Source organism: Xyrauchen texanus, chromosome 24 (genome assembly GCF_025860055.1).
Source record: "Xyrauchen texanus isolate HMW12.3.18 chromosome 24, RBS_HiC_50CHRs, whole genome shotgun sequence".
Lineage (NCBI taxonomy): Eukaryota > Metazoa > Chordata > Actinopteri > Cypriniformes > Catostomidae > Xyrauchen > Xyrauchen texanus.
In genome coordinates, this window is record NC_068299.1 from 33,992,116 (window position 1) to 34,097,944 (window position 105,829).

At 42.5% G+C, this 105,829-nt stretch overlaps 1 protein-coding gene across 2 annotated transcripts; it reads left to right on the forward strand.

The window, feature by feature from the left end:
* Window positions 1–10,372: 10,372 nt before the first annotated feature.
* LOC127617789 (synapse differentiation-inducing gene protein 1-like) lies at window positions 10,373–66,514 on the forward strand. Of its 2 annotated transcripts, XR_007967377.1 has the most exons (5): window positions 10,373–10,692; window positions 15,788–16,420; window positions 29,369–29,506; window positions 34,441–34,583; window positions 65,336–65,454. XR_007967377.1 is itself a non-coding variant. In XM_052089862.1 (4 exons), the coding sequence occupies exons 2-4, from the start codon at window positions 15,878–15,880 to the stop codon at window positions 65,492–65,494; spliced, it is 840 nt and encodes a 279-aa protein (XP_051945822.1). In that variant the 5' UTR covers window positions 10,373–10,692; window positions 15,788–15,877; the 3' UTR covers window positions 65,495–66,514. The 2 variants fall into 2 exon arrangements, 1 of the variants encoding a protein (XP_051945822.1); XM_052089862.1 differs by lacking the exon at window positions 34,441–34,583 and having other exon boundaries at window positions 65,336–66,514.
* The last annotated feature ends 39,315 nt before the right edge of the window (window positions 66,515–105,829 follow it).

The following is a 105,829-nucleotide window of genomic DNA, read 5'->3' on the forward strand; positions in this document are numbered from 1 at the left end:
GACCCCAACCTCATTACTGAGTTCCACCAGATCTACCCGGAAAGACCGCCCCTCGACCTCGGGGAGACCTCGGCGCAGGTCGCATCCTCAGCGTCGAGCAGCTCACTGGGGGCTCTGTTACGAACACTGAGAGCACCTCCCCCTCCAGTCATCGGAGATCTGATTCACCGGAGTATTGACCGCTAAGACTACATTTCCCATAAGCCCGCATACCTAGGTCTGATTACTCCTCAGCTGTTCCCTGTTTCCCACGCTCTATATAAACTGTTCAGTTCATTCTCTCTTTGCGAAGTCTTGTTTGCTCCGCCGACTCTACCAAGCAAGTTTATCTCCAGTTTACTTTCTAGTCATTCTGTGTACCGTTCCTGCCTGTTGTTTAGACCCTGCTAGTTTGCTGCCTGCCTTGTTTATCTCTTGCCTGCCCAGTTCTACGATTGTTTGCTGCCTGCCCTGATCTCTGCCTGTTCTTGTTACTCTTCTGCCTGCCTTCTACATTCTCTGTTTGCCTGCCATTGACCCTGCCTGTACGACTTGTGTGCTGTTTTTCAATAAATACCGCAGATGGATCCCAACTTGCCTGAGGCTTCATTACAGCTAAAGTGTTATTTTTGTTTTGTAGCACATTTATGCTTCAGTATGTGGTAACTAGGGTTTTCTGGATGGTTGCTAGGGCATGCTATGCAGTTACTGTGATTGTCAGGTTGTTGCTATGCTGTTAAGTTGTTTTAACTGTGTTTCAGCACATTGCTATGAAGTTGCCAGGGTGTTCTGGGTGGTTTCTTATTGGCCCCATAATCCCATAAATATGATAATTCTTGAATGTACCATTAAAGGGATGGTTCGTTTAAAAATGAAAATTCTCTCATAATTTATCTAATTAAATCACAGCCTTTGCGATTTAATAATCACACTAGGGTATAACATGATTATAATTTGTGCACTGAATGTTTACTGAATAACTTTCCTATGTCTGCTTTTTACAAGTACGAATACAAGTATATGAACACGTTATCAAACCAGATATCCATACTGTTTAGTATGTTTAGTGTGACAATTTTCATTGTTCATTAATGTATATACTGATTCATTCATAATGTTATATTTTGATCATTAATCTGCTTGTAAAATCTAATATAAAAATACTTAGCAAGGTTCCCACAGTCATGGAAAACTAGAAATATCAAGGAATTTTAAATTGTGAGGAAATAAGTGAAGTGTGTGTGGGTTCAACTAATAATTTTACTTTCAATCTCATTAAAAAAAATATATATATTATTTGTAGTGAAATAATATAAAATATAATTATATAATATTTTGAAGCATGCTAATAATTTGATGTTATTGTGCCTAATTTCAATTTTATTGAACTGTGTCAGCTTCAGGAGCCGGCTGTGGGACTGAGTCAATCTCTGGCGGCAGCTCTTGTTGGGGCCTGACAGGAATTCTGGGACCAAGGCAGCAGTGAGTGCACTGGCCAGGGGTGTGCACAGGGGGGTGCCACAGTGGTATGAGCCACTTCCCCTTTGCCCACAAGGGCTGAGGTGCCCCTCTTATTGAAATAAATAAATGTTAACTTATTAATTTCTTAAATCCTTTTCAAGCTACTTATTCAACAAAACTGTATTCCATGTAATTTATTTTGGTGTTTTAATCTATGTAAAATTTTGCTGTTTATTTTGTTGTGAAGTTTTATGTTAATCTGGTGATCTTCATTATCATTTGTATCATTACAAACCCTCACATATTTCTCTGTTTGCACCTATGCCCTTAAAAATGTTAAAATAATGGCAGATTTTTTTTTTATTTCAGTTGTAATTACCTTTATTTCCCCTAAAGAAGCAATCAGACATTTATATCAGGGGTGTCAGTTTCTTGGGAGTCTGGCCTGTGACATGAAACTGAAAGGTGGATCAGTGAGTGACAGAGCTCAGTGAACTGGGTGGCCATGACAGAGAGCTCTGTGACCAAGGTGGCAATGAAAGGAGAGGATCCATTTGTCAAGACAGGATCCTTTGGGCTCATTGGCAGCCATGACAGGGCATGACTTGGCATCCAGAGTAGGAACTTCTTGGGAGGCCATGAAAAGAACTTGAATCTTGAATGTAGCAAAAGCCTCTGGGTGGCTATGATAGAACAATCTGGGTGGCCATGTCAGCAATCTAACACCAGCTGTAACAGGAACCTCTTTGTCGGCCATGACAGGAACCTCTGGGCGGCTGTAGCAGGGACCTAGATAGAAAACATGAAAGAACCTCTGCATTGGCCATGATAGACAGCTCTGGGACCAGTGCAGTCATGAAAAGGAATCCTGGGACCAGGGCAGGCTTCCTTTGGCATAACAGGATCCTTTCGGGCAGCCATGACAGGAACCTCAAGGGTAGCTATGACAGGTAGCTTTGGGTGGCCATGATAAAAACCTATGTGTCAGCCTTACAGGAACCTTTGGGGCAGTCATGAAAGAGGTGTTGGCAGCTGTAGGAAGAACCACTGGGCGTTGGAAAAACCCTCTGGGAGGCTATGACAGTAAGTTGAAGGGCAGCCAAGACAGGGAGCTTTGGGTGGCCATAACAGGAACCTCTGGGCAGCAAGGGGAGGAGCCTATTTAGTGGCCATGAATGGAACCACTGCATTGGCTGTGATGGCCAGCTCTGGGACCAGTGTGGTAATGGGACCAGGGCAGTTTAGACAGAACTCCCTACAAACCCTATGACAGGGAGGTATGTGACCTTTTTAGCCATCAAAGGGGAGGATCATTTTGCCAATAAAGGATCCATTTGGGCAGTCATGAAAGAGTCCTCTGCAGTGGACATACCTGTAACAGGACAGAGGCCTATGGGCACCCATCAGAGGAACCTTCATATGGAGTTTCATCATATTTAGCAGTACAGTATATGTAAGTAATATTGCTGCCTCAAGCCAAAGTGCCAGACGCAACCAGGGCTTGCTAGCCTCGCCAGAAGCAAAGGCTGGAGCGATGGAGAGGCCACTCGTGTCTGCCCGCCAGACACAAAGCTGATATAAAGAGAAAAGAGAGGGAAGCAGTAACTGGGTGCCTTTTTCTCTTTATTGCCACAACTTATGCAATGACATCAAATGAAAACAGAAATAATGCTTCTTGTTTAAATACATTACACTTAATACCACATTGAAATACTGTTTAAACAACATAACAAACAACATACAACAAATGTGAAAAAGGGAGGCAACATTTTTAAAGAACAGAATTTGAAAATTGAAAGAATTGAGAAAGCACATTTCATAAGGAAGGTTATTACTTTTCTTAAACGTAAGAAATATGATACAGTATTTCTTCAAGAAACACACCTTTCTCCACAGGAAGCTGGAAAATTTGGGAAGATATGGGGGTGGACATGTTTTCTTTAGTGCTGGCTCAAGTAAGATCAGGGGAGTCATTACATTGATTAGTAAACATCTACAATTCAAATGTCTCAAACAGTTTAAAAATAAATTAGGGAGAGTAATTATTGTTTTAGCTGAAATTCAGGGGCAAAGGTTGACTTTGGCTAATATTTACACACCTAATGCTGATGATCAGGGCTTTTTATAGATCTTGAAGGGATGTTGCAAGTTGCTGGCACCCCTCATGATATAATATTGGGAGGAGACTTCAGTCCTTGATCATAGTGAAGAAAAAGTGTGCAACCCCCCTAGAGCAACACTGATGCTTCACAGGATGTGTAAAAATCTTGGTCTTACAGATATTTGGAGGCTTTTGAACTAATCTGGTAAGGACTATACATTTTTTTCATCATCCATAAGATTTATTCTAGAATATACTTTTTTTTTTATATCCAGATCCCTCTCTCCCCAATTCATCTGTTGTTGATGAATTGGAAACATCTTATTTTCAGATCATGGCCTGGTTAGTTTAGAGCTGTTGCCATATCCGGAGAAAAAGAAATCATACAGCTTGGGCTTTAATGCATCCTTTTTGCAAAATCCTGATTTCCAACAAATGTTAAAGACTGAAATCAATGTATATATGGAGACCAACTGGTCCTCAGTATCCTCTGTGGGCGTGGCTTGGGAGGCACTTAAGGTGGTTCTTAGGGGTTGCTCATACACTGCCTCATTCATCAAAATATTCAAAGCAAGAGAACTTGTGGAGTTTGAAGGAAATATTAAAAGTGCAGAGGCAGAGCTGAAGCACCGTTTGTCATCTGATGGCCTCAGAGAATTGACCCGATTGAAATACAGATATAATACTATTTTGTTGCGGAAAGTGGAGTTTTGGTTATTCAGGGCAAGACAGTCATACTTTGAGTCAGGGGACAAAGCAGGAAAACTTTTGAATTCCCTCAGTGAAATCTGCTGGTGGTGAAATGTTTACATCGGCCATTGATATTAATAATGCTTTTAAGGTATTCTACTTTGATCTCTATATTTCCACGTTTTTGTCTAACGATGAAGATATTAGAAACTTTGTGGAACCATTAGATCTTCCTAAACTGACGACTGAGCAAAAAAATTCTCTTGATTCTGAGATAACCTTGGAGGAGCTTGTTGAGGTAATAAAGGCCATGCCTACTGGTAATGTTCCGGGGCCTGATGGCTTTGCCGCTGAGTTTTTCAAAGCTTATGCTACAGAATTGGCTCCACATTTGCTAGAAGTTTATACGGAATCATTAAAGAATGGAAAGCTTCCGCCAACAATGACACAAGCCTGGATCAGTCTGATTCTTAAAAAGGACCAAGATCCAAGCGAGTGTAAAAGTTACCGTCCAATTTCCCTGATCTAGTTAGATGTAAACATTTTGTCAAGAATTCTGACTAATCGATTAAGTAAAGATATGAGTGAACTTAAACATATAGATCAGGTGGGGTATAGTCGAGGCCATAGCTCATCTGATAACATTAGGCATCTCATCAATATCATGTGGTCAGTAGCGAATGATCAATCTCCAGTCACTGCCATCTCACTTGACGCTGAAAAGGTGTTTGATATGGTAGAATGGGATTATCTTTTTACGATTTTGGAGAGTAAATTCAGGAGTACTTTTCTTGGTTGGATTAAGCTACTTTATAGACACCCTGTAGCACCAGTACAAACAAATGGATTAATTACAGATTATTTTACTCTGGGTAGGGGCACCCGGCAGGGTTGCCCTCTTTCCCCATTATTGTTCTGTTATGCCCTGGAAACATTAGCAGCTGCTATAATAAAGGAGGATGATTTTCCAGGGGTGATTGTGGGAGGTGTGGCGCATAAGCTTCTGCTTTATGAAGATTATATTTTATTATTCGTCTCTGACCCTACTAGATCTATGCCTTGTCTCCACAAAATTATGAATTCCTTTTCAAGTTCTCAGGATACAAATTCAATTGGTCTAAATCCGAAGCTTTGGCTTTGACAGCGTACTGTCCAGTAATGGCTTTTCAGCCGGCGCCTTCCAGAGTTAATTTTGATTGCTTAATAAAAAAGGTTTTCGAATGAGGTGGGCAGGTTGGCTTCATAATATTTATCGATGATTGGGAAGGTTAATGTTATTAAAATTCATTGTATTCCAAAATCCAACTACCTGCTACAGTCTCTCCCTATAGATGCCCCCCCTCTCTTATTTCAAGCAATTTGATAGCATACCGAAGTCCTTCATTTGGAATGGTAAATGTCCCAGATTAAATTTCAATAAGTTACACAGGCCGATTGACAAAGGTGGGTTAGGCCAACCCAAGATTTTGTTTTATTATTATGCATTCGGTCTCAGACATGAGAGAGCCCCTCCCTGGTTTTGTATTGAAAAGCTCTTGCCCCTATCTCGCCACTGCAAAACCTTTCGCTCAAACTAACCGCAGAAGTTAGGTCACACCCCATTATTATTATCGCCTCATGCAAGATTAAGATTTTACATCGGTTTTATTGGACACCCTCTAGATTGTATAGGCTTGGTCTTAAAGACACACCCACCCGCTGGCTATGTCAATCAGAGGATGGAGACACAACCCGTGTCTTTTGGGGGTGTGTTAAGATCCAGAAGTTCTGGTTGAAAGTTCAGAGTCTTATATGTGATGTATTGGGCACTCGGCTTTCACTTTACCCCAGACTCTTTATTTTGGGCGATGGGGTGGTCATCGACATTGAGAATGGGTCTTAATGAGTGTCATGATCAGCAGACAGGTTATTTTAAGGAGTTGGAAAGCTCTCATTTCATGAGTGGTGCTCGGAGATGGGGTGGGTGGAGGCCTTTGAGGAAGGGATTTATAGAAGGCTGGGAAATCTGGGGGTTATATGATAGGAAATGGGGCAGATATTTGGCCTTTTTGGAAGGCTTTCGGGGAGGGGTAGTGGAGTTTTTAATGTATTTGTGCAATTTGATTATTTTTTGGAAGTATGCTTTTTATTTATTTATATATTAATTATTTTTTTGTGTGCGTGTGTTTTGTGTGTTTTTTTGTTTCCAAATATTTATGATCACTGGGGTGAGTGTTTGTGTCAGGTGGGAGGTGTTCGAGTGGAAGGGTTTAATTATATATAATTTTATTCCACATTTTCTGTGATGTTTATTTAATATGTTGAATGGAATCAATAAAAATGGTTTATAACAAAAAACATCAGACTCCTGAAATCCTCATCCATCACAAAAATTGTGTCTGGCATCCAATTCCATGCTAATTGTCATTCCCCTACACCCCAGCATATTTTCTAATCCCTTGCCTACTGATCAAAGGAGTCAGAAACTCCTGCCCCTCTGTCCCCGACAAGGGACAAGGGGAGAGAGCGAGTGGGATAAAGATGAGCCAGAGGCGCCAGTTCAAGAGAGAGAGAGAGAGAGAGAGAGAGAGAGATAGCGCCTCATGCAGCTGTGTGAGTTATTAAAACGTACTTCGACTGTTCAGCCGTTTCCTGCCTCCTCCTTGCCCACCTTACCCTGTTACTTTCCTCCTTCACATATTTTGGCACCAATGCTATGGGTTAAGGTTGGCAAGGAGGAGGTGTGAACCGGTTGATCAGTCAACATAAACAAGAAGACACACACACAGCAGCTGCATGTGTCTCTCTCTCTCGAACTGGTGCCTCCAGTTCATCTTTACCCTTTACTGTATCTATCTGTCTTGTGTGTAAATGAATGAGGAAAAGGTTTTCAATATCCAAAAATGACAAAAAAGTGTCTTAGGTAATTATTAGCCATTATGACTTGTAAGCACATATTTCAAGTATTCTGAAGCCATTTCTTGAGTTTAACTCATTGACTCAATGATCTGGTGGCAGCGGGTAACATCTCAATATTACAGTTTTTCTCAATTGCTTTGGTTCATTTCTCGAATGAGAATAATTTTTTTTCAAAACAATAAGTTCAAATCTCTGAACAATTAGTTTCTTGTTCACACCAGATTTGAATTATTATTCATTATTCATAAGCAAATTGCACGTGTTTTGACAAAAGTGTGCAAAAGAGTAAGTACAATTATCTACTATTTGCACAATAACTAAATGTACATGACTTGCTGATCAAAACTGACGAGTTGATTCTCAGTGAAATTGTCATACTCTTCACAACTGCTAAATATTATTGCATCTTGTGAGCCATCACATACAAAATTATTCATTCAGTTATCAAAATCTGTCAGATATACATGTATATTGCATAAATATCTATGACATGGAATGTTTGTGATAATCTCTAAATCTTTGGCTAGACCAACAAGAGCAACAGGATGTACACCAAGTAGATGAGAACTTGAGTGTTATGTACTGCGAGGAGGTCCAATTTACTGTTTTTTACAGAACTACCACCGTTTTGTTCATTGTTGTGTTTTATTTTTTGCATGGATACCATTTTGCGGAACTTTTCTGTTCACAATATATGACTTTACATGTAAGAAATGCGTAAAAATGGACATACAAATGTGAATTTTCTGTTTACATATAACACATGGATACAAAAATAAATCTACTATATACATACAAATGTGCATATCCTTTTTCTGTGTACTACAGTATTGTACATTATTTACTTTTGCCAGTAAATTTTTACCTACTGTTGAAATTGGTATTTAAAAAGCTCATTGTGATACACAATAGCATTCAGCAAGACAAAACTGACATTATTGTGTAGTACATTAAGCAGTTAGTGTCAACAAAAATGTAGAACAAAAATGTAATTTATATATAACAAACATTTCCATGGTTGACTCTCATGGTGAAAAGGAATACTAAACATTTTGACCAGTACGGCTCACACGATGACAAAATGCTTTCATTTTGGCAGCATTGGCCAATTTACTGACACAATAACTAGGTTTTGAAGCATGAATTCAATGTTTTTGGTGAGTTACTACATTTTACAGACATGAAACACTGCTGTGAATGTGATGCCCCATAAAACAGTTGTGACAATTGCACTTACAGTTTAGAGAATGTTAAGACTGTTTCCAAAAATGAGCCAAAGCGGCTGAGAAAATCTGTAACAATACATCAACAACAATTGTGCCTTAAAGTTGCAATTACGACTTTACATACTGTATATAATATTTTTCATAATTACGAGATATAAACTTACATTTTAGATGTAATTTCATGCAATTACAAGATTTATAGTTACATTTACATATTAGCTGCATAAATGTCTTCTATTTAGAAACACTGGATGGCAGTGTTGCATTTGAGACCTCACTCGAAATTTCAGTCACCAAGGAACAGTTCACAAAAAAATTCTGACAAACTCCCCCTCATGTTGTTACAAACCTATATGACCGTCTTTTTCCTGTGGAACACAAAAAGAGGAAAAATATTTGTGTAAAGTGATCAATGGAAAGGAGGAGGCGAGAACCGGCTTTTCAATATAAATAATAGTTTAATGATAAACTTAAAAGACAGCATAAAAACACACATGACGGACATGTCCGTAAACTATCTCTCTCTCCCGCACGATCCTCTGCAGTCGACCTTTATCCCTCACGGAGGCTTAATTAGCCTAATACAGGACTGTGTGTGTAGGATCACGACCCGGCCCCGCCCTTTGCCCTGTCACAATTTGGCAAGATGATTGGGGTACAATTTTCTTTTTTCTTTTGTTTTTTCATTTTAGGGAAAAAAAGAGCCGCATGAACATTCTTCAAATTTTTCCCACTTGTATTCGACAGAGAAACACAAGTTATATGGGTCTGGAATGATATGAGGGTGGGTAGCCTAAATGTCACCAGAATTTCACTTTTGGATGAACTATCCTTGAAATTTTACAGTCAACAAGTTTTTTTTTCTTCATAAACGTCTACTTTTCCCCTTCATTTTCATTTTTCATACGTGTAATCCATCCTGCGCTGTTTGGTCTACAAACATGAGTGATAGGCCTACTGAAATCATACGACATGATCATACAACTTATTCTTTTAACTATAGTATATCTAAATATCCCATAGACTTAGGAGGGACCCGATCCATAACCAGAATATAGAGACTAGGTGTGGACTCTTTTAACTTGGACCATTCAACAACCACCTAGCAATACCCTGCAACCACCCACAACACCCACCTTCAAACTGGGTTTCAGGGACACCCAGGGGGGAGAAGGGGATGCTTTTTCCATCATCAGACATTTTATTTGACAATATTAAAGTTTAATTCTGCTACAAATAACTTAAAATAAATTATTTAGAAAAATACCAAATAAAAAAATCTCGAAAAAGATAAGCTGTCAATTTATTACAAAAGAAAATATTTTCCAGCTGGTATTTGAATAATTTGTATATATAAATATCAAAGCTAATTATTTACATTACATGTTGTCTTTATTAGAGTGCTCACTATGTTCCTCACACAAAATAAAGGGGTCTTTATACAGTATGTGAAAATATAAAGCTGCCTTTTTATTCAAGGAATGGGGCCTCTCGCAATATTTTGGGGTCCATGCCATCAAAAAGTTTGAAACCCCTACGTATTGCAATCTTAAATGACTAACACCTATTTGTTTATTTTATTATAATTGTTTTTATACACTAAGCGTACACGTGTGAGGTCACATGGTCACAAAATGTCCTGTATAACAATAAATAAAAAAAATAAATGTGAAAAAGAAGAATAAAGATTGAACAAACGTTTTTGTTTCACATTAATTTTTATTTTATTTATTTTTAATATGCTATAAATGATATAGTCTAACATCTTTATTTTTTCCCCTTTTCCTCTATGTTTTAATCAATGTTTAATCAGTGCTCAATGTTCTTTGTTTTGATCATGTGAAATATTAATAATTATAAAATTAATAAAAAAAATAAAAAAATAAATAAAAAACATTGAACAGATTTATCAGAAGATAAATTGAAGACGTCCTGTGAATCTTTAGGACCCTGTGGAACGTCAACGCGCCGACACAAAGAGCGCAGATACGGCAAACGTGAGTGCGTTGTAGTGCATAGACATCAACAGTCCAGCCGTAGCATCCTGTTTACCTGGTCTGATCGCAGTCGTGATTACACGTCTGTCAACATGCAGTATAATCGACATCGCGTCCGCATGAAAGGTTTTTGGTGGTGATCGTTTTTTCTTTTTCACTAAAGAGATAGACGACTTCTTGAAACGAGGACACAAACTGGACACTTTGGACTTTTATTTGTTGCTCTGCTCCAAAAATAACATTACTATAAAAGGATGTCCGACACGAACATTTAGTCAATGAGATTATTCGTTATTCAACATAACATTTACTGACAGCTACACCAGCTCACCTTGAAAAGGTAAGTTACCAGTCAGATCACGAACTTGTACAGCAAATGAACGATTGCACCAAGATGACATCAGTGCATCAGAGGCTTTCTGAAGCCTGGCAACAGAAACCTCTCTCTTGGTCTGTCTGTCTAACTAACATTTGATCTCATTCTTGCACTGATGCATTTTACGCATTGGACCATAAAGCATCACTTGATGCACTGGCTCGTTTATGAGAGTTGATTGATTCATGATTCTGCCATGATCTAAAGAAATGGGAGATGATCCCACTCATAACATTTTAATATTTGCATTGGTATGTTTAGACTGGTTGGTTATGTGAAACATTTACAAGCAGCCTAATATAATAACGTTGTTTGTGTGTACACGCGGATAGCTGACGATTGAGGTACCATGGAGAGCTCCAGGACGCACGGCTGTTTTTGAACGTTCAGAATTGATTTGCAGTGCAAAACCCTTTCAAGAATGAATTCCCATTGTTCGACATTTCATGGTTTATTTAACGAGAGAACCTAATGTTATGGAGTTATACATTTGTTTGAATTAAGTGTGTTTAATAGAATGTGACACCTGAGGTTTAAATCCAGTAAGTCTCTATTAATGAAAATGGAAGCATCTGTTTTTAGATAACTGATAAAATTGAAGAAGGAAAGAACATGGAAAAGCATGTAGTGAATCACATTGTTTTATAATCACAACACTCAAAAAAAGGAAAAATGTTAAATGCATGTAGCTTCATTTCAGGTAAAATAAAACATTTGTTTGGTGACATGTTGTTAAAACTGCACATTTGGAGGAATCCATTGTTTGATGTCTCATTATTACTAAGATGGAAACCCATTGAAGCTCAAGCGATATGAAATCCAGAGCATTAAATATCTATGATTGTCATGAACCAGTCAAGAAAATGTACTGGTCCCACTTTACTCCAAATCTAAAGAAACAAACAAGAAATTATATTATGCTTATAGAAAATTAAATCTATTTAGAGATTATTTTTACATTGTGACATTATTTTCATGATAGTTACCACATTTTACCCCAAATTCTCTTAACCGCAATGCAAAAAATATGTTTATTATGATATTCTCTTTAACGCAACATGAAAAAATAATATATATTATTTAAATTGTCTAGTATGTATACACATGTATACAGAATAGTCGTGCTCCCTTGGTTCTGCCTTTCATTTTTGCTGATTTAATTAATAAAATCATTGTACGCTGGTCACGTGCTGCAATGCGAGGTTCGGACGTGTGAACTAGCACTTTGCTAGTTTTGATACTTTTAATGATATAAACCGGTGAGATTTGATACAGCCTGATCCATAAATGTTCTAGGAAGACAACATGTCAAAGAATTTATAATCATTGGGCTCTGCAGACATTAAAAGGCACTTAAATGCTCACGCTGATGCCCCTCCGGAGGCCTTGGACCAGGGAGTCAATTTGGCCGGAGAAGTGAAAGAGATTCAGTGTGAATTGCTGAACATGTCAGCAAAGCTGGTGAAGGTTGTTGCTGACTTGGAGGATCTTGCTGCAATACATCGATCGATCACTGCCATGGAGACTAAATTCTTTGATAGGATTACAAGAGTGGCATATGTCGAGAAGCAGATAGATTATCTGGAGTCATCGGAGAGGGAATTAGCTGCTAATCTGCTAGCGACCAAGGTGGACTTGGAGCGTGTCTGGGAAAAGTTGGAGGATAAGGAAAATTGTAGTCTGCGGAACAACGTATGAATTGTTTTCCTGTATGAGCAGAGGGTAAGAATATGGTGGAATTTCTGGAAGGGCTCTTTCCGAGTCTGCTCAACATAACAGGCAATAAGATGGAAATTCAGCTCGGAGATCCGCCGAGGGAGAAAGGCTCCGATCATTTCTGGCCAAATTTCTGAAATCATTCAATAAAGATCTTGTGTTACACGAGGTGAGGAGTGAAGGAAGGCTTTCTTGGAAGAATTACAACATTTTCTTTTTCCCAGACTTTGCGAATTCGACAAGAGAGAAACGCGATTCAAACGCGATTCAAGGAATGCAAGAAACTCTTACATCAACAGAAGGTTGCTTTTGCACTGATGTTCCTGGCCAGGTTGAGAATAGATGCTAAGGATGGCCGCAAATATTTACATGTCCCCAACAGGTGATGTCCTTCATGGAGTCAATGGAGTGAGTGGGTCATTGTGTGGTGCTTGCGTCGCAGCTGAGTGGGCTTGACTCACTGAACATCTTTTTTCAGTTTTTTTTTTTGTTCGGGGTTTGATTGTTGCACCAATGTTGTAATGTGGTCTTTATAATTTAGTTTTTGACACACAATCAATTTTTTCTAATACGTCAAAATGTCAAGTGTTAATATGAGTGGATTGTCTCTCTCCACATGGAATGTGAATGGGTTGGGGCACCCATTTTCTAAATGTTATTCAAAGTTATTCATTTTCTAAAACGTAAGAAATATGATATAGTGTTTCTTCAAGAAACGCATCTTTCCCTGCAGGATGCTGAAAATTGGGGAAGATATGGGGTGGGCATGTTTTCTTTAGAGCTGGCTCAAGTAAGAGCAGGGGAGTCATTACATTGATTAGTAAACATCTACAATTCAAATGTCTCAAACAGATTAAAGATAAATTAGGAAGATTCATTATTGTTTTAATGAATAGCAGAACATAGCAGAAATTCAGGGGCAAATATTGATTTTGGCTAATATAATATATATATATATAATATAATAGCACCTAATGCTGATGATCAGGGCTTTTTTTTTATAGATCTTGAAGGGAGGTTGCAAGTCGCTGGCACCCCTCATGATATAATATTGGGAGGAGACTTTAATCTATTGATGGACTCAGTCCTTGATCATAGTGAAGCAAAAGTGTGTAAGCCCCCTAGAGCAACATTGACGGTTCACAGGATGTGTACAAATCTGGGTCTTACAGATATTTATAGACTTTGAACCATCTGGTTGGGACTATAATTTTTTTTCATCAGTTCACAATATTTATTCTAGAAGTCGCTTATTTCATCTGGTGTGGATTGCTCAATTGGAAACATCTTCGTCTACTGATGAAGATATTAGAAACTTTGTGGAACCATTAGAACTCACTAAATTGATGACTGAGCAAAAAAATTATCTTGATTTTGAGATAACCTTGGAGGAGCTGGGCGAAGTAATTAAGGCCTTGCCTACAGGCTAGGCTCCGGAGCCAGATGGGTTTGCCGCTGAATTTTATAGATCTAATGCTACAGAACTGGCTCCACTTTTGCTAGAAGTTTATACAGAATCCTTAAAGAATGGAAAGCTTCCGCCAACCATTAGGGGTATTAGTGGGTGTTAAGTATTGATTCGGTTTGTATATGTTTTGCTGTTCTTTGTTTAATATATGAATCAATAAAAAAATGTTAATCACATTAAAGAAAATCATTGTACAACAGTATGATTTTACTGTAATACAGTAAAACATGACTGTGTTATGGTAATGAGAACTGGGGTTTAAAATGTACTTAAGTGTCCTAAAAATAATGTCACTAAAAATAATGTCACAATGCAAAGAAATCTTAATTGGCCTGAATGTGGACTTTATTTCATTGATGCAAAATATAATTATTTTATTTATTTCTTTATTTATTTTTTCGTTTTGATTTGGGGTTAAATATGACCATTTTCAGACATCTCTTTAACTTGTAGATAAAGCTGTAATTACTTTCCTTGTGGCCCTGTGATGCAGAAGAAACACTTTAGAAAGCTGATGTCCAAAGTGCTGAGATCAGATATTAGAGGTCCTACTCTTTCCAGTAATTGCTTACAGGACGCACCTGATGGTGTGATGGATTTTCTGTGCTCATGGCAGTAAACTCTAAATCAGATCAAGATGCTGCACCCATTAGGTGCCACTAGCAGTGGGCACAAAAATAGTTTTCCTGCTGAACATAGCAGAAAAGAAAGTGTATGCATTGCTGGGAATTTGGCCATTGGGTTTTTATAATGCAGTGGTACAGAGGTCTAGGATAAATGATCTAGACATGCATTAGATAAGAGCAACCAATATTTGCATGGCTGGGAATCAACAATTGAAAGGTCCTTTGAGAGTTCAGAGGAAAACAGCTAATGCTTTTTTTACCTTTTTAGCTTGATTACTCAGACATTAGATACTATCTTCAATATTCTGTGTAAAAAAGATTAAATTCACTTTGTTAGAGGCTTCTTATGTTACTAGAGTAATTAATATGCATTGGTAAATTTGCATTACCCTGTATAGGACAAAATCATGCAAGATAGACAATATAGTATTCAATATAGCACTTAAGCATCACAAAACACCACATACTTCATATTGTATTACGAATGCAGTAATGGCGCTGAGGGAGAAATACAATGACTTTAGAAACCATGTATTTTGTCTAAAAAAATGTATTCTTAACTTCAGTGTAGTTTGTTTTTAGCTTGCATTGTAGCTAATTACTTTTTAAAAGAGTAGCTTGACTGTAGTTTAACTACTTTTAGTTATGAGTATTTGTAGCTTGGGAAGCTACAGTTTTATAGTAGCTTCCCCAATAGTGCATTAAAGGCAGTACAGCAAATACTACCATGATGTACTATACATTTTTTACAATTATAATAATCATAATAAATTTTTCCGCACAGTAATGACAATTTTAGTATTTTGCATTATGGTAATGAGACTTGGGGTGGAACTGTGCTTATTGGTCATGAAAACAATGTCCCAAGGCAAAAAAATTAAAAAGTCCTAAAATAGCACACTTATCCCTCTATGAAATCGGAAATATCAGGTTGATATTTATTTCTCTAAAATCGGTCTGTGCTTACTGAAATGTGAAACAATGCCCCCCAATTATACGACAAAATTCTTACCGATTTCAATGCTGGATTTGAACCGGGTCTTGATCACACTTTTTTTTAAACTAAATATAATTTCTGAGTTCTCATAGATTTTGGGGTGAAATATGACCAGGACATGTTCTTGACAGGTTTTGTGAGATTCACCCATTCACTGATATTAATCTTCTATTAACCCCTGTTTTTTCACCTCTTTTGATGTGTCAGGATCTTCCATCAGTTTTATGACCATGCTCATGTGCATTCTTGCAGGATAGACGGGAGCAAAACTTGAACCTCATGCCTCAACAAAGTAATTCGTGAGGCAAACCTTTCCCCCGCACCAGTGCTCAATAGACCAGCATGGAGAAAGGGGTCAGAACAAGATTAGAAACTGGAGCGGCAGATGAAAAAGACCCTCTCCCTCAAGGAAATGCACCAATGTCAGGGAGCGGGGACTTAGGACATGAATGTTGCAAACGTAATGGCTTGATCAATACTCATAACTTAATGGTGGAGACTAAGGAAGGACTGGTGACTGTCTATTCTGCCCCACAGTATCAGGGCCATGTGGTGTCCAAGGACAAAAATGGGACACAGGATGGTAGAGGGCCCCAACAGTTGCTAAACCCTAGCACCCTGCCCCAAGCTATAGACCCTTACAACAGACCCAACCTCATTCTTTATCCCGAGAGCATGTTGAGAGCATGGGGTGAAGGAGGGGACTGCTGCGAGACCACCTTTATTGAGGACATGACCCCTGCCTCTTCTGGAACAGCTATCGCTAAAGATGGATTTCTGTTCACTGACAGCAAGCTTCTAGATCTCTCTATGGAAGATGCCAAGATCCAGACACTGTCCTATGATGTAGATGATGATGATGATGATGAATTTCCAGAACTTGAGGTGAGAGATTAAATACTATTACACTTTAAAGGTGCAGTATGTGAGATTCAGAAACCCTTGTTATTAATGAAACCTGTGGCCGTTAAGTGAACTGCGCTATTTAAGCAATATCACTCGAGCAAGAGTGCGATATGGCCCTGTATCAGCACTGCTGTGATTCGGCCGCAGGCCAGGTGCTGTAGGTAATCAAGTTATCCAATTTACAGGGAATGCTACCAAATACTAACAAAGTGTATGTAAACTTTTTAAACATTTATTTAACTTCAAGGAACCATACCATGGTTGTTATTTCTTCTATACATCATGCCAGCAAGAAACGTACCCTGATATACAGTACATTTTGTAAATTCATGCGGGACTATAATTACAACAACCCAAAAATGTTTTATGAAAAAAAAATATTTCTTACACATTTTACATATGTACTACACTCACCTAAAGGATTATTAGGAACACCTGTTAAATTTCTCATTAATGCAATTATCTAATCAACCAATCACATGGCAGTTGCTTCAATGCATTTAGGGGTGTGGTCCTGGTCAAGACAATCTCCTGAACTCCAAACTGAATGTCAGAATGGGAAAGAAAGGTGATTTAAGCAATTTTGAGCGTGGCATGGTTGTTGGTGCCAAACGGGCCGGTCTGAGTATTTCACAATCTGCTCAGTTACTGGGATTTTCACGCACAACCATTTCTAGGGTTTACAAAGAATGGTGTGAAAAGGAAAAACATCCAGTATGTGGCAGTCCTGTGGGCTGAAAATGCCTTGTTGATGCTAGAGGTCAGAGGAGAATGGGCCGACTGATTCAAGCTGATAGAAGAGCAACTTTGCCTGAAATAACCACTCGTTACAACCGAGGTATGCAGCAAAGCATTTGTGAAGCCACAACACGCACAACCTTGAGGCGGATGGGCTACAACAGCAGAAGACCCCACCGGGTACCACTCATCTCCACTACAAATAGGAAAAAGAGGCTACAATTTGCAAGAGCTCACCAAAATTGGACAGTTGAAGACTGGAAAAATGTTGCCTGGTTGCCAATTTCTGTTGAGACATTCAGATGGTAGAGTCAGAATTTGGCGTAAACAGAATGAGAACATGGATCCATCATGCCTTGTTACCACTGTGCAGGCTGGTGGTGGTGGTGTAACGGTGTGTGGGATGATTTCTTGGCACACTTTAGGCCCCTTAGTGCCAATTGGGCATCGTTTAAATGCCACGGCCTACCTGAGCATTGTTTCTGACCATGTCCATCCCTTTATGGCCACCATGTACCCATCCTCTGATGGCTACTTCCAACAGGATAATGCACCATGTCACAAAGCTCGAATCATTTCAAATTGGTTTCTTGAACATGACAATAAGTTCACTGTACTAAAATAGCCCCCACAGTCACCAGATCTCAACCCAATAGAGCATCTTTGGGATGTGGTGGAACGGGAGCTTCGTGCCCTGGATGTGCATCCCACAAATCTACATCAACTGCAAGATGCTATCCTATCAATATGGGCCAACATTTCTAAAGAATGCTTTCAGCACCTTGTTGAATCAATGCCACGTAGAATTAAGGCAGTTCTGAAGGTGAAAGGGGGTCAAACACAGTATTAGTATGGTGTTCCTAATAATCCTTTAGGTGAGTGTAAGTAATGCCAAGCTATAGAAAGTCAAATTCATTCAATTGTTTATTTTGTGTACAGGAATATTGATTATTCATGTTTTTGAGATGTTACAGACATTACAGCTGTTTTTATATAAAGCTGAATAAATAATCCTGATAAAAGTAATGACCAGCATCATCCAATCACTGCCAACCATGTTATAATAAAATTTAGCATTATACAATTCTGAATCTATGTACTGATTATATTTGTCCCATGTCTACCAAACATGTTGAGTGGTCCAAAGATCATCTGATCAACTATTTAGTGAATAACTGTGTGCTGTCTGTCTGCACAGGTCTCAGAACAGTTCAAAATGCACCTTATTTTCATCCTAACTCCATATAAAGCTTCTGAAAGCAACAATTTTCATCTTTTGCATGAATACATTATTCTCAATGTGAAAATACACAGTATATATAGGAATGCATTTACTAATGTTAATTAATAGATCCGTATTGTTCAATGATAAAAAAATTATAATAAAAGAAATTGATATTAAAATGAAGCAATATGCCTCACAGATATGTTATAGTTGAAAAGTTTTCAAAATAACTAACATGCTTTTTCAACATTTGAGGTAATAAGGTCCCATTTTCCACATATGTGGACTTCGTGTTTATCAGCACGCTGACGCCAGAAAATGAATGTTTTTTTTAAAGCAGCATATCAAATGAAACTAGAGACGTTCATCCAAACAGGTTTCGATAAATAACATAAAGAGGTTTCTTACCAGAGGCACTGTTGGTGTTGCTGTGCCTGTAGTAGCGAGATCATGGTGTTGTGTCACGTGATGTGCTGCAGCAGAAGTTTAACCCTTAATTGACAGTGTATAGTCAGTTTTCGGTCAGTTTAAATACATTTTAATTATGCGTTGCGTATTGCGAAGCCAAAATACATGAGGTTAAGGTGATATCTTTGTTGATGTTTTCATTTTTATTACAATATTCAACCAATGGATAAAAGGGAGATTTTAAAATCTTAATCTTGAATAAAAAACTAAATTATGAGATGGCACACCTAAGGCTGCAATTATCTTCAAAACAAAGTTTGATGGGAACCTCACTGGGGTCGTTCACTCCACCGGACGCATTTAGCATCAGTTTTATGTAAAGATGCGCTAGACGGGCATCTTTGTCCGTTGTGCAGTAGCGCACCATTTTTTTGTTAAAATATCCAGGTTAAAAAGAACATGTCTTAGCAGTTTGAATGGCCATATAAGGGACCAATTTAGAAGGCTTTATATATAGTAGGCACAAACTTTACATTTCACACACATAGTGTTTTTCATGTGAGATGCTTGCTTGACTCACAATTGATTTCAATAGGGTTTAACATTAGCATGTTGCTAGGCTAACAATGACATACTCTAGTAAGCATAAAAATACAAAGCACACAAAAATATTGGGTAAAATAAAACAAATTGAGTTTGCTGAATATCCAATAAAATTATATTGAATGAAATATATTTAGAATCTACAGTTTTCTCACTTTGTTCACCATCTTGAATAGATTTATTCACTGAGCTGTCACAATGCCTTCTCACTATGAAGGACGCATGGAAGGCTACCTTAAAATTTGGCCAAATAGAGGTAGCTTAGAAGGCAGCGTTTTTATGTTTATGATAGTGCCTATGATACCTTAATTGCTGTCTAAATTGGCAGCTCATGAGGTTTTAGAACAGAACTATTTGGTAAAGTGCTCCTTAGTGCTCTTAAGTAATCCTTAACAATTTAAACCGCACTTGGTCCAATGGTATCGAAAGGGTGAGCTCAGTCTCATGGTGTTGTTACACTGCATTTAAGACCATTCTATCATGGTGGTGCTGATCTTTGTGAGAGCATCCTGCCAGATGAATGGGAGAGAGAGAGAGAGTGGGCGATCAGAAGAGTGCAGAGAGTGAAAAGAGAGCCGGTCTGGACAGCCAGTTTCCCGCTGCTGCCCGCCTGTTTGCACCACCTGTTCTGAGACCGCTGTGCTGTTCTAAGAGCCCTACGCAAGTGTGCTGCAGAGGGAAACATGCAGATGTGCTTTGGGTTGTGTCTCAATTATTCCTTTTTCAAATGAATAAGGTGATCTTTAAAAGGTCTTACCCAATGAATTCCTTGAAGGAATAGTTTACCCAAAAATAAAAAATAGATTATTATTTATTCACCCTCATGTCATTTTGAACATATATGCTGGTATTTGTTCCTGTGGAATTCAAAAGGAGAGATTTTGAAGGATCCCCATGTAGCTCTTTTCCATACAATGACAGTTCATGGTGACCATGGCTGTCAAGCAAAAAAGGACAAAAAAATCACCATAAAAGTAGACAACTTAAGTAATTACTTATTCTAAAGACATACAATAGCTTTGTACGAGGAACAGATGGAAAGTTGTTATTCACTAATGTCTTTTCAGAGAATAAGACGACTTGGAATATAGATCCTGTAAGGGTCAATGACAAATAAGGTTGTCTGAGGTGATACAAATTTGAAATCTTTTAAAACTCTTGTTTAAAACCCATATATATATATATATATATATACACTCCGATCAGCCACAACATTAAAACTACCTGCCTAATAATGTGTAGGTCCCCATTGCGCCACTTAAACTGCGCCAACCCGCATCTCAGAATAGCATTCTGAGATTATATTCTTCTCAACACAATTGTACAGAGTGGTTATCTGAGTTACCGTAGACTTTGTCAGTTCAAACTAGTCTGGCCATTCTCTGTTGTCCTCTCTCATCAACAAGACATTTCCATCCACAGAACTGCCGCTCACTGGATGTTTTTTGTTTTTGGCACCATCTGGAGTAAATTGTAGAGACTGTAGTGTGTGAAAATCCCAGAAGATCAACAGTTACAGAAATACTCAAACCAGCCCATCTGGCACCATCAATCATCCATGCGATTATCTAATCAGCCAATCATGATGCAGCAGTGCAGTGCATAAAATCATGCAGATATGGGTCAGGAGCTTCATTTAATGTTCACATCAACCATCAGAATGGGGAAAAAAAATGTGATCTCAGCAGGGGCGAAAATTTCATCAAAATGTTGGGGGGGACAATAAACATAACAACTCTCAAGAGCAATTTTTGAAGGGGTTTTTTTGTTGTTGCCCCGTTTGCATTTGTATTATTTTATTTCTTAAACAATTATTCTAAGAATATATCATTATATTATTTAAAATGCACATATTTTAATGATATTTTGGGGGGGGGACAACCCTCAGATAGGGGGTCCTGACTCCCCTGACCCCCCCGCGATTTCCGCCTGTGGATCTCAGGGATTTTGACCATGGCATGATTGTTGACCTTAAAAAAATTGGCCTTTTCATTAAAATTTCAATACAGGTCTTAAGGGGTCGTCTTTTTGGCCACTTGACAACAGAATGGCATGTTGGTTACTCCACCTAACTTTAACTTAGTGAACAGATGTTTTTTAAAAACATATATATATATATATATATATATATATATATATATATATATATATATATATATATAGTAATTTAAAGATTATTCCAAACTACTCATGCCAACGTTTCTTTTTTCAAGAATTTCAGCTTTAATGAAACCTTATTTTTACTGTCTCTAGACGGTTACACCACTTAGAATGTTATTTTAACTTAAAAAATATAAAAATGACTTTGACTTCAGAAATTGAAAGTATCTTCATCATGGAAGAGGTGCATTCAAGTAATTGTTGTGTGTGAATTGCATTTTTGATATTCTTTTGAATAACTTAATAGATCCAGACAAAATAATAATAATAAAAAAAGAAAAGAAAAGAGAACAAAAAAACCATGATGTCATTGACCCATGAACTAATACTATGATATTTTGAAGGTTTCTTTTTTGTGTGTTCTTTTTGGATATGGACAGATATAGTCAATATGAACTGTAATTGTGAAAAGAGCTGTGTCAAGATGTTTCAAAATCAGCAAATGTTTTAAAACGAGAGTCAGTAAATATTGAGAGAATTAAATTGATTTGGTTGGACTATTCCTTTAATGAAGATTCCAAAATTCCACCATTCACTGGAAAGTTTTCCTGACATCCGATTCTTTCTTTTGATATTCAAGGAATGCTTTAGACAATGTAGAATGTCATTGCATGTTACTCCTGCAAGCAACACGTTGTAATTGTTTCCACACTGCACACACTGCAAAACCATCTTCACATACTTACATGTCTGTTTTGGGTATTCCATAATACAATCTGAAGGCCTAATCAAAAATCTACTTTATGGAGACATTAATCAGTCTATTAAATGTGGGGAATGAAAGCCTGATTGCTTTGTCCTAAAAACAAAAAACCCTGTCAGACAGGAAAGCATGCGCAGCGTCTCCGATGACTCACATAACACTTTTCAATATTGCTTTCATGAGCACATAGCTGTTCTTATGTCTGCAGCATTCTTACTTAGGCAGAGAGAACTCTATCATGCCTCCAAGAAATGACAGGGCAGCAGCTCTCTTTCATTATCACAGCCTTTAGAATATGTTTGACCTTTTTGAAGTTCATTTCGGAATCAAATTAATGGAACACTTGACATTCCTATTATGCAGGCGCACTTCTCAATCAGCTGCATCATTGCATCTCCCCTCACGTTGCTACACATGACACACTGTTTGGAATAATATGAGCCAGGTTTGAAGTGCAACGTGCCATCTCACTGAAAAAGCCAATTTGAGCAAATGAGAGCGTGCAAGATGTGTGCTGAGATTTGTCGATGCGGTTGGATGGAGCTCAACAATGATACTGCTCATTTAACATTCATTACATTTGCATGATCAGAAATATGGCTTATCAAAAGTGTACCTAGTTAATGTAATCAAAAGAAAATGATATTCCCTTTGTTAATTTCTACACGCTTCATTGTGATATGGTTTAAATGCATTGTGGAAAATTCTCAGTGTTCACTCAGAATTCTGTACATTTCCATTGCCTTCAAATTCATCACCCAGAGGGCGTTTTTTTATGGATGTTATGTATATACAGTTATGTATAATTACCCAATGTGGTTTAAGGTAGTATATATATATTTATTTATTTGTATTTAATCTGTCAAGTATCTGTATATGTAAGACCAATTTTACAGCCTCTATAGTTGATTTAAAGCTTGAGCGATGTAGTTTCCACCCTTCATCCTGACACAGAGAGGAGCATCATCCAGGTGGTGCAGCTGAATTTGCCCATTTGAATTAACACATGCAGGGGGTCATTTTGGTGCAAATCTGTGACAAGAGAGCCAGATTGTGCAAGCTGTTTATGCCCTTATACATACAGCAAGTAAGGTTAAAAAGGCAATAATCACATTTACATTATAAACACATTCAAGCAGCTGCAACACATTACACAACATTATCATGCAAAGATGAAATGAATATATAGTCGTCCAGTTCATGTGAACTTGAGAATTTCAGTTTCTAAGAGATAGAGCACCTGATAAAATCTTGTTTTTTTTATGCTAGTTGGGGACAAAATCCTCATTAAAATAAGAGAATGTAAAGCAAAATGACAGAATTTATATTTAGTGAACAATATTTACAAACTATTCACAAAAATATGTTGTGAAAATATGTTGCCAAAAAAGGTGAAAATATGTTGCATGTACAGTAACTGTAGTCTTTAAAATAGTGCTGTATGAAGATTCAATGACAGCCAATTACAAAAGTACATTATGCCATAATACATTTTTGTATTTTCATAACTTTCATTTAACCTTCAGTTAATATGGGATTCAGTCTGATTTAAATGCTGATTATTATTGCTGTCGATTTAATGCATTAATGTAGTGCAATTAACCATATAAAGATAATGTATTAAAAAATGTACTCATTTAGTCATGACTCTTGAAAAGAACAGTTACATAATGAAGGTATGTATTTACCTACCAGAGTTATTCAAGCTTGTAACTAGGGCTGTGAATCACTTCAAATTTTTCAACTAATTAAATCACAGTTTTCTATGAATTGTGATTAAATTATGGTACATGATGCATTACAACAAACATTAAAAAAGCATCATAAATAAATGTACTTCAGGCTTTGTCTCAATGAACTTGCAAGGAATTGTTAGTCATCATTTATTTTAATTATTTACATATGTACAAGTAAAAAAATATTTTAGTGGATAGTTAATTAGACTTATTTTTACAGGTATTAATCTTTGATAAAAGAATACATATACATGCCATAAAATCAGAGATCATGTAATTACAATTTGTATAAAATCGTCTGGTGTTTGCAACGTGAAGCATTTACATGTTTCAATTGATCATGGCATAAATGATACTGTACTTGCTTGTTTTCATTATTTATTTGTAATTATTTTGGGAAGGATTTCCCAGCCCTACTTATAACACATGTAACTGCGTTTTTATGAGCCACCTCAACAAACTTCACTAGCTGTGCAGCCACAGAACGAATAGGTCTAGATTATAAGTTATAGTTACCCTATCCCTTAAGCATTAACTATTTCAGTTTACCTGCTGGACAAGTTGACTGTCAGTTTTATCAATGTAACAGAGTTCGTATTTTCAGGACAAATGAAGGAGTCAGGAGGCAGCGGAAACAGCCTCCCCAGCCATAGCATCGGACGTCACACACCGAGACATTTTACAGGACCCATCCACACATATTTCCCTTAATAAATTCCTGAAATCAGGCCAATTCGTTCACAAAATCAGTGGATGGGTGAGGCGGGAATTAACCGCTGCCTCTACTCTATGCTTTCCCCCCTAAATAGTACCTCAATGGTAACTACTGTATACCTGTGGATATTCACCTGTGCACACACCGCACACACAACCGTTTATTCATACCAAATGTCCCGCCTCAAGCATTGGTGGATAGAGGTTTGGGTACAGCCTGAATCCACCAAAGCTTGATATGTATCCAAAGGTATTTTTTTTTTTAAAAGTATCCCCATTTTTCCACAATTTGGCATGCCCAATTCCCACTACTTACTAGGTCCTTTTGGTGGTGCGGTTACTCACCTCAATCCAGATGGCGGAGGACAAGTCTCAGTTGCCTCCGCTTCTGAGAAAGTCAATCTATGCATCTTATCACGTGACTCACTGTGCATGACACCGCAGAGACTCACAGCATGTGGAGGATAAAGTCATCATGGACCCTTCACCATCCACACACAACTTACACACAACTTACCACGCACCCCATTGAGAGCGAGAACCACTCATCGCGGAGGGAGACAGGGTGAGACACAGACAAGGGGGAGGGTTTGGGCGGGGCACCTCCCCATTTCCGGTGAGCTGGAACAGGAAGGAAACGGGGGATTGAGAGGTAGTAGAGGAAGAGAGAGAAGAATGAGCCTCTGGTTAGCTCCCTCTACCAGCGATACCGGGCGGTGGCACTGGACTCACACGGGCATCCGCCGTGGGAGTTGAGAGATGAACTGCTCCAGTGTCACCTGGTCGACAATATCCACGGTGCTGCAGGTTCCCTCTGCCAGCAGCCATCTTCGACAGGTCTCCCGGAGCTGTTGCGCGAAAGCAAACGGGCAGCCGTGCTTCCAAAACTTCAGGGTCCTGAAGATCTGGCGGTTCTGCTCAGGACTAAGGACAACCCGTTGCATGATTGCCTGCTTCAAGTCTCTATAGTTGAGGATGTTGGCAGCAGGAAGTTGCTGGGCTGCTAGCTGCACTTCCCCAAAGAGCAAAGATAACAGGCGGGCCGCCCATTGATCACACCTCAACCGTCTTTTCAAATAAGTCGAGGTAGGCCTCGGGATCATCGCTCAGCCCCATCTTGATGAGGGTAACAGGGGTTGTGGGCTCCGGGGTTGCAGCTGCAGCCCCCTCTCTGGCAATCAGGCTCCGGAACGCCTGCCGATCCTCCGCTTAGGCCTGGAGCAGAAGTTGGAAATGCTGTTCCTGCTCCAGGTGTAAATCCATGAGGGCTTGATGTTGGTTCTGCTGGATGCTGGCGATGCTGGACTTGATTACTTCGCCCCGTGGTGAAGGGTCCATGATGACTTTATCCTCCAAATCACAGGTTTCGGCACCAGTGTAACAGAGTTCATATTTTCAGGGCAAATGGAGGAATCAGGAGGCAGTGGAAACAGTCAACGTGAGGATTGTATTGCTCTTCAGCATCGTTCACAAAAACTCAAACAGAAGGGCACTAAGTGGCAAAGTAATCACACACAAACGAGACAATAATTCTTCTTGTACACACAGTAACAATCTCTCTCTGATCTCTCTCTTTCTCCCAACTGGTGCGCTTGTCTGCTTTTTCAGGTCTTTCTCAGCCATCACTATAACGAGAGACAGGTGCTATTGATAATGATAGCCCAGGTGACGAGCCTTAACCACTCTCCCTCTCCCGCAGATACACGGCCACGCCCTCATCCCCACAATTATATTTACACAGTCTGAGGGGTGAAAAGAAAAGGGGAAAAAATAATATTACCAGTAAAAACACATTCATGTATCATTTGAAACAGTGATTATATACCACTGCCATGCATATACTGTATGCTTGTGTTAAGTACATTTTCTTTTTAGTTACTGTGTAATGTACACTCACAATGACTGTTAAAACAGATGTTTAATTGTATCTTATTTCCATGTACATCTACTTGTGTTATGCATTTGTTCAAAAACCTTAAATGTGATGACATTTAAACTATCCAATAGTTTATATAATGCAAACAATAAAACAAATCCCAACCAACAAATCTTCATCTTCATCTTCATTCTGACCCATTACAAGATATTTTAAAACTTAACTGCTGTCAGTGACTGTAAATGATAAGCCCAGCAATAACGATAACATAATGTTGTGGAGACACCAACACGTTTTTGGTATACAAAGGCATTTTGATACATAGACAATTATACAGAGTGCAGATAGCCGCAGCAATAGCACAGCAATTCTTCCTCGAGTTCCTTCATCCTTTAATGTCAGTGGTCAAAACAGCTTTCTGTGTTTTAGTGCCAGATGTTGCACTGGTTTTGGTAAAGGCAACAGCTTATGACATTTTATCTAAAGCTCATATTTTATTGGTCAGGTAATTTCATCACCCAGCAAAGAAAAAAAATAAAATACCTACACACTTGCTGCAAAAAAAGCCTCACTTTGATGGCATGAGATTCAGTGTGAATGTTCGCTCCAGGTGTGAATGGCTCATTAGGAATCCATTGTTTTCTTTGTGTTCGCTTTTGGTGTGTAAAGGCCTTAAAGGGGTAGTTCACCCAAAAATAACAATTTTCTCATCATTTACTCATCCCAGATGTGCATGATTTTCTTTCTTCTGCAGAAAATAAATTATGATTTGTAGAAGAATAATAAAGCTATGTAGGTCCATACAATGCAAGTGAATGGGTGCTAACATTTTGACTTACATTGTATGGACCTGCAGAGCTGAGAAATTCTTCTAATAACACTGTGTAACAAAAAAAATATATAATTTTAAGTGTTATTTATGAATTGCTAATGCCTCAAAAGTATAGAAAATTGCCATTGTTCCCAACAAACTTTGCTTATGTGACCAGGACAGTGATATTTTGAAATGTATCCTACCTATTTTCCAGAACATTTCAGATAGATTCAGTGCTGAGTAAACTTGGAGTAACTTCTAGAACTTTCCAGTAATATAAATAGTAGTATAAATACAGATTATGCATTTATCCTTAAGCCCACCAGTTCAGTTTAGTTCCAGCTGCCTAAATGGATACATATCTGCATTTTTCACTGAGATGGCATCAAGAGGCTGCAAGCATCCGGCAGATGTATTTTGTTATGTCTGCTGCCAAATTACCAAGATAAGAGCGAAAAAGTACTAAGTGGCAGCATCTGCTAAGATGTGTGAGTCCTACAAGGATATTTCAGCAGGCCTGTCGGGGATCAAGACAAACCCTGGGCACCTCATTTCACCTGCGAGCACTGCAAAAAATCTCTGGAATGTAAGATGGACAGTTGTTGCTCTGAATTTTATGTTATAAAATGTGTTAATTTTTAAAATAGCAAAAGATTTAAATTTTAAAATGTTTTAAAATTTTCAATGTTTTTGAAAACGTATATCATATATGAAAAATATTGCGAGAATCTCTTACACATTAGTCATGGGTGAGCAGTGGAACTTGTTGGATGAAAGTGTGCAAGTTGCAGATCAGAGGAAGCGTCACCAACCTTTTTCCAGCTTCTTCACCCGTCAAGATGGGCTCTGTTTCTGCCACAGTGTGACCAGTCTGTTCGAGGCAATCGGAACCTGAATGAGTGGCGCCTCTTCATTGACAGCTCATCCAGGACCCTCAAAGCCGTGCTGTTCCATAATGGTAACAAGTACCCGCTCTTCCCCTGGCTCACTCGGTGCACCTCAAAGAGGATTACAACAGCATCAAGACTTTGCTGGACGCCTTGAAGTGTGATGAGTACATTTGTGGGCTGTTTCGTGGAAGTGATTTCTAGTATAATCATAAATCTCTCACTTCTAAATCTTTTGCAGTCATTTTTGTATTACTTTAGTATAAATACATGTTAATTTGGATTCATATGTTGTTTTGTTCAGACTTTATGTGAACGAAAAGACACAAATTCGCCTGTTTGCTCATTGGAAATAGGTACATTTCAAAATATCACTGTCCTGGTCACAAAAGCAAAGTTTGTGGGGAATAATAGCCATTTTCTATACTTTTGAGGCATAAGCAATTAGGAAATAACACACTACCCAGGAACAAAAATTGTGTTACATAGTGTAATACAAGTCATACACACCTGTTATGGCATAAGGGTGACAGTCCTACAGTCCTTAGTCCCTATCCCTAAAGGCCACACCTACACCTATCCCTAAAATTAGCCACAATAAACACAGGGGGTCAGAAATCGGCACAACACCTGTCACAGGATGCGTTCTTGACTGCGGGACGAAGCATAACAAGACTTAAGATATGTCAATGGCCAAATAAATGTAGCTGCAGAAAGCAGGGATCTGGATACACAATTTTCAAATTTTCAACTACTTTTAACTTGCCATGGCACCCTTAAGTGCAGTGTTCACGATGCTGAAAACCAGTGAGATGCTGTAAAATCATCTATCGTATATGTACAATCAAAAGAAGCACAGAACGAATGCAAATAAAAAATGCTTTAATTTCTGAATCCATTTTACTTTTGTAATGTGACGTGTTTCTGACAACTACAACAACAACAACAGAGTAATTATTACTCATTAGATGGCTTGTTCTTTTTCCCTAAAAAGAAGACCAAAGATGTGAAACAGAGGCAGTTGATGTCATGATTCATTGAATGTTTTGTGTGTTTTCTGCAGAGTGAGTACTCAAGTGACTCAGAGAGCGAGGACAATTTCCTCATGATGCCCCCCAAGGACCACATGGGCCTCAGCGTCTTCTCCATGCTCTGCTGTTTCTGGCCCCTTGGCATTGCAGCGTTCTACTTGTCTCACGAGGTGAGAATCTCTCAAGCACTAACTAATAAGCTGACATCTCTGGTTTAAAACAATCGGCCACGTGAGGCCATGTGAGGTGTTTTAAACTGGTAACCTAACACTAACCGAAAAAATGGCAATTTGGCAAAAGATTCATATGTCCAACATTTAAATGCATTTATAATAATAATAACATGAATAAACATGTAATATAGTTATTTAGCCTAATAGCATGCTGTTTACAGTTGCCAACGTAGTATCAGTGCATGTGCATGCATATCGGCTTTAAACGCGGCTCATCCGGCCAGGAATTTTTTGTCACATCCATTGATACTTCTGTTTTTAATTTAAACTAATTCATCAGACAATATTAATATATAACTCTTTTGGTTCAGAAAAGGACAATCTGTTCACTAAAACTGTAGAAGGACACATGGCTAAACAGTCCATTTTAACAGCTTACTGTATACAGCACATCAGGCCCACACTGCAGGGGAAAGCCAGTCACTACATCACATATTGAGCATTACAAACAATATCCAGGCAAATAACCCTTTACGTTTGTCAATCTTGTGTGGGCAACAGGGTAAAAAAATGGATGGACAATTCCCCATGCAGTTCTACCACACATAAAGGTTTCATAAAGGTGACTATAGCGTGCAGTGTCAGGTGTATTTATAGCTTATTGCAATGCTCTCGAGAAGAGAGAGAGAGATTACTTATAGAAGCCATGCTGAGAGAGAGCGAGAGAGAGAGAGAGAGAGAGAGAGAGAGAGAGGTCATTCTAAAGGGAACTTTTCAGAGCAGAAGTTACAATTGCAGTATTTAAAACATTTCCCAAATGTATTGGAGTTAGTTTCTGTCATCTTTTTCTCACCATCATGTTGTTCCAAATGCATATGACGATCGTCAGACATGAGGATGGAGGGGTGTTGAAGGGTGTATCGAGGCGACAGTCTGGCATGGTGCGAGCTGCGAGGCAATTGTCTATGTTCCGCGACTGCTATTAGGTCTTTATTAGGATTGCAATATGCTCCAAAAAGTTGGGACAGGCAATTTAAGACTAATAACAATTTGAGGAGTTGAAATAAGGCGATATGAAACAGGAGATGTTGAACAGGTGAGGCAATCATGTTGTAATATATAAGGAGCCTCCAAAAACAGCCTAGGCCTTCAAGAACAAGGATTATTCGAGACTTGTCAATTTGCCAACAGATGCTTCATCAAATAATCCAGCACTTTGAGAACAATGTTTACCAAAGAAAAATGGGAAGGATTTGGGGCATTTCACCCTCTAAAGGGCACAATATAGTTAAAAGATTCAAGGAATATGGTCAAATCTTGGTGCGTAAAGGGCAAGACGAAAACCACTTCTGAATGTGTGTTATCTCAGACATCACTGTCTTAAAAACAACATTCATCTGTAATGGATATCATGAACATGGGCATGAGATAACTTTAATAAACCTTTGTTAGTCAACACCATTCACCTGCATCCACAGATGCTAAGACTTTACTATTTAAAGGAGAAGCCGTACATCAACACTGTCCAGAAGCACTGCCAACTTCTCTGGGCTCAGTCTCATCTTAGATGGAAAGTAGAACAGTGGAACTGTGTTTTTTGGTCCGATGAGTCCACATTTCAAATACTTTTTGAAAAACACAAAGAGGAAAAGGGCCATCCAAGCTGTTACTAGTGTCAGGTTCAAAAGCCAGTGTCTGTATGGGCAAGGGGTATGTTAGTGCCCATGGGTAACTTGCACATCTGTGAGAACACCATAAATGCAGACAGATATGTACAAATTTTGGAGCAACACAAACTGCCATCCAGCACCATCTTTTCCAAGGACGGCCCTGCATTTCCCAGCAGGACAACTTCAAACCTCATACTGCCCGGATTACAAGTGCATGGCTCTGTGATCAGTGAGTGTGGGTGCTTCATTGACCTGTCTGCAGTCCTGACCTGTCTGCAATTCAGAATGTGTGGAGCATTTTGAAACACACCATACGGAAATGAAGACCCCGCACAATTGTGCATCTAAAGACCTACATAATGGATGAATGGGGGAAAATTCCTCCTTCTAAACTTGATAAACTTGTGTCTTCAGAGCCCAAATTCATAATAAATTAATTAAAAGAAATTGTGATGTTTCACAGTTGTAAACACTCGACTGTCTCGACATTTTTGGAGCTAGTTGCAATCATCTGATTTGAAATAACTGTACATTAAAAAAGAAGAAAAAAATGAAATTCACAAGGAAAAACATCATATTATAAGTAGTGCTTTCAATATAGCAAAGGGTGGTTATAATTTACAAATCATTATTTTTGTTTTAATTAGCATTTTTTATACTGTCCCAACGTTTTTGGAATTGAGGTTGTAGATTAAATCACTGGGTTACTTTTATGATTCCTATATGGGATTTTTGGAGCTACAAAGGTCTGATCACCCTTCACTTGCACTGTATGGACCTACAGAGAAGAGATATATTTTTCTAGAATTCTACATTTGTGTTCTGCTGAAAAAAGAAAGTCACACAAATCTGGGATGGCATGAGGGTAAATCATGAGAGAATTTTCATTTTTGGGTGAACTGTGCCTTTAAAAGTGAACTGGACATATTTTTTGTGAGATTTTTGTATGTTTAAATCACTCTCAGTGTTCATATTTTACTCTTACTTCAGAGGAAATGTATGGCCCTCTCTCTCTCTTTGTCTGTCTTTCTGTCAGTCTATCTGTTTTTCTCCATCTCTCTCTCTCTTTCTCTTTCATGCAGCACATCACGACTCAACACCCACGGCTCTGTAATTCTCTCTAAAAAAAATAAAAATAGAAAACCTTTCTCAGCCTGCTCTTAAAATCTAAGCCTACACCAAAATCAATTCTCTAAAATCCATCTACTAAGCCTATCAACTACAAAAACAGATATTCACATTTTTATCATCATGTAAACATTTTTGCAATCAATTTTAGTAATGCCAGCTCAGGGACTACTACAATTGAAAATGTACTAAAATGGCTAAACTCACACATTTACAGAAATGTTTATTGATTGCTCTGCCTCTGTTAATAAAAATGAAGTAATGTCAAAGGTTGGAATTAAAACTGAACAAACACCCAGAATTATTGTTTGTTTAAGCTTAGTGATGTTCAGGGCCGGCCCGTGGCATAGGCGGAATAGGCAAATGCTAGGGGCGCCGCCCACCCCTTGGGGCGCCTGAGTGTCCAAAGGAGTTTTTTTATTTTTTTATTTTATTTTTTAACTACCTGAGATCTACAATGGCTCAAGAACGTCTCAGTGGACTTTCAGTCATTAGCATAAATCATGTGGTCTCCCAACAGCTGAAAGGCAAGGAGAGTAAGGCTGTAGAACATTTGCTACATTTTGCATTCCAGTTTGTGTATAGTTATTTATTTTTTTGTGTGTCTTTTTGTTTCTTTATTTTTTTCCCCACAATAATCTTATAATATACATTTATTTATATTATATTTATAATTTAGTTGTGTGTGTGTGTGTGTGTGTGTGTGTGTGTGTGTGTGTGTGTGTGTGTGTGTGTGTGTTTGTTTGTTTCCAAAATATTTTCAAAATAAAGAAAAACAAGACAAAGCTGCGCAGTTTGTTTCTGTGTGAGTGTATGAACAGTGGTGGAATTGTCTGTGATTCCAGGGGCACCAGGTGAAATCTTGCCTAGGGCAGCAAATTGGCCAGGGCCGGCCCTGGTGATGTTGGTTTTGCTACCTGTGTTAAAAGATGTTAAAGATGAAGCCAAACACAACTGGAAAATAATGCTAAATAATAATCTCATTCCATTACTTGGACAAACAGGAAGTTCTGCCCTAAACTCATGCCATCAGTTGTCACGCCAAGTCAGGCGGCTCAAACAGATATTTTTGCAATTCAGTTTGCTGCTATAGTGACATTATACACTTAAATGCCTGTAGGCTGTAGACAAGGATTATATACAGAGTTTTAGGTTTTAGGTTATTAGGCTCTAATAATGAGTTTATTTTAGACAGATTTAATTGCGCTCAGTTTTGTGACTATAATACCATATAGGGTTGAATATCCAAGTTATGCTTTAACGTAGGTGGTTAAAAGGGTTAGTAAGTTAATTACTTGGAGGTGTGTAAGAGTGACTTATGGAGAAAGCAATTTGCAATGAGCTTTGCAACTTTTTAAGAAAGGTTAGTAGCTCACTGTCACGAACCCCTTTCCTCTGCCCCATCTCAGCTTCCTCACACACGCACACTATCTCCCTTCTCGCACACAGGCACTCCGCGAGCGTGCTCGCTTCCCGCTCCCTCGCTCCGCCCCCCTGAGCGCGTACGCTCTTTTTCCTCCATCGGGCTTCCACGCCCGGTTTTGCTTTTACGAGCTCTCGCTCGTAAACGATCTCCTCCCTCTGGCGCACTCGCCTCAATCAGCCTGAACATTATGACCACTTGCACTCACGCGCTTCCTATCTTCACACATTGTTTACACCTGCACTCACGCGCTTCTTGTCCCCACACATTAGTTACACCTGCACTCGTCTCGTCACCTGTCATTGTTTACACCTGCACTCTCCCCTATAAATACACTATCCTTCCGTTTGTTTCCCGTTGGTTATTGTATGTATTTAGATTCCCGTGTTTATGCCCCCGCTAGTCTCGTCTAGTTTTGCCCCTGCTAGTCTCGTCTAGTTTTGTTACTAGTTTTGCCCCTGCTAGTCTCGTCTAGTTTTGACCTCCCTACTTGTTACCTCTTAGCTTGCCAACTCCCCATCCCTCTAGTCCCCTCTTGCTACGTGTTTGTTTCATCCTGTTTACCCCGACATTGACCCTCGTTCCACTCGACTACTGTCCCGGATTTGCCCCTTGTTTGTACTTTTGCCCGGACTGCTTTAATTTAATAAAGCAGTTTTCATCCGTCATTGTGACTGTCTCTACTTGTGTGTGTGTGTGTCGGGTTACAGAATAACCAACCTCACCGAAGACAGTCACAATGCGTCGCGCTGAGGATTCGCGCGACTCACTAGAGCGGAGGAACTCGTCACATTCAGCGCAAGGAGCGACGGTGTGGAAGCATGATCGCGCGCTCACAGGCCAGGGCCAGCAGGTACGTGCGATTTTTGATTTTTGTCACCCTGCGTCACCTGTGTCTGCCCCTGAGCCCGTTTATGCTTCCCATGCATTTTTGAGCGCCGTAAGCTCTCCACCCCCGGAGAGGTTTTACGGCTCTTCAGACGCTGACCAAGGGGTTTTTATGCGAGGCAGCGGTGGTGTAACCCATAACCCCGCCCTCGGCATTATGGACCCAGCGGCCCAACTCGTGGGTTTGCGTCAGGGGAGCCAAACCGTGGAGGCTTATATTATGGATTTTTGTGTCCTGGCGTACCAGGTGAATTTTAATGAGGTGGCTCTGAAGACCATTTTTCAATGTGGTCTGAATGAGCCAACCTCATCATTAATGCCTGGTGGTCGCTGCCCCTTAACCTGGCTCAGTTTATTGACCTCGCCCTACTGTACTCTGGTTCCTCGTTCACTGTGGGGAGGCAGACACTGAACCAGCGCTCCACACCAAGACCCCGTCTCGAAGCCTACCACGGCCCCAGTCCCTAAGCCTACCACGGCCAACGAGCCAGCGCCCATGCCCGCCACGGCCAACGAGCCGGCGCCCATGCCCGCCCACGGCCAGCGCAGCCGGGCGCCCATGCCCGCCACGGCCAACGAGCCGGCGCCCATGCCCGCCACGGCCGGCGAGCCAGCGCCCATGTCTGCCACGGTCAGCGAGCCAGCGCCTGTAGCCTCGACCCCCCCCTGAGCCAGCGCCTGTAGCCTCGACCGTCCCCATGGCCACGTCCCCTGTTGGCCGAAGACGTAAGAGAAGGAAGAGGGCCCCTTCTCCCCAGTCTCGTCTTGTGCTCAAGACCTCTGCTCCGCCCTCAGAGTCTTCCACGGCTCTGCAGACCTCTGCTCCGCCCTCAGAGTCTCCCACGGCTCTGCCGGGTTCTGCTCCGCCCTCAGAGTCTCCCACGGCTCTGCCGGGTTCTGCTCCGCCCTCAGAGTCTCCCACGGCTCTGTCGGGTTCTGCTCGCCCCTCTGAGCCCTCCTGGGCTCCGCCTCACGAGTCTCCAAGGGCCCCTCACGAGCCTCCTAGGGCTCCTCCTCACGAGCCTCCCAGAGCTCTACCCCTCAAGTCCCTCAGGGCTCCACCCTTCAAGCCTCTCACGGCTTCGCCTCTCGAGTCTCTCAAGGCTCCATCCCTCGAGTCTTTCATGGCTCCACCCCTCAAGCCTCTCACGGCTTCGCCTCTCGAGTCTTTCAGGGCTCCATCCCTCGAGTCTTTCATGGCTCCACCCCTCAAGCCTCTCACGGCTTCGCCTCTCGAGTCTTTCAGGGCTCCATCCCTCGAGTCTTTCATGGCTCCACCCCTCAAGCCTCTCACGGCTTCGCCTCTCGAGTCTTTCATGGCTCCACCCCTCAAGCCTCTCACGGCTTCGCCTCTCGAGTCTTTCATGGCTCCACCCCTCAAGCCTCTCACGGCTTCGCCTCTCGAGTCTCTCAGGGCTCCACCACCCCTCAAGCCTCTCACGGCTTCGCCTCTCGAGTCTCTCAGGGCTCCTCCGCCTCTCAGGGCGTCCCCTCTCGAGTCTTTCATGGCTCCACCCCTCAAGCCTCTCACGGCTTCGCCTCTCGAGTCTCTCAGGGCTCCTCCGCCTCTCAGGGCTCCGCCCCTCGAGTCTCTCAGGGCTCCTCCCCCTCTCAAGCCTCTCAGGGCTCCCCCTCTCGAGTCTTTCAGGGCTCCTCCTCCTCTCAAGCCTCTCAGGGCTTCGTCTCTCGAGTCTTTCAAGGCTCCCCCCCTCAAGCCTCTCGAGCCTCCCAGGACTCGGCCACTAGAGGCTCCTATGGCTCTGCCTCCCGAGCCTCCTACGGCTCCCCCTCCAGAGCCTCCTACGGCTCCACCTCCCGAGCCTCCCAGGGCTCGGCCACTAGAGGCTCCTATGGCTCTGCCTCCCGAGCCTCCTACGGCTCCCCCTCCAGAGCCTCCTACGGCTCCACCTCCCGAGCCTCCTACAGCTCTGCTCCCAAAGACTCCAGAGCTTCCTAGGGCTCCGCCTCTTGAGCCTTCCACGGCTCCACCACCCGAGCCTCCTACAGCTCTGCTCCCTAAGACTCCACAGCCTTCTAGAGATTCGCCTCTCGAGCCTCCTACGGCTCCGCCTCTCGAGCCTTCCACGGCTCCACCACCCGAGCCTCCTACGGCTCTGCTCCCTAAGACTCCAGAGCCTTCTAGAGATTCAGCCTCTGGAGCCTCCTGCGGCTCCGCCTCTAAAGCCTCCCTTGGCTCCACCTCCAGAGCCTACCAGGGCTTCACTCCTGGAGCCTTCTACGGCGCCACCACCCACGGCGTCACCTCCCTCGGCTCTGCCTCCAGAGCCTTCCAGGGCTTCACCTCTGGAGCCTCCTACGGCGCCACCTCCATGGGCTCCACTTCCTGAGCCTTCCAGGCCTTCAGCCCCTAAAGCCTCCTTCGGCTCCACCTCCAGAGCCCACCAGGGCCTCGCCCCTGGGGCCTCCTGCGACTCCACCTCCCTCGGCTCCGTCTCCTGAGCCTTCCTCGGCTCTGCCTCCGGAGCCCCCCGAGCCTCCCTCGGCGCCGCCTCTTCTGTCTCTCAATTCCCCGCCTGCCGAGTCTCTCACGGCTCCACCTTCCAAGGTTCAGTCTCCCAAGTCCTCCACGACTCCGCCTTTCACGGCTCCGCCCCCTGAAACCTTTCCTCACTGGGTCTTGCCTGCTCCCCTTGTTACCGTTCCTCTACCTGTCCTGTGGCCTCTTCCCTGGCCTCCGGACCCTATTCCTGTCCGGTGGTCGCCTTCCAGACCTCCTGACCCAGTCTCTGCCCTATGGCTGCCCCCTAGACCTCCCGACCACCCGCCTGTCCACTATGTTCCCCCTGACCTTGTCTTGAACTGCCCATTGACCCCCATGGACTGTTTCATTTCCCTTTTGTGCCTTCTGCCCCCATGAGCTCACACGCTCGTTCTGTTCCCCATGAGCTCACACGCTCGTTCTGTTCCCAGCGAGATCACACTCGTTCTGTTCCCATGAGATCACACTCTCGTTCTGTTCCCCGCGAGATCACACTCTCGTTCTGTTCCCCATGAGCTCACACTCTCGTTCTGTTCCCCGCGAGCTCACACTCTCGTTCTGTTCCCCGCGAGCTCGCACGCTCGTTCTGTCCCCTCGAGCTCGCACGCTCGTTCTGTCCCCTTGCGCTCCTCGCAGCCGAGGAACCCCTTTCCTCTGCCCCATCTCAGCTTCCTCACACACGCACACTATCTCCCTTCTCGCACACAGGCACTCCGCGAGCGTGCTCGCTTCCCGCTCCCTCGCTCCGCCCCCTGAGCTGCGTACGCTCTTTTTCCTCCATCGGGCTTCCACGCCCGGTTTTGCTTTTACGAGCTCTCGCTCAGTAACGATCTCCTCCCTCTGGCGCACTTCGCCTCAATCAGCCTGAACATTATGACCACTTGCACTCACGCGCTTCCTATCTTCACACATTGTTTACACCTGCACTCACGCGCTTCTTGTCCCCACACATTAGTTACACCTGCACTCGTCTCGTCACCTGTCATTGTTTACACCTGCACTCTCCCCTATAAATACACTATCCTTCCGTTTGTTTCCCGTTGGTTATTGTATGTATTTAGATTCCCGTGTTTATGCCCCCGCTAGTCTCGTCTAGTTTTGCCCCTGCTAGTCTCGTCTAGTTTTGACCTCCCTACTTGTTACCTCTTAGCTTGCCAACTCCCCATCCCTCTAGTCCCCTCTTGCTACGTGTTTGTTTCATCCTGTTTACCCCGACATTGACCCTCGTTCCCCTCGACTACTCTCCCGGATTTGCCCCTTGTTTGTACTTTTGCCCGGACTGCTTTAATTTAATAAAGCAGTTTTCATCCGTCATTGTGACTTGTCTCTACTTGTGTGTGTGTGTGTGTGTCGGGTTACACTCACAGTCTTCAAAATGCATCACAGTATTCAACTTGATTTCAATTTGAAAATAAGATTGCAGAGCTTTTAATTGTTTGATTCTTCTAATTTGGGGCTTCAATTGAGGCTGTCCTTTTGAGTAATTACTCAGCAATCAATAGAAGGCAAGTTACACAAAGTAGGCGGACCGCACCAAATCAAGATCTTCAATAAAACTGTTGGAGAAAACCTCACAAGAAAGTAGTTCATTTATAGAGTATTCAAATGCAATTATGTCTCCATAAAAAAAATAAAATAAAACAATGTAGTAAAAATGTTTCTAATTGTGTCACTAGCAAGAGTGACATATTTTTTCTGGTTGCCCCATCTATACAATATGATTTTTATCCTTGACACACAAGGCTTTATAAAAATGTTTTTAAATTGCTATTTTTACAGTTATTAAAATGCTGTAGTTCCAAATAAGGAGTTGTGTGTGAATGTGTGCTGTAGGCACGGTGTACTGCAGTTTGAACGATCATGTATTATGCATCTAGTGTCACTACAAAGCTTTTCATCTGATCGCTGGGTTTAGTGAAAAGCTAATGGATGGGCAATGTGAAAGTCATCCAGCACTGGGATTTGTCTTTTAGGGAGGCCAATGGAAAACAGCTTTGAATAGCTTCTTTATTTCTCTCTTTAGTGGTTTCATTTTTGAGAACGTTTTTGCTGTCTGCTTATGTAATTGTATAGAAATTTAACCAGACATCTAAAGTATTTGGCCTGACTACACAACATATACTGAAGATCTTTAAAAATGTTTGGTAGTTAATTGTTTTAGACCTGTCTGAATTGAAACAGAGACTGAAGCATATATCCTAACGATTTTAAATAAAAGTACTGCTGCTCTAAGATGCAGCTTTCTTTGAAAAATGTATTTTCTTATCAATTTATCAAATACCTTTTCATTTTTATGGCAAAGTTCTTACAAAGGAACAGATTTATTGTTTTCACTGGACAGACTGTTGCTGCACAGACTCTGCTCAGAAAATCAATATGAAGTATGTTGACACCTTTAAATTGCCCTTTTTGTTGTTAGTAATTTACTTTCCATCTCCCCTCAATGATCCTGCACTCCAAAAATACTATAATATTTAATATTTTGATTATATATTGTGTCATAGAAGTTTGTGATTTTATTCCACTTACCTGGACACTGCCTGTGATCACTCGGAGATATTCACCAGCAGATCCAGAGTCATAATGGCATAATGGAGTCATAATATCTGTCATGATTCCCTTGTTGTCTGCCCTGTGTTTCACTAGTCTTTGTCTCAAACTCCTATTCCCTTTGTAAAACTACACTTCCCATGATTCACGGCCCTCATCACTGCCAGCCCTGTGTCATTGTGCTCACCTGATCGTCGTTTGTCATCATCATGTCTCCTGTGTATTTAAACCCTGCTGTTTCTCCATTCCCCTGTCGATTGTCGATGTATATGGATGCTTGTTTTCGTGCTTCTTTATGTTTATCCTGCCAGTTTCCCCATTGTATGTTTTCCGTGTTTTTGTTGTGTTTCCCCATTGCGGGTGTTTCCTTTGTTTTGGTTTTGTTTGTTTAGTTCTCAACCCTTCCAATAAAGCTAACCCTGCACTTAGATCCTCGCCCCTCGTCTGCCTTCCTGCTCATCATAACAAAACAATCAACCAAAATGGATCTAGCAGGGTTCCTCACAGAGCTGACAGAGGCGGACTTGTCTGTTCGGGAGTTCACCCACTTCTTCGCCAGCGTGGCCAGTTACACCGGCTGGGATGATAATACCCTGAAGCAAGCGTACCGGTTCGGCATACCCAAACATCGATGGTGGGAGTTACCGGAGACCGGAGACTACACCTGGCAAGAGTATGTGGGACTCGTCGTGGAGGAATTCGCTGCCGGGGAACCACCTCTCTTGATCCCGGCTCCCGCCTCTGGGCTTTCCGCGCCAGCCACGGTGAGTGAACCAACCCCCACGCCTGCTGTGATCAGCGAGCCAGCGCCTGCAGCTCCTATCGTCAGTGAGCCAGCGCTGCCAACTTCGTCCGCCCGGAGGAGGAGGAGAAGAAAGGCCTCTGCTCTCCAGCCTCCGCCAACCACGGCCAACCAGCCAATGCCTGCAGCCCCGAACATCAGTGAGCCAGCACCTGTAGCCTCGAACGTCAGTGAGCCAGCGCCTGTAGCCTCGAACGTCAGTGAGCCATTGCCTGTAGCCTCGAACGTCAGTGAGCCAGTGCCTGTAGCCTCGAACGTCAGTGAGCCAGCGCCTGTAGCCTAGACCGCCTCAGAGCCAGCGCCTGTAGCCTCGACCGCCTCAGAGCCAGCGCCTGTAGCCTCGACCGTCCCAGAGCCAGCGCCTGTAGCCTCGACCGTCCCAGAGCCAGCGCCTGTAGCCTCGACCGTCCCAGAGCCAGCACCTGCAGCCATGACCGTCCAAGAGCCAGCGCATCCCGAGCCTCCTAGGGCTCCGCCTCCCAGGGCTCCACCTCTCGAGCCTCACAAGCCTTCCAGGGCTCCGCCTCCCGAGCCTCACGAGCCTTCCAGGGCTCCGCCTCTCGAGCCTCACGAGCCTTCCAGGGCTCCGCCTCCCGAGTCTCTCGAGCCTCCCAGGGCTCCGCCTTTCGAGCCTCCTAGGGCTCCGCCTCTCGAGCCTCCCAGGGCTCCGCCTCTCGAGCCTCTCGAGCCTCCCACGGCTCCGCCTCTCGAGTCTTCCAGGTCTTCGCTTCTAGAGCCTCCTACGGCGCCATCTCCCTCGGCTCCGCCTCCAGAGCCTCCTACGGCGCTACCTCCCTCGGCTCTGCCTCCAGAGCCTTCCAGGTCTTCACCTCTAGAGCCTCCTATGGCGCCATCTCCCTCGGCTCCGCCTCCAGTGCCTCCTACGGCTCCAACTCCAGAGCCTTCCAGGTCTTCACCTCTAGAGCCTCCTACGGTGCTACCTCCCTCGGCTCCGCCTCCAGAGCCTTCCAGGTCTCCGTCTACCGAGCCTCACCCTGCTCTGCCTCCTGAGCCTCCCTTGGCTCCGCCCCCTGAGCCTTCCAGGGCTCCGCCTCTAAAGCCTCCTACGGCTCTGCCTCCTGAGCCTTCCAGGGCTCCGCCTCTAAAGCCTCCTACGGCGCCGCCTTCCTCGGCTCCGCCTCCTGAGCCTTCCTCGGCCCAGCCTCCAGAACCTCCAGAACCTCCCTCAGCTCCACCTCCTGAGCCTCTAGAACTCAAAGCGTTGCGAATAGTAAGACTGTATAAAAACACAAAACAAGGATTCAGTAATGATGGGAATTAAATTATTATTATTAAACTTAAAAAATTATTAAACAAAAATAATTGCAGAAGTCTGCAATATAAGAATATGCTTCTGTATCTCACGGTCTCCTCTTGTTTGAGACATCCAGGATAAGCACACAAACGCACCATTGTGAGTAAAGAAACAGATAAATACAGATCTAAACCAAAACCAACCAAGCTACTGTACAGCATTCCTCCTACTCCCTTGTAAACAGTGCTTTTGCCCCAAATCTTACATGACAGCTCTAAATAAAAATCAATATACAACAGTTAGTTCTGGTCCTCAAATCTGATTGGATGAGAGACGTGCCATGAGCACTGACGATCTGACACCATCAGCAATCGGACACTATCCTGTGTGAATCACTCCGCTTGTGTTCATCGTCCTAAACTAAAGTGTAAGAGCAGTGCATATGTGACCGATCACGGAAAGTAGGGACACAAGTCGGTTTTGGGGCATTTTGAGTTATTCACAGATTCTGAAAGTGTAGTCTCCAAGCTTTCCAACGATTTGTAACACATGGAAATCTGACAATATTTGGAGAAGTTGTGGCCATTTGAAGGTAGGCACTCAAAAAAGCTAAAAGGGGAGAAAACGGCCTCAAAAGATTGTGCAGTTCTCACCTCTCTCTGCTGCTGGGAGTGACAATAGGGCTCATTTACATCTCATTTAGATAAGCCATACCCCTGTAAAGCTCCCCCTGTAAACATGGACTAAACATGAGATAACGTGATACGTGTTCTTAGAATGAACAAAAAGCGACAAACTTTGATGTTTATGGAAACTCACCCCATAAGAAACAGAAAAGTATTCTTGCAGATCTCGTTGCCTCCAATGAAATAAGTCATTCGGGCACACTTTCTCTTTGTCGGGGTCTTCTTTGTGGATGTAACCATCTCCGAAGTTTGCACTGTGCGTCTGTTTGCCTCTAAATGTCCAATAATTCGCATGGCGCCAGTCCGATACATTCTTCCTCGTCTTCATCTTCGCTCAGTTGTAGATTAGGGATATTATTCAGTCTTATCATGCCACTTTCATCGTCGCTCAGATCGTCTTCAGAATCAGTGAGCGCTTGTTCATAAGCATCCGGCTTGTCGAAGAAGTACTTCAAAACATTTTCGTTGTAACGGCCACGGTTCAGCTCGTCTGCGACATTCTTTGCGGCGTCCATCTTCATTGAATTTTGATATCAGATAGAGCCGGCTAGACGCTGCATAATAAGTAGCCACGCTGTTAGGGGCGGGGGCAAAAGCGCCGGCTATTCAGTACTGGAAATACACACAGACAATGACACGCCCCTACTGCATGCTAGAATCTCCGAAAAACAAGCCGATTTCAACCTCAAAATGTACGCTTTTAAATATACCAATACTGTTATCTCAAACATGGAGAGGCTTCTTCATGATCTCAACTAACAGATTCTGCAAAAAAGCGGAAATCACCAATTTTGGAAAAAAACACTTGTTTCTCATTTTGCTCACAAGTTGTGCTGCCGACTTGTGTCACTGGTTTCCGTGACGGGTCACATAAGTGTTAAGAGCTTCTGTATGTGTGTCTTTTTAAAAAATATATATTTTTACATTACATATGTTAGCCAGCAGATGGTGGCAAAAAATCCTTTTTGTGTGTAATATGAGCCAGTTAGGTGACGTTAAGTGAATCCGCATCAACCAGTGTTTTCATAGAACAGCGCTCTGTGATCGCTTATATTACTACTACACTACTAAAGCTAGGAACGGCTTTAAATGAACAACTTCAGCATTAAGGCTCATCACAGCTGAGTGACACCACAGACTGATTAATTACTCAACTCAACCAGAGTTACCAGAGTTTCCACATTGGAGAGGACGTACTGTTTAAAATGGTGGAGGACATTGCGGTTTCTATAGTGAATGACCCTTTTCCACTGAAAACGCTGATTTTCAGAAAGCTGAAAATATCTTTGATTGGGTGTGGCAACAGGTGATCACACACGCTCCATCTCTCTCTCTCTCTCTCTCTCTCTCTCTTTCACACACACACAATGCATCATTTGGTTTGATTAGATTTGATCAGATTAGATTCTGATCCGTATAATACAACAAATATCCAACAAATATAATAAATAGCGGTTTTGATGAGTGAGTGAGTAATCTGAGCTGATTCGGTGAGGAAGTGAGTTGTCAGACTGATTCACTTCATGACTCCTGTGTTCGATTCAGACTGATTTGCATTTTCATTAAAAAAAGAACCACACCAATCAAGCAATTTGTTTGTGAACTGGACAGTACATTGCCCTGTATGTTTGTTCTTGAGTGTTTTTGATAAACATAGTAGGTGGGTGGATGTATGTATGAATGGACGCTCCTGGACAGCGCTGCAGGAAACATAAATGGTAATTGTGAACTGGTTTGGAGGGGGTGATGGAGGAGTCCGGAGACAATGAGGCAGGTTCAAGGTCAGTACTTTAATTTGTACTTCGGTCTGTATACACACGACAGTAACCGTCGCTATAATGTAAACTATACACGTTGCACACTTCTGGCTGTCGTGTTTTCTGGACACTCTCTCTCCTTCTCTCGACACTTGGCGTTCCTTAAATGTCTCTCTCCGTATCACTATAACAAGACACAGGTGTTAAAGGTAATTATAAACCAGGTGACAAGCCTTACCGTTCTCTCTCTCTCCCGCAGACCGACACACGACCACGCCCCCCATGCCACATGCCCCCACCGCTGACTCAGGCTGGGGCAACATCCGGCCTGCCCACTCCCCCCCCATTTCTGGAGAGAAAGTCAGCCACAACCATCTGCGCCCCCGGCCTGTGGACCACCTTGAACTTAAAGGGCTGGAGAGCCAGATACCAACGGGTGATCCGCGCGTTAGTATCCTTCATGCGGTGGAGCCACTGCAGAGGGGCGTGATCAGAACAGAGGGTGAAGGCCCGCCCCAGCAGGTAGTAGCGGAGCGTCAGAACCGCCCACTTAATCGCAAGACACTCCTTTTCGATGGTGCTATATTTCGTCTCCCTGAAGGAGAGCTTGCGACTAATAAACAGTACTGGCCGTTCCTCCCCTCCGACCACCTGCGAGAGCACTGCGCCCAGCCCCCTGTCAGATGCATCAGTCTGCAAAATAAAGGGGAGAGAGAAATCAGGTGCATATAAAAGCAGCCCCCCACAAAGTGCAGATTTTACCTTAAGGAGGGCCTGTTGGCACGACTCTGTCCACTGGACCGGATCGGGAGCCCCCTTTTTAGTAAGGTTGGAAGAGTGTTTCCTGGCGGCTCTTCGGTACTAACAGCTGAGTTGTAACCTCTTTGGTTTGAGTGTCCTGCGTCACTCGATACAACCGCTCTTTGATAATAGAAATGTATGGGTATGTGAGCGCGACACCGGGCTGGAGCTGTTGACCAGTGCAGGACCCATCCACACACATTACCCTCAGTAAATTTTTAAAGCCAGGCCAATTGGTTCCCAGGATTAGTGGATGGGTGAGGCGGGAATTAACCGCGGCCTCGACAGTATGCCTTTTCCCCCTGAATCGTATCTCAACGGTAGCCACTGGATATTTGTGAATGTCCCCATGCACACACCTCACCCTCACCAATTTATCTTTATCCAATGCCCCGCCTTGCACCAAGCATTGGTGGATTGAGGTTTGAGAACAACCTGTATCCCCTTCACCCTTACCGGTATGCGATACATTCCTGCCCGATCGGGGGCGGCCTGTGGAGCATCGGGGATCTGAACCATTGTCCCCACCTCCATCACTGGACACCGCTCCTGGCTATGTCCAGCTTCCACGCAGCTCCAGCAGACCGCCCAGGTCTTCCTTCCGCACTCGTGGGGCGGGCTCGCCAACCTGGGTAGAATAACGGAGAGAGACAGGGGGGTTTGAAGGGGCAGAGAAGGGGAAGGGTCCTCTGGACCGGGGTCGGGGTCTGGGCGGGCCTACCCACCTACGAGGAGCCGGAATTGGGCGGGAGTGAGGGGAACGGGGAGAAGGGGAGGGAACAGCAGGCACGGGGGTGGAGAGAGAGAGAGAGAGAGAGAGAGAGAGAGAGAGAGAGAGAGAGAGAGAGAGAGGATACTGCCTCGCCGTCTCCTGGGAACGCCGCCATGTAGTCCTCTGCCAGCTGGATGGCTTTCTTCAGGTGGCTATAGTCCAGGAGGCTGGCGGCGGGAAATTGTTGTGTCGCCAGCTGCGCCTCCCCGGAAAGTAGGGGCAATAGGCGGGCCGCCCACTGATCGGGTCAGCCATCGAGGAAGGTCGAGGAAGGCCTCCGGATCATCACTTGGCCCCATTTTCGCGAGGGCAAGCGGTGGGTTGGGATCCGAGGAGGACGCAGCACCAGCCCCCTCCCTGGCGATCAGGCTCTGCAGCGCTTGCCGGTCCTCGGCTTGTGCCTGGAGCAAGGCATGGAAGCGTTGTTCTTGCTCCCGGCGAACCTCCAAGAGGGCATGGTGTTGTGTCTGCTGGATGTTGGTGAGGGCGTTGATGACTTCGGCCAGCGGTGAAGGCTCCATAGCAGCGCTCTCCTCCAAACCCGGGTTCTCGGCACCACTGTGAACTGGTTTGGTTGGGGTGATGGAGGAGTCAGGAGACAATGAGGCAGGTTCAAGGTCAGTACTTTAATTTGTAATTCGGTTTGTATACACACGACGGTAACCGTCGCTATAATGTACACTATACACGTTGCACATTTCTGGCTGTCGTGTTTTCTGGACACTCTCCCTCTCTCGACACTTGGCGTTCCTTAAATGTCTCTCTCCATATCATTCTAACAAGACACAGGTGTTAGAGGTAATTATAAACCAGGTGACAAGCCTTACCGCTCTCTCTCTCTCCCGCAGACCGACACACGACCATGCCCCAGTAATTTTGGACAATGTCTCCTCATTAGACCCAAACCCTGAGTAATTAAATAAGGGAGACAAGCAAATATTTTCTTTTTCTATTCTGAAACCGAACTATCCACAATCTGTTTTTGCTAAGCTGTTGTGCATAATCTGATTGGTTGTTTTTAGAGCGTGCCCTCACACAAACATGATAAGCTTCTTATGTAATGGTTTGGCAAGGGAGAGTGTGAGTGTGTGGGCCTTGTCAAACATAAGCTTTGAATAAAATACCTATTTGCACAATGGGTGGATGCGTTCAACAAAGCGGTTTTCATTTCGTCAGCCATGCCGTGGGTGCTTTGTGTGCTGATCCCCACAGAGATGCACTCAAGCACACTTCACACGTCAGTATGTATTTCTGCTGTAGTAATGAAGATTGTGCAGGAATGTCACACATTCATATTTTAGGAAATATATTCTGCACAGTATGATCTGATCTAATCACACACACAGCAACCTGTTTGGTTGTTGTTACTAATTTGGATTTATTTCATTTTCACTTTTTTGCTCATTCCTGTGTGTCGTTAGTATTATTTGATGGTAATTAAGTATGCATGGATGAAGCAGTAATTACTAAGTACAGTCCTTCATCTGCATAGAACCATTGGGCTGATAATGATGCTTGCACACTGACTGTGCATATTAACGTTCTGGTTAGAAATATAACCTTGGTTCCCTGAAGGGAAGTAACATTACACTTCATCAGGAGTGATGATTTCTGGTGCACTTTAGATGTGAATCTATTAACAAAGGATGAACTGCGTATGAACGCAATGGGACACTGTCTGAGTGTTCTGATGCCCTTATACAATCACGGCAATTTATTGGCTGGTGGTGCCTAAGCGATGCCCCTTGGGAGCATGGGCTCCATAAAGGTGTTCACTTTGCAAGAGGCACAAGCCTATACAGTTACTAGAGAGTATGGGCAGCTGCACAGCATCTCGTTGCCACTCAGGGAAACAAGGTTACGCATGTAACCAAGACATTCCCTCTCGTAGGATCTCTATGCTGCGTTTGAATGCTATGGGAACGATATACATTCACGCCATGCGATCAGTAGCTGACAACTGTCTAAGCCTATGTGGCAAGCATACAGTGGTGCACAAGTGAGCTAAAGCATCTGAATAAAATAAATGATGGATTTACTCCTGTTCCAACAGAGATAACCTGGGAAGCAGGAGTCAAACCCTCATCCATATTATAAAATCTAACAAATGTATGCGGAGAAGACCACCTTGCAGTCATACAAATATCCTCCAAGAACTCACCTCTAGCCAAAGCCCATGAGGGTGCCATGCCCCTCGTAGAATGGGCCTGAATACATGAAGGCAATTGTAAACCACTTCATAAGCTTCATAAGCACTCAAAAGTGCCTCAATAATCCAATGAGACAGTCTTTCTTTGGACACCGAAACACCTCTGTTGCGGCCACCAAAGCACAAAAACAACTGCTCTGACTTATGCCATTGGCTAGTACAGTCAACATAAACTCACAGAGCCCGAACTGGGCAAAGCATATGTAACCTTTCAAGCTCATTTGACTTAAATGGGGAGGAGAGAAGGACTATAAATTAATGGTCTGCTAGTGAAATGAGGTAGAACTAAGCATGGGCAAATAGCCCAAATGAGGTCTTAACACAACTTCTGAACTCCCAGGTGCAAAATCCATACATAAGGGATTGATCGACAGAGTATTCAAATCACTAACTCTCATAAACGATGCAAATGCCACTAGCATGGCTGTCTTAGGAGTCAAAAACGTACCAATAACTGTTGTCAAGGGCTTGAACAGGGCACCCGAGAGCACCCCTAACACAACAGATAAATCCCATAAAGGAACGTGGACAGGACGAAAAGGTTGTACCCCACACATAAAACAAGAGAAAGCCTACAAACCGAGACTTCATTGATAACCACATGTTCTGCCACTATAGTGGAAACGTAGATTTGAAGCATTTTCGGGGTAACCCAGGCCCGAAATGCTCCTGCAAAAAATTCCAGCACTGTACCGACATGGTAGTGAACTGGATTTTCACTTTGCGCTATACACCAAGAAGCGGGGAAAAAAAATTAAATAAAAAAATGACACTTAAACATATATAGCCTCCTTGTTGATGGAGCTCTAGCATTTAGAATGGTATCAACCAGGGGGTTAAATTGGGCCAATACGGTCTGGAGTGGCGTTCCGGCATCTTCGATTAAAAATAAATAAAAAATGCTTGTTTGTCAATCCATCCCCTTTATTGTATTATCTGTTGCAGTTTTTGTTTGATCCATTTGACACATTCCATCTCTATTTAGCAAGTGTACTTGTTAAAAAATATTTCAAATTATTATGCTTCACTAAAGTCAGTTGCGGGCTTGTAGAGGCAGCATATACAAGAGCAGCACGAGACCACGCACCCCCGCATATAGACGAGCATTCCACTTCTGTACCACGGCGTGGTCCTATCTCGGTTTCAAAGAATGGTATCAACTGCTCACCCGTTTCTTCCTAGATACACTGATTTGCAGTAACGATTTTGCTTAGTTGTTAAAAATTTGTATACACGAAGGGTGAAGGGTTTTGAATCCAAAATCACTCACATCCAAAGCAATAACATTGATCAAAATATAATACAACTTGAGATCAAAAGACGACTTGACCAACACACTGTAAAGCATTTCACTGTTATTTGTATTATATTTATGTGTTCTCCATTTTTGTTGATTCAGCATTTTTTTTTCTTTTGTAGCAAATGTACAGTAAGATTCACAAGTGAAAATGCTTCTTCACGCCACAGTGTAGAATTTTAAACACTTCTATAATTTAACGCAACAGTTTTCATTATAATTTGAGTATAATGTATTTGTGTAGAAGGTGTTTGTTTCCCCTGTTAGGAACCATGTACATTTACTTTTACATTGTAACAAATAGATTTAAGTTTAGCATGTTCTATAACAGGAGTGGGCAACTATTTTTCTGTCCGCATGGACTATGCGTGGACAAAAGCGCATGCGCAAAGTTGACTGTTCAGATAGAAGAGTCCACTAGGTGGCAATACACACAGTTGGGCTGTACTGTCAAGCAGTAGTCGAAGAACATATCTTTCTCCATCATTTTGTTGTGGTTCTTGGTTCCTCTAATGGCGGATCCTCAGTTTTTTTTAATCCTTCATAGTGGATGTCCTGTAAATGACACAACACGTGCTGCCCTCTAATGTCTGGTAGTGTGTAACAAAGCAATTGTACTGCACATGTGTCGAATGTGTCCATTCACGCTCATCCTCGTGAGGTAGAATTTCAAAGCTGTGCGCACACAACTGTGCATGAGCTTGAACTCGCAAACTGAAGTATACATGGGCCTTAAGTTCACTCGCTCTTGTCCAGACTCTCTGAGTGAGCTAACACTTACCAATCATCAAGATAACTCAAAACGCGGATGCCTTGAAGCCTCAAGGGCGTCAGAGCTGCATCAATGCATTTCGTGAAAGTGCGTGGTGCCGGAGTACGTTTTAGACATGTTTCAACACCTGGGTTATGGTCTTGTGGTGCTGTGTCTAGCCTTTATAGCATAAGGACGAGTTTTGTATGAACTGCCCCACAGAGGGTGAGAATTAAGCTATGTGGACTTAACCACCCTTTATCCAAACGGAAGGATGCAAAATTGGTTTGCTTTGTAAGTTGCAGGTGGTGTTCCTTCATCCAGGCTGAAATGTCTGCCAAACAGGCTGAGCCAGGCATAGTGACTCACCTCCATCGGGGTGGCGGAGGATGAATCTCAGTTGCCTCCATGTCTGAGATCGTCAACCCGCACATTTTATCACATGGCTTGTTGAGCGCTTTACTGTGGAGACATGGCACTTGTGGAGGCTTAACACCATCCACCGCGGCATGCACACACAACTCACCACGCGCCCCACCGAGAGCTAAACATATTATGGTGACCACAAGTTGGTTACCACATGTGACTTTACCCTCCCTAGCAAATTTGATTGCTTAGGAGACCTGGATGGAGTCACTCAGCACGCCCTGGGATTCGAACTTGCAAACTCCAGGGGTGGTAGTCAGCGTCTTTACTCACTGAGCTACCCAGGCCCCTGGAAATAAGTGTCCTTCAAATCTATTGTCACAAACCAGTCCCCTGGCTGTACTTGTGACATTATTTGTTTTTGTGTCAACATTCTGAATTGACATTTCATTAGAGTGGAATTTAAATGTCTCAAATCCAGAATGGTAGGCAAGCCGCCGTGATATAACCATGCTCTATCATTCGAATTACCCATTTCGAAACGTTTTGCAACTGCTGCCAATCCGCCAGATGGAGGAATGAATGCATGGCTCTTTCCTGTAGTGCAACATGTAACCACTAGTTGGCGCTCTTGGCATACTTGTGGTGACTGTAATCAGAAGCACAGCGGAAGGAGACCCCTGTGCCTTCGCTACTGCGGTCGATTGAATGAAAGTAAATAAGGTTTTGCCTGTTTTATATCCAGGCATGTATATAAACACCCTGAAGTTGCTACAGCAGGGACGCTCAAGGAATTACACATCTTCTCTGGCATTTTGAATGGGGAAGAATGTAGGGAGAATTGCCTTTATTATATATATATGCATGTATAAAAGTCACCCTGAAGTGTGCATACAGCATGGACGCTCATGGAATAAAACATCTTGCCTGGCATGTTGAACATTTACATTTGCATTTATTAATTTGGCAGATGCTTTTATCCAAAGCGACTTAAAAAAGAGGAATAATACGTCATAAGCGATTCATCTTAAGGAGACAGTAGTCCAATCAGTGCTGTATTACAAAGTTTCTCTAGCATAAGAATAGTAGTATCCAAGACAGATTAGAGTGCAATAAGTATATATACTACCAGTCAAAATGTTTTCTTTTTTTGTTTTTCACTTTTTAGTATAATAGTAAAGTCATTAAAACTATGGAATAACATAAATGGAACTATGGGAATTATGTTGTGACTATAAAAATCCAAAATAAATCAAAACTTTGTTATATTTTAGCATCTTCTAAGTAGTTACTATTTGCCTAGAATTTCCCATATAAGTGCCTAACATAGTTCCCATCTATGTTAGGCACTTATTGGCTTCTTTTCCAGTCTAGTTATGACAAGTGACTGAACAAAAAGTTGTGTGGCAAGTTCAGAGAGGAAGGGTCTTATTTTGCTGATATTGAAGAGTGTAAATCTACATGATCGTGCTGTCTTTGAGATGTGGTATGTGAAATTGAGTTGTTTATCGATGGTTACCCCTAGATTTCTGACCGTTTAGGAAGGCGTTACTGTAGTTATACCCAGCTGAATGGTGATGTTGTGTTCAACAGCAGGGTTGACTGGAAAGACGAGGAGCTCAGTCATCGCTAGGTTAAGTTGCAGGTGGTGTTCTTTCATCCAGGCTGAAATGTCTGTCAAACAGGCTGAGCCATGCATGGATGTGCCTGGAGCCAAGGACAAGCTGAAGGAAGAACAGTGAACTGAGGCGCCGCCCCTTCTAAGGTGGATGTCAAGAGTGGCCTGTGGCAAGGGGCTATTTTATATATGAAAATCTGCAATGCCCAGGTCCACTGATACAAATCATTCAGTCAGACAAACGAGATGTCATGCTCTCGTTACTGGCTGGGAAATCTAGAAGAAGATTAGCTTAGCACCTCACCTGAGCGTGTACATGTCTCACTTTTTAAAGCCCAGCAAAAAAATACATCTTCACAAACACCGAACCTAAACGATAGCAGCGTGCTGGAGCGAGCCGCAAATCACCACAGGCTCACTGAACAGGAGAGCTCTAATTCACATCATTGCATGCCTCTCTTGTGCATTTTCTCAAATGCTGCAGGTGTATAGTAGGCAGAGAGGGGAACAGCTTCAGCTTTCAGAACAAAAGCGTGCAGAGTGCAAAGCGTCTTGATTTTCATACGCTCACAGTGAACACAGTCAGTCTCAACAAGCTCAGCTTAAGCAAAACAACACTCTTGCCAATCAAATAGGTATATATTGCTTGTGTTTTAATTTGCAAAATTAATAAAGATGTCATTAAGCAAAAGGCTCTTGTAGTTTTTTATTTTCACCAATAGAAACACAATACAACACAACACACAATATCAAACAGAAGGATACGCTGTTCATAGGAGCACAAGTAGGGAAGTAGAAATAATCCACTTGCTGTAAAGGTGTGCAGTTTCAATGACAAAGCAAAGATCCGGGCTTTCAGAGCATGAGAGATTAAATGTTGAACCATATTTTCATATTTTAATTTTTTTATTACATACTGTATATTCAAACTCTAAATTTATGTAATTTAGTATTTTTTTGTAATGACCATGTTTCAAATTTATTTATGTAGCTTTGCTCACTTGCAAAGTTGTACGGTTTACTGTTCAACAAGTGAAAATAAATAATATATAAAATAATATACTATAATGTAATATAAAAATAGAAGATACATGGTGAATATGTGTATGATTGAGGTCACGCAAGAAAAAGAATTGGGTCCAATTCCTACCTCTTTATCTGCTAAATGTGAACGTGAAATGATTAACTAGTGTGAGAAATGTCCTACACTGACCAGAGCTGATGTCCAAGTAAAAGTGCATTCGAGGCCGCAAACATGCACATCTGTGTGAATGTTTGGTGATTTTGTGAAATTATGGTATTAAGCACAGATTAATTACATTTTGTTGTCTTGCTCTCACTGTGTTTGGAAATTGACCTTAGTTATTGTCCCAACTTTACCCAAGCGCTGTTTGAAAGAAATTGAAAAGAAAATTGATGAAAAAGAAATGAGATTTACACCAATCCAATCCTCAGGATTAGGAGAGTTTTCAAATTGTTATGGTCAGCCAAGGCCATACTTAAGTAATAGTAGCTGCACAAGAAACATGCACAAGGATGGGGCCTGGGTAGCTCATCAAGTATTGACGCTGGCTACCACCCCTGGAGTTGAGAGTTCAAATCCAGGGCGTGCTGAGTGACTCCAGCCAGGTCTCCTAAGCAAATAAATTGGCCCGGTTGCTAGGGAGGATAGAGTCACATGGGGTAACCTCCTCGTGATCACTAAAATGTGGTTTTCGCTCTTGGTGGGGTGCGTGGTGAGTTGTGCGTGGATACCGGGGAGAATAGTGTGGGACTCCTCACGCGCTACAACTGAGATTCATCCTCCGCCACACTGATTGAGGCGAGTCACTACGCCACCATGAGGACTTAGAGTGCATTGAGAATTGGGCATTCCAAATTGGGAAGAAAGAAACATGCACAAGAATGTTCCAATATGAATTAGAATTTGATCATATTCCAAATATGTGAGTGCCATTTACACTTGTGAATTTGATTTCCATGACCCGATTAAGGCAATATTCAAGTTTCTAGAAATTGGCGACAGCCAGCATGCTTGTATTAATCTGAATTTGAGTCATGTAAACACTATATTACAGAATATACTGTACACTGTAAATTAATAGTTCTTTGTATTTGTGCATGTCCAAACAAATGTAATTCTGGGTCATATTAGACACAGACAGTTGAGAAAATTAAAGCTATTGAATGCAACACATTCTTGGAGTGAGGAGAAAACTTTTTTAAATAACATATTTGAAAAGAAACTTCATATGGCCTGTATTTGTAACAGTCACATGACCTACATTTTGTTATTCAATGCACTCTTGTCAATTACATGAATGAGAACTGATGAGATGATAAAATACTGTTCAGAATGACTTAAAATGCAGCATAGTAAATGGCCAGATTGAGAATTTTGGGTGTTTCCATACAAGTCAAGTCAAGTGGTTTTTATTGTTGTTCAACCATATACAGTTAGTACAGTACATAGTGAAACAAGACAACATTCCAGGACCATGGTGCTACATAAAACAACATAGGACAAACACAGAACCACATGAGACAAAAAGTATGGGACAGTACAATAAATTAAAAAAAAATTAACAGGACAATAGGCACAGTGAGAGACAGTGCAGCCCCGACCAGTACACAGTAGTGCAAAAAGTTTCTAAAAATGCCAAATATAAACATAACATACTATGAGATAGTGTTCTATGCACAGCAGTTATTGAGGTAGCAGCCAGGTATAAAATGACAATAATTAAAGTGCAACTCAGGACAGGTTGTTGGCTCTACACCAGTCCGTTAGCTGCTGCACCTCCTCTCTGTATGCTGACTCGTCGTTCTTGCTGATGAGACCCACCATGGTCGTGTCATCAGCAAACTTAATGATGTGGTTCGAGCTGTTCATTGCTGCACAGTCGTGAGTCAGCAGAGTGAACAGCAGTGGACTGAGCACACCGCCCTGGGGGGCCCCAGTGCTTAGTGTGGTGGTGGTGGAGATGCTGTTCCCAATTTGGACTGACTGAGGTTTCCCAGTCAGGAAGTCAAGGATCCAGTTACAGAGGGAGGTGTACAGGCCCAGCAGGTTCATCTTTCCAATCAGGTGCTGAGGAGTGATTGTGTTGAATGCTGAGCTGAAGTCTATGATCAGCATTCGAACGTATGAGTCCTTTTTATCTAGGTGGGTGAGGGCCAGATGGAGGGTGGTGGCGATGGCGTCGTCTGTTGAACGGTTTGGACGATACGCAAACTGCAGTGGGTCTTAATGAGCCTCATGACGAGCCTCTTGAAGCATGGGGCGGTAGTCGTTGAGGCAGGACACTGAAGACTTCTTTGGCATGGGGACGATGGTGGTGGCCTTGAAGCACATTGGAATGACGGTGCTGCTCAGAGAGATGTTGAAGATGTTGGTAAGAACATCTGCCAGCTGGTCTGCACATCCTCTGAGCACTCTGCCAGGAATGTTGTCTGGTCCAGCAGCCTTCCGTGGGTTGACTCTATGTAGAGTTTTCCTTACATCAGCTGTGGTAAGACAGAGCACCTGGTCGTTGGGAGGAGGGGTGGTCTTCCTCGCCACCACGTCGTTCTGTGCTTCAAACCTAGCGTAGAAGTCGTTCAGCGCATCTGGAAGGGAGGCATCTTTGTCAGAGGCAACTGATGTTGTCCTGTAGTTGGTGATGGCCTGGATGCCCTGCCAAATGCGACGCATGTCGCACTGTGCTGGAAGTGACTGTGGATTCACAGGGCGCGTGCATGCTTTGCCTCTCTGATGGCCCGGGACAATTTGGCCCTCACTGTTCTTCGGGCAGCCTTGTCGCCTGCTCTGAAGCGGAGTCTCGAGTCCTCAGCAGCGAACGCACCTCCGCAGTCATCCACAGCTTCTGGTTGGAGCATGTGGTGATTGTCTTGGAGAAGGTGACATCATCAATGCATTTGCTGATGTAGCTGGTCACTGATGCTGTGTACACTCAAAACAGTCCTGAAGAGCAGAGATGGCTCCTGCTGGCCAGGTTTTCACCTGCTTCTGGAGCGGTCTGTATGCTGGAATTAGCATAACAGAGATGTTGTCTTAGTAGCCGAGGTGGGGGTGGGGCACCGCCCGGTACGCGCCTGGGATGTTTGTGTAAACAAGATCAAGCGCGTTCGCCCCTCTCGTTGCAAAGTCCACATACTGATGGAATTTAGGGAGCACTGTCTTGAGATCTCCGGCGACAATTAACAGTCCGTCAGGGTGAGTGTTCTGCAGTTCGCTCATAGCCCCATACAGTTCGCAGAGCGCTTCCTTAGCGTTAGCGCTGGGGGGAATGTAAACTCTGGTTATAATAACAGTGGTGAATTCCCGTGGTAAATAAAAAGGTCTGCATCTAACAGTCACAAGCTCCACCAGCGATGAGCAGAAACTAGAGACTAGCATAGAGTTATTGCACCATTCTGTGTTGATGTAAACACACAAGCCACCACTGCAAGTCTTACCGCACAAATCTGCATTTCTGTCAGCACGAAACGAGGTGAGCCCGTCTAGCTGAATGGCGGCATTCGGAACTCTGTCGCTGAGCCAATTCTCCTTGAAAACAAAGACGCAACAGTCTCTAAGCTCACTCTGCGTAGTCTGCTGGAGTCGGATGTAGTCCAGTTTATTTTCCAGGGAGCAAACATTTGAGAGCAGGCTAGACGGGAGAGCCGGCCGGCTAGGGTTTGTTTTTAGCCTAGCATGGACCCCCCACCCTCTTGCCATGCTTTCACTTCCTCGCACACCGCTTACGACATCCCCTCCCCCGGCCACCTGGAGTCTTGGTCTCCGCAGCAAGCAGAGTTTGCGTAGCAACTCCCGCAGATCATCATGCAGCTTGGTTGTTGCATGAATCTTATATTTTAGCAGTGTCTGGCGATGGTAGACACAAACACCGGTTGCTCCGATGGCCATGTGCCGTAAAAGTCGGGCTAAGTGACAAAAATAGCACCATTTTGGATCCGGAGTGGCCGCTGCGTGCTACCGCGCCGCCATCTTGGATCATTATTACGATTATTCCAATAGCTGTAGAGCTCTTTCAGAATAATTACCTGCATGTAAACATGGTCATTGAAAATGTATAACTATTATGACTATTATTTGTATCCCAGTTTAACTTACACAAAACAGACATTTGTTCCATAGGGTGATGTGCGGTTTCTCTTCTGAAGGATAAAGTAAGTTTTACATTTCATCCATATCTAAGAAGATTACATTTGTTTACACTTGTGAAATTAACTGTCAGCTCTAAGCTTATTGAGAGGATTTACAGTTTTTTCATGAAGCTGAAACACTCAGAATATGATATAATGGAAAGGCTCTATTGTCCTTCAACATTCTCTGTAACCATTTTCTCGCTGAGAGTAAATGAGACATTAAAGGCCTCAATAATGACAGAGTAATTTGAATTGAATCGAAAATATACAAAGTAAAAACAGTAGAATTTTTGTACCTGACCAATTAGACACAATGTCCAGTCTTTTTTTTACTATAAATTCTCCTGAATGTCCAGTAGGTGCCGATATGCAAAAAGAAAGTAAATCACCAAAAACAAAAGTAGAATGCGAAAGTGAAAGTGGAGATTTATAGTAAAAAGAAATTAAATATTGATCACTTTCTCACATTCACTAATCATATTGCTTCAGAAGACATGGATTAAACCACTTGATCACTTTTATACTGCCTTTATGTGCTTTTGGAATTTCAGAATTTTTGTACCCATTCACTTACATTGTGAGGGCTTAAATATTCTTCTAAAAACACTTGTTTGTGTTTAGGAGAATAAAAAAATGGCATGAGGGTGAGTAAATGATGGTGAACTATCCCTTTAAGAACATTCAAGATGTAGGCCAGAAAAACAACACAACTGGACATAACAACATTCTGGTTCGCTGCTGGACTGCATGTGGGGCTAAAATTTATATCCTGACAGAAAGCATTACATAAATCATGTTAACATGGTTTGTATTGCAAGCCTAAAGGGAACCATCTACTCGAGACACTCCTCTGTACCAATGAGGGCTCAGAGCTTACCAGTGGACTTGCTTTTCAAACAATGCATTATGGTAATTCCAGTGACAGTTTTATTAGATGACGTCTTCTGTGATGGATTTATTGTATTCTCTATGGGAAAAAGCAGAACTAAATTGTACTCAACCTTGCGAAAAATGACATAACAGTTCTGATTTATACATTACAAGGCCCTTGTTTGGCACTAACTGTGAATGAAATAGAACCATGAAGGCTTTGCTATACTTAGGTATTTCAACAAGAGAAACTGTTAGATTTAAAAAATATAGGTTTAGATTTTCTTAAGAAAATGTCAGTTGTTCTTGCCCATGCAAAATTTGCCACCTATACTATGGTGTTGTGGCTGGTTGCCAGATGATTACTATGTGGGTACTAAGGTATTTCTGTTATTTTTAGTATGTTGCTAGGGAGGATGCAGGGGTGTTCTTGGTGGTCGCTATAGGCGATATTTTGATATGGCTCGTGTCCCTTATTCAGTGAAAATCTCTGGAATTTTTTGCCTGTTATATTGTCCACCAAGTGAAAATTGACGATTGCTTAGAAAACATCTGACTGCTTGAAAAGTAAAATTAGTAAAAGTGATAGCTCACCTCTCCTCAACAATCTGCAAGATTTTAGGTATCATTCATGCCTATAGCCCAAAAGATGTGGCACGAGCTACACGCCAAAGTTTAATATTTAGGATTAAGTGTTGAATCTAACTATTGAATCTACAGTGCTACAAGTGTAGTATTTGCATACAAATGACCCTTTGAGCCAGTTCTTTTAAATACACCGCGTAAAACATACATACAGTGCAATCAGTGTAGTCCGATATCTGAACAAATGACTCATTAGCCGGATCTTATGAATCTACAGCTCGAAACGCACCACGTGACCAGTGTAATGCTGATGCTGAATTAATTACTTTTATGAACTGGATCAAAAACTCTTCTGTCAGAGAAGCTTCTGAATTAATCTCACTGACATGGAAGTTATGTCTTTTTTTATGTCTAACTTTATATCAACCAAGATCTGTTTCTGTGTTATGTAATTTTTACTTAAAGTACTTGAGAAGTGCCTTGACTAGCGCAGTTTTCTTTGGTGTGTTGACGTATTTCCAACTGAAACATGAAGTTGGATCCTTCTGCTAGAGCCGTTGTGAAAGTCCAATGCAGATGAAGGAGAAACAAGCAAGTAAAAGATCACAATATATAAATTATTTGAATTACAATACACTAAACATAAAAATTAACTCAGAGCTGTACATCCAAAGATACCTAATTTAAAACACCTGCATTTAAAATATGACTTTCTTCGCATTCAAATTCTCTATGCCCTATTCCCTTCAAAGACAATTACCCTCCATTGTGAGAGCTTCAGAGGGCTGAACGGTTATAATGGTTAGTCAGAACTCACCTTAAGTCATTCTTATTGGAAATTTAGTTTAGAAGGAACCTAAAGCATGGATTGTGCTCCCTTTGATGTGCTCAGCAAATGCGCGCAGGTGAGAACACTGCCATTTGCGTTGAACCAATGAAGGGGAAGTGTGCGTTTAAAGTGGGTCTCACCTTGTGAAAAGCTCATTTTAATTTCTTTCAGTATTTCTCTGTCTATCGAACTTATTCTCTCTCATTTTACAGTGCTGTGGAAAAGTATTTGCCCGATTCTGATTTCTTCTGTTTTTGTGTATTTTCTAACTAAATTGTTTAAGATATTCAAAAGAGATATAACATAAACTAAAGGCAACCTGAGTAAACACAAAATACAGTTGTCAAATATATATATATATATATATATATATATATATATATATATATATATATAAGGCAATACATTGATATCATTGATCATAAGTCTATCTTTGGCCTACAGCAAGCCATTATGCAATAAATGAATAAATCAGTTCAAGGTAAACTTACAATAAAGGCTTTTCTAAGGACGCATCTACTGTATGTACCCATGTGTTAAGCGGATGCTTTTTTTTCAATATGTTTATTATTGCCCAACCTTTGACCCAGCCCAAAAAAATGCTAATTTACGATTTTTGATCTAGGTCAAGCTCATGCTGACTAGGTCAGAAGTACCTGAATTATGATTGGCTGCTAAATGTGAGGGCAAGTTCAATATGACATGATTAGCATCATCAGGTTATTGTTGTGGGCCGGTCTGTTTGATGGATGTTTACAAAGGCAAAGATGAAAGACAGAAGCCTACAAACAAACAGTCCAGCTTTTATCAGGATGCAGTTACCGCCATTATGCAATACATCAAGATAATAGATGGAGCACTATCTCAGGACTGTCAGGAAGTAACATCTGTATGCGAGCAGGAGAAGGAAAACAATATGGCATCAGGTGTTGAGCTGTAATTGAATTAATCAAAAATATCTGTCCTTAATCTTGGCAATATTTCCTAAACTTCAAAGGCTGCTGGGCCCCGTAGGAGAGCTCTGAGTCATGCACACTTATTATTTATGCACTAGCTCTTTACCATGTGCAGCTCTCTGTCAGTCAGCTGCTGGAGAGTGGCCAATGAATCATTTCTCTGTTTTCTTCTGTGGAATCTTTCTCTCTGCATTTCTCTTATACGATCTTACTCCTGATGCTCCTTTTCAATAGACCAGGCTTATTGTTGTATACACTAAAACTAATACTGTGCCCTAAACAGACGTGATGCGATAGTTCCAGGGACAAGCGATTTGTCTAATTATGACACAGGATCACAGCAAATCACAACATATTTGATGTTAAATTGACTGTAAAGAGAATGAATTTTGGACCAATTAGTGTTCACAGTGGTCAGGATTAACCGGCATGACACCACAAAATTCAAAAACAAGCGATCGACATAGTGTCCTTTTGCTCATTGTGGTCGCAGCTAGTTATGCGCTACTTTTTGGGTGAAATGTCCACAGAGGGGCGCAAATAGCGATACACCACAAGTGAAGGTAAACATGCAGGAGCCAATGCAAAATTGTCTGATGGGAGATGCTGCTTGTCAGTGAGTCGGCATAATATGGCCGATCCTACTGCACTGGAACTCATGGACATAACATGCAGAATTCCCGTCATCAAGTTGATTCTTCAGCCGTCACAGAAACACAGACGTACACGTGAATATCATTCATTTTGAATGTAGTGAACAAAAATTATATAATTTAAGAAATGTGTAGACCAAGTAATGTAAGACAATAACATAATTGGAAGTCAGTAACTGCAATCTGATTACATAAATTTAAAAAGATGTTAAACTACTTTTTGAATAAAGTAATGAGATTACAGTAACAAATTATTTTGTACTCAGATTACACCCACACGGCATGAATATACAGTAAATGCGCCACACCTCCCACCACCACCCCTGGAAAATCATCCTCCTTTCTTATGGCTGCTAATGGTTCTAGGGCAAGACAGAACAATAAGGGGGAAAGAGGGTAACCCTGCCGGGTGTCCCTATCCAGTGTAAAATAATCTGAAATTAATCCATTTGTTTGAACCGCCGCTACCATCTATAAAGTGTCTATAAAGTAACTTAATCCACCAAATATAAGTATTCCCAAACCCATACATTTCTAAAATCTTAAAAACATAATCCCATTCTACCATATCAAATGCTTTTTCGGCATCAAGCAAGATGGCAATGACCGGAGACTGATCGTTCGTCACTGCTCATATGACATTAATGAAACACCTAATGTTATCAGAAAAGTTACAGCCCTGAATAAACCCCACCTGATCTATATATATATAAGAGATGTCATAGCTGTACTCAATCGGTTTGCCAACATTTTTGACAATATTTTAACATCTAGCTGGATCAGGGAATTTGGGTGGTAACTCTTACACTCACTTGGATTTTTGTCCTTTTTAAGAATCAAACTGATCCGGGCTTGTGATATGGTTAGTGGAAACTTTCCATTCTTTAAGGATTCTGTATAAACTTCTAGCGACAGTTCTGTAGCATAAGATCTAAAAAATTCAGCAGCAAAGCCATCTGGCCCCGGAGCCTTGCCTGTAGGCAAGGCCTTAATGACCTCGCCAAGCTCCTCCAAGGTTATCTCAGAATGAAGAAAATGTTTTGCTCGGCCGACAATTTAGGAAGAACTAATGGTTCCACAAAGTTTCTAATATCCTAATATCTAAAGATGTGGAACTATAAAGCTCAAGATAGAATTCTTTAAAAGCATTATTAATATCAGTGGCCGAGGTAAATATTTTACCTTAATATTTAATATTTTTCTTCAGCAGATTTCACGAGGGAATGGTTGGAAAAGACTCTCTCTGTTTTATATATCAATCAGGTCAATTCAAAGGGGGGTTGACGGTGGTGACTTGACGTGGTTATGTGGCAGGACATGGAAACATAGTGAAACAAGGTGTGGGGCGTGGTCTGGTGAAACATGGCTTGGAGCATGAGACCAGGGCAGAGTCCGTGGGGGGTGAAGCCATAAGAGACTCGATGGGCAGAGCCAAGGAAGGCAGAGCTGTGAGAGGCTCGAGGAGCGAAACCATGGAGAACTGGATACCTGGAGAGTAGCTGAAGACAGGAAGGGCCAGGGTGGAGCCAGAGGCAGGGAGTACCAAGGCAGAGCTGGGGGATCAGAAGACTGAGGCGAAGGGCCAGAGTAGAGCCGGTGAGGCTGAGGACCAAGGCGGAGACATAGGGATGGAGGTCCCCAGTGGAGCTGAAAGATTAGAGAAACAAGGCGTAGCCAGAGGACAGAGAGCCAAGATGGAGCCAGGTGACCGAAAGACCAAGGAGGAACTGGAAGGACGAGGGACAGTAAAGCCGACAGGCTGAAGGACCATGGTGAAGCCGTGTTAACACAGCCGAGGTGATGTCAAATGAAGGACAAGACAAGGCGAAGTCCAGGGCTCGGAGGGTCTAGGTGGAGTCGGAGGTGCGAAAGTTCTAAGTGTCTGGGATTTCCCAGAGGGTGATGATCGAGCCGGTTGTTTGGGGGAACTGGCCGATCAGGAGAACTCAGGGTGGGCATAAGGGCAGGAAACAATTCCAACTCAAATAGCCCAGTGTGAGATGGCTCTGGAACGGATGAGGTTTAAAATGCTGGCTCTGGGACAGACGAGACTTGCAACACTGGTTCATTGGCCATGGCAGACGTGATTGTTGGCTAGTTGACCAGAGGTGAGCCTGAGACATGGCATGGAGCAGGCTGAGGCGTGGCTGTGACATGGCATAGAGCAGACACAGGATCTGGGGCAAAAGTTGGCGCTAGCTCAGTGAGCATGACGTGGAGATTGGCTCATTCAGTCCAAAGCAAAACAGTCCTTGAGGGCAATCTCATTAAAATCGTCAAGGTAGCAAAGACCGCAAAACTCAGTGACATAATCCTCCAGGGTTCGATTACCCTGGCATAAACAAAGAAGCTGGATTATGGGTTCATTTTAGTCGGTCAGGTATTCTGTAATGATGGGCTGACAATGACAGGCAGATGATGAAGACGATGATGTGTGATGAACCCAAATCCAGTTTATTATCAATCTTGAAATCCAAAACCCGTAACTCCAAACATGAACAAAATACAAAAACATGAACTTGACTTGACTAAACTTGACATGAACAGTCCTACAATGTTATATTCACAATACCTGACCAGAGACAATGGCAAACATGAAGGCTTAAATACACAGACATGGGTAACAAGTAAATAAGACAACCAATCACAAGACTGAACTAATAAACAAGAAAACAAGACAATGACTATGAACCAGTGACATAGCTGAAATAACAACAAGAATATGAACATGAGGGAAACAGGATAATCACATGACTTGGAACCACATGACATGAAACAGGAACTAAACTTTCAAAATAAAAGACATGAAAAACATGAAAAACACACACAACCCTGACAGTTACCTTCACTATGCGTTCAACCATTACGCAATAAAATGTTATTTATGAATAGTGAATGTGTTTAAAACTTGGGAATTTGGAAAAATAAATGTTGTACATGATTAAGGCTCTTCTAGCCACAATTTGATTATGTTTTTTAAATTACCACATTATAATAGCCAGCGTTATTAATATTAGACATATACCCCATGTGAGCACCTTGGATTTTTGGCATGATGTAGCCTAAAATATACACATTTCTCTATGACCAGGTTGGATTAATGGCCAACACTTTTAATGCACTTTTGGGGTATTACATGTAACTTTTTTTTTTTAACAAAAAAGTTAAATAAAACAGTGGATCAATTACCCAGATGATCAATAGATTAATTACACTAGGGATTCATGCTTTGAGTGTGAGGCGGGTTTTCAGCATACTATGTGGAAGACTTTGTGGTTGAAGCAACTGACACATGTATAAATACTATTCCCCATTCGCATCATAACAGTTTTAATTTCAGTTTCACCTTTGCGGTTTAAATAAACCATAATTGTCACATTCTTCAAAAGTGCATCTTGAATGATTTGGATTTATTATGACAACATTAATTTAAAAAGAAAGTTTCGATAACATAAAGTTAACTGCACAAAAACGTGTTCTAAAGTGACGCGCGAATGAGCAAGGACATTTCATTTGACAAACACATGCTTCGATTCCTCTGGCCTCATTTCCTTTCATCCTTTCCTAGTTTCCTAAGTGGGTGGAGTTACAGACATGAGAACAATTTCAGACATGAGAAGCACCCAAGTAAATCTAGGCAGTGCAGGGCATGACGTGCGGTTGTGCTGATGACGCAATTTGCATCAAGCATACTGTATGCGGAGCAATCAGCAAAGCAGACCACTGAATTATGCTTAGGACTTAAGGGGCCTCAGCAATCTTTCAAGGGCACTGTAAGACTTAAAAATTATCTAAGGTATATCAAAATAATTAGTATTGTTTTTTATAATTAAAATGCTAAAAACCAATAGAGAAACTGACAGTTCCTGAAACTTATGATATCAAAAATGAATTGTGATTATTTATTTTGATCTATTGACACTACTAGATTCTTGGAGGAGGGGTCCCTCAAATATTGTCTTTTTTGCTGCTGTACTTTCAATTAGAGACACTATTACAGCAGTTTACACGCGTTTAAGAATCTAAGTTATAAATCTCTCTAAAAAAGTTTGAAGTTTGTTTTAAATCTGTTTTAATGCCCTAATGGTCGCTAGTCGCAAAACAAGGAAGGATCACAAAAATAGTGTTGTGACTATCATTAAAGCACATTAATATCATCGCAGTATTAAATTTTTTTTGCTGCCTACATTTCAAGTAAATTGGACAACAGTATTAGAATAAAAAAATGTGGAAATGGAAAACATTAATAACCTTGCAGTGGTCTTACGTGTCAACATATGCTATTTGTGTCTTCTTGTCTCTCACACAGACAAACAAAGCGGTGACTAAAGGGGACTTCCACCATGCCAGCTCCAGCTCCAGACGTGCGCTTTTCCTCGCTGTGCTGTCTATCACCATTGGGACTGGCATCTACGTGGGTGTGGCAGTGGCTCTCATTGCATACCTCTCCAAAAACAATCACTTGTAGCCTTCCCAAGCACACCCCAATCTTACCTTTCAGCAGACGGACAGAGAATGGTTCACTTCAAGGCCAGCTTAGCTCTCTGGGGAAAAAAGCAACAGTCACGATATGGGACTCACCAGCAATGTGTTCCACTCCTGCACTTTTAAGAGTTGCCCCATTTGATTTAGAAGATTGTCATTTGTGTAAACGACCTGATCACCTTTCAGCATTTTTCTATCATGTGACATCATCAGTATTGTTTGTTATGCTCACTGTTTATGAAAGGGGAAATCTAATGCTACTCACATTAAATTTGCCAGTTAAAGTCAAAATGAAATCCAAATTGACCCTATTTACTTAGGTAATACACAGACAGAAACAGCATATTTCGCAATCAACATATAAGTTGTTCAAAAATTCTCTTAACAGTATAAAACATACTTAGTCATGCCCAATTTTCACTATCAATTAATTCCCAATGGATAATAATAATAATAGTAAAAAAAAAAAAAAAAAAAGTCCCATTCCACATTTTCCTTTGTTGAATATCCTTTTTCACTTGCAAATACTTCCGATTGCAGTAGTAAAATGAATTACAAACAGGGTTTCATGTTAACTTTCATCTCAGATTGTCACAAACACTATTTGGTATTTGGTCAAATATCTAAACAGTCAGTGGTTTTATTGAATGTTTTTTGGAGGTGCGTGATGTTTATCGAGAACACTATCTATATGAAGTGCCACAGTGCTTTCAAGCATTTTTAATAAGAGCTACTGAATCTAAAGTTATGTGACTCTCTTTTGATATTACAGACACTAAATGAACAAAGCCATATGGATGGATTGCTCAAACCTGTGCGTGGACTTTTTTTTTTCAGAATGTATGGATGGAGTCATTCTTGTGGGGCTGTAATATTCAATCTTAATGTCTCTGTAAATACGTCCTGATGCTTTCGGTTTCAATGTTAATGTATAAAGCTGTAACAACTGTCAAATTTTCTCCCATAATCTGGGAACCACCTTTAGCCAGCAAGCTTATGCTAATTAAATGTGGTCTTTAATTCAAACATGGTGGTTATCTTTTTTGAGTTTGTAACATGAGTATAATGTGTCATCCAGGAACAACTCCTCAGTGTTCACAAAAAAACAGGATGGATGGGAGGATGGATGGACAACTTATTCCTTTAAAAGCAGACAGCAACATTTGTCTCTTGACTTTCTCCGTTCTCTTTCCTGTAATTTTCCTGCCAGTACAGTAGCTCCCAGGGGCTAACTGAATCACTAATCACCTGTACATATTTCATAACGTTAGACTTCCAGATACATTAGCTACCTCATCTTCAAGCTGATTCATGTATTTAACATGCAAGTAGGACTGAGGGTAGGATCTGTATTCAGCTTTCCAACTAAAGCAGCGTGGGCTTCTCTCTATAGATGGAGATAAAATGACAAAAATAATGCTTAATTAAGGAAACCCTCATGTTGCCGGAGCAGGATGCTCATCTAGACAAAATTAATAAAGATTCTAGCACTAGGTACATATTAGCTGTGGATGGAAAGACAGAATAAAAGAAGAGTGCATTTGGGTAATTGAAGCATAACATATCCATGAAACTTTTTTAAATAACATCAAGATTTTAGGTTACATTTTATTAGAATGTATGAGGGAAAGTGTTTATTTTAGGTACTGTAACTGGGGATACCGAATTTTCAAGACTTATTTTTTAAGTTTGAATCATCTTTCTGCCCTCTCTTGTTCCATTTAAGTAATGACAAATTATTTATAAAAGTACACTTTTTTGTCGCCCAATTAATATGGTCATAAAAACATCACGCAGAATAATTATAAAAGAATTAGCAAGTTAAAAACCATTTCACACCGCTTTCCAAATGTCAGCTACCCATTTAACAGCTGAATGACAGTGTTTATATTTTAAGTAATCCTACGCAGTGTTGAGTAAGGTATTAAAGAAAAGTCATCCACAACAAATTACTAAATACTTTTACTGGCTTTCCTAATTACTTCAAATATATATATATATATATATATATATATATATATATATATATATATTTATTTATTTATTTATTTTTATTATATATATTTATTATTATTATAAATCAGTTTTAATTACTTTTAAGTTACTTTCTAAAAAAATACATTTCTTTGTTTTTTAGTTCAATGAATTCAAAATAATGTCTTTTCTTTTTCTTGTTCATTGCCACGTGTTTCTCCTCTTACAATGATTTGTAGGGGCGCACATCCTTTGGCTGTCACAAACACAAACAGATGTACATATGTTCTGTATTATTCATAAATACTGTTTCTTTTGGAATATGTGCAATCCAAATATTGTCTTATGGCAAATGGCAAATGATGGCAAATGACTCAGGAATGGAACAGACAATGAATATGATGATCAGCCGATACCTGAGACTACAACACCTGCACCAGGAAACAAGCCCCAGAGTTGCATTTGTGGCTGGGCGAAGGTAACCACCACTGCAGCCCTGAGAATACATCAAGCCAGGGAAAAGTGCTTGAAGGTGGTGGAACAGAGACCTCGCATCGACCACTACTTCCTAAGAAGCAAGTCGAGTCAGTCAAGTGAAATTCAGCGGCAGGTCAAAAACCAAAGTCCGCAGGACATCAATCCACCTGTCCCAGAGTTGGAAGAGGAATCGAGCACAGCAGCGCACCATGAGCCTAGCCTACAACAAACTGCAACCGAGACTAAGATCCAGGGGTGGAATCTGCTAATCAAGTGGCCCAAATCTTGTGAGAAAAAGGAGAGGGAAACGGTTAACACAGACCTCAGCAAAATCTTGGAGCAACTGTGGGAACTGCAGAGAATAAACTGGAGAGAATGGGAGAACTGATATACAGCTACGGAGCCGAACGCTTTGGAGCTGCGGAGAAGAGGAAGAACACATCATCCATCCCAACCAAGTCCAGGAGGTAGCAAGACTTATCAAGTAGAGAAGGCAGCTGAAGAAGCAGTGGAGGAAGGCCTCAGAGTTTATTTCTAACTACTGCTGTAGTTAGAAATAAAAAACCCGGCCAACAGCATTGAGGAGAGCTGAGAACCTGTGAAAGAGACGCAGGAAGAAGGAACAGACAAGGTCAAGCTTCTTCAAAGATCCTTTCAAGTCTGTTAAGGGTCTGTTCAAGAAGGAGAAAAGTGGCAAACTTGAAACACTGAAGAAAGAACTCGAAGCCCACCTAAAAAGAACCCACACCAACAGCCAGCGGCATGAACAGTACATCCCCCAGAACAACAGCTGGATGTCAGCCATCCTAAGTGGAGTGAAGTGGAAAGAACTGTACGTCGGGCAAGAGCTTCACCCTCCCCTGGGCCCAATGGGTCCCATACAGGCTCTACAAAAATGCACCAGACGTCTTAAATTATCTGTGGAGACTGATGAAGGTGGTGTGGTAGAAACAAGCAATACCGACAGCATGGCGGAGGGCAGAAGGCATCCTTATCCCAAAGGAAAAGGACTCTGTTAACATAAGCCAGTTTCGACAAATCAGCCTCCTGAACATTTAAGGCAGAATCTTTTTTTGTGTAGTGGCTCACAGGCACTCTGTCTACCTAGAAAGGAACCACTTTATCGACACATCAGTTTAGAAAGCAGGAATTCCAGGCTTTTTGGGTGTTTGGAGCACTCAAGCATATGGCATTAAATCCAAGCCGCTAAAATGGATGGAAGAGATCTCCACATTCTTTTCCTGGACCTCGCCAACGCTTTTGGCAACCTTCTATGGATGGCATTCAACTAATTCAGTGTCCCAGAGGCAATAGCTACCCTTGTCAAAACCTACTTCCAGGGCGTACAGCTATGCCTGATGACAGCAGAGTACACCACAGCATGGCAATGTCTGGAAGTAGGCATCATGGCAGGATGTGTCTCCCCGCTAGCCTTCACCATGAATAGGCTATGGAGAAGAGCAGCTAAAACCTGGCCTGTGGCTCCCTCCCATCAGGGCATACATGGATGACATGACCACACTCACCACAACCAAGGCATGCACCATGCGACTGCTGAGAGAGCTGCAGGAGATCATTGAGTGGGCCCGTATGAAGATAAAGATGAGCAAGTCCAGGAGCATATCAATCGTTAAGGGGAAGCTGTCAGATCAACGCTTCCACATTAGCGATGAGCCCACACCAACTGTGAGTGAGAAGCCTGGGACGCTGGTATGATGCAATCCTCAAGGACACAGACCAAGTGGACCAGCTAAGGCAGGACACCACCAATGGCCTAGAGAGTATCGACAGGTCCTTGCTTCCTGGCAGGTTGAAGCTCTGGTGCCTTCAATTTGGTCTCTTACCCTGGCTGATGTGGCCATTGACCATCTACGAGGCCTCAATATCAAAGGTTGACAAGCTGGAGACAATGATCAGCTCATTCGACAGAGAGTGGCTAAGTCTCCCCAGGTGCCTTAACAACATAGGGTTCTATGGAAAAGGCATCCTGGAACTTACTATCCCCAGTCTTTCAGAGGAGTTCAAGTGCACCAAAGTAAGGCTGGACATGACACTGACAGAATCCTGTGACCCATGTGTAGACCAAAGCAGCTCCCACCCTGGCAACTGGACCCCATCAGCAGCTTTACAGCAGGCAAAGTCAGCCCTCAAGCACAGGGACATTGTTGGCCACGTACAACAAGGGAGAGGAGGCCTTGGCCTTGGAGAGAGCAAACCATACTGGTACAAGGCAACTCCATCTCAGCGATGAGGTCTCCTGGTCGAGGAGATGCACCGGCCAGAGCAGGCAGCAAGGTGCGCAAAGGCCATTTCTAAAGCAAAGCAAGGGCAGTGGATGAGATGGGAGGGAGTTGAGAAGAGAAAGTTATCTTGGAAGGAGTTGTGGGACATGGAAGCATTTCGAACTGGTATAATGAACCAACTTCATTATACGAGCCACATATGATGTCCTGCCATCTCCCACAAACCTCAGCCAATGGTACGGTGATGGTAAATGGTCTACACTTATATAGTGCCTTTTTAACCTTAATGGTATTCAAAGCACTTTACATTGTGACACATTCATACATACATTCATACACCAATGGTGGCAGAGCTGCCATGCAAGGTGCTAGCCTGCCATTGGGAGCAACTTGGGGTTCAGTGTCTTGCCCAAGGACACTGCATGGAGTCATGTGGGCTGATTTGAACCACCAATCCTGCGATTAGTGACCGACCCTACCAACTGAGCCACAGCTGCCCACAATGAAGACCCTACATGCCCACTCTGTCCATCCCCAGCAAACCTGAAGCACATTCTCGTCGGCTGCAAGACAAGCCTTATACAAGGCCGTTACACCTGGCGGCACAATGAAGTACTGAAGTGCCTAGCAGCTACACTAGAGAGCAGCCGGACAGCCATCAATGTCCTGCCTCCTCAGTCTTCCGATCCTGCACCAGCAAGAGAGTTTGTCCAGGAAGGTGCAAAGCAACCCAAGGCCTGCACTTCAAAACCAGAGGCCGGACATCTGGGAGTGGCACGGGACTGGAAGCTACTGGCGGACCTGGAACAGAGCCTCTGCTTCCCAACTGAGATCGCCATGACTAACCTCAGACCGGACCTTGTGCTTTGGTCCACCTCAATTCGCACCACCTACATCATAGAGCTTACAGTGCCCTGGGAGAATGCTGTGGAGATGGCCTATGAATGTAAGACGCTTGAGTACGCTGAGCTGGCAGCTGATGCTGAACAGCATGGCTGGAAAGCTAAGGTTTGTCTAGTGGAAGTTGGCTGATGAGGCTTCGTAGGTATGTCAACTACCAGGCTGCTTTAGGACATGGGAATCCGAGTCCAGGCCCAATGTCAAGCCATCAAAGCCCTCACCAGTGCAGCTGAAAGGGCAAGCCATTGGCTCTTGATTAAGAGGAGAGACAACACCTGGGCTCCAAAATAACATCATGAATGAGATGACGTCGAGGGGGGTGAGCCTGGAATGCCAGGCATCATCGCTGAACCCTCTGGAGGTGTAGTGGGCTCATCAGTGAAACGCTGAGGAAAGAGGGTACCCACTTGAAAACCCTGAGATGCCATCATAACAGCAAGGACTCAAGGTATGTGCAACAAACAAGTGATTGTATCACCTAGTCCTAAATAGAATTGATTAAAAGCAATTCACTTAACCAAAAATCAATAACTTTAAACTGATTACAAGACTTTAAAATGTAATGTGTTACACTATTCTTTTGTACACAAAATGCTATTTGATTACAGTAATTCATTACTTTGTAATTAGATTACACCCAACACATCCAAAGAAAGTTACTACATCAGTGTGGATTGTTATATAAAGCATTGTCTAGATTTATCTCAGCAAATCTGCAATCCTAGCTCATAGTTTATATTGCTTAATATACAGTTTAAATCTCAACTCTCTCTCTCTCTCTCTCTCTCTCTCTCTCTCTCTGAGAGCTTACAGTAGCATGTATACAGAGATGAGATGAGTCATTCATTTGAGTTTACATCTGCAGCTTTCCACTAGCAAGAGAGGAAAGGACCACACCAGATGTATTACACAAATAAAATTGATTAGTACACGTCTCTGGAATACTTGATTCTGACTGGTCAGTCGCAGCACTCTGTGGTCAAACATTTCTGTATATTGACCAGGAAACTGTATAATTGACTGTTGTCATAACAACCGAGTTTAACTGGACTAGTTTCTCATGTCACTCTATGGTCTATGGACACGTAATAAAATCATTCCAGCACAAATTGATATTTCATGCCCATTAATTTCATTATTTGGCAAGTAGCTGTGTAATAACTGGGATAATGTGCAGTCAGCCAGTACTTATCACAAAATTGGAGTTATTATAATGACTGACTGACTGCACATTATATCTTACTTATATGCCAGTGTAATGAATTATCATAATGTAATAATATTTCAGTTATCAGTTTATTAGCAACCATTTATTAAAATGTATTCTGAAATTATTCATTTTTTTACATTTATAATGCTTACTATATAATAAATTAAGCTTACACAATTTGCATAATTGAATGTTTTTTGATCTACAGCTTTAAAATAAAAAATAATGCTTTATATAATTAACTTTATAATATTATATTAAATGTTTATAAGTTGTACACAATCTATCAACTACAGGAACATCAACTCCTATAGTGGATTTTGCTGATACCAATAACTAGGGTTGTCGAAAAGGGTTATAATCAGTCAAGGGGCCGATAGTTTTTTAAAAATGGATTTGTAGAATGTTACAAAAATGTCTTAGTCTTTCCTTACTACTGCAGGTGAAGACATGGAGGCTATAAGAGTTCAAAATTAATAAAATCCCTAATGCAGTTTGTGCCACCAAAATCCACTTCTAGACGCTGCTGTTATACTGTATACTGCACACCAATTTGTTCTAACTGTAGAAACCTCCAGCACCGGCCATAGAGAAGCACAATTTTACCAATAACCCATAGTTCCAAAGAGCAACGATCGGCACCGATTAATTGGTAAAATCGATATATCAGTCTACTTCTGCTACCAATTTGCAATTTTTTAATCTGACCATGAACACAAATAAGATTTCAGAGCCTCTGCAGAGGGGTAGATTAACAGTAAATAACAACCTACATTTTGATATAGAATGACTTCAGAAGACTTCGAATATAGTATTTGTAGTATGGACAATTTATGGAAAATTCTCCCTTTTGTGTTCCACTGAAAAAATAAGAGCATATGGATTTGGAACAACAAGAGTGTGAGTATCATTACAAAATTAATTTTGGGTAAACTGTTCTTTTAAAATGGTGGAGATATGAGATGGTTTTGTTTACAAGACTAGCAACAAAAATTTTATGACCATCCATCTGTTGTTGTGAACCTGCAAATTTCGTTCATGTCAAATACGGTTGTTATTCATAGCGCAAGCATCTGTATCTACACAGCTCCTGCTCTCATTCTGCTAAAAGGGTTTAATGGCAGCTGGGTGTAAGAGTCCAATTAGCCTAACGCAGTTGTTCCATGTTTATGATCATTTGCTGAGATGTGATCTCAAGAGCTGTAATAATGTTACAGGGGGTTGAATATGTTTACTCCATCTGTAGGCTTTTGGGTAAGCACTCTCTCCCACTAAAACCCAAACTCTTGACACCATAATACCTGTTGTACTGACTGAGTCATAGATGGCTTTTTGTAAAAACTGTGGTTTACCAGTCTTGTAAATGGCAGATCGAAATTACTATTATGGACTTATCAGACTGTCCAGAGATCTTATAATTCCAGTGAGCACCTAAAGATTGGAAATTCATCTGTTAGTGTAAACCGATTTTGCTGTGAATCCTGCTATTCCAGAGGGTATTATTGGAAAAAATGAGTCACGTTCTTTCTGGTTTATGTGAGGTGCATGCCAACTGAGCTGGTCGTATGTATGGATCCTCTCAACATCAATGCGTAGAATGTTCCACGCCACATATCTGCTCAATAAATGGCAGGCTGTAGTCAGGAAACTGACCTATAAGGGCAAAATGCAGTAACTACACCAACACTGAAACTGAGGGGAAAAGGCTTCAAAGTTTTATACTTGAATATGAGTAAATCTGTCCATTTTAGTTTTTTAATTAATAATTGACATTATTCAATGAAGTAAAATTGACATTTCTTCATTCACCAACAGACACATGCAATGCTGTCTTAGAATTTGGCCAAAAGGAGATATCTTTGAAGGCAGTATGATTAAAAGTACAGTTCACCCAAAAGTTTTAATTTCTCTCACCATTTACGCTCTCATGCCATCCCAGATGTTTATAACTTTTTTTCTTCACCAGCACACAAATAGAGGTTTATAGAAGAATATTTCAGCTCTGTAGGTACATACAATGCAAGTGGATGGTGACCAGAACTTTGAAGCTCTAAAAAGCACTTAAAAGTAGCATAAAAGTAATCCATATGAATCAAATGGATAAATCAATGTCTTATGAAGCAATATGATCTGTGTGGGTGAGAAACCGATCAATATTTTAATACTTTTTAACTATGAATGTCCACTTTTACTTTCAATTCCACATTCTTATTTTATTTTTTGGCAATTTGCATTTGCCACCTACAGGGCAGGGAGGAGAATTTATAGTAAAAAAGGACCTAAATGTTTGCATATTGCTTCTGAAACATGAATTTATCCACTGGAATCGTATTAATTTATTTAACGCTGTATTTAATGTGCGTTTAGCGCTTACAATTTTTGGTCACTATTCACTTGAACTGTTTGGACCTACAGAGCTGAACTGTTCCTCTGAAAAAAAATATTTGTGTTCTGCAGAAGACAGAAAGTCATGCGCATCTGGAATGGCATGATGGTGAGTAAATGATAAGAGAATCTTCAGTTGTGGGTGAACAAACCTTCAACATGCTGTCTAGGCAGCTCACTGTTTGGGAAGGAGCCATAGACTCTCAACCACACCGCTTATATAGAATGTTCTATAAATGACAGATCACTGTGCTTTGGCTTCTCCCACCTCTGTTGAAGATTTTTTCTGCAGTAAAATTTCACAGTCATATCAAAGACTTGAACAACATGAAAAATGAATAGACAGGTAAATAAATTACTCACTGAAATAGGAAAAAAAGAAATGCTTGTGCATTGATCACAATGGCAAGGCCTTGCGCTGAGGTGTCTGGCCAAGGAATCATTGCTGCTGTCTTTCCTCCAGGGCCATTAATTAAAAATGAACAACGATTGAGTTTCCCCTGCACACAAACACAGCACCTAGAGATCCTTCTGCAGACAATCCAGCTCTGTAGCGAACTCTTACATGCATGTGATGAATCTTTATTTCCTTTACAATATGTGTGCATGAAATGAAAAAATACACAAATAAACTATATGTCTATATGAGTATATGTCTTGATAGAATGACATGGTTAATTTAAAAATATACATATTTATATGGTTTCACAGCTGTGTACATGTACTTTTTGTCAACACCATCAGATATTTATGAAAGCACTCAATGTCAAAGTCAGTTTCCATGTTTCACCAACTAGGACTTATTCCAAAGTTATGTAAGTTGTCTCATTTTTAATCATTGCATATAATCATGCTTATCTGTGTTGTGATATCATGATACTCTCTTATGTAATTGGGTTGCAGCAATTACATAGATAAAACAATCTTTTTTTTTTTTGGTGCAAAGTTTTTAAAAGAACCATTTTTGAAGAATCGTTTTATAGTTTAAAGAAGCTTCTGTATGGCTTCATCACCCAAATGTGCCAGCTATGTTTTATTAATGCAGTCCTGTAGCCTCTTTTGTGCCATCTCTCAAGAATCAGCTGACTAATTAAAGTGACAAAGAATTGAAAGGATTTACAAATTAGCTAAGGTATGAATTCTTGGAATAAAGGTTAAATATAAATATATATATATATATATATATATATATATATATATATATATATATATATATATATATATATATATATATTAGTCAGTGTTCTTCCATGCTTTGGGACAAGAATGCCGAAGTTAAAAGGGAAAAAAGCAAAACGTTTTAAAAGCAAAATGTTTAAAGGAATAGTTCACCCTAAAATTTAAATTCTCTCATCATTTACTCACCCTCATGCCATCCCAGATGTGTTAAAAAGAAAATACATTAAATTAAATGTAATTAAATTATGCACATTATGCACACCAGGTATTAAAACATCTTGAAGGTTAATTGTACTGAAAAATGAAACTTAATAAGACATAATAATAAAAAATACTCCCATTACTATTAGATGTGTGGTTTGAGAAACAACCTTCAGTGCAGTTTACTGAAAGAAAATGCCATTTCAATTTATTTACAATAATACAATTGCATAAGTAACACTAAACTGAACAGTAACCTGTGATTCGCATCCCTCGTCTCATTCCAAAGCCTCGTTTCTTTCTTCCATGGTACATAAACGTTTATTTCATGTTAATATCATGTTTCGGTTTGGGATGTTAAAACTTAGGAAAACTCGACAATAACGTTGTTCATCATTGCAATCATTATTAGTTGTCTGCCTAAAAGCTCCCTTTTTTCAGTGCAGTTCACTGATTAAAAAGTTATTATGTAAAAAATACTGGTGTCAGGCAAATATTCCACCATGACTCAAATTCTCCTATATACTGTCCTTTATTTTCTTTCCTTTTTCAATCTCAGTACACATATAAATAATGTTTGTTGTGCTGTCTGAAGATCAGAAGAGTAGACCCAAATGTTCCTGACTTTCTGTCTCGTCTGTTGAGACACAGCACCTATCAGCACTCATCCTGAATGAAAAATAAACGTATTTGTGCCTCTGGCTCTCTCATGAGGGGAGTCGTGCACATCAACATCAATCACAGCAAAGTATCTCAGACAGGTTCATGGCTTACATGATGACTTCTTTTTTCAGAATGTTAACCTGAGCAAGTAAAAAAAAGCTGTATCTGTGTATTTCATGAATATAATGTATAAACATGTTTAACAGATCCCAAAATTATTCCTTACTTTTTTTTTGTAGTACTGTTGTCAGATGTCTCAATCATAGTAGTAATTTATGTGACATAATTTGCAATCTTAATAACATTTTGGAATGTAAGTATTATGATTAAATTGTTGGCATGAAAAAAATAATTAAGTTGTACATTATAAAGGTGTGTCTTAAGCCTTTGGCAAAGTTTAGCCAGGGAGATGACTGCTCTAAATGCATTTTGAAGGTTATTCCATGCTTTGGGACAACAATGCAAATCAAAGAGCAATAAATAGGCTCACATTTAACATGATATCAAGAGTACGACAACTAATTACTATCTATTAATTAACTAGTATTAGTGTTGTACCATGTATTACAATCACACACACGCAGACACACACACACACACACACACTATATATACCTGTACATACATACACACATTACATATACCGTATATACACTGATCAGCCACAACATTAAAATCACTGACAGGGGAAGTTACATTATTATCTCGCTACAATAGCATCTGTCAATGGGTGAGATATATTAGGCAGCAAGTGAACAGTCAGTTCTTGAATTTCATGTGTTGGAAGCAAGAAAAATGGGCAAGCGTAAGTGGGGTGACTTTGACATGGACCAAATTGTGATGGCTAGGCAACTGGGTCAGAGCATCTCCAAAACGGCAGGTCTTGTGGGGTGTTTGCGGTATGCAGTGGTTAGTACCTACTAAAAGTGGTAAAGAAGGACAACCGGTGAATGGCAACAGGGTCATGGGCGCCCAAGGCTCATTGATGCATGTGGGGAGCGAAAGCTAACCCGTTTGGTCTGATCCCACAGAAGAGCTACTGTAGCACAAATTGCTGAAAAACATAATGCTGTCCATGATCGAAAGGTGTCAGAACACACGGTGCATCGCAGCTTGCTACGTATGGGGCTGCTTAGCCAGAGTGCCCATGCTGACACCTGTCCACTGCCGAAAGCGTCTACAATGGCCACATGAGTGTCAGTACTGGACCAAGGAGCAATGGAAAAAGGTGGCCTGGTCTGATGAATCACATTTTCTTTTAGATCATGTGGATGGCTGGGTGCGTTTGTGTTGTTTACCTGGACGAGATGGCAACGGGATGCACCATGGGATGAAGGCAGGCCAGGGGAGGCAGTGCTCTGGGCAATGTTCTGCTGGGAAAACTTGGGTCCTGGCAGTCATGTGGATGTTACTTTGACACGTACACCCTACCTAAAGATTTTTGCACACCACGTACACCCTTCATGGCAACAGTATTCCCTGATGACAGTGGCCTCTTTCAGCTGGATAATGCGCCCTGCCACACTGCAAAAATTCAGCAATGGTTTGAGGAACATGACAAGGTGTTGACTTGGCATCTACGGGACGTGCTGGACCAACAACCTTTTTTCACTAAGGAGCCAATTCTTTAATATTTGGTTGATGCATTTTTTCGAAAGAGCCATAGCTCAAATGAATAATTGACACTTAAATTTTATAATGCCCATAATAATTAAAATTTGTCCAAGCTAAACTTAATAGGTAACATGTTGCAAAATGGAATTGAGTACACGTGTTTGTGCGTGTCTCCATAAAATGACATTTTACAATCGTTCATGAAAAATGTAACTTCCCTTTTGTGCTAGGAGATATATAAAAAAATATTTTAAGGATAATCACCTTTAAAATATCGTGATATCTGATTATATGGTCAACCCCCCCTGCCAAGGTCGGTGAATATTTTTGCTTTATTGATTTTGTTTTAAAAATGAAATACATTTATTGAAACACATAAAATGTAAAAAGGCATTTCTAAATTCAAATTGTACTTTCAACGAAACTAAAAAAGCAATTACAATAACTAAGTGATTAAAAAAAGTTATATATAACTACCTCCCCAAATCCAAATATTTACTGTCTCCAACGGCCCCATTTGCCATCACGCAAGTATCAGTCAGCAACAACAGGTGGAAAATTACTAATAGCCTACAAATTAAGAACTAAAGACAATCATAAATGTAAAGACAATACTTATCAAAATAAATAAGCCTAATAAATTCCCTTGTGTTCCCAAAATAATGCTTTCAAATGTGTTCTTATCGGATTTGTTCAGTTAATGCTGTCTATAGAAAATAAAATAGAACAAAATTTTAGGTTCAAGGTGAACATGTCTTGCATTACTTTATGATTTAATCACTTTCGTATTTGTTTCTTTAATACAAAGATATATATATTACAGGACCTGCAGAGTTGCGTTCACAATGTATAAGAGTGAACTGCTCTGCGGAAATAAAGCGAACTAAACTCACACCACCTCACAAGATGATCGGAGATCATCATTCTCATAGGACATTACTCTTGCAAACAGTTTTCAGATGAATGGAACAGAGAAAAAGGAGTGATAACTCTTTACATGCGCTTGTTTCATGAGACAGAGTCCCATTGCACACCTCTGAACAAACAGTGAATCAGACACAGCAATGACAGCTTTTGTTTCATCTGTTCTTACAAATATAATAAAGTGTGTTTGTTCAAGCAGGTCTTTGTGTCCAATCATGTGTCACTTTGAGACGTGTAACATGTTGTTGCCTGTTGAGTAAATGAGCAAAATTATTCGCACATGAAATACCTGCAATTAAATGAGTTCGTGAACTGGAAAGACAAAATTCGGGAGAAAGGAAATCAAAACAGTGTCATTGACTTCAAGCATTGCAATCGCACCCACACTTTCTTATCTCTAGAAAGTTTTAAAGATCATGTGTAGGTGAATGGTGAGACACCCGGCAAGCCACTTTCTAGATAGATATTGCGACGTGTCTTCACTGTTTTTTTAGCATCTACTTGTCATGTCAAGTTAAAAGAAACCCCTGCATTCTGGTCCATTCAACTGCATTGCGTCTAGATGTTTTTGAATGGACACAAGAATGCATCCTTTGCGAACACCTCCTTAATCTATTTCAGACAGATTGACTCAACTGATGAGCTGAATATAGGGAGATCCTTACCTACCCTTTCCCTAACCCTCTGTGGAGGTGTTGCCCCCCCCCCCTTTGGAGTAACTGCTCCCTTCTGGAAAAACCACACCCTATTTTGATATTCCAACCCCATTTCGAGATCTCCGGCCTGCAGCTATATTTACTTGGAATGTATTGCCGTGGACTGTAGGCCAGTGCGACATGATCACATAGGAATTCTGCATGTTGTTTCTGAGAGTTCCGGTAACCTAGGATCGGATACATTATGCAGACTCACCGACAAGCACCATCCATCAATCAGACATTTTTTTGCTTTGGCTCCATCGTTTCTTCCTTCCATTGTGGTGCAACTGAAAGCACGTTGCTTAAGCAGTGTGGAAGAGCCAGGTTTGGATCCCGCATTGAAACCAAGATCTGTTCGCATAATCAGTGACAAGAGTGATTCTGAGTTTGCATTTTCCCCTATAACATTACAATTTTACATTCATCTCCACTGATGGTTAGGTTTAGGTTTGGGTTTTGGAGAGGGGGTACAGTTTATAGAATATACATTCCTCTTCACTGTATTACATCCTGTACTGATGAAAACAACTCTTTTTAGAACTCGCTTTTGGCGCCCCTCTGTGCACATTTCACATGGAAAATGCAGCTCACACGTGGCCATTCACCCAACAACATTTACAGCTTTGGCCACTGGGGGCAGTGTTTCATAATTCGACACACATACCAATTACAATTACCAACAAAGACATTTTTGCTACTTGAAAATAACAATATATTGTGTTATTATGAATCATTATCGCGTTGGATCGCCATTTGACTTAAATCTGGGTCCCGAAGCAAAACCATTTGAGAAACACTTGAAACAGTTCAATGAAACACTAGCAGTCACAGTGATACAGAGATACATTTTTTACTGTTTACAGGAGGTCACCTCTGGCTGGATGGCAGATGTAAGGGAGATTATTTACAGAGGAAATAAGCTTTAACTGATGCCAGGATGCAGAACAACAGTGGGTCACTGAAAGAGTGATGGAAGCGACATGCTCATTAAAAGAAGAAAAATATAATCACACTTTAAAAGGACATTTAATGCAGTCAAATACAAATCACTCTCAGCCAGAAATGTGCTTTTAATAATTGTGCAAATACATGCCAGACACCTTGGCTTCTCTTTATTACCTCACAAGTTAATCGGACCTCCCTGGATCCAACTATAAATAGTGCCCTTCTTTCATTTTTGCTTTTGACTTACTGTATAACGTACACAGGGAGGGATTTTCACAGTGCTTGAGACAGAAATGTATTGGTTATTTTCATATGGAAGGTCACAAAGTAGCTTTATGTAAAACTATTGAAGGAAAAATGGCATCTAAATATGAAGAAATAACAAAAATCATGTAGGGGACAGATGAAACCAAAAGCTGGGATAGAGAAAGAAACCATAAAATGAGGGGGAGGTAAATGGCAGAAGAGGGGTCTCCAGATTCCCTGCCATTTCTTTGGTGTGAAACCTATATATAATTCCTGAAAGCCTCAAACAGAATAAGAGTAGTATAAGCTTTTACTCTGACCTACATTCTCAGATAAGAACAGCTTATTTTCCAGCGATTTGTTTTCTGAGCCCTGAGATAAAACATAGGACCCCAATAATGTTGTTAATAAGAATTTTAGTTTACCTGAATGATCCTTAATTACATTGACAATTTCGCCACTGTCAAAATTCTTCTTCTTTTGGCTGCACCCGTTAGGAGTCACCACAGTGGATCATCCATGATCTGCATATTTGACTTGGCACAGGTTTTATGCAGGATGCCCTTTCTGACTGTCTCTCACCCCTACGGTGCAATTTAGAGTCTCCAGTTCACATAACCTACATGTTTTTGGACTTGTAAGCAAAACCAGAGCATCTGGAGGAAACCCATGCAAACACAGGTAGAACATTCAAACTCCACACAGAAAGGCCCAGTTGAGCCAGGACTCAAACTCAGGACGTTCTTGCTGTGAGGTGACAGTGCTAACCACTGAGCCACCAAGCCACCCATATCAAACATTAGATTATTTTCTATACGTTCCAAAAACAGCTTCATAAAAATAATTCATTTATCAGCACTATGTAAGAAGCTTGTTTACAGTGACATGCATGTCTACATGTGCTTTGCTTTGTTTAGTGCTAAAAACCACACAATATCTTGTGTGAACAGGCTTCTCATAGTGCTCATATACATGCAGTATACATTAAGATTTAGAAAAAAAAGAATACAAGTTCGAAACTTGAATTTTCCCTTTGAATATCTGAGTTCTACCAGAGCATATTTTTAGAAGTCTGGTATGCTGGCAATGAAAGGCTGAAGATGATGATGAAGTGTAGAGACCAAGTGCAGTTTAATACAAATGTGAAATGCAAACGTGAACAAAACATAAGACTTGACAATAAACATGACATGACATGACTTGACTTGACTTGACTTGACTAACAAACAGTGTTAAAACACACAACATCTGACAAAGGACCAAAGCAAACATGAGGGTATAAATTCATGGAAGTGTATGTAACAAGACAACCAATGAACAGACAGAACTAGAAACAAGATAACAAGACAATATACCAATGAAAACAAAACACATGAACATGGAGGGAAACAGGATGATCACATGACATGGAACACATGACTATAAAACAGGACCAAAATAAAAGACATTAACACAAAACATGAACAAAAACACATAAAACCATGACATATCCCCCCCACTAGGGGACTCCCGCCGCTCACTCTTGTGCCTTGACGTGGTTACATGGCATGACATGGTAACATGGTAAGGCAGGATCCTGACTTGGCCGTGGTAGTCATGGATGCTGACTTGTTAGCCATGGCAGGCGTGAGCGCTGGACTGTGGAGTAGAGGCGGGCCTGCACCGTGGAGCAGCGGCAGGCCAGGACAGTGGAGCAAAGGCTTGCTTGTGACATGGCATGGAGCAGACTCGGGCGTGGCTGTGAAGTGGCATGGAGCAGACTCGGGTGTGGCTGTGACATGGCATGGAGCTGACTCGTGACATGGCATGGAGCAGACCCTGACTCGATGGTCGTGACGTGGGACTCTGGCTCGACGGCTGTGTTATGGGACCCTGGCTCGTTATGTACCTCCCCCACAGTAAACGGTGAACCACTTATCCGTAGGATCGATATACTGAGTCAGGCTGTAGGTACTCCAGCCATCAGGCATCAGGAAGGAGACTGGCTCATTCAGCCCAAAACAGTCCTTGAGGTCAATCTCATTAAAGTTGACCCTGCAGGCCAGAGCGCAGAAGTCTTCTACATATTCCTAAATATTCCGACGTAAACAAAGAAGCTGAACTGCAGGGTTCATTTTGCGGTCAGGTATTCTGTAACGATGCTGGCAATGACAGGCAGACGATGATGATGAATTGTAGAACCCAAGTGCTGTTTAATACAAACGTGAAATCCAGACATGAACAAAACAAACATAAACTTGACTAGACTTGATGAAACTTGACTTGACTTATGTTATGTTAACATAAATTGACCTGACTTGACTACCAAACAATGTTACAAAACGCAATGCCTGGCAAAGGACCAAGGCAAACATGAGGGTATAAATACATGGACAAGTGTAACAAGACAACCAATTAACAGACAGAACTATAAACAAGAGATGACAATAAATCAATGAAAACAAGACACATGAACAGGGAGGGAAACAGGATGATCACATAACTTGCCATGGAAACAGAGAAGCACATGACATGGCAGGGAAACAGGAATTAACATGACATGGAACACATGACTATAAAACAGGAACTAAACTCCCAAAATAAAAGACATTAACACAAAACATGAACAGAAACGTCTCGGTTACTGTAGTAACCTCTGTTCCCTGATGGAGGGAACGAGACGTTGTGTCAATGTAGTGACAATAGGGGTCGATCTCGAGAGCCCAAGACACTTTCAGATCTTTGAGAAAGGCCAATGAGAACTAGCAAGAAGAATTTGCACGAGGGAGGCTGGAATGCGGATTCATTCAGGTATTTGCACTGAGGAGCCGAGAGACGGTCCCGGCCATTACAGTGGTGTAGTTCAGCCTGTGGCAAGAGGGACACAACGTCTCGTTCCCTCCATCAAGGAACGGAGGTTCCGACAGTAACCGAGACGTTCCCCTTCAGTCACTCACTCGACGTTGTGTCGATTGATTAACTTCAATGTGCTTGCTCTAATATAGGAAATATTACTCTTTTAGAGAAAATACACTCTTTTAGCACTGTCAAAGCGCCCAGGGGTGTAGTCTGCAATGGCATGTAGAGGGAGAGAAAGCCACTGGAATGCACTGCATATCCAACAGCATAAGTTTCTGTAGAGTTGAATGGATTCGTTGTAGTATTCATCTTACTGAAATACAACCACTCGGCTCAGAAAAAATCTGAATGAATCTGCATTCCAGCCTCACTTTTACCTGTATGTTGGGGGGGAGTGGAATGCAAATTCTACTCGGCAATTCTCATTGGCCTTTTCTCAAAGATCTGAAGGCCTCTCAGGCTCTCAAGATCAACCCCTAGTGTCACTACATTGACACAACGTCGAGTGAGTGACAGAAGGGGAACACATAAAACCATGACACTTTTATAAACATACTTCTTTGAATTACAACAAAAAATTATAATTTAAAAAAAAAATTACAAACTGTAAAAGTTAAAAGGTACTGCATAACAAATTCCAATGATCTACTGATTCACTGTTTGACAGAGACCAAAAATCTTTTAAGAATGTCAGACAGAGCATAGAAATTATTTGGTTCAAAAGTTGCTAGACAAAACAACTTTTCCCTGACGTATGATGTCTGTTTAAAATGCAGGAATTATTTCTGTAATCACTCTTGAGAAGAGAATGGAACAACATGCCATCACATTTCAGCAACAGCTCCATTTTTAGCCACAAGTGCTGTTATGCAGCATTACATCAGAGATTGTTCTAGGAGCCTAATATAACACCAATCATACCCTCATCGTGTCCCCTCTTTGCACAATATGCATTATTTATAGAAAGTGACATATTTATAGGAGAGATTAATTCATCCAAGTCTCAGATTTCCCTCTGTGGACACTCATTTGGGTGCTTTCCTTGGGTGAAAACTTAGGTAAGATTTAGACTCTGATTTAGTGTACTCTGCTGTGTCCAGTCAGAGGGAAGGAAGTCTGGGGGGGAAGGATTATGTCATAGGATGTGGTATGTGGATAGATAAAAAAAAATTAAAAAAATTCTTTCCTTGATGACTGCTTTCCTTATGTCACACCATCCACCCCCAATAAAGAATATTCAAAGGGCACAATTCCTACTTCATGAATTCCCCTGAGACTTTTGAAAGAACAAGTGAATATTTAAATAGTTAGTCCAGAAATGGCTACTCCATCATAATTTTATCACCCTTGAATTATAAACCCTTTGACTTCTTTCGTAGTACACCAAAGGAGATATTTCATAGAATGTCCAAGCTGAGTGTTGCTCATTGGTTGCATGTTATCCATCAACCCTGTCAAAGTCTGCAAGAAAAACAAACCCAGATCTTTATTTTCCCTGAGTCTCAGTCAACTGAAGTTATTGCTTCATATGGCCATACATCTCTTCTCCTTGTACACTCCATTTTAAATACAGTTATTCTGTCATTAAGGGGGCTGCGTGGGTGAATCTCACGAAACCTGTCAAGAACATATACAGATCACAATTCACCCCAAAAGGAAAACAAATATATTTTGCACAAAGGTAATGAAGCTCATTAGGAATCATTAAGAATGTATTTTAATTTTTTTACATTGTGATATTTTCATGATAAGTAAGCAACGTATACCACAGTAATGTACCCATGTAATTTTATATATATATATATATATATATATATATATATATATATATATATATATATATACATACACACACACATACACACATATACACATACATACATATATATACATACATATATACATATACATATATATATATATATATATATAAACACACACACACACACACACACACACACACACACACACCACACACACTCATGTAGTGTTTCCATGTTTTATGGGGACTTTCCATAGACATAATGGTTTTCATACTGTACAAACTTTATATTCTATCCCCTAAACCTAACCCTACCCCTAAACCTAAACCTCACAGAAAACTTTCTGCATTTTTACATTTTCAAAAAACATAATTTAGTATGATTTATAAGCTGTTTTCCTCATGGGGACCTACAAAATGTCCCCACAAGGCCAAAAATTTCAGGTTTTACTATCCTTATGGGGACATTTGGTCCCCACAAAGTGATAAATACACGCTCACACATACACACACACACACACACACACACACACACACACACACACACACACACACACACACACACACAGTTAGTTCCGGTCCTCTAATCTGATTGGACAAGAGACGTTCTATGAGCACTGATGGTCTCACACCATCAGCACTCGGACGCTTCATTGTGTGTGTATCACTCCGCTTGTGTTCATCATACTAAACAAAAGTGTAGGAGCGTTGTACATGTGTTAAGAGCTAATGTAGGCTCTGTGTCTCTTTATACATCACTTTTATTTTTCATTACATATGTTAGCCAGCAGGTGGTGGCAGAAGATAATTTTTGTGTGTAATATGAACCAGTTGGTGACGTGAAGTGAATCTGTTAGTCATTGTTTACATACAACAGCGATCGCTCGTATTACCACTACATTACTAAAGCTAGGAAATAGCTTTAAACGGCTTTAAACTAAAAACTTCAGCATTAAGGCTCATCACAGCTGAGAAACACAACAGACTGATTAATTACAGAACTCAAGGTGGTAATAGGGAATTACCCTTGCGCACCAGCTACCGTTAAATAGAGAGGAATAACCCCACTTGGACAGCTGTTTTACCACTGAGAAAGCTGACAGCATCTCTACTTGGGATTGGCAACAGGTGATCGCTGCACTCGCTCTCTCTCTCTCTCTCTCTCTCTCTCTCACACACACACACACACACGCACATCCAATTAGTTGGTAGAAACAGCACAAGCCGTGATACTATTTCTGAAGTGACATTTTTTAATTACTAATTATTAATTTGTTTGAACAGCAACGTCAGATTCTGATCCACCGTGTAATAAAGTAGTTCCATTCACAAATGCCTTTCTTTATGACCTTACAAAATTTTTCCTAATTTGTTAAAAATGCAGTTGTTCATTTACTTGTTCATAATACATATATATTTAAGCAATATCACACTCACAATCGTGCTATATGATCATAAATCAACACTGTTATGATTACCACTCGAATCACAGCAGTGTTGATGTAGGGCCATATCGCACTCTTGCTCATATGATATTGCTTAAATATATATATATATATATATATAGTGTATTCTATATATACTTTATTATCTATTCTTTTTTTTTTTCAATAAATTTTTTTTTATTAATTATTATCTATGTCTTGTTGCTGTTTTGTATTGTTGTGCACTGGAAGCTCCTGTCACCAAGACAAATTCCTTGTATGTGTAAGCATACCTGGCAATAAAGCTGATTCTGATTCAAGGTTAGCTTAGCATAGCGTGACACGGCAGTCCTATAGACATTCTATGGTCAGTACATTTGCGAGGAGACAAAAGGACATTCTTTTTGAATGCATGTCTATGGAGAAGATGCTTCATGATACTGAATACACCACTTATGTAAGGAAACAGCTCATCACTTAATCTAATCCACGCTTCAATATGGGGCTTGGAAATTGGAAATTGCACTGCGTACTCGATACAAACCTTGAAGCTGTCTTATGTAACATCACTAGCTGGGGTCAGAGCACAGGGTCAGCCATGATACGGCACTCCTGGAGCAGATAGGGTCAAGGGTCTTGCTCAAGGGCCCAACAGTGGCATCTTGTCGGTGCTGGGACTTGAACCCTCGACCTTCTGGTCAGTAAATTATTGTCGTTCATAACTCGTAATACATAGGAAATTAAATTGCAAATGGACTTTTCTTTTCCAATTGAATGACGCATTCTCGATGGCGATGGATGCTTTTCAAACGGAATGCTGCAGCCTAGTTCCTAAACCACTCTTACTGGCTGTAGGCTAGACTCCTCAGCTTTCAGCACTAGAATGAGATGGTGTAGTAAGTGTGCAAGACAAACCATATGCTTAGAACCATGTGATATTTTACTTTTTCTTAACATTTTTTACTAGCAAAATGTGTTATTCACAAAGCTATTCACTCAAAAAAAGTCTTTATATAATAAATTTTTCAACACTGATCTTAGAATTTATATTTAAATCCTTTTAATAATGAAAAAACAGAACCCTAGACTTGTAAAAATTATTGTTACGTATACCTTGTCTTGTTTCACCGTTGCCCTTTGTTTACCATTTTTGGTCAATCGTTCTGTAACGAATGAGGCAGAGAAGGCAGACGAGGAGAGTGGATCCAAATGCAACTTAGCTTTATTCAAACAAACAAACAAACAAATAAACACAAAGGAAAAACCCACAATGGGAAAACAGGAAACTTAAACACGATGAAACAAAACTGAGAACTCGGGCAGGGAACACATACCAGGCTTAACAACATTCAACGATAGACAAGGACTGAACAAAGAACCAGGGTATAAATACATGAACATGGGACAAAGGGGCCAATGAACAAACAGAACTCAAAACAAGATAACAAGGTGATAGACAGAAACCAATGGTAAATTAACGAGGGCAGGTGAAAACAATGAACGGAGAACACGAACGCTAACAGGGAGACTGTGGAGCTACAAAAGGGACAAAAGTGAAAACTAAGGAATTACAAAAGTGACAAAAATGGTAAACAAAGGGCAACGGTGAAACAAGACAAGGTATACGTAACAATGATAAAACATTTAAAGCTTTTAAAATTTCTGTAATTGCCCTTTTTTATTTGTATTTATTTCTTTTTTTATGTTTTTATATTCTATTTATTATTTATTTTGTCTAAACTACTTTTATTTTTCTACATATGCATTGCAGCAAAAGCAAAAAAAAATTTGGAGAAAAAAAAAAAGCTGTGTCATAAAGGTTCCCGACTCCATGGTCACGTGGCTCGTTCCCTTACGACTCGGTACACTTGACATTGCGTTGAAACCTTTCTACAATAACGGCAATTCTAAAATTGACCGTGGTGTTTAAGCCACACCCTTTTAGGCACGGAGCTGTCCAGTATAAATGTGGCCGTCCAAACACCATTCCATCTATTAAGACTACTTCAACTATTTTGGCATCGACATACACGAGTCAGTGGGTGGGATCTTCATGGCAGCGAGAAGACTACTATCCCCTGCAGTGTTCCGGCGAATATTTACACCGCCTCGCTGCTTGTCGCTTCACTGGTGAATGGGCTGCTTCATCATCCTGATTCCCCGAAGCCCTTCGGCAGGACTATTGTATCCTTATAAGCTATTGTGATATTGTGTGTATATATATATATATATATATATATATATATATATATATATATATATATACATACATACATACATACATACACACAGACACACACATACACTATATATAACAAAAAGACCCGCTTACGTATTTGCATCTTTTTAAGATTTAGTTCCGTAAGTGCGAGGAACACATCCCGCCGTCAGATCAGCAAGAGAGCTGCATTCACTGTCTTGGCAGGACCCACACACACACAGTTTTCATAGAGACAGACTGCCCTCACTGTGAGGGCATGAGTCTCAAGATGCTTCACTCATGAATCGCCCTCATTCTGAGGGACGTGCCCTCCCACTGCCTCCTCTGTGAATCCTGAGGGATCATGGGATGAATTTGAGGTAGATCTCGTACCGGCACATGCTCCGCGAGCCCCTTAATCTCCATATACTGTGTCTATGCCTATACAATATGTATGTGATGAACTTCGGCCCTCTGCAGGAGCACACAACCTTGTCAAGTCTGCCGGTTCTGACGCTGGGTATGATGTAATGTCTCTTGCTGCATCTGGCAAGTGGTCAATGAACACCCTCCCCCCAAATGCAGCAAAAGCACTCCTGGCACACAGTGCTTTTACCCTCTTCCCCACTGCTGTTTGTCGGGAATGGAATACCGTTGTTTAAAATGTTGTTCAATATGTTGTTTCTGTGTCTCACATTCAAATCACATGCATTAAATAATGCAAAAAACCCCAACAAAAAAACTGTGCTAAAGTGGTAGATGCACATGACTCTGAAACTTTTTCAATAAAATGCTTTCCCACTTCAAAGCCCACACATTACGCACAACCGCTTCCCAGTGATGAGCAGTGCATTAAAATCATACAATGAACAAAGCAAATTGAACCTCTGACCCATTAAGTGGCTGCAAGGCAAGCCCTTACGCTGGCCACCTCGCTTCACCGTTGCTTTGCAATCTGTGGTCCGACCACAAGATGTGTCGCGTTGTGTGCAGGGATTCACAGTTTCCTCAAACTAAATGCAATAGAATCTGCCCCAGACTGCGACACACACAGTGGGATTTACAGCCGTTATTTCCTCGTTCTAGAGAAGGATGGCGGGCTTCGGCATATTCTAGTTCTGAGATGCTTGAATCGCGCACTAGTGACACACCCATTCAAAATGTTAACGTAGATACACATCTCATCACACATCTGTCCTCAGAACTGGTTTGCGTAAATAGATCTGAAGGACACATACTTCATGTACTAACTGCACCGTGTTACAGGTTGCTTTTTAGATTAGAGTTTGAGGCAACTGCATATCAATTTAAAGTCCTTAATTTCAGTCCGTCTCTGGTATCCCACACATTCACGAAATGTTTCGATGTGTCGCTCGCCCCATTGAAAAGTTTTGAATTACCTCAGTGATTCATTATTACTACCCAATCAAATGTCACTACTGAGTGAACACAGAGACTTGCTGCTTTACCTTATGGAAAACCTGATCTAATGTCAACTAGTAAGTAAGTCAAATGTATTTCTAAAGCACACTCAAACACAGCAAAGCTGACCGAAGTGCTGTACAGATGAATATACAATACATTCATAAAACAAACACGTCATAAAAACAAAAAAAATAAAAAAGACAATCTCATTTAATACTGCAAAACGCTCGAGAATAACAATGGTATTTTAAATTGATTCCTAAAATAAACAGGAAGCCAGTGCAGCGAGGCCAGGATTGGTGTAATATGATCCCTTTTTTAGATGATGTCAAAAATCTGGCTGCAGCATTTTGAACCAGTTGAAGACGGAAAAGAGAGGATTGAGGAAGACCAACATAAAGAGAATTAAAATAATCCAATCGACAGGTGATAACAGCATGAATAACAGTATCCAGGTCTTGAAAAGATAAAACTGATTTAAAATTAGAAATCATTCTTAACTGATAAAAACTATTTATCACTACTGAATTTATTTGTCGGACTAAGCCCAAGTCAGAATCTATAATGACACCAAGATTCCTCACATGCAAATTAACATGGTGGAAGTGTTTGCAAAGCTTGTTAGCAAGTGCACGTCTAGATTCAGCAGAACCAAAAATAATCATTTCAGTCTTATCATTGTTTAGCTTGAGAAAGTTACTCGATAACCACTTTTTTATGTCTTCAACACATTCCAAGAGGTGTTGAACAGAATCACCTGATTTCAAAGGCAGATAAAGTTGTGTATCATCAGTGTAAAAATGAAACAAAATATTATGTCTCCTAATAATATTTCCAAGAGGGAGCATATACAAATTAAAAAGAATTGGCCCCAGAATGGATCCCTGAGGAACCCCACAGAGAACAGGAGCTACAGATGAAGAGAACCTATCCATATTAACAGAAAAAACGTCTAGGTTACGTATGTAACCTCCGTTCCCCGATGGAGGGAACAAGACGTTGTGTCAGAGAAGCGACACTAGGGGTCTCTCTTGAGCGCCGATATTCACCTCTGAACTAAAAGGCCAATGAGAGTTGGCAACCAGTATTTGCATGTCCCTCCCCCGGACATACGGGTATTTAAGCCGCGCAAATACGGGAGTTCATTCAGGATTTTTCTGAGGAGCTGGAAATGGTCCGGCCACAACAGTGGCTCGGCTCAGTGACGTGGCAGGGGAGACACAACGTCTTGTTCCCTCCATCGGGGAACAGAGGTTACATACGTAACCTAGACGTTCCCCTTCTGTCGCTCTCTCCACGTTGTGTCAGAGAAGCGACACTAGGGGTCCACTTATAAAAGTGCCATGCGCTGAGCCGTGTACGCGAACTGCTGATACAGGAGCGAGCAGGTATTCTTACGTGCAGGACGACCAACTGTATCAGGCTGCACGTACCCTTCCCCAATGCCCCATTTAAGCTATCAGGATTCCTTATCGTTACACTGGAGGGAGGAACAAGGTGCTGGCCGCCAACCTGGGAACGGGCCAAGCCTGGCCGGGCCTCTTTTCTCTCTATGTTTCTCGCATAGAGCAACTAAGGCCGGGGCCCTTACACGCATTGAGGGAAGGGGGTCTTTGCCCTTATTCAGGGCGGAGAAGACCCTGCGGAGGCCACGCCTACCCGAGAGGGGAGGCAAGTTTAAGTGGCAAAACCATCAGAGGCCTGACTTAGGGCCTATGTGGAAAAGTTGGTGCGGTGGTGGATCCAACCTCACAGAGGGGGAACATACAGCACGGCAACAGAGGCAGCCGTGACTGCCTAAGGGAAACACGGGAGTCCGCTCGCCAGAGGGGACAGAACCGTGGCGTTACACACAGGGGGAGTCCGAAGGAGGCCTTAACTCTGGAGCACCTATACCAGTACAGGATAGCTTGCGGTACCCGCAGTGGCTTGGGTCGGCGAGTTCCTCCGCTGAACTGCGACCCACGAGGGCTAGGGAGGAATCAACCAGTGTCCCAAACCTGGGATCTCCTGGGAATGAAGGCGCACTGTTTCCCCTGGTTAGGGGGGAAGGCGCTAGGTGCAAGCGATTCACCCGGTCAGATCGTGGGCGCGCTACCGAGTTCTACGGGCTCAATACTGACACGGGACGATACACGGGACGATACTGACTCAACTCGGAGATTGTAGAATCTCGCAAATGTGTTAGGTGTTGCCCAGCCCGCTGCTCTACAAATGTCTGCTAGGGCAGTGCCCCTAGCCAGTGCCCATGAAAACGCAACACTCCTGGTGGAGTGGGCTCAGACCCGCAAGGGGGGAAAATGGCGTCGACAACCCAGTGGGCGAGTCTCTGCTTGGAGACAGCGTTCCCTTTCTGCTGTCCCCCAAAGCAGACGAAGAGCTGCTCAGAGCATCTGGTGCTCTGTGTGCGGTCCAGATAAATCCGTAAAGCACGTACTGGACACAGCAGTGAAAGGGCTGGATCTGCCTCCTCCCGGGGCAGCGCTTGCAGGTTCACCACCTGATCCCTGAAGGGTGTGGTAGGAACCTTGGGCACATAGCCCGGTCGCGGTCTTAGGATAACAAAAGTGTCTGCCGGACCGAACTCCAGGCAAGCGTTGCTAACAGAGAACGCATGCAGGTCCCCGACCCTCTTGATGGAAGCGAGCGCGATCAGCAGGGCGGTCTTGAGAGAGAGGGTCCTGAGTCCAACTGAGTCAAGCGGCTCGAAGGGGGGTCTCTGGATTCCCGTAAGGACGACCGAGAGATCCCAGAAGGGGAACAGGTTAGGCCGGGAGGGAGTTATCCTCCGGGCACCTTTTAGGAACCTGACAATTAAGTCGTGCTTGCCAAGAGACTTGCCGTCTACCGTGTCGTGGTGGGCCGCGATAGCGGCGACATACACCTTGAGGGTGGAGGGGGACAGCCTCCTCTCCAGCCTCTCCTGAAGAAACACGAGCACTGACCTAACTGCGCACTTCTGCGGGTCTTCGGCTTGGGAAGAACACCAGTCCGCGAACAGACGCCACTTTAGAGCGTAAAGATGCCTGGTAGAGGGGGCTCTGGCTTGATTGATTGTTTGTATCTATGACGGTCGATGGTAGGCCGGCTAGATCTTCTGCCTCCCGTCCAAGGGCCAGACGTGGAGGTTCCAGAGGTCTGGGTGCGGGTGCCAGAGCATGCCCCGTCCCTGAGAAAGAAGGTCTTTCCTCAGGGGAATTCGCCAGGGAGGGGCTGTCGTGAGGAGCGTGAGGTCCGAAAACCAAGTCCGGGTGGGCCAGTAAGGGGCTACCAGAATGACTTGCTCCTCGTCCTCCCTGACCTTGCATAGCACCTGTGCAAGAAGGCTCACTGGGGAAATGCGTTACTTGCGCAGCCCCGCAGGCCAGCTGTGTGCCAACGCGTCTGCCCTGAGGGGAGCCTCTGTCCGGGCATACCAGAGCGGGCAGTGGGAGGTTTCTTGGGAGGCAAACAGGTCTACCTGAGCCTTGCCGAACTGGTCCCAAATCAGCTGGACCGACTGGGGGTGGAGCCTCCACTCTCTGCCAGGCAAGCTTTGTCTTGACAGCACGTACGCTATCACATTGAGGTTGCTGGGGATGTGAGTGGCGCGCAGTGACTTGAGTCGCTGCTGACTCCAAAGGAGGAGACGACGGGCGAGCTGTGACATGTGGAGGGAGCGTACTCCGCCTTGGCGGTTTATGTAGGCTACGACCGTGGTGCTGTCTGTCCTGACTAGGACATGTTTGTCCCGAATTAACGGGAGAAACTTCTGCAGGTCCAAAAAACAGCCAGCAGCTCTAGGCAGTTGATGTGCCAGCGCAGCGGGCCTCGGTTCCACCGGCCTGCGGCTGCGCGCCCGTTGCACACGGCGCCCCATCCCAATTTGGAGGCGTCGGTTGTGACCAGAACGCGTCGGGACACCTGCTGCAAGAGTACTCCTGCCCATAGAAAGCAGAGGTCTGTCCAGGGTTTGAAGGTTTGGCGGCAGGCAGAAGTAACTTTTACGTTGTGCGTGCCGCGGCGCCATGCTCGTCTCGGGACTCGAGTCCGGAGCCAGTGCTGAAGTGGTCTCATATGCATCAGCCCCAGCGGCGTGGCCGCCGCGGAGGATGCCATATGCCCCAGGAGCTGTTGGAAACATTTTAGCGGGACCACGGCGCCTGGCTTGAAGGAAGCAAGGCATTTCAGCACTGACTGAGCACGCTCGTTGGAGAGACGTGCTGTCATTGAGACTGAGTCTAACTCCAGACCGAGAAAAGAGATTTCTGGACCGGGGAGAGATTGCTCTTTTCCCAGTTGACCTGAAGCCCCAAACGGCTGAGCACCTGGTCTCTGTGTGCACATAGTAACTCTCGGGAGTGGGCCAGTATGAGCCAGTCGTCGAGGTAATTGAGTATGCGTATGCCGGCTTCTCGGAGCGGGGCAAGATCTGCCTCTGCGACTTTCATAAAGACACGAGGGGACAGAGACAGGCCGAAGGGGAGGACTTTGTACTGATACGCCTGGCCGTCGAACGCAAACCGTAGGAAGGGTCGATGTCGAGGGCGAATTGAGACGTGGAAGTACGCGTCCTTCAGGTCTACCGCTGCGAACCAATCTAGATGCCGGACGCCAGATAGAATTTGTTTCTGGGTGAGCATTTTGAACGGGAGTTTGGACAAGGTCCGATTGAAAACTCGCAGGTCCAAGATCGGTCGTAAGCTGCCGCCTTTCTTGGGTACAACAAAGTAAGGGCTGTAGAAACCCTTCTTCATTTCGGTTGGAGGGATAGGCTCTATCGCGTCCTTTAATAGAAGGGAGGCGATTTATTCGTGCAGGGGTTGGGCATGTTGGCTGTGTACTGCGGAAAAATGTACGCCCACGAAGGGGGGGCGGAGACCTGGCAAACAGAATTGCGTAACCGAGTCGAATGGTCCGGTGCAGCCAGCGTGACGGGTTGGGCAGTGAAAGCCAAGCCTCTAAGCTTCGTGCTAGGGGCATCAAGGGGACGAGTTTTTTGATGTACCCGGCGGGGCTTCGCAGCGGTGCGGAACAGGTAACGCGGCGTTGGGAGGCAACGTGGCGTCCCGAGGCTCTGGTGCTGAGAATAAAGTCAAAGCACTTTCCTTGCTCCGCGCACCCGGCAGGGGGCGGGTTCGTGATTGAGGATGAGGTCTGATGCTGGCATCCTCTGGACTCGTCTGAACCGGCCGGCCGGGGAACAGTCGTGAGGCTGAAGGCGGGGACACCGCGTCCATGGAGCCGGGACTGTTGAGGCCTGAAAGCAGAGTGCCGTGAGAACGGCATTTGCGGGCCATGTGCCCCAGAGACAAAGGAAATAGCTCTTTTATTGAGAATTTGGCAAATGAAAAAACAAAGGATTCTCCTCCTGGCCCTCCACCGGGGGACGGAGCGGTCTTACCACCTCCGGAGCTAACATCTTGGGCTCTGGGTGAGTTGTCTCAGGAGCGCCTGGGAGCCTTCCGGGTCCTCGAGGGGGTCCGTGAGACAGGGGGTGTGCGCTTCTCGCGGTTTGCTCGACGCTGGGGCTGAGAGCTGGGCCCGGGTTGAGGCGGAGCAGGAGCTTGTCTTCTGGCCGCGGGAGGACGCCCTCGGCGAGCAGACGGGGCATGGGCCATGGCGGCAGGCTTGCGGCGAGGCATGATGTGAGTGATGGCTTCCGTCTGCTTCTTTACCGTGGAGAACTGCTGGGAAAAGTCCTCGACGGTGTTGCCGAAGAGGCCGAACTGGGAGACAGGGGCGTTGAGGAAGCGAGTCTTGTCGGCTTCACGCATCTCAACCATGTTCAGCCACAGTTGACGTTCCTGGACCACTAGCATGGCCATCGCCTGCCCGAGCGCTTGCGCTGTGACCTTCGACGCTCTCAGGGCGAGGTCGGTCGCTGAGCGCAGTTCCTGCAGCGTGTTGCATAGTGCCTTGGCTTGGTGGACCTGCAGGAGAGCCATGGCATGCAGGGCGGAAGCGGCGCGTCCGGTGGCGCTGTAGGCCTTCGCTGTCAGCGAGGATATTGCTCTACAGGTCTGGGAAGGGAGTACGGGGCGACCTCTCCAGGTGGTAGGGGTTCCGGGGCATATATGGATCGCAACCGCCCTATCCACCTGGGGAATCGCCGCGATACCCGTGGCGCACTCCGCCGTCGAGGGTGGCGAGGGCGGACGAGCCTGTGGCGGTGTGACAAGTGGAGAGGGGTGCTCTCCACGAAGACGTCAGCTCGTCATGCACTTCCGGGAAAAACAGAACCGGGGGGGGGGTGAGGCTGTGAGCGGCGCCCAGACCCCAGGAACCAGTCGTCCAGCTGTGATGGCTGTGGGAAGGCGGAGCTGCACCAGCTGCAATCCCCAATTCGCCTCCATCGCCAGCCGCATCGTCCTCAATCCCGTGGGAAGAAGGAGCAACACGGGGGGGCAGCTGGAGTGGCTTGCTCACGGTTGTAAGCAAGCCGCGATCGCAACGTTGTCATAGTCATGTTCTCGCAGTGAGAACATGAACCATCCACAAACGCAGCCTCGGTGTGATCGCTACCCAGACACACGAGACAACGCCTGTGGCCATCTGAAGCGGAGAGCACTCTACCACATCCAGGAACAACACAGGGGCGGAAAGGCATCTTTATAAAGACGTGTCCTTAAAAGGACTTTCAACGCCGTTGTGTTTTGCTCTTTTAGTGAAATTTACTCTTTTAATAAAAATCACTCTTTTGTGAAAAAAACTCGTGAGAGCTTTTTTAATCTGCACTGTCGATGCACCCAGGGGCAGGAATGCACAGCCGTGCAAAAAGGAGAAAGCCGCTGTTTTGCGCCATAGAATCCAACAGCATGCAGCAGAGGAATGTCAGGAACTCGGTGTGTAGTATCGGCTCCGAAGAAATTTTCTGAATGAACTCCCGTATTTGCGCCGCTTAAATACCTGTATGTCCGGGGGTGGGACATGCAAATACTGGTTGCCAACTCTCATTGGCCTTTTTTCATAGTTCAGAGGTGAATATCGGCGCTCAAGAGAGACCCCTAGTGTTGCTTCTCTGACACAACGTGGAGAGAGCGACAGAAGGGGAACCCTATCTGTAAGATAAGATTTAAACCACTCTAGTGCTGTGCTCTTTATACCAACCCAGTGTTCCAACCTCGAAAGGGGAATGCTATGATCCACTGTATCAAAAGCAGCAGTAAGGTCTAACAGAATTAATACAGCACTTTTCCCAGAGTCAACCGTAGACAGTAAATCATTAAATACTTTCAGCAAAGCTGATTCTGTGCTATGATTAGCTGTAAAACCTGATTGTAGAGGTTCAAAAATGTCTGTTGACTTTAAAAATAGAAGTAATTGGGATAGCACCACCTTCTCTAATAACTTTGACAGAAATGGCAGCTTGGAAACAGGCCGATAGTTGTTTAAGCAATTTTGATCTAAGCCCGGTTTCTTAAGTAGAGGTTTCACTGCTGCATGTTTAAAACATCCTGGGACAATACCATTTTCTAGGGAAGAATTTATAATTATTTGTATACTCGGACTGATAGTTGCAAAAGCTGTTTTTAAAACATTACACGGAACAATATCATGTGGAGAGGTAGTGGGCCTCATATCACTAATCATTTTACTAAGATCAGAGAGAGAGACATACTGAAAACCAGAGAAAACAGCAGAACCACTAACCGAATTAAATACAATACCTGATAGAGTATTGGTGAAAGACGAGCAAATGGTATTAATTTTCTCTTGGAAAAAAGTCATGAATTTATCACAGATCGCCTTAGAGGGAGCAACATTATAATGACAGTTTGGATTTATTGCCAAATTCATAGTTGAAAATAAAATCTTTGGTCTATTAGAATATGTATTCATTTAATTTGAAAGGTAATTTGTTCTTGCCAACTTAGACGTGTTCTGAAAGATCTTTAAACAATCTTTATAAATCTCGTAAGAGACAGTAAGGCGATCGATCTTCCATTTCCTCTCAGCTCTACGGCAGGTCTGCCTCAAAGACCAGGTGTGTTCATTTAGACAATAGAGAGAATTTTTTCACACTTTTCCCCAGCCAGTAAATCTCCTTTTAAGGATTTAAAGCATGCATGTGCACCACACGAACGAGCGTGCACAGACCATTCTTTGGTGTCTGTCTCAGTTCAAACTGGAAAAACATTACCACTGAATTAATTTCAGAGAATACTGGGTTATGGTGGCAGCATCCACAGTCATAACTTTAGGTCTGTTACACGTGAGACTTCTCCAGTACTGACTCAAGCAATGTTCCACATTGCGTTTGGAGTCTCAGGCTCATGCGCATCGTGGTGACTTGCCGCTGTCTAGCTGCTTTAGCGCCATGGACGGCACCGGCCTTCTACCAACAGGGTGTTATGCTTGTTCAAATTTTCAGAAGGAAAGTACTGACCACAGATGCATCCATCACAAGTTGGGGCACGGTTCGTAATGGACGCCTGACTTTTGACACATGGACAGGTGCGAAACGAGCGTGGCATTTCAACCGCCTAGAGTAACTGGCTTTCCGACATCGTGAATCACCACATTCCGATTTTTTTGGACAACACAACAGTAGTGGCATATATAAGTCACCAAGTATGCGTTTCCCAAGTGCACCTCCATTCTGTCATCAGCAAAGTCCGAGTGGACATGAAAAGAGTCCTGTTAATGGCCAAATCAGTCCTGGTTTCTGGAGAAGGTAGAAATACTGGACGGGCCTCCATGGGAAATACAGATGAAGAGAGACTTTCTCTCTCAAACACAAGGCACAATTTGGCATCCCCAGCCAGAACTGTGAAGCCTACACGTGTGGCCTTTGAAATGAGCACAGCAGAAGAGCCAGAATTGGCTCAGTCGGTTATGAAAACCATATTACAGTCTAGAGCACCATCCACGAGTCGCCTTTACACACTGAAATGGTAAGGCAACCAATTGGTGCTTTTCACATGCAAAAGACCCTGTGAACTGCCCCATACCTGAAATGACACAGCTTTTTTTTTCTCTCCAACTTTTTATTTGCTTTTGCTGCAATGACAATATGTCGGGGAAAAAATGCAAGTAGTTTAGACAATAAAACAAACTAAAAGATACAAAGCATCAATAAATAAATAAATAAATACAATTAATAAAAGGGCAATTACAGGAATTTGAAAAGCTTTAAACGTTTAATAATTTTTTACAAGTCTAGGGTTAGGGTTGTGTTTATTCATTATTAAAAGGATTTAAATATAAATCACTTTATATTTATATTTCAATATTTCTTTAAGACAATTGGAGACAGGGCTCATTCCATCAATGCTCAAAGTTTATGTGGCAACTATATCTGCATATCTCGCACCTGAAGCAGGCACCTCTATAGGCAAAAATGATTTAACCATTATTTCTTAAGGGGCGGAGCGGCTGAATCCTCCTCATGCTACATTCCCAACTTGGGACCTAACCTTGGTCCTAAAAGAGCTCTCTGGGCCTCCCTTCGAGCATTTGTACTATGTTGAATTGTGTGTGCTTTCACTTAAGACCACATTACTGCTGGCTTTGACATCAGTAAAACAGTTCGGTCTGCAAACAGATTTGCAAGCACTGTCAGTTGACAAATCATGTCTGCACTTTGGTTCAGGTCTTTCAAAAACCACTGTCAAACCCAGAAAAGGCTATGTGCCTAAGATTCTAACCACACCCTTCAGTGAGCAGGGGGTTCACCTTCAAGCCTTTTTCTCTTTATGGGGCATGGACGAAAGGTGTGTCCTTACAAGACATCTTTTGCAGCAGGATGGCCCTTCTTAAAACACATTTGCAAGGTTTTACAACCTTAACGTAACGTCTCTCTCATAGCAAGTAATCTCTGACTAGAGCACTTGCCATTTCATCTCAGCCAGCATCCTGGGATTTGTTGTAATACATTCATTCAGCATCACTTCTCAGCAAACTGTTGCTAGGTTACCCTTTTTGCATTAGAGCAGTCTGTCCTTGTTTAAAAAGTGAGAAATATGCATCAGCATTTTTCTTAATATTTATCTTTAAACACCCAAATGATGTGTATTTGTTCATTATACATTTTTAAACCATTAGTCACATTTATTTGCTGAGGAAGCATCAATTTTATTTTTCATACTACCACAGGATTTGACCTAACCACTAAGTATTACATTTTGGTATATAACTCATCCTGCATCATTTGTGCTACAGACATGAATCATACCTCATATCATGTGGCCTGTTGAGGAGAGATTAATATTTTTGCCTGGTGGACGACAAAAAAAAAAGAATATCCCTTAGCTAGATTTATATTGGAGGATGTCAGTTGGGACCAAAATATTATAGACAATTGGGGTAGGCTCTTTTAAACTAGTCTCTCATATCGTAGAAAACCAAGCAACAGCAACATACCAGCAACCACCTAGCAAAAACAAGCCACATCGTAGTATCCACAAAAACACCCTAGCAACAATGAGCTAATGGCCCTGACCCTAGCAACCACCCAGAACACGCAAGCAACCACAAGAATACTATAGCAAGTACCTAGCAACCACCGGGAGGGATCCAATGCATGTCTATAGGGACCACAATATTATAGACACTTGGGGGTGGGCAATTCAGACTTGGGCCAGCAAGCAACTGCTTAGTAATGCCCTAGCAACCACCCAGGACACCCTAGAAATCACTTTTCAGTGTCATACCGTAGCTACGATCAGAACATCCTCGCCACACCAAAGCCGTACCCAGGGCCGGCCCTGGCCAATTTGCTGCCCTAGGCAAGATTTCACCTGGTGCCCCTGGAATCACAGACAATTCCACCACTGTTCATACACTCACACAGAAACAAACTGCACAGCTTTGTCTTGTTTTTCTTTATTTTGAAAATATTTTGGAAACAAACACACACACACACACACACACACACACACACACACAACTAAATTATAAATATAATATAAATAAATTTATATTATAAGATTATTGCGGAAAAAAAAATACAGAAACAAAAAGATACACAAAAAAATTAATAACTATACACAAACTGGAATGCAAAATGTAGCAAATGTTCTACAGCCTTACTCTCCTTGCCTTTCTAGCAGCAAAGTCATCTATGATATCATCATAAGACAGCTGTTGGGAGACCACATGATTTATGCTAATGACTGAAAGTCCACTGAGACATGGCAGATGTGGAAAGTTTTGCATTTCCAATACAAGTTCCCTGCCATCAATATCTGGCTGTCCATCATGACTTAAATCTGTGCTCAGGGTCTGACAGTGCTCTACCAACTCTTCTTTGGACATGTTGGGAAAGTTGAGGAGCACTCCAAATTTAACAACAATAATATCTTGATAAAAACCTAAAGTAATATTGACAAACTATATATATCATTTGAAACCTCATGTTTGTTTTCATGCCAAGAGTTCAAAAGATAACACCAATTCAATTTTATGAGGAAAAAAAAAGGTCTGAAAATGTTTTAAATATAAAGAAAGATATTATGGATTCTCGATTTGTGATGTGGTTGCGAGCTATAACGTACATATGTGCTCTTTTTATGCATTTATTAGAGGTTGAATTCAAATCAAATACTAAATACTACAATTAAACACACAAACAGCAAGAATAATTACATCTGGTATTCATGCACAAAACTGTATTGAGCACTTCTCTAGCATACTAGTAGTTACATTTTCAAAAAATTAATTTTGAAAGTGTTTGTTTTCCAGTAACAGTTAGATGGTAGCAATGTCCTACTAACTACACATTACTAATTTAGCCAATTCAAATAAAAATACCATAAAATAGTGCACAAGTTCAACTAACTGTCATGATAAGCTATTTCAAATCAGCAAACGTTACTAGCATCGATCGTCGAACTAACTGCTAACTTATGCATAATGCAACATAGATAAACAGATACATCACATTCATTACCTCTATCTTTATCCCGTTTTTCTTCCTCTTGTCTTCTTTTTTTTTTCTTCCCTGGGCACCAGAGGGCTTCGGTCTTTTTGACATAATGATAATTTATCTGTGAATTCGGCCATCCGTCACAATATCAAACAGGTAATGGATGTCTTTAAGTGCAGCAGAGCGGAGGGGGGGGGGGAATCGGGAAAGCAATGTAGTTATGTTTTTGTGGGATGATCGCTTTATTATTTTATATATGCAGTATTAAAGTTGTATTGTTAAAAAATAAAATAAAAAAATAAAAAAACTCCTTTGGACGCTCAGGCGCTCGTTCTAATCACTAGATTATTAGTCTCACCTGCACTGTTCGTTTTCCCCTATATATACGCTGCCCTTTCGCTTCACTCTTGTTGGTTATTGTTTAGTTTACCCCTTCGCTTTGCCAGCTCTAGTGTTCCCCTAGCTTCCCCTGTCTTTTCCTCTGGCTTGTTTCGTTTTATGATATTCTGATTCCCCGGCTTCGACCTTACGCTTCCCTTTATTACGCTCCTTTGGATTTGCCCCTTTGTTATTCTGATCTCCCGGCTTCGACCACACGCTTCCCTTGACTACTCTTCTCTGGATTTGCCCCTTTGTACTGTTGCCTGCTTTTGGAATAAAGCCTGTTTTACCCCGACATTGTGACTGTCTCGTCTTGTGTGTGTGTTACAGAATAACCAACCCTTATACAGAACAGTCACAATGGATCCCCCGGTGGATTTTCGCAGCTCACTAGAGCGGATTTTCACGGCACGTTGTGCACGAGGATCTACGGTTGGGAGACATGACCAAGCGCTCACGGCCCAGGGGCAGCAGGTACGTGCAATTTCCGATTCATTTCACCCTGTTCTACCTGTGTCTGTCCCTGAGCCCGTTGATGCTCTCAACGCATCCGCGAGCGCCGTAAGCTTTCCACCCCCGGAGAGGTTTGATGGCTCTTCGGATGCTTGCCAAGGGTTTTTTATGCAGGGCAGCGGTTGTAGAACTATAAACCTTGCCCGTAACATTATGGACCCAGCGGCCCAACTCTTGGTTTTGCGTCAGGGGAGTCAACCCTTGGAGGCTTATGTGGTAGACTTTTGTGCCCTGGCTAACCAGGTGAACTTTGATGAGGTGGCTCTGAAAGACATTTTTAAATGTGGACTGAATGAGCCAACCTCGTCGTTCATGCCTGGTGGTCGCTGCTCCCTCGACCTGGCTCAATTTATTGACCTCACCCTACTGTTCGCTGGTTCCTCATTTACTGTGGGGGAGGCAGACACTGAACCAGAGTTCCACGCCACGGCCCCAGTCTCGAAGCCTGCCACGGCCCCAGTCTCGAAGCCTGGCACGGCCGCAGTCTCGAAGCAGACCAAGGCCAGCGAGCTAGCGCCCACGCCTGCCGCGGTCAGCGAGCCAGCGCCTGTAATCTCGACCGTCCCCATGGCCACGCTCCCTGTTGGCCGAAGGAGACAGAGAAGGAAGTGGGCACCTTCTCCCCAGTCTCGTCTTGTGCTCAAGACCACAGAGGTTCCCTCAGAGTCTTCCACGGCTCTGCCGAGCTCTGTTCCGCCCTCAGGGTCTTCCACGGCTCTGCCGGCCTCTGCTCCGCCCTCAGAGTCTTCCACGGCTCTGTTGGGCTCTGCTCCGCCCTCAGAGTCTTCCACAGCTCTGCCAGCCTCTGCTCGGCCCTCCGAGCCTCCCAGGGCTCTACCCCTCGAGCCTCCCAGGGCCCTGCCTCTCGAGCCTCCCAGGGCTCCGCCTCTCGAGCCTCCCAGGGCTCTGCCTCTCGAGTCTCTCGAGCCTCCCAGGGCCCCGCCTCTCGAGCCTCCCAGGGCCCCGCCTCTCGAGCCTCCCAGGGCCCTGCCTCTCGAGCCTCTCGAGCCTCTCAGGGCTCCGCCTCTCAAGCCTCCTAGGGCTCCTCCTCCTCTCGAGCCTCCCAGGGCTCCGCCTCTCAAGCCTCTCCTCGAGGCCTCCTCTCAGGGCTCCTCAGCTCTCTCCTCGAGTCTTCCAGGGCTCCTCCTCCTCTCAAGCCTCTCAGGGCTTCGTCTCTCGAGTCTTCCAGGGCTCCTCCTCCTCTCGAGCCTCTCAGGGCTCCATCTCTCGAGTCTTCCAGGGCTTCTCCTCCTCCCAAGCCTCTCATGGCTCCCCCCTTCAAGCCTCTCGAGCCTTCCAGGGCTCCTCCTCCTCTCGAGCCTCTCAGGGCTCTGTCTCTCGAGTCTTCCAGGGCTCCTCCTCCTCCCAAGCCTCTCATGGCTCCCCCCTTCAAGCCTCTCGAGTCTTCCACGGCCTTTTTCCCCGAGCCTCCTACGGCTCCGCCTCCCGAGCCTCCTACGGTTCCCCCTCCAGAGCCTCCTACGGCTCTGCTCCCAGAGACTCCAGAACTTTCTAGGGCTCCGCCTCTCGAGCCTCCTACGGCTCCGCCTCCCAAGCCTCCTACGGCTCTGCTCCCAGAGACTCCAGAGCTTTCTAGGGCTCCGCCTCTCGAGCCTCCTACGGCTCCGCCTCTCGAGCCTCCTACGGCTCCGCTTCCCGAGCCTCCTATGGCTCTGCTCCCAGAGACTCCAGAGCTTTCTAGGGCTCCGCCTCTCGAGCCTCCTACGGCTCCGCCTCTTGAGCCTCCTATGGCTCCGCCTCTCGAGCCTCCTATGGCTCTGCTCCCAGAGACTCCAGAGCCTTCTAGAGCTCCACCTCCCGAGCCTCCTGCTGCTCCGCCTCCCGAGCCTCCTACGGCTCTACCCCCAGAGACTACAGAGCCTGCCAGGTCTTTGCCTCAGAAACCTCCCACGGTGCCACCTCCCTTGGCTCCGCCTCCAGAGCCTTCCAGGTCTTCGCCCCTAAAGCCTCCTTCGGCTCCACCTCCAGAGCCTTCCAGGCTTCCGCCTCTAGAGCCTCCCACGGCGCTATCGTCATTGGACCCACCTCCTGAGCCTTCCAGGCCCCCGCCTCTAGAGCCTCCTACGGTGCCGCCTCCATCGGCTCCGCCGCCAGGGCCTTCCAGGTCTCCACCTCTAGAGCCTCCTGCGGCACCACCTCCCTCTGCCCTGTCTCTTGGGCCCCCTATGGCACCGCCTCCTGAGCCCCCCGAGCCTTCCTCGGCGCCGCCTCAGTCTCTCAGTGCACCGCCTGCCGAGTCTCCCACGG

What these genes read in the sequence shown, in the direction of transcription:
- LOC127617789 (XM_052089862.1), top strand. Translation starts at nt 15,878, where the DNA reads ATGGAGAAAGGGGTCAGAACAAGATTAGAAACTGGAGCGGCAGATGAA. An exon ending in ATGAATTTCCAGAACTTGAG is followed by an intron (nt 16,421 to 29,368) that starts GTGAGAGATTAA and finishes TGTTTTCTGCAG; the next exon opens with AGTGAGTACTCAAGTGACTC. An exon ending in CGTTCTACTTGTCTCACGAG is followed by an intron (nt 29,507 to 65,335) that starts GTGAGAATCTCT and finishes TCTCTCACACAG; the next exon opens with ACAAACAAAGCGGTGACTAA.